The following is a 144,179-nucleotide window of genomic DNA, read 5'->3' on the forward strand; positions in this document are numbered from 1 at the left end:
CCACAAATGTGTAACTGGACTACTTCTTTAAATTGACACCAGATCCGGTGACCTTTGGGACATGGTTTGACCCCCTTAGGAAAGTGCTATCATCATGAAACGTTCAGATCACTTACAACTCAATAGATTCTACCTTCCTGTAACGTTTCAGCCTGATTGGACCTTGTTTTCACACAAATGGACCCAGAATGATGTGAAATTGTGCTTTGTGCAACATAATTCTGGGTGCCATTTACAAACCATAAGTGCTAATGACTCCATTCCTTTTTGTAGTTGTAGGGGCTGTTGATTGGAGTACACTAAAACAAACCTGATCTCTCTAGGACACTCAGAAGCCAAGTTATAAGCGCAAAAATGTGTAACTGGACTACTTCTTCAAAGTGACACCAGGCCCGGTGACCTTTGGGACATGGTTTGACCCCCTTAGGAAAGTGCTATCATCATGAAACGTTCAGATCACTTACAACTCAATAGATTCTACCTTCCTGTAACATTTCTGCCTGATTGGACCTTGTTTTCACACAAATGAACCCAGAATGATGTGAAATTGTGCTTCGTGCAACATAATTCTGGGTGCCATTTAAAAACCATAAGTGCTAATGACTCCATTCCTTTTTGGGGTAATGGGGGCTGTTAATTGGAGTACTCTAAAACAAACCTGACCTCTCTAGGATATTCAGAAGCCAAGTTATAAGCCCACAAATGTGTAACTGGACTACTTCTTTAAAGTGACACCAGGCCCGGTGACCTTTGGGACATGGTTTGACCCCCTATAGGAATGTGCGATCATCATGAAACGTTCAGATCACTTACAACTCAATAGATTTTACCTTCTTGTAATGTTTCAGCCTGATTGGACCTTGTTTTCACACAAATGGACCCAGAATGATGTGAAATTGTGCTTCGTGCAACATAATTCTGGATGCCATTTACAAACCATAAGTTTTAATGACTCCATTCCTTTTTGTGGTTGTAGGGGCTGTTGATTGGAGTACACTAAAACAAACCTGATCTCTCTAGGACATTCAGAAGCCAAGTTATAAGCCCACAAATGTGTAACTGGACTACTTCTTTAAAATGACACCAGGCCCAGTGACCTTTGGGACATGGTTTGACCCCCTTAGGAATGTGCGATCATCATGAAACGTTCAGATCACTTACAACTCAATAGATTCTACCTTCTTGTAACGTTTCAGCCTGATTGGACCTTGTTTTCACACAAATGGACCCATAATGATGTGAAATTGTGCTTCGTGCAACATAATTCTGGGTGCCATTTACAAACCATAAGTGCTAATGACTCCATTCCTTTTTGTGGTTGTAGGGGCTGTTGATTGGAGTACACTAAAACAAACCTGATCTCTCTAGGACATTCAGAGGCCAAGTTTTAAGCCAAAATGTGTAACTGGACTACTTCTTTAAAGTGACACCAGATCCGGTGACCTTTGGGACATGGTTTGACCCCCTTAGGAAAGTGCTATCATCATGAAACGTTCAGATCACTTACAACTCAATAGATTCTACCTTTCTGTAACGTTTCAGCCTGATTGGACCTTGTTTTCACACAAATGAACCCAGAATGATGTGAAATTGTGCTTCGTGCAACATAATTCTGGGTGCCATTTAAAAACCATAAGTGCTAATGACTCCATTCCTTTTTGTGGATGTAGGAACTGTTGATTGGAGTACACTAAAACAAACCTGATCTCTCTAGGACATTCAGAAGCCAAGTTATAAGCCCACAAATGTGTAACTGGACTACTTCTTTAAATTGACACCAGATCCGGTGACCTTTGGGACATGGTTTGACCCCCTTAGGAAAGTGCTATCATCATGAAACGTTCAGATCACTTACAACTCAATAGATTCTACCTTCCTGTAACGTTTCAGCCTGATTGGACCTTGTTTTCACACAAATGGACCCAGAATGATGTGAAATTGTGCTTTGTGCAACATAATTCTGGGTGCCATTTACAAACCATAAGTGCTAATGACTCCATTCCTTTTTGTGGTTGTAGGGGCTGTTGATTGGAGTACACTAAAACAAACCTGATCTCTCTAGGACATTCAGAAGCCAAGTTATAAGCGCAAAAATGTGTAACTGGACTACTTCTTTAAAGTGACACCAGGCCCGGTGACCTTTGGGACATGGTTTGACCCCCTTAGGAAAGTGCTATAATCATGAAACGTTCAGATCACTTACAACTCAATAGATTATACCTTCCTGTAACGTTTCTGCCTGATTGGACCTTGTTTTCACACAAATGAACCCAGGATGATGTGAAATTGTGCTTCGTGCAACATAATTCTAGGTGCCATTTAAAAACCATAAGTGCTAATGACTCCATTCCTTTTTGAGGTAATGGGGGCTGTTATTTGGAGTACATTAAAACAAACCTGACCTCTCTAGGATATTCAGAAGCCAAGTTATAAGCCCACAAATGTGTAACTGGACTACTTCTTTAAAGTGACACCAGGCCCGCTGACCTTTGGGACATGGTTTGACCCCCTAAAGGAATGTGCGATCATCATGAAACATTCAGATCACTTACAACTCAATAGATTCTACCTTCTTGTAATGTTTCAGCCTGATTGGACCTTGTTTTCACACAAATGGACCCAGAATGATGTGAAATTGTGCTTCGTGCAACATAATTCTGGGTGCCATTTACAAACCATAAGTGCTAATGACTCCATTCCTTTTTGTGGTTGTAGGGGCTGTTGATTGGAGTACACTAAAACAAACCTGATCTCTCTAGGATATTCAGAAGCCAAGTTATAAGCCCACAAATGTGTAACTGGACTACTTCTTTAAATTGACACCAGATCCGGTGACCTTTGGGACATGGTTTGACCCCCTTAGGAAAGTGCTATCATCATGAAACGTTCAGATCACTTACAACTCAATAGATTCTACCTTCCTGTAACGTTTCAGCCTGATTGGACCTTGTTTTCACACAAATGAACCCAGAATGATGTGAAATTGTGCTTCGTGCAACATAATTCTGGGTGCCATTTAAAAACCATAAGTGCTAATGACTCCATTCCTTTGTGTGGTTGTAGGGGCTGTTGATTGGAGTATACTAAAACAAACCTGATCTCTCTAGGACATTCAGAAGCCAAGTTATAAGCCCACAAATGTGTAACTGGACTACTTCTTTAAATTGACACCAGATCCGGTGACCTTTGGGACATGGTTTGACCCCCTTAGGAAAGGGCTATCATCATGAAACGTTCAGATCACTTACAACTCAATAGATTCTACCTTCCTGTAACGTTTCAGCCTGATTGGACCTTGTTTTCACACAAATGGACCCAGAATGATGTGAAATTGTGCTTCGTGCAACATAATTCTGGGTGCCATTTACAAACCATAAGTGCTAATGACTCCATTCCTTTTTGTAGTTGTAGGGGCTGTTGATTGGAGTACACTAAAACAAACCTGATCTCTCTAGGACACTCAGAAGCCAAGTTATAAGCGCAAAAATGTGTAACTGGACTACTTCTTCAAAGTGACACCAGGCCCGGTGACCTTTGGGACATGGTTTGACCCCCTTAGGAAAGTGCTATCATCATGAAACGTTCAGATCACTTACAACTCAATAGATTCTACCTTCCTGTAACATTTCTGCCTGATTGGACCTTGTTTTCACACAAATGAACCCAGAATGATGTGAAATTGTGCTTCGTGCAACATAATTCTGGGTGCCATTTAAAAACCATAAGTGCTAATGACTCCATTCCTTTTTGGGGTAATGGGGGCTGTTAATTGGAGTACTCTAAAACAAACCTGACCTCTCTAGGATATTCAGAAGCCAAGTTATAAGCCCACAAATGTGTAACTGGACTACTTCTTTAAAGTGACTCCAGGCCCGGTGACCTTTGGGACATGGTTTGACCCCCTATAGGAATGTGCGATCATCATGAAACGTTCAGATCACTTACAACTCAATAGATTCTACCTTCTTGTAATGTTTCAGCCTGATTGGACCTTGTTTTCACACAAATGGACCCAGAATGATGTGAAATTGTGCTTCGTGCAACATAATTCTGGATGCCATTTACAAACCATAAGTTTTAATGACTCCATTCCTTTTTGTGGTTGTAGGGGCTGTTGATTGGAGTACACTAAAACAAACCTGATCTCTCTAGGACATTCAGAAGCCAAGTTATAAGCCCACAAATGTGTAACTGGACTACTTCTTTAAAGTGACACCAGGCCCGGTGACCTTTGGGACATGGTTTGACCCCCTTAGGAATGTGCGATCATCATGAAACGTTCAGATCACTTACAACTCAATAGATTCTACCTTCTTGTAACGTTTCAGCCTGATTGGACCTTGTTTTCACACAAATGGACCCAGAATGATGTGAAATTGTGCTTCGTGCAACATAATTCTGGGTGCCATTTACAAACCATAAGTGCTAATGACTCCATTCCTTTTTGTGGTTGTAGGGGCTGTTGATTGGAGTACACTAAAACAAACCTGATCTCTCTAGGACATTCAGAGGCCAAGTTTTAAGCCCACAAATGTGTAACTGGACTACTTCTTTAAAGTGACACCAGATCCGGTGACCTTTGGGACATGGTTTGACCCCCTTAGGAAAGTGCTATCATCATGAAACGTTCAGATCACTTACAACTCAATAGATTCTACCTTTCTGTAACGTTTCAGCCTGATTGGACCTTGTTTTCACACAAATGAACCCAGAATGATGTGAAATTGTGCTTCGTGCAACATAATTCTGGGTGCCATTTAAAAACCATAAGTGCTAATGACTCCATTCCTTTTTGTGGTAATGGGGGCTGTTATTTGGAGTACTCTAAAACAAACCTGACCTCTATAGGATATTCAGAAGCCAAGTTATAAGCCCACAAATGTGTAACTGGACTACTTCTTTAAATTGACACCAGATCCGGTGACCTTTGGGACATGGTTTGACCCCCTTAGGAAAGTGCTATCATCATGAAACGTTCAGATCACTTACAACTCAATAGATTCTACCTTCCTGTAACGTTTCAGCCTGATTGGACCTTGTTTTCACACAAATGGACCCAGAATGATGTGAAATTGTGCTTTGTGCAACATAATTCTGGGTGCCATTTACAAACCATAAGTGCTAATGACTCCATTCCTTTTTGTGGTTGTAGGGGCTGTTGATTGGAGTACACTAAAACAAACCTGATCTCTCTAGGACATTCAGAAGCCAAGTTATAAGCGCAAAAATGTGTAACTGGACTACTTCTTTAAAGTGACACCAGGCCCGGTGACCTTTGGGACATCGTTTGACCCCCTTAGGAAAGTGCTATCATCATGAAACGTTCAGATCACTTACAACTCAATAGATTCTACCTTCCTGTAACGTTTCTGCCTGATTGGACCTTGTTTTCACACAAATGAACCCAGGATGATGTGAAATTGTGCTTCGTGCAACATAATTCTAGGTGCCATTTAAAAACCATAAGTGCTAATGACTCCATTCCTTTTTGTGGTAATGGGGGCTGTTATTTGGAGTACATTAAAACAAACCTGACCTCTCTAGGATATTCAGAAGCCAAGTTATAAGCCCACAAATGTGTAACTGGACTACTTCTTTAAAGTGACACCAGGCCCGCTGACCTTTGGGACATGGTTTGACCCCCTAAAGGAATGTGCGATCATCATGAAACATTCAGATCACTTACAACTCAATAGATTCTACCTTCTTGTAATGTTTCAGCCTGATTGGACCTTGTTTTCACACAAATGGACCCAGAATGATGTGAAATTGTGCTTCGTGCAACATAATTCTGGGTGCCATTTACAAACCATAAGTGCTAATGACTCCATTCCTTTTTGTGGTTGTAGGGGCTGTTGATTGGAGTACACTAAAACAAACCTGATCTCTCTAGGATATTCAGAAGCCAAGTTATAAGCCCACAAATGTGTAACTGGACTACTTCTTTAAATTGACACCAGATCCGGTGACCTTTGGGACATGGTTTGACCCCCTTAGGAAAGTGCTATCATCATGAAACATTCAGATCACTTACAACTCAATAGATTCTACCTTCCTGTAACGTTTCAGCCTGATTGGACCTTGTTTTCACACAAATGAACCCAGAATGATGTGAAATTGTGCTTCGTGCAACATAATTCTGGGTGCCATTTAAAAACCATAAGTGCTAATGACTCCATTCCTTTGTGTGGTTGTAGGGGCTGTTGATTGGAGTATACTAAAACAAACCTGATCTCTCTAGGACATTCAGAAGCCAAGTTATAAGCCCACAAATGTGTAACTGGACTACTTCTTTAAATTGACACCAGATCCGGTGACCTTTGGGACATGGTTTGACCCCCTTAGGAAAGTGCTATCATCATGAAACGTTCAGATCACTTACAACTCAATAGATTCTACCTTCCTGTAACGTTTCAGCCTGATTGGACCTTGTTTTCACACAAATGGACCCAGAATGATGTGAAATTGTGCTTTGTGCAACATAATTCTGGGTGCCATTTACAAACCATAAGTGCTAATGACTCCATTCCTTTTTGTAGTTGTAGGGGCTGTTGATTGGAGTACACTAAAACAAACCTGATCTCTCTGGGACACTCAGAAGCCAAGTTATAAGCGCAAAAATGTGTAACTGGACTACTTCTTCAAAGTGACACCAGGCCCGGTGACCTTTGGGACATGGTTTGACCCCCTTAGGAAAGTGCTATCATCATGAAACGTTCAGATCACTTACAACTCAATAGATTCTACCTTCCTGTAACATTTCTGCCTGATTGGACCTTGTTTTCACACAAATGAACCCAGAATGATGTGAAATTGTGCTTCGTGCAACATAATTCTGGGTGCCATTTAAAAACCATAAGTGCTAATGACTCCATTCCTTTTTGGGGTAATGGGGGTTGTTAATTGGAGTACTCTAAAACAAACCTGACCTCTCTAGGATATTCAGAAGCCAAGTTATAAGCCCACAAATGTGTAACTGGACTACTTTTTTAAAGTGACACCAGGCCCGGTGACCTTTGGGACATGGTTTGACCCCCTATAGGAATGTGCGATCATCATGAAACGTTCAGATCACTTACAACTCAATAGATTTTACCTTCTTGTAATGTTTCAGCCTGATTGGACCTTGTTTTCACACAAATGGACCCAGAATGATGTGAAATTGTGCTTCGTGCAACATAATTCTGGATGCCATTTACAAACCATAAGTTTTAATGACTCCATTCCTTTTTGTGGTTGTAGGGGCTGTTGATTGGAGTACACTAAAACAAACCTGATCTCTCTAGGACATTCAGAAGCCAAGTTATAAGCCCACAAATGTGTAACTGGACTACTTCTTTAAAATGACACCAGGCCCGGTGACCTTTGGGACATGGTTTGACCCCCTTAGGAATGTGCGATCATCATGAAACGTTCAGATCACTTACAACTCAATAGATTCTACCTTCTTGTAACGTTTCAGCCTGATTGGACCTTGTTTTCACACAAATGGACCCATAATGATGTGAAATTGTGCTTCGTGCAACATAATTCTGGGTGCCATTTACAAACCATAAGTGCTAATGACTCCATTCCTTTTTGTGGTTGTAGGGGCTGTTGATTGGAGTACACTAAAACAAACCTGATCTCTCTAGGACATTCAGAAGCCAAGTTATAAGCGCAAAAATGTGTAACTGGACTACTTCTTTAAAGTGACACCAGGCCCGGTGACCTTTGGGACATCGTTTGACCCCCTTAGGAAAGTGCTATCATCATGAAACGTTCAGATCACTTACAACTCAATAGATTCTACCTTCCTGTAACGTTTCTGCCTGATTGGACCTTGTTTTCACACAAATGAACCCAGGATGATGTGAAATTGTGCTTCGTGCAACATAATTCTAGGTGCCATTTAAAAACCATAAGTGCTAATGACTCCATTCCTTTTTGTGGTAATGGGGGCTGTTATTTGGAGTACATTAAAACAAACCTGACCTCTCTAGGATATTCAGAAGCCAAGTTATAAGCCCACAAATGTGTAACTGGACTACTTCTTTAAAGTGACACCAGGCCCGCTGACCTTTGGGACATGGTTTGACCCCCTAAAGGAATGTGCGATCATCATGAAACATTCAGATCACTTACAACTCAATAGATTCTACCTTCTTGTAATGTTTCAGCCTGATTGGACCTTGTTTTCACACAAATGGACCCAGAATGATGTGAAATTGTGCTTCGTGCAACATAATTCTGGGTGCCATTTACAAACCATAAGTGCTAATGACTCCATTCCTTTTTGTGGTTGTAGGGGCTGTTGATTGGAGTACACTAAAACAAACCTGATCTCTCTAGGATATTCAGAAGCCAAGTTATAAGCCCACAAATGTGTAACTGGACTACTTCTTTAAATTGACACCAGATCCGGTGACCTTTGGGACATGGTTTGACCCCCTTAGGAAAGTGCTATCATCATGAAACGTTCAGATCACTTACAACTCAATAGATTCTACCTTCCTGTAACGTTTCAGCCTGATTGGACCTTGTTTTCACACAAATGAACCCAGAATGATGTGAAATTGTGCTTCGTGCAACATAATTCTGGGTGCCATTTAAAAACCATAAGTGCTAATGACTCCATTCCTTTGTGTGGTTGTAGGGGCTGTTGATTGGAGTATACTAAAACAAACCTGATCTCTCTAGGACATTCAGAAGCCAAGTTATAAGCCCACAAATGTGTAACTGGACTACTTCTTTAAATTGACACCAGATCCGGTGACCTTTGGGACATGGTTTGACCCCCTTAGGAAAGTGCTATCATCATGAAACGTTCAGATCACTTACAACTCAATAGATTCTACCTTCCTGTAACGTTTCAGCCTGATTGGACCTTGTTTTCACACAAATGGACCCAGAAGGATGTGAAATTGTGCTTTGTGCAACATAATTCTGGGTGCCATTTACAAACCATAAGTGCTAATGACTCCATTCCTTTTTGTAGTTGTAGGGGCTGTTGATTGGAGTACACTAAAACAAACCTGATCTCTCTAGGACACTCAGAAGCCAAGTTATAAGCGCAAAAATGTGTAACTGGACTACTTCTTCAAAGTGACACCAGGCCCGGTGACCTTTGGGACATGGTTTGACCCCCTTAGGAAAGTGCTATCATCATGAAACGTTCAGATCACTTACAACTCAATAGATTCTACCTTCCTGTAACATTTCTGCCTGATTGGACCTTGTTTTCACACAAATGAACCCAGAATGATGTGAAATTGTGCTTCGTGCAACATAATTCTGGGTGCCATTTAAAAACCATAAGTGCTAATGACTCCATTCCTTTTTGGGGTAATGGGGGCTGTTAATTGGAGTACTCTAAAACAAACCTGACCTCTCTAGGATATTCAGAAGCCAAGTTATAAGCCCACAAATGTGTAACTGGACTACTTCTTTAAAGTGACACCAGGCCCGGTGACCTTTGGGACATGGTTTGACCCCCTATAGGAATGTGCGATCATCATGAAACGTTCAGATCACTTACAACTCAATAGATTTTACCTTCTTGTAATGTTTCAGCCTGATTGGACCTTGTTTTCACACAAATGGACCCATAATGATGTGAAATTGTGCTTCGTGCAACATAATTCTGGGTGCCATTTACAAACCATAAGTGCTAATGACTCCATTCCTTTTTGTGGTTGTAGGGGCTGTTGATTGGAGTACACTAAAACAAACCTGATCTCTCTAGGACATTCAGAGGCCAAGTTTTAAGCCAAAATGTGTAACTGGACTACTTCTTTAAAGTGACACCAGATCCGGTGACCTTTGGGACATGGTTTGACCCCCTTAGGAAAGTGCTATCATCATGAAACGTTCAGATCACTTACAACTCAATAGATTCTACCTTTCTGTAACGTTTCAGCCTGATTGGACCTTGTTTTCACACAAATGAACCCAGAATGATGTGAAATTGTGCTTCGTGCAACATAATTCTGGGTGCCATTTAAAAACCATAAGTGCTAATGACTCCATTCCTTTTTGTGGATGTAGGAACTGTTGATTGGAGTACACTAAAACAAACCTGATCTCTCTAGGACATTCAGAAGCCAAGTTATAAGCCCACAAATGTGTAACTGGACTACTTCTTTAAATTGACACCAGATCCGGTGACCTTTGGGACATGGTTTGACCCCCTTAGGAAAGTGCTATCATCATGAAACGTTCAGATCACTTACAACTCAATAGATTCTACCTTCCTGTAACGTTTCAGCCTGATTGGACCTTGTTTTCACACAAATGAACCCAGGATGATGTGAAATTGTGCTTCGTGCAACATAATTCTAGGTGCCATTTAAAAACCATAAGTGCTAATGACTCCATTCCTTTTTGTGGTAATGGGGGCTGTTATTTGGAGTACATTAAAACAAACCTGACCTCTCTAGGATATTCAGAAGCCAAGTTATAAGCCCACAAATGTGTAACTGGACTACTTCTTTAAAGTGACACCAGGCCCGCTGACCTTTGGGACATGGTTTGACCCCCTAAAGGAATGTGCGATCATCATGAAACATTCAGATCACTTACAACTCAATAGATTCTACCTTCTTGTAATGTTTCAGCCTGATTGGACCTTGTTTTCACACAAATGGACCCAGAATGATGTGAAATTGTGCTTCGTGCAACATAATTCTGGGTGCCATTTACAAACCATAAGTGCTAATGACTCCATTCCTTTTTGTGGTTGTAGGGGCTGTTGATTGGAGTACACTAAAACAAACCTGATCTCTCTAGGATATTCAGAAGCCAAGTTATAAGCCCACAAATGTGTAACTGGACTACTTCTTTAAATTGACACCAGATCCGGTGACCTTTGGGACATGGTTTGACCCCCTTAGGAAAGTGCTATCATCATGAAACGTTCAGATCACTTACAACTCAATAGATTCTACCTTCCTGTAACGTTTCAGCCTGATTGGACCTTGTTTTCACACAAATGAACCCAGAATGATGTGAAATTGTGCTTCGTGCAACATAATTCTGGGTGCCATTTAAAAACCATAAGTGCTAATGACTCCATTCCTTTGTGTGGTTGTAGGGGCTGTTGATTGGAGTATACTAAAACAAACCTGATCTCTCTAGGACATTCAGAAGCCAAGTTATAAGCCCACAAATGTGTAACTGGACTACTTCTTTAAATTGACACCAGATCCGGTGACCTTTGGGACATGGTTTGACCCCCTTAGGAAAGTGCTATCATCATGAAACGTTCAGATCACTTACAACTCAATAGATTCTACCTTCCTGTAACGTTTCAGCCTGATTGGACCTTGTTTTCACACAAATGGACCCAGAATGATGTGAAATTGTGCTTTCTGCAACATAATTCTGGGTGCCATTTACAAACCATAAGTGCTAATGACTCCATTCCTTTTTGTAGTTGTAGGGGCTGTTGATTGGAGTACACTAAAACAAACCTGATCTCTCTAGGACACTCAGAAGCAAAGTTATAAGCGCAAAAATGTGTAACTGGACTACTTCTTCAAAGTGACACCAGGCCCGGTGACCTTTGGGACATGGTTTGACCCCCTTAGGAAAGTGCTATCATCATGAAACGTTCAGATCACTTACAACTCAATAGATTCTACCTTCCTGTAACATTTCTGCCTGATTGGACCTTGTTTTCACACAAATGAACCCAGAATGATGTGAAATTGTGCTTCGTGCAACATAATTCTGGGTGCCATTTAAAAACCATAAGTGCTAATGACTCCATTCCTTTTTGGGGTAATGGGGGCTGTTAATTGGAGTACTCTAAAACAAACCTGACCTCTCTAGGATATTCAGAAGCCAAGTTATAAGCCCACAAATGTGTAACTGGACTACTTCTTTAAAGTGACTCCAGGCCCGGTGACCTTTGGGACATGGTTTGACCCCCTATAGGAATGTGCGATCATCATTAAACGTTCAGATGACTTACAACTCAATAGATTCTACCTTCTTGTAATGTTTCAGCCTGAATTGACCTTGTTTTCACACAAATGGACCCAGAATGATGTGAAATTGTGCTTCGTGCAACATAATTCTGGATGCCATTTACAAACCATAAGTTTTAATGACTCCATTCCTTTTTGTGGTTGTAGGGGCTGTTGATTGGAGTACACTAAAACAAACCTGATCTCTCTAGGACATTCAGAAGCCAAGTTATAAGCCCACAAATGTGTAACTGGACTACTTCTTTAATGTGACACCAGGCCCGGTGACCTTTGGGACATGGTTTGACCCCCTTAGGAATGTGCGATCATCATGAAACATTCAGATCACTTACAACTCAATAGATTCTACCTTCTTGTAACGTTTCAGCCTGATTGGACCTTGTTTTCACACAAATGGACCCAGAATGATGTGAAATTGTGCTTCGTGCAACATAATTCTGGGTGCCATTTACAAACCATAAGTGCTAATGACTCCATTCCTTTTTGTGGTTGTAGGGGCTGTTGATTGGAGTACACTAAAACAAACCTGATCTCTCTAGGACATTCAGAGGCCAAGTTTTAAGCCCACAAATGTGTAACTGGACTACTTCTTTAAAGTGACACCAGATCCGGTGACCTTTGGGACATGGTTTGACCCCCTTAGGAAAGTGCTATCATCATGAAACGTTCAGATCACTTACAACTCAATAGATTCTACCTTTCTGTAACGTTTCAGCCTGATTGGACCTTGTTTTCACACAAATGAACCCAGAATGATGTGAAATTGTGCTTCGTGCAACATAATTCTGGGTGCCATTTAAAAACCATAAGTGCTAATGACTCCATTCCTTTTTGTGGTAATGGGGGCTGTTATTTGGAGTACTCTAAAACAAACCTGACCTCTATAGGATATTCAGAAGCCAAGTTATAAGCCCACAAATGTGTAACTGGACTACTTCTTTAAATTGACACCAGATCCGGTGACCTTTGGGACATGGTTTGACCCCCTTAGGAAAGTGCTATCATCATGAAACGGTCAGATCACTTACAACTCAATAGATTCTACCTTCCTGTAACGTTTCAGCCTGATTGGACCTTGTTTTCACACAAATGGACCCAGAATGATGTGAAATTGTGCTTTGTGCAACATAATTCTGGGTGCCATTTACAAACCATAAGTGCTAATGACTCCATTCCTTTTTGTGGTTGTAGGGGCTGTTGATTGGAGTACACTAAAACAAACCTGATCTCTCTAGGACATTCAGAAGCCAAGTTATAAGCGCAAAAATGTGTAACTGGACTACTTCTTTAAAGTGACACCAGGCCCGGTGACCTTTGGGACATGGTTTGACCCCCTTAGGAAAGTGCTATCATCATGAAACGTTCAGATCACTTACAACTCAATAGATTCTACCTTCCTGTAACGTTTCTGCCTGATTGGACCTTGTTTTCACACAAATGAACCCAGGATGATGTGAAATTGTGCTTCGTGCAACATAATTCTAGGTGCCATTTAAAAACCATAAGTGCTAATGACTCCATTCCTTTTTGTGGTAATGGGGGCTGTTATTTGGAGTACATTAAAACAAACCTGACCTCTCTAGGATATTCAGAAGCCAAGTTATAAGCCCACAAATGTGTAACTGGACTACTTCTTTAAAGTGACACCAGGCCCGCTGACCTTTGGGACATGGTTTGACCCCCTAAAGGAATGTGCGATCATCATGAAACATTCAGATCACTTACAACTCAATAGATTCTACCTTCTTGTAATGTTTCAGCCTGATTGGACCTTGTTTTCACACAAATGGACCCAGAATGATGTGAAATTGTGCTTCGTGCAACATAATTCTGGGTGCCATTTACAAACCATAAGTGCTAATGACTCCATTCCTTTTTGTGGTTGTAGGGGCTGTTGATTGGAGTACACTAAAACAAACCTGATCTCTCTAGGATATTCAGAAGCCAAGTTATAAGCCCACAAATGTGTAACTGGACTACTTCTTTAAATTGACACCAGATCCGGTGACCTTTGGGACATGGTTTGACCCCCTTAGGAAAGTGCTATCATCATGAAACGTTCAGATCACTTACAACTCAATAGATTCTACCTTCCTGTAACGTTTCAGCCTGATTGGACCTTGTTTTCACACAAATGAACCCAGAATGATGTGAAATTGTGCTTCGTGCAACATAATTCTGGGTGCCATTTAAAAACCATAAGTGCTAATGACTCCATTCCTTTGTGTGGTTGTAGGGGCTGTTGATTGGAGTATACTAAAACAAACCTGATCTCTCTAGGACATTCAGAAGCCAAGTTATAAGCCCACAAATGTGTAACTGGACTACTTCTTTAAATTGACACCAGATCCGGTGACCTTTGGGACATGGTTTGACCCCCTTAGGAAAGTGCTATCATCATGAAACGTTCAGATCACTTACAACTCAATAGATTCTACCTTCCTGTAACGTTTCAGCCTGATTGGACCTTGTTTTCACACAAATGGACCCAGAATGATGTGAAATTGTGCTTTGTGCAACATAATTCTGGGTGCCATTTACAAACCATAAGTGCTAATGACTACATTCCTTTTTGTAGTTGTAGGGGCTGTTGATTGGAGTACACTAAAACAAACCTGATCTCTCTAGGACACTCAGAAGCCAAGTTATAAGCGCAAAAATGTGTAACTGGACTACTTCTTTAAAGTGACACCCGGCCCGGTGACCTTTGTGACATGGTTTGACCCCCTTAGGAAAGTGCTATCATCATGAAACGTTCAGATCACTTACAACTCAATAGATTCTACCTTCCTGTAACATTTCTGCCTGATTGGACCTTGTTTTCACACAAATGAACCCAGAATGATGTGAAATTGTGCTTCGTGCAACATAATTCTGGGTGCCATTTAAAAACCATAAGTGCTAATGACTCCATTCCTTTTTGGGGTAATGGGGGCTGTTAATTGGAGTACTCTAAAACAAACCTGACCTCTCTAGGATATTCAGAAGCCAAGTTATAAGCCCACAAATGTGTAACTGGACTACTTCTTTAAAGTGACTCCAGGCCCGGTGACCTTTGGGACATGGTTTGACCCCCTATAGGAATGTGCGATCATCATGAAACGTTCAGATCACTTACAACTCAATAGATTCTACCTTCTTGTAATGTTTCAGCCTGATTGGACCTTGTTTTCACACAAATGGACCCAGAATGATGTGAAATTGTGCTTCGTGCAACATAATTCTGGATGCCATTTACAAACCATAAGTTTTAATGACTCCATTCCTTTTTGTGGTTGTAGGGGCTGTTGATTGGAGTACACTAAAACAAACCTGATCTCTCTAGGACATTCAGAAGCCAAGTTATAAGCCCACAAATGTGTAACTGGACTACTTCTTTAAAGTGACACCAGGCCCGGTGACCTTTGGGACATGGTTTGACCCCCTTAGGAATGTGCGATCATCATGAAACGTTCAGATCACTTACAACTCAATAGATTCTACCTTCTTGTAACGTTTCAGCCTGATTGGACCTTGTTTTCACACAAATGGACCCAGAATGATGTGAAATTGTGCTTCGTGCAACATAATTCTGGGTGCCATTTACAAACCATAAGTGCTAATGACTCCATTCCTTTTTGTGGTTGTAGGGGCTGTTGATTGGAGTACACTAAAACAAACCTGATCTCTCTAGGACATTCAGAGGCCAAGTTTTAAGCCCACAAATGTGTAACTGGACTACTTCTTTAAAGTGACACCAGATCCGGTGACCTTTGGGACATGGTTTGACCCCCTTAGGAAAGTGCTATCATCATGAAACGTTCAGATCACTTACAACTCAATAGATTCTACCTTTCTGTAACGTTTCAGCCTGATTGGACCTTGTTTTCACACAAATGAACCCAGAATGATGTGAAATTGTGCTTCGTGCAACATAATTCTGGGTGCCATTTAAAAACCATAAGTGCTAATGACTCCATTCCTTTTTGTGGTAATGGGGGCTGTTATTTGGAGTACTCTAAAACAAACCTGACCTCTATAGGATATTCAGAAGCCAAGTTATAAGCCCACAAATGTGTAACTGGACTACTTCTTTAAAGTGACACCAGGCCCGGTGACCTTTGGGACATGGTTTGACCCCCTAAAGGAATGTGCGATCATCATGAAACGTTCAGATCACTTACAACTCAATAGATTCTACCTTCTTGTAACGTTTCAGCCTGATTGGACCTTGTTTTCACACAAATGAACCCAGAATGATGTGAAATTGTGCTTCGTGCAACATAATTCTGGGTGCCATTTAAAAACCATAAGTGCTAATGACTCCATTCCTTTTTGTGGATGTAGGAACTGTTGATTGGAGTACACTAAAACAAACCTGATCTCTCTAGGACATTCAGAAGCCATGTTATAAGCCCACAAATGTGTAACTGGACTACTTCTTTAAATTGACACCAGATCCGGTGACCTTTGGGACATGGTTTGACCCCCTTAGGAAAGTGCTATCATCATGAAACGTTCAGATCACTTACAACTCAATAGATTCTACCTTCCTGTAACGTTTCAGCCTGATTGGACCTTGTTTTCACACAAATGAACCCAGAATGATGTGAAATTGTGCTTCGTGCAACATAATTCTGGGTGCCATTTAAAAACCATAAGTGCTAATGACTCCATTCCTTTTTGTGGATGTAGGAACTGTTGATTGGAGTACACTAAAACAAACCTGATCTCTCTAGGACACTCAGAAGCCAAGTTATAAGCGCAAAAATGTGTAACTGGACTACTTCTTTAAAGTGACACCCGGCCCGGTGACCTTTGTGACATGGTTTGACCCCCTTAGGAAAGTGCTATCATCATGAAACGTTCAGATCACTTACAACTCAATAGATTCTACCTTCCTGTAACATTTCTGCCTGATTGGACCTTGTTTTCACACAAATGAACCCAGAATGATGTGAAATTGTGCTTCGTGCAACATAATTCTGGGTGCCATTTAAAAACCATAAGTGCTAATGACTCCATTCCTTTTTGGGGTAATGGGGGCTGTTAATTGGAGTACTCTAAAACAAACCTGACCTCTCTAGGATATTCAGAAGCCAAGTTATAAGCCCACAAATGTGTAACTGGACTACTTCTTTAAAGTGACTCCAGGCCCGGTGACCTTTGGGACATGGTTTGACCCCCTATAGGAATGTGCGATCATCATGAAACGTTCAGATCACTTACAACTCAATAGATTCTACCTTCTTGTAATGTTTCAGCCTGATTGGACCTTGTTTTCACACAAATGGACCCAGAATGATGTGAAATTGTGCTTCGTGCAACATAATTCTGGATGCCATTTACAAACCATAAGTTTTAATGACTCCATTCCTTTTTGTGGTTGTAGGGGCTGTTGATTGGAGTACACTAAAACAAACCTGATCTCTCTAGGACATTCAGAAGCCAAGTTATAAGCCCACAAATGTGTAACTGGACTACTTCTTTAAAGTGACACCAGGCCCGGTGACCTTTGGGACATGGTTTGACCCCCTTAGGAATGTGCGATCATCATGAAACGTTCAGATCACTTACAACTCAATAGATTCTACCTTCTTGTAACGTTTCAGCCTGATTGGACCTTGTTTTCACACAAATGGACCCAGAATGATGTGAAATTGTGCTTCGTGCAACATAATTCTGGGTGCCATTTACAAACCATAAGTGCTAATGACTCCATTCCTTTTTGTGGTTGTAGGGGCTGTTGATTGGAGTACACTAAAACAAACCTGATCTCTCTAGGACATTCAGAGGCCAAGTTTTAAGCCCACAAATGTGTAACTGGACTACTTCTTTAAAGTGACACCAGATCCGGTGACCTTTGGGACATGGTTTGACCCCCTTAGGAAAGTGCTATCATCATGAAACGTTCAGATCACTTACAACTCAATAGATTCTACCTTTCTGTAACGTTTCAGCCTGATTGGACCTTGTTTTCACACAAATGAACCCAGAATGATGTGAAATTGTGCTTCGTGCAACATAATTCTGGGTGCCATTTAAAAACCATAAGTGCTAATGACTCCATTCCTTTTTGTGGTAATGGGGGCTGTTATTTGGAGTACTCTAAAACAAACCTGACCTCTATAGGATATTCAGAAGCCAAGTTATAAGCCCACAAATGTGTAACTGGACTACTTCTTTAAAGTGACACCAGGCCCGGTGACCTTTGGGACATGGTTTGACCCCCTAAAGGAATGTGCGATCATCATGAAACGTTCAGATCACTTACAACTCAATAGATTCTACCTTCTTGTAACGTTTCAGCCTGATTGGACCTTGTTTTCACACAAATGAACCCAGAATGATGTGAAATTGTGCTTCGTGCAACATAATTCTGGGTGCCATTTAAAAACCATAAGTGCTAATGACTCCATTCCTTTTTGTGGATGTAGGAACTGTTGATTGGAGTACACTAAAACAAACCTGATCTCTCTAGGACATTCAGAAGCCATGTTATAAGCCCACAAATGTGTAACTGGACTACTTCTTTAAATTGACACCAGATCCGGTGACCTTTGGGACATGGTTTGACCCCCTTAGGAAAGTGCTATCATCATGAAACGTTCAGATCACTTACAACTCAATAGATTCTACCTTCCTGTAACGTTTCAGCCTGATTGGACCTTGTTTTCACACAAATGAACCCAGAATGATGTGAAATTGTGCTTCGTGCAACATAATTCTGGGTGCCATTTAAAAACCATAAGTGCTAATGACTCCATTCCTTTTTGTGGATGTAGGAACTGTTGATTGGAGTACACTAAAACAAACCTGATCTCTCTAGGACATTCAGAAGCCAAGTTATAAGCCCACAAATGTGTAACTGGACTACTTCTTTAAATTGACACCAGATCCGGTGACCTTTGGGACATACTTTGACCCCCTTAGGAAAGTGCTATCATCATGAAACGTTCAGATCACTTACAACTCAATAGATTCTACCTTCCTGTAACGTTTCAGCCTGATTGGACCTTGTTTTCACACAAATGAACCCAGAATGATGTGAAATTGTGCTTCGTGCAACATAATTCTGGGTGCCATTTAAAAACCATAAGTGCTAATGACTCCATTCCTTTTTGTGGTTGTAGGGGCTGTTGATTGGAGTACACTAAAACAAACCTGATCTCACTAGGACATTCAGAAGCCAAGTTATAAGCCCACAAATGTGTAACTGGACTACTTCTTTAAATTGACACCAGATCCGGTGACCTTTGGGACATGGTTTGACCCCCTTAGGAAAGTGCTATCATCATGAAACGTTCAGATCACTTACAACTCAATATATTCTACCTTCCTGTAACGTTTCAGCCTGATTGGACCTTGTTTTCACACAAATGAACCCAGAATGATGTGAAATTGTGCTTCGTGCAACATAATTCTGGGTGCCATTTAAAAACCATAAGTGCTAATGACTCCATTCCTTTTTGTGGATGTAGGAACTGTTGATTGGAGTACACTAAAACAAACCTGATCTCTCTAGGACATTCAGAAGCCAAGTTATAAGCCCACAAATGTGTAACTGGACTACTTCTTTAAATTGACACCAGATTCGGTGACCTTTGGGACATGGTATGACCCCCTTAGGAAAGTGCTATCATCATGAAACGTTCAGATCACTTACAACTCAATAGATTCTACCTTCCTGTAACGTTTCAGCCTGATTGTACCCTGTTTTCACACAAATGAACCCAGAATGATGTGAAATTGTGCTTCGTGCAACATAATTCTGGGTGCCATTTAAAAACCATAAGTGCTAATGACTCCATTCCTTTTTGTGGTAATGGGGGCTGTTATTTGGAGTACTCTAAAATAAACCTGACCTCTATAGGATATTCAGAAGCCAAGTTATAAGCCCACAAATGTGTAACTGGACTACTTCTTTAAAGTGACACCAGGCCCGGTGACCTTTGGGACATGGTTTGACCCCCTAAAGGAATGTGCGATCATCATGAAACGTTCAGATCACTTACAACTCAATAGATTCTACCTTCTTCTAACGTTTCAGCCTGATTGGACCTTGTTTTCACACAAATGGACCCAGAATGATGTGAAATTGTGCTTTGTGCAACATAATTCTGGGTGCCATTTACAAACCATAAGTGCTAATGACTCCATTCCTTTTTGTGGTCTTAGGGGCTGTTGATTGGAGTACACTAAAACAAACCTGATCTCTCTAGGAAATTCAGAAGCCAAGTTATAAGCCCACAAATGTGTAACTGGACTACTTCTTTAAAGTGACACCAGGCCCGGTGACCTTTGGGACATGTTTTGACCCCCTTAGGAATGTGCAATCATCATGAAACGTTCAGATCACTTACAACTCAATAGATTCTACCTTCTTGTAACGTTTCAGCCTGATTGGACCTTGTTTTCACACAAATGGACCCAGAATGATGTGAAATTGTGCTTCGTGCAACATAATTCTGGGTGCCATTTACAAACCATAAGTGCTAATGACTCCATTCCTTTTTGTGGTTGTAGGGGCTGTTGATTGGAGTACACTAACACAAACCTGATCTCTCTAGGACATTCAGAGGCCAAGTTTTAAGCCCACAAATGTGCAACTGGACTACTTCTTTAAAGTGACACCAGATCCGGTGACCTTTGGGACATGGTTTGACCCCCTTAGGAAAGTGCTATCATCATGAAACGTTCAGATCACTTACAACTCAATAGATGCTACCTTTCTGTTACGTTTCAGCCTGATTGGACCTTGTTTTCACACAAATGAACCCAGAATGATGTGAAATTGTGCTTCGTGCAACATAATTCTGGGTGCCATTTAAAAACCATAAGTGCTAATGACTCCATTCCTTTTTGTGGTTGTAGGGGCTGTTGATTGGAGTACACTAAAACAAACCTGATCTCGCTAGGATATTCAGAAGCCAAGTTATAAGCCCACAAATGTGTAACTGGACTACTTCTTTAAATTGACACCAGATCTGGTGACCTGTGGGACATGGTTTGACCCCCTTAGGAAAGTGCTACCATCATGAAACGTTCAGATCACTTACAACTCAATAGATTCTACCTTCCTGTAACGTTTCAGCCTGATTGGACCTTGTTTTCACACAAATGAACCCAGAATGATGTGAAATTGTGCTTCGTGCAACATAATTCTGTGTGCCATTTAAAAACCATAAGTGCTAATGACTCCATTCCTTTTTGTGGTTGTAGGGGCTGTTGATTGGAGTACACTAAAACAAACCTGATCTCACTAGGACATTCAGAAGCCAAGTTATAAGCCCACAAATGTGTAACTGGACTACTTCTTTAAATTGACACCAGATCCGGTTACCTTTGGGACATGGTTTGACCCCCTTAGGAAAGTGCTATCATCATGAAACGTTCAGATCACTTACAACTCAATAGATTCTACCTTCCTGTAACGTTTCTGCCTGATTGTACCCTGTTTTCACACAAATGAACCCAGAATGATGTGAAATTGTGCTTCGTGCAACATAATTCTGGGTGCCATTTACAAACCATAAGTGCTAATGACTCCATTCCTTTTTGTGGTTGTAGGGGCTGTTGATTGGAGTACACTAAAACAAACCTGATCTCTCTAGGACAGTCAGAAGCCAAGTTATAAGCCCACAAATGTGTAACTGGACTACTTCTTTAAAGTGACACCAGGCCCGGTGACCTTTGGGACATGGTTTGACCCCCTTAGGAAAGTGCTATCATCATGAAACGTTCAGATCACTTACAACTCAATAGATTCTACCTTCCTGTAACGTTTCTGCCTGATTGGACCTTGTTTTCACACAAATGAACCCAGAATGATGTGAAATTGTGCTTCGTGCAACATAATTCTGGGTGCCATTTAAAAACCATAAGTGCTAATGACTCCATTCCTTTTTGGGGTAATGGGGGCTGTTGATTGGAGTACTCTAAATTAAACCTGTCCTCTCTAGGATATTCAGAAGCCAAGTTATAAGCCCACCAATGTGTAACTGGACTACTTTATATTGACACCAGATCCGGTGACCTTTGGGACATGGTTTGACCCCCTTAGGAAAGTGCTATTGTCATGAAACGTTCAGAACACTTACAACACAATAGATTCTACCTTCCTGTAAGGTTTCAGCCTGATTGGACCTTGTTTTCACACAAATGAACCCAGAATGATGTGAAATTGTGCTTCGTGCAACATAATTCTGGGTGCCATTTAAAAACCATAAGTGCTAATGACTCCATTCCTTTATGGGGTAATGGGGGCTGTTAATTGGAGTACTCTAATTTAAACCTGACCTCTCTATGATATTCAGAAGCCAAGTTATAAGCCCAAAAAGGTGTAACTGCACTACTTCTTTAAAGTGACACCAGGCCCGGTGACCTTTGGGACATGGTTTGACCCCCTATAGGAATGTGCGATCATCATGAAACGTTCAGATCACTTACAACTCAATAGATTCTACCTTCTTGTAACGTTTCAGCCTGATTGGACCTTGTTTTCACACAAATGGACCCAGAATGATGTGAAATTGTGCTTCGTGCAACATAATTCTGGGTGCCATTTACAAACCATAAGTGCTAATGACTCCATTCCTTTTTGTGGTTGTAGGGGCTGTTGATTGTAGTACATTAAAACAAACCTGATCTCTCTAGGATATTCAGAAGCCAAGTTATAAGCCCACAAATGTGTAACTGGACTACTTTAAATTGACAACAGATCCGGTGACCTTTGGGACATGGTTTGACCCCCTTAGGAATGTGCGATCATCATGAAACCTTCAGATCACTTACAACTCAATAGATTCTACCTTTTTGTAACGTTTCAGCCTGAATGGACCTTGTTTTCACACAAATGAACCCAGAATGATGTGAAATTGTGCTTCATGCAACATAATTCTGGGTGCCATTTACAAACCATAAGTGCTAATGACTCCATTCCTTTTTGTGGTTGTAGGGGCTGTTGATTGGAGTACTCTGAAACAAACCTGATCACTCTAGGACATTCAGAAGCCAAGTTATGAGCCCACAAAGGTGTAACTGGACTACTTATTTAAATTGACACCAGATCCGGTGACCTTTGGGACATGGTTTGACCCCCTTAGGAAAGTGCTATCATCATGAAACGTTCAGATCACTTACAACTCAATAGATTCTACCTTCCTGTAACGTTTCAGCCTAATTGGACCTTGTTTTCACACAAATGAACCCAGAATGATGTGAAATTGTGCTTCGTGCAACATAATTCTGGGTGCCATTTACAAACCATAAGTGCTAATGACTCCATTCCTTTTTGTGGTTGTAGGGGCTGTTGATTGGAGTACACTAAAACAAACCTGATCTCTCTAGGACATTCAGAAGCAAAGTTATAAGCCCACAAATTTGTAACTGGACTACTTCAAATTGACACCAGATCCGGTGACATTTGGGACATGTTTTGACCCCCTTAGGAATGTGCGATCATCATGAAACATTCAGATCACTTACAACTCAATAGATTCTACCTTCCTGTAACGTTTCAGCCTGATTGGACCTTGTTTTCACACAAATGGACCCAGAATGATGTGAAATTGTGCTTCGTGTAACATAATTCTGGGTGCCATTTAAAAACTATAATTGCTAATGACTCCATTCCTTTTCGTGGATGTAGGGACTGTTGATTGGAGTACACTAAAACAAACCTGATCTCTCTAGGACATTCAGAAGCCAAGTTATAAGCCCACAAATGTGTAACTGGACTACTTCTTTAAATTGACACCAGATCCGGTGACCTTTGGGACATGGTTTGACGACCCTTAGGAAAGTGCTATCATCATGAAACGTTCAGATCACTTACAACTCAATAGATTCTACCTTCCTGTAACGTTTCAGCCTGATTGGACCTTGTTTTCACACAAATGAACCCAGAATGATGTGAAATTGTGCTTCGTGCAACATAATTCTTTGTGCCATTTAAAAACCATAAGTGCTAATGACTCCATTCCTTTGTGTGGTTGTAGGGGCTGTTGATTGGAGTATACTAAAACAAACCTGATCTCTCTAGGACATTCAGAAGCCAAGTTATAAGCCCACAAATGTGTAACTGGACTACTTCTTTAAATTGACACCAGATCCGGTGACCTTTGGGACATGGTTCGACCCCCTTAGGAAAGTGCTATCATCATGAAACGTTCAGATCCCTTACAACTCAATAGATTCTACCTTCCTGTAACGTTTCAGCCTGATTGGACCTTGTTTTCACACAAATGGACCCAGAATGATGTGAAATTGTGCTTCGTGCAATATAATTCTGGGTGCCATTTACAAACCATAAGTGCTAATGACTCCATTCCTTTTTGTGGTTGTAGGGGCTGTTAATTGGAGTACACTAAAACAAACCTGATCTCTCTAGGACATTCAGAAGCCAAGTTATAAGCCCACAAATGTGTAACTGGACTACTTCTTTAAAGTGACACCAGGCCCAGTGACCATTGGGACATGGTTTGACCCCCTTAGGAAAGTGCTATCATCATGAAACGTTCAGATCACTTACAACTCAATAGATTCTACCTTCCTGTAACGTTTCTGCCTGATTGGACCTTGTTTTCACACAAATGAACCCAGAATGATATGAAATTGTGCTTCGTGCAACATAATTCTGGGTGCCATTTAAAAACCATAAGTGCTAATGACTCCATTCCTTTTTGAGGTAATGGGGGCTGTTAATTGGAGTACTCTAAAACAAACCTGACCTCTCTAGGATATTCAGAAGCCAAGTTATAAGCCCACAAATTTGTAACTGGACTACTTCTTTAAAGTGACACCAGGCCCGGTGAACTTTGGGACATGGTTTGACCCCCTGTAGGAATGTGCGATCATCATGAAACGTTCAGATCACTTACAACTCAATAGATTCTACCTTCTTGTAATGTTTCAGCCTGATTGGACCTTGTTTTCACACAAATGGACCCAGAATGATGTGAAATTGTGCTTCGTGCAACATAATTCTGGATGCCATTTACAAACCATAAGTTTTAATGACTCCATTCCTTTTTGTGGTTGTAGGGGCTGTTGATTGGAGTACACTAAAACAAACCTGATCTCTCTAGGACATTCAGAAGCCAAGTTATAAGCCCACAAATGTGTAACTGGACTACTTCTTTAAAGTGACACCAGGCCCGGTGACCTTTGGGACATGGTTTGACCCCCTTAGGAATGTGCGATCATCATGAAACGTTCAGATCACTTACAACTCAATAGATTCTACCTTCCTGTAACGTTTCAGCCTGTTTGGACCTTGTTTTCACACAAATGAACCCAGAATGATGTGAAATTGTGCTTCGTGCAACATAATTCTGGGTGCCATTTAAAAACCATAAGTGCTAATGACTCCATTCCTTTTTGGGGTAATGGGGGCTGTTGATTGGAGTACTCTAAATTAAACCTGTCCTCTCTAGGATATTCAGAAGCCAAGTTATAAGCCCACCAATGTGTAACTGGACTACTTTATATTGACACCAGATCCGGTGACCTTTGGGACATGGTTTGACCCCCTTAGGAAAGTGCTATTGTCATGAAACGTTCAGAACACTTACAACACAATAGATTCTACCTTCCTGTAAGGTTTCAGCCTGATTGGACCTTGTTTTCACACAAATGAACCCAGAATGATGTGAAATTGTGCTTCGTGCAACATAATTCTGGGTGCCATTTAAAAACCATAAGTGCTAATGACTCCATTCCTTTATGGGGTAATGGGGGCTGTTAATTGGAGTACTCTAATTTAAACCTGACCTCTCTAGGATATTCAGAAGCCAAGTTATAAGCCCAAAAAGGTGTAACTGCACTACTTCTTTAAAGTGACACCAGGCCCGGTGACCTTTGGGACATGGTTTGACCCCCTATAGGAATGTGCGATCATCATGAAACGTTCAGATCACTTACAACTCAATAGATTCTACCTTCTTGTAACGTTTCAGCCTGATTGGACCTTGTTTTCACACAAATGGACCCAGAATGATGTGAAATTGTGCTTCGTGCAACATAATTCTGGGTGCCATTTACAAACCATAAGTGCTAATGACTCCATTCCTTTTTGTGGTTGTAGGGGCTGTTGATTGGAGTACACTAACACAAACCTGATCTCTCTAGGACATTCAGAGGCCAAGTTTTAAGCCCACAAATGTGCAACTGGACTACTTCTTTAAAGTGACACCAGATCCGGTGACCTTTGGGACATGGTTTGACCCCCTTAGGAAAGTGCTATCATCATGAAACGTTCAGATCACTTACAACTCAATAGATTCTACCTTTCTGTTACGTTTCAGCCTGATTGGACCTTGTTTTCACACAAATGAACCCAGAATGATGTGAAATTGTGCTTCGTGCAACATAATTCTGGGTGCCATTTAAAAACCATAAGTGCTAATGACTCCATTCCTTTTTGTGGTTGTAGGGGCTGTTGATTGGAGTACACTAAAACAAACCTGATCTCGCTAGGATATTCAGAAGCCAAGTTATAAGCCCACAAATGTGTAACTGGACTACTTCTTTAAATTGACACCAGATCTGGTGACCTTTGGGACATGGTTTGACCCCCTTAGGAAAGTGCTACCATCATGAAACGTTCAGATCACTTACAACTCAATAGATTCTACCTTCCTGTAACGTTTCAGCCTGATTGGACCTTGTTTTCACACAAATGAACCCAGAATGATGTGAAATTGTGCTTCGTGCAACATAATTCTGTGTGCCATTTAAAAACCATAAGTGCTAATGACTCCATTCCTTTTTGTGGTTGTAGGGGCTGTTGATTGGAGTACACTAAAACAAACCTGATCTCACTAGGACATTCAGAAGCCAAGTTATAAGCCCACAAATGTGTAACTGGACTACTTCTTTAAATTGACACCAGATCCGGTTACCTTTGGGACATGGTTTGACCCCCTTAGGAAAGTGCTATCATCATGAAACGTTCAGATCACTTACAACTCAATGGATTCTACCTTCCTGTAACGTTTCTGCCTGATTGTACCCTGTTTTCACACAAATGAACCCAGAATGATGTGAAATTGTGCTTCGTGCAACATAATTCTGGGTGCCATTTACAAACCATAAGTGCTAATGACTCCATTCCTTTTTGTGGTTGTAGGGGCTGTTGATTGGAGTACACTAAAACAAACCTGATCTCTCTAGGACAGTCAGAAGCCAAGTTATAAGCCCACAAATGTGTAACTGGACTACTTCTTTAAAGTGACACCAGGCCCGGTGACCTTTGGGACATGGTTTGACCCCCTTAGGAAAGTGCTATCATCATGAAACGTTCAGATCACTTACAACTCAATAGATTCTACCTTCCTGTAACGTTTCTGCCTGATTGGACCTTGTTTTCACACAAATGAACCCAGAATGATGTGAAATTGTGCTTCGTGCAACATAATTCTGGGTGCCATTTAAAAACCATAAGTGCTAATGACTCCATTCCTTTTTGGGGTAATGGGGGCTGTTGATTGGAGTACTCTAAATTAAACCTGTCCTCTCTAGGATATTCAGAAGCCAAGTTATAAGCCCACCAATGTGTAACTGGACTACTTTATATTGACACCAGATCCGGTGACCTTTGGGACATGGTTTGACCCCCTTAGGAAAGTGCTATTGTCATGAAACGTTCAGAACACTTACAACACAATAGATTCTACCTTCCTGTAAGGTTTCAGCCTGATTGGACCTTGTTTTCACACAAATGAACCCAGAATGATGTGAAATTGTGCTTCGTGCAACATAATTCTGGGTGCCATTTAAAAACCATAAGTGCTAATGACTCCATTCCTTTATGGGGTAATGGGGGCTGTTAATTGGAGTACTCTAATTTAAACCTGACCTCTCTAGGATATTCAGAAGCCAAGTTATAAGCCCAAAAAGGTGTAACTGCACTACTTCTTTAAAGTGACACCAGGCCCGGTGACCTTTGGGACATGGTTTGACCCCCTATAGGAATGTGCGATCATCATGAAACATTCAGATCACTTACAACTCAATAGATTCTACCTTCTTGTAACGTTTCAGCCTGATTGGACCTTGTTTTCACACAAATGGACCCAGAATGATGTGAAATTGTGCTTCGTGCAACATAATTCTGGGTGCCATTTACAAACCATAAGTGCTAATGACTCCATTCCTTTTTGTGGTTGTAGGGGCTGTTGATTGTAGTACATTAAAACAAACCTGATCTCTCTAGGATATTCAGAAGCCAAGTTATAAGCCCACAAATGTGTAACTGGACTACTTCTTTAAATTGACAACAGATCCGGTGACCTTTGGGACATGGTTTGACCCCCTTAGGAATGTGCGATCATCATGAAACCTTCAGATCACTTACAACTCAATAGATTCTACCTTTTTGTAACGTTTCAGCCTGAATGGACCTTGTTTTCACACAAATGAACCCAGAATGATGTGAAATTGTGCTTCATGCAACATAATTCTGGGTGCCATTTACAAACCATAAGTGCTAATGACTCCATTCCTTTTTGTGGTTGTAGGGGCTGTTGATTGGAGTACTCTGAAACAAACCTGATCACTCTAGGACATTCAGAAGCCAAGTTATGAGCCCACAAAGGTGTAACTGGACTACTTATTTAAATTGACACCAGATCCGGTGACCTTTGGGACATGGTTTGACCCCCTTAGGAAAGTGCTATCATCATGAAACGTTCAGATCACTTACAACTCAATAGATTCTACCTTCCTGTAACGTTTCAGCCTAATTGGACCTTGTTTTCACACAAATGAACCCAGAATGATGTGAAATTGTGCTTCGTGCAACATAATTCTGGGTGCCATTTACAAACCATAAGTGCTAATGACTCCATTCCTTTTTGTGGTTGTAGGGGCTGTTGATTGGAGTACACTAAAACAAACCTGATCTCTCTAGGACATTCAGAAGCAAAGTTATAAGCCCACAAATTTGTAACTGGACTACTTCTTTAAATTGACACCAGATCCGGTGACATTTGGGACATGGTTTGACCCCCTTAGGAATGTGCGATCATCATGAAACATTCAGATCACTTACAACTCAATAGATTCTACCTTCCTGTAACGTTTCAGCCTGATTGGACCTTGTTTTCACACAAATGGACCCAGAATGATGTGAAATTGTGCTTCGTGTAACATAATTCTGGGTGCCATTTAAAAACTATAAGTGCTAATGACTCCATTCCTTTTCGTGGATGTAGGGACTGTTGATTGGAGTACACTAAAACAAACCTGATCTCTCTAGGACATTCAGAAGCCAAGTTATAAGCCCACAAATGTGTAACTGGACTACTTCTTTAAATTGACACCAGATCCGGTGACCTTTGGGACATGGTTTGACGACCCTTAGGAAAGTGCTATCATCATGAAACGTTCAGATCACTTACAACTCAATAGATTCTACCTTCCTGTAACGTTTCAGCCTGATTGGACCTTGTTTTCACACAAATGAACCCAGAATGATGTGAAATTGTGCTTCGTGCAACATAATTCTTTGTGCCATTTAAAAACCATAAGTGCTAATGACTCCATTCCTTTGTGTGGTTGTAGGGGCTGTTGATTGGAGTATACTAAAACAAACCTGATCTCTCTAGGACATTCAGAAGCCAAGTTATAAGCCCACAAATGTGTAACTGGACTACTTCTTTAAATTGACACCAGATCCGGTGACCTTTGGGACATGGTTCGACCCCCTTAGGAAAGTGCTATCATCATGAAACGTTCAGATCACTTACAACTCAATAGATTCTACCTTCCTGTAACGTTTCAGCCTGATTGGACCTTGTTTTCACACAAATGGACCCAGAATGATGTGAAATTGTGCTTCGTGCAATATAATTCTGGGTGCCATTTACAAACCATAAGTGCTAATGACTCCATTCCTTTTTGTGGTTGTAGGGGCTGTTAATTGGAGTACACTAAAACAAACCTGATCTCTCTAGGACATTCAGAAGCCAAGTTATAAGCCCACAAATGTGTAACTGGACTATTTCTTTAAAGTGACACCAGGCCCAGTGACCATTGGGACATGGTTTGACCCCCTTAGGAAAGTGCTATCATCATGAAACGTTCAGATCACTTACAACTCAATAGATTCTACCTTCCTGTAACGTTTCTGCCTGATTGGACCTTGTTTTCACACAAATGAACCCAGAATGATATGAAATTGTGCTTCGTGCAACATAATTCTGGGTGCCATTTAAAAACCATAAGTGATAATGACTCCATTCCTTTTTGAGGTAATGGGGGCTGTTAATTGGAGTACTCTAAAACAAACCTGACCTCTCTAGGATATTCAGAAGCCAAGTTATAAGGCCACAAATTTGTAACTGGACTACTTCTTTAAAGTGACACCAGGCCCGGTGACCTTTGGGACATGGTTTGACCCCCTGTAGGAATGTGCGATCATCATGAAACGTTCAGATCACTTACAACTCAATAGATTCTACCTTCTTGTAATGTTTCAGCCTGATTGGACCTTGTTTTCACACAAATGGACCCAGAATGATGTGAAATTGTGCTTCGTGCAACATAATTCTGGATGCCATTTACAAACCATAAGTTTTAATGACTCCATTCCTTTTGTGGTTGTAGGGGCTGTTGATTGGAGTACACTAAAACAAACCTGATCTCTCTAGGACATTCAGAAGCCAAGTTATAAGCCCACAAATGTGTAACTGGACTACTTCTTTAAAGTGACACCAGGCCCGGTGACCTTTGGGACATGGTTTGACCCCCTTAGGAATGTGCGATCATCATGAAACGTTCAGATCACTTACAACTCAATAGATTCTACCTTCCTGTAACGTTTCAGCCTGTTTGGACCTTGTTTTCACACAAATGAACGCAGAATGATGTGAAATTGTGCTTCGTGCAACATAATTCTGGGTGCCATTTAAAAACCATAAGTGCTAATGACTCCATTCCTTTTTGGGGTAATGGGGGCTGTTGATTGGAGTACTCTAAATTAAACCTGTCCTCTCTAGGATATTCAGAAGCCAAGTTATAAGCCCACCAATGTGTAACTGGACTACTTTATATTGACACCAGATCCGGTGACCTTTGGGACATGGTTTGACCCCCTTAGGAAAGTGCTATTGTCATGAAACGTTCAGAACACTTACAACACAATAGATTCTACCTTCCTGTAAGGTTTCAGCCTGATTGGACCTTGTTTTCACACAAATGAACCCAGAATGATGTGAAATTGTGCTTCGTGCAACATAATTCTGGGTGCCATTTAAAAACCATAAGTGCTAATGACTCCATTCCTTTATGGGGTAATGGGGGCTGTTAATTGGAGTACTCTAATTTAAACCTGACCTCTCTAGGATATTCAGAAGCCAAGTTATAAGCCCAAAAAGGTGTAACTGCACTACTTCTTTAAAGTGACACCAGGCCCGGTGACCTTTGGGACATGGTTTGACCCCCTATAGGAATGTGCGATCATCATGAAACGTTCAGATCACTTACAACTCAATAGATTCTACCTTCTTGTAACGTTTCAGTCTGATTGGACCTTGTTTTCACACAAATGGACCCAGAATGATGTGAAATTGTGCTTCGTGCAACATAATTCTGGGTGCCATTTACAAACCATAAGTGCTAATGACTCCATTCCTTTTTGTGGTTGTAGGGGCTGTTGATTGTAGTACATTAAAACAAACCTGATCTCTCTAGGATATTCAGAAGCCAAGTTATAAGCCCACAAATGTGTAACTGGACTACTTCTTTAAATTGACAACAGATCCGGTGACCTTTGGGACATGGTTTGACCCCCTTAGGAATGTGCGATCATCATGAAACCTTCAGATCACTTACAACTCAAAAGATTCTACCTTTTTGTAACGTTTCAGCCTGAATGGACCTTGTTTTCACACAAATGAACCCAGAATGATGTGAAATTGTGCTTCATGCAACATAATTCTGGGTGCCATTTACAAACCATAAGTGCTAATGACTCCATTCCTTTTTGTGGTTGTAGGGGCTGTTGATTGGAGTACTCTGAAACAAACCTGATCACTCTAGGACATTCAGAAGCCAAGTTATGAGCCCACAAAGGTGTAACTGGACTACTTATTTAAATTGACACCAGATCCGGTGACCTTTGGGACATGGTTTGACCCCCTTAGGAAAGTGCTATCATCATGAAACGTTCAGATCACTTACAACTCAATAGATTCTACCTTCCTGTAACGTTTCAGCCTAATTGGACCTTGTTTTCACACAAATGAACCCAGAATGATGTGAAATTGTGCTTCGTGCAACATAATTCTGGGTGCCATTTACAAACCATAAGTGCTAATGACTCCATTCCTTTTTGTGGTTGTAGGGGCTGTTGATTGGAGTACACTAAAACAAACCTGATCTCTCTAGGACATTCAGAAGCAAAGTTATAAGCCCACAAATTTGTAACTGGACTACTTCTTTAAATTGACACCAGATCCGGTGACATTTGGGACATGGTTTGACCCCCTTAGGAATGTGCGATCATCATGAAACGTTCAGATCACTTACAACTCAATAGATTCTACCTTCCTGTAACGTTTCAGCCTGATTGGACCTTGTTTTCACACAAATGGACCCAGAATGATGTGAAATTGTGCTTCGTGCAACATAATTCTGGGTGCCATTTACAAACCATAAGTGCTAATGACTCCATTCCTTTTTGTGGTTGTAGGGGCTGTTGATTTGAGTACACTAAAACAAACCTGATCTCTCTAGGACATTCAGAAGCCAAGTTAAAAGCCCACAAATGTGTAACTGGACTACTTCTTTAAATTGACACCAGATCCGGTGACCTTTGGGACATGGTTTGACCCCCTTAGGAAAGTGCTATCATCATGAAACGTTCAGATCACTTACAACTCAATAGATTCTACCTTTCTGTAACGTTTCGGCCCTATTGGACCTTGTTTTCACACAAATGAACCCAGAATGATGTGAAATTGTGCTTCGTGTAACATAATTCTGGGTGCCATTTAAAAACCATAAGTGCTAATGACTCCATTCCTTTTCGTGGATGTAGGGACTGTTGATTGGAGTACACTAAAACAAACCTGATCTCTCTAGGACATTCAGAAGCCAAGTTATAAGCCCACAAATGTGTAACTGGACTACTTCTTTAAATTGACACCAGATCCGGTGACCTTTGGGACATGGTTTGACGACCCTTAGGAAAGTGCTATCATCATGAAACGTTCAGATCACTTACAACTCAATAGATTCTACCTTCCTGTAACGTTTCAGCCTGATTGGACCTTGTTTTCACACAAATGAACCCAGAATGATGTGAAATTGTGCTTCGTGCAACATAATTCTTTGGGCCATTTAAAAACCATAAGTGCTAATGACTCCATTCCTTTGTGTGGTTGTAGGGGCTGTTGATTGGAGTATACTAAAACAAACCTGATCTCTCTAGGACATTCAGAAGCCAAGTTATAAGCCCACAAATGTGTAACTGGACTACTTCTTTAAATTGACACCAGATCCGGTGACCTTTGGGACATGGTTCGACCCCCTTAGGAAAGTGCTATCATCATGAAACGTTCAGATCACTTACAACTCAATAGATTCTACCTTCCTGTAACGTTTCAGCCTGATTGGACCTTGTTTTCACACAAATGGACCCAGAATGATGTGAAATTGTGCTTCGTGCAATATAATTCTGGGTGCCATTTACAAACCATAAGTGCTAATGACTCCATTCCTTTTTGTGGTTGTAGGGGCTGTTAATTGGAGTACACTAAAACAAACCTGATCTCTCTAGGACATTCAGAAGCCAAGTTATAAGCCCACAAATGTGTAACTGGACTACTTCTTTAAAGTGACACCAGGCCCAGTGACCATTGGGACATGGTTTGACCCCCTTAGGAAAGTGCTATCATCATGAAACGTTCAGATCACTTACAACTCAATAGATTCTACCTTCCTGTAACGTTTCTGCCTGATTTGACCTTGTTTTCACACAAATGAACCCAGAATGATATGAAATTGTGCTTCGTGCAACATAATTCTGGGTGCCATTTAAAAACCATAAGTGCTAATGACTCCATTCCTTTTTGAGGTAATGGGGGCTGTTAATTGGAGTACTCTAAAACAAACCTGACCTCTCTAGGATATTCAGAAGCCAAGTTATAAGCCCACAAATTTGTAACTGGACTACTTCTTTAAAGTGACACCAGGCCCGGTGACATTTGGGACATGGTTTGACCCCCTGTAGGAATGTGCGATCATCATGAAACGTTCAGATCACTTACAACTCAATAGATTCTACCTTCTTGTAATGTTTCAGCCTGATTGGACCTTGTTTTCACACAAATGGACCCAGAATGATGTGAAATTGTGCTTCGTGCAACATAATTCTGGATGCCATTTACAAACCATAAGTTTTAATGACTCAATTCCTTTTTGTGGTTGTAGGGGCTGTTGATTGGAGTACACTAAAACAAACCTGATCTCTCTAGGACATTCAGAAGCCAAGTTATAAGCCCACAAATGTGTAACTGGACTACTTCTTTAAAGTGACACCAGGCCCGGTGACCTTTGGGACATGGTTTGACCCCCTTAGGAATGTGCGATCATCATGAAACGTTCAGATCACTTACAACTCAATAGATTCTACCTTCTTGTAACGTTTCAGCCTGATTGGACCTTGTTTTCATACAAATGGACCCAAAATGATGTGAAATTGTGCTTCGTGCAACATAATTATGTGTGCCATTTACAAACCATAAGTGCTAATGACTCCATTCCTTTTTGTGGTTGTAGGGGCTGTTGATTGGAGTACACTAAAACAAACCTGATCTCTCTAGGACATTCAGAGGCCAAGTTTTAAGCCCACAAATGTGTAACTGGACTACTTCTTTAAAGTGACACCAGATCCGGTGACCTTTGGGACATGGTTTGACCCCCTTAGGAAAGGGCTATCATCATGAAACGTTCAGATCACTTACAACTCAATAGATTCTACATTTCTGTAACGTTTCAGCCTGATTGGACCTTGTTTTCACACAAATGAACCCAGAATAATGTGAAATTGTGCTTCGTGCAACATAATTCTGGGTGCCATTTAAAAACCATATGTGCTAATGACTCCAATCCTTTTTGTGGATGTAGGAACTGTTGATTGGAGTACACTAAAACAAACCTGATCTCTCTAGGACATTCAGAAGCCAAGTTATAAGCCCACAAATGTGTAACTGGACTACTTCTTTAAATTGACACCAGATCCGGTGACCTTTGGGGCATGGTTTGACCCCCTTAGGAAAGTGCTATCATCATGAAACGTTCAGATCACTTACAACTCAATAGATTCTACCTTCCTGTAACGTTTCAGCCTGTTTGGACCTTGTTTTCACACAAATGAACCCAGAATGATGTGAAATTGTGCTTCGTGCAACATAATTCTGGGTGCCATTTAAAAACCATAAGTGCTAATGACTCCATTCCTTTTTGGGGTAATGGGGGCTGTTGATTGGAGTACTCTAAATTAAACCTGACCTCTCTAGGATATTCAGAAGCCAAGTTATAAGCCCACAAATGTGTAACTGGACTACTTTAAATTGACACCAGATCCGGTGACCTTTGGGACATTTTTTGACCCCCTTAGGAAAGTGCTATTGTCAAGAAACGTTCAGAACACTTACAACACAATAGATTCTACCTTCCTGTAAGGTTTCAGCCTGATTGGACCTTGTTTTCACACAAATGAACCCAGAATGATGTGAAATTGTGCTTCGTGCAACATAATTCTGGGTGCCATTTAAAAACCATAAGTGCTAATGACTCCATTCCTTTATGGGGTAATGGGGGCTGTTAATTGGAGTACTCTAAATTAAACCTGACCTCTCTAGGATATTCAGAAGCCAAGTTATAAGCCCAAAAAGGTGTAACTGCACTACTTCTTTAAAGTGACACCAGGCCCGGTGACCTTTGGGACATGGTTTGACCCCCTATAGGAATGTGCGATCATCATGAAACGTTCAGATCACTTACAACTCAATAGATTCTACCTTCTTGTAACGTTTCAGCCTGATTGGACCTTGTTTTCACACAAATGGACCCAGAATGATGTGAAATTGTGCTTCGTGCAACATAATTCTGGGTGCCATTTACAAACCATAAGTGCTAATGACTCCATTCCTTTTTGTGGTTGTAGGGGCTGTTGATTGTAGTACATTAAAACAAACCTGATCTCTCTAGGATATTCAGAAGCCAAGTTATAAGCCCACAAATGTGTAACTGGACTACTTCTTTAAATTGACAACAGATCCGGTGACCTTTGGGACATGGTTTGACCCCCTTAGGAATGTGCGATCATCATGAAACCTTCAGATCACTTACAACTCAATAGATTCTACCTTTTTGTAACGTTTCAGCCTGAATGGACCTTGTTTTCATACAAATGAACCCAGAATGATGTGAAATTGTGCTTCATGCAACATAATTCTGGGTGCCATTTACAAACCATAAGTGCTAATGACTCCATTCCTTTTTGTGGTTGTAGGGGCTGTTGATTGGAGTACTCTGAAACAAACCTGATCACTCTAGGACATTCAGAAGCCAAGTTATGAGCCCACAAAGGTGTAACTGGACTACTTATTTAAATTGACACCAGATCCGGTGACCTTTGGGACATGGTTTGACCCCCTTAGGAAAGTGCTATCATCATGAAACGTTCAGATCACTTACAACTCAATAGATTCTACCTTCCTGTAACGTTTCAGCCTAATTGGACCTTGTTTTCACACAAATGAACCCAGAATGATGTGAAATTGTGCTTCGTGCAACATAATTCTGGGTGCAATTTACAAACCATAAGTGCTAATGACTCCTTTCCTTTTTGTGGTTGTAGGGGCTGTTGATTGGAGTACACTAAAACAAACCTGATCTCTCTAGGACATTCAGAAGCAAAGTTATAAGCCCACAAATGTGTAACTGGACTACTTCTTTAAATTGACACCAGATCCGGTGACATTTGGGACATGGTTTGACCCCCTTAGGAATGTGCGATCATCATGAAACGTTCAGATCACTTACAACTCAATAGATTCTACCTTCCTGTAACGTTTCAGCCTGATTGGACCTTGTTTTCACACAAATGGACCCAGAATGATGTGAAATTGTGCTTCGTGCAACATAATTCTGGGTGCCATTTACAAACCATAAGTGCTAATGACTCCATTCCTTTTTGTGGTTGTAGGGGCTGTTGATTTGAGTACACTAAAACAAACCTGATCTCTCTAGGACATTCAGAAGCCAAGTTAAAAGCCCAAAAATGTGTAACTGGACTACTTCTTTAAAGTGACACCAGATCCGGTGACCTTTGGGACATGGTTTGACCCCCTTAGGAAAGTCCTATCATCATGAAACGTTCAGATCACTTACAACTCAATAGATTCTACCTTTCTGTGACGTTTCGGCCCTATTGGACCTTGTTTTCACACAAATGAACCCAGAATGATGTGAAATTGTGCTTCGTGTAACATAATTCTGGGTGCCATTTAAAAACCATAAGTGCTAATGACTCCATTCCTTTTCGTGGATGTAGGGACTGTTGATTGGAGTACACTAAAACAAACCTGATCTCTCTAGGACATTCAGAAGCCAAGTTGTAAGCCCACAAATGTGTAACTGGACTACTTCTTTAAATTGACACCAGATCCGGTGACATTTGGGACATGGTTTGACGACCCTTAGGAAAGTGCTATCATCATGAAACGTTCAGATCACTTACAACTCAATAGATTCTACCTTCCTGTAACGTTTCAGCCTGAATGGACCTTGTTTTCACACAAATGAACCCAGAATGATGTGAAATTGTGCTTCGTGCAACATAATTCTTTGTGCCATTTAAAAACCATAAGTGCTAATGACTCCATTCCTTTGTGTGGTTGTAGGGGCTGTTGATTGGAGTATACTAAAACAAACCTGATCTCTCTAGGACATTCAGAAGCCAAGTTATAAGCCCACAAATGTGTAACTGGACTACTTTAAATTGACACCAGATCCGGTGACCTTTGGGACATGGTTTGACCCCCTTAGGAAAGTGCTATCATCATGAAACGTTCAGATCACTTACAACTCAATAGATTCTACCTTCCTGTAACGTTTCGGCCCTATTGGACCTTGTTTTCACACAAATGAACCCAGAATGATGTGAAATTGTGCTTCGTGTAACATAATTCTGGGTGCCATTTAAAAACCATAAGTGCTAATGACTCCATTCCTTTTCGTGGATGTAGGGACTGTTGATTGGAGTACACTAAAACAAACCTGATCTCTCTAGGACATTCAGAAGCCAAGTTATAAGCCCACAAATGTGTAACTGGACTACTTCTTTAAATTGACACCAGATCCGGTGACCTTTGGGACATGGTTTGACGACCCTTAGGAAAGTGCTATCATCATGAAACGTTCAGATCACTTACAACTCAATAGATTCTACCTTTCTGTAACGTTTCAGCCTGATTGGACCTTGTTTTCACACAAATGAACCCAGAATGATGTGAAATTGTGCTTCGTGCAACATAATTCTTTGTGCCATTTAAAAACCATAAGTGCTAATGACTCCATTCCTTTGTGTGGTTGTAGGGGCTGTTGATTGGAGTATACTAAAACAAACCTGATCTCTCTAGGACATTCAGAAGCCAAGTTATAAGCCCACAAATGTGTAACTGGACTACTTCTTTAAATTGACACCAGATCCGGTGACCTTTGGGACATGGTTCGACCCCCTTAGGAAAGTGCTATCATCATGAAACGTTCAGATCACTTACAACTCAATAGATTCTACCTTCCTGTAACGTTTCAGCCTGATTGGACCTTGTTTTCACACAAATGGACCCAGAATGATGTGAAATTGTGCTTCGTGCAATATAATTCTGGGTGCCATTTACAAACCATAAGTGCTAATGACTCCATTCCTTTTTGTGGTTGTAGGGGCTGTTAATTGGAGTACACTAAAACAAACCTGATCTCTCTAGGACATTCAGAAGCCAAGTTATAAGCCCACAAATGTGTAACTGGACTACTTCTTTAAAGTGACACCAGGCCCAGTGACCATTGGGACATGGTTTGACCCCCTTAGGAAAGTGCTATCATCATGAAACGTTCAGATCACTTACAACTCAATAGATTCTACCTTCCTGTAACGTTTCTGCCTGATTTGACCTTGTTTTCACACAAATGAACCCAGAATGATATGAAATTGTGCTTCGTGCAACATAATTCTGGGTGCCATTTAAAAACCATAAGTGCTAATGACTCCATTCCTTTTTGAGGTAATGGGGGCTGTTAATTGGAGTACTCTAAAACAAACCTGACCTCTCTAGGATATTCAGAAGCCAAGTTATAAGCCCACAAATGTGTAACTGGACTACTTCTTTAAATTGACAACAGATCCGGTGACCTTTGGGACATGGTTTGACCCCCTTAGGAATGTGCGATCATCATGAAACCTTCAGATCACTTACAACTCAATAGATTCTACCTTTTTGTAACGTTTCAGCCTGAATGGACCTTGTTTTCATACAAATGAACCCAGAATGATGTGAAATTGTGCTTCATGCAACATAATTCTGGGTGCCATTTACAAACCATAAGTGCTAATTACTCCATTCCTTTTTGGGGTAATGGGGGCTGTTAATTGGAGTACTCTAAAACAAACCTGACCTCTTTAGGATATTCAGAAGCCAAGTTGTAAGCCCACTAAGGTGTAACTGGACTACTTCTTTAAATTGACACCAGATCCGGTGACCTTTGGGACATGGTTTGACCCCCTTAGGAATGTTCGATCATCATGAAATGTTCAGATCACTTACAACTCAATAGATTCTACCTTCTTGTAACGTTTCAGCCTGATTGGACCTTGTTTTCACACAAATGGACCCAGAATGATGTGAAATTGTGCTTCGTGCAACATAATTCTGGGTGACATTTACAAACTATAAGTGCTAATGACTCCATTCCTTTTTGTGGTTGTAGGGGCTGTTGATTGGAGTACACTAAAACAAACCTGATCTCTCTAGGACATTCAGAGGCCAAGTTATAAGCCCACAAATGTGTAACTGGACCACTTCTTTAAATTGACACCAGATCCGGTGACCTTTGGGACATGGTTTGACCCCCTTAGGAAAGTGCTATCATCATGAAACGTTCAGATCACTTACAACTCAATAGATTCTACCTTCCTGTAACGTTTCAGCCTGATTGGATCTTGTTTTCACACAAATGAACCCAGAATGATGTGAAATTGTGCTTCGTGCAACATAATTCTGGGTGCCATTTAAAAACCATAAGTGCTAATGACTCCATTCCTTTTTGTGGATGTAGGGACTGTTGATTGGAGTACACTAAAACAAACCTGATCTCTCTAGGACATTCAGAAGCCAAGTTATAAGCCCACAAATGTGTAACTGGACTACTTCTTTAAATTGACACCAGATCCGGTGACCTTTGGGACATGGTTTGACCCCCTTAGGAATGTGCGATCATCATGAAACGTTCAGATGACTTACAACTCAATAGATTCTACCTTCTTGTAACGTTTCAGCCTGATTGGACCTTCTTTTCACACAAATGGACCCAGAATGATGTGAAATTGTGCTTCGTGCAACATAATTCTGGGTGCCATTTAAAAACCATAAGTGCTAGCTAATGACTCCATTCCTTTTTGAGGTAATAGGGGCTGTTAATTGGAGTACTCTAAAACAAACTTGACCTCTCTAGGATATTCAGAAGCCAAGTTATAAGCCCACAAATGTGTAACTGGACTACTTCTTTAAAGTGACACCAGGCCCGGTGACCTTTGGGACATGGTTTGACCCCCTATAGGAATATCCGATCATCATGAAACGTTCAGATCACTTACAACTCAATAGATTCTACCTTCTTGTAACGTTTCAGCCTGATTTGACCTTGTTTTCACACAAATGGACCCAGAATGATGTGAAATTGTGCTTTGTGCAAACTAATTCTTGGTGCCATTTACAAACCATAAGTGCTAATGACTCCATTCCTTTTTGTTTTTTTAAGGGGCTGTTGATTGGAGTACACTAAAACAAACCTGATCTCTCTAGGACATTCAGAAGCCAAGTTATAAGCCCACAAATGTGTAACTGGACTACTTCTTTAAATTGACACCAGATCCGGTGACCTTTGGGACATGATTTGACCCCCTTAGGAATGTGCGATCATCATGAAACGTTCCGATGACTTACAACTCAATAGATTCTTCCTTGTTGTAACGTTTCAGCCTGATTGGACCTTGTTTTCACACAAATGAACCCAGAATGATGTGAAATTGTGCTTCGTGCAACATAATTCTGGGTGCCATTTAAAAACCATAAGTGCTAGCTAATGACTCCATTCCTTTTTGAGGTAATAGGGGCTGTTAATTGGAGTACTCTAAAACAAACTTGACCTCTCTAGGATATTCAGAAGCCAAGTTATAAGCCCACAAATGTGTAACTGGACTACTTCTTTAAAGTGACACCAGGCCCGGTTTCCTTTGGGACATGGTTTGACCCCCTATAGGAATATCCGATCATCATGAAACGTTCAGATCACTTACAACTCAATAGATTCTACCTTCTTGTAACGTTTCAGCCTGATTTGACCTTGTTTTCACACAAATGGACCCAGAATGATGTGAAATTGTGCTTTGTGCAACCTAATTCTTGGTGCCATTTACAAACCATTAGTGCTAATGACTCCATTCCTTTTTGTGGTTGTAGGGGCTGTTGATTGGAGTACACTAAAACAAACCTGACCTCTCTAGGATATTCAGAAGCCAAGTTATAAGCCCACAAAGGTGTAACTGCACTACTTCTTTAAAGTGACACCAGGCCCGGTGACCTTTGGGACATGGTTTGACCCCCTATAGGAATGTGCGATCATCATGAAACGTTCAGATCACTTACAACTCAATAGATTCTACCTTCTTGTAAAGTTTCAGCCTGATTGGACCTTGTTTTCACACAAATGGACCCAGAATGATGTGAAATTGTGCTTCGTGCAACATAATTCTGGGTGCCATTTACAAACCATAAGTGCTAATGACTCCATTCCTTTTTGGGGTAATGGGGGCTGTGAATTGGAGTACTCTAAAACAAACCTGACCTCTCGAGGATATTCAGAAGCCAAGTTATAAGCCCACAAAGGTGTAACTGCACTACTTCTTTAAAGTGACACCAGGCCCGGTGACCTTTGGGACATGGTTTGACCCCCTATAGGAATGTGCGATCATCATGAAATGTTCAGATGACTTAAACTCAATAGATTCTACCTTCTTGTAACGTTTCAGCCTGATTGGACCTTGTTTTCACACAAATGGACCCAGAATGATGTGAAATTGTGCTTCGTGCAACATAATTCTGGGTGCCATTTACAAACCATAAATGCTAATGACTCCATTCCTTTTTGTGGTTGTAGGGGCTGTTGATTGGAGTACACTAAAACAAACCTGATCTCTCTAGGACATTCAGAAGCCAAGTTATAAGCCCACAAATGTGTAACTGGACTACTTCTTTAAATTGACACCAGATCCGGTGACCTTTGGGACATGATTTGACCCCCTTAGGAATGTGCGATCATCATGAAACATTCCGATGACTTACAACTCAATAGATTCTTCCTTGTTGTAACGTTTCAGCCTGATTGGACCTTGTTTTCACACAAATGAACCCAGAATGATGTGAAATTGTGCTTCGTGCAACATAATTCTGGGTGCCATTTAAAAACCATAAGTGCTAGCTAATGACTCCATTCCTTTTTGAGGTAATAGGGGCTGTTAATTGGAGTACTCTAAAACAAACTTGACCTCTCTAGGATATTCAGAAGCCAAGTTATAAGCCCACAAATGTGTAACTGGACTACTTCTTTAAAGTGACACCAGGCCCGGTTTCCTTTGGGACATGGTTTGACCCCCTATAGGAATATCCGATCATCATGAAACGTTCAGATCACTTACAACTCAATAGATTCTACCTTCTTGTAACGTTTCAGCCTGATTTGACCTTGTTTTCACACAAATGGACCCAGAATGATGTGAAATTGTGCTTTGTGCAACCTAATTCTTGGTGCCATTTACAAACCATTAGTGCTAATGACTCCATTCCTTTTTGTGGTTGTAGGGGCTGTTGATTGGAGTACACTAAAACAAACCTGACCTCTCTAGGACATTCAGAAGCCAAGTTATTAGCCCACAAAGGTGTAACTGCACTACTTCTTTAAAGTGACACCAGGCCCGGTGACCTTTGGGACATGGTTTGACCCCCTATAGGAATGTGCGATCATCATGAAACGTTCAGATCACTTACAACTCAATAGATTCTACCTTCTTGTAAAGTTTCAGCCTGATTGGACCTTGTTTTCACACAAATGGACCCAGAATGATGTGAAATTGTGCTTCGTGCAACATAATTCTGGGTGCCATTTACAAACCATAAGTGCTAATGACTCCATTCCTTTTTGGGGTAATGGGGGCTGTGAATTGGAGTACTCTAAAATAAACCTGACCTCTCGAGGATATTCAGAAGCCAAGTTATAAGCCCACAAAGGTGTAACTGCACTAATTCTTTAAAGTGACACCAGGCCCGGTGACCTTTGGGACATGGTTTGACCCCCTATAGGAATGTGCGATCATCATGAAATGTTCAGATGACTTAAACTCAATAGATTCTACCTTCTTGTAACGTTTCAGCCTGATTGGACCTTGTTTTCACACAAATGGACCCAGAATGATGTGAAATTGTGCTTCGTGCAACATAATTCTGGGTGCCATTTACAAACCATAAATGCTAATGACTCCATTCCTTTTTGTGGTTGTAGGGGCTGTTGATTGGAGTACACTAAAACAAACCTGATCTCTCTAGGACATTCAGAAGCCAAGTTATAAGCCCACAAATGTGTAACTGGACTACTTCTTTAAAGTGACACCAGGCCCTGTGAACTTTGGGACATGGTGTGACCCCCTATAGGAATGTGCGATCATCATGAAACGTTCAGATCACTTACAACTCAATAGATTCTACCTTCCTGTAACGTTTCAGCCTGATTGGACCTTGTTTTCACACAAATGAACCCAGAATGATGTGAAATTGTGCTTCATGCAACATAATTCTGGGTGCCATTTAAAAACCATAAGTGCTAATGACTCCATTCCTTTTTGGGGTAATGGGGGCTGTTAATTGGAGTACTCTAAAAAAAACCTGACCTCTCTAGGATATTCAGAAGCCAAGTTATAAGCCCACAAAGGTGTAACTGGACTACTTCTTTAAAGTGACACCAGGCCCGGTGACCTTTGGGACATGGTTTGACCTCCTTAGGAATGTGCGATCATCATGAAACGTTCAGATCACTTACAACTCAATAGATTCTACCTTCTTGTAATGTTTCAGCCTGATTGGACCTTGTTTTCACACAAATGGACCCAGAATGATGTGAAATTGTGCTTCGTGCAACATAATTCTGGGTGCCATTTAAAAACCATAAGTGCTAATGACTCCATTCCTTTTTGAGGTAATAGGGGCTGTTAATTGGAGTACTCTAAAACAAACTTGACCTCTCTAGGATATTCAGAAGCCAAGTTATAAGCCCACAAATGTGTAACTGGACTACTTCTTTAAAGTGACACCAGGCCCGGTGACCTTTGGGACATGGTTTGACCCCCTATAGGAATATGCAATCATCATGAAACGTTCAGATCACTTACAACTCAATAGATTCTACCTTCTTGTAACATTTCAGCCTGATTGGACCTTGTTTTCACACAAATGGACCCAGAATTATGTGAAATTGTGCTTCGTGCAACATAATTCTGGGTGCCATTTACAAACCATAAGTGCTAATGACTCCATTCCTATTTGGGGTAATGGGGGCTGTTAATTGGAGTACTCTAAAACAAACCTGACCTCTCTAGGATATTCAGAAGCCAAGTTATAAGCCCACAAATGTGTAACTGGACTACTTCTTTAAATTGACACCAGGCCCGGTGACCTTTGGGACATGGTTTGACCCCCTATAGGAATGTGCGATCATCATGAAACGTTCAGATCACTTACAACTCAATAGATTCTACCTTCTTGTAACGTTTCAGCCTGAATGGACCTTGTTTTCACACAAATGGACCCAGAATGATGTGAAATTGTGCTTCGTGCAACATAATTCTGGGTGCCATTTACAAACCATAAGTGCAAATGACTCCATTCCTTTTTGTGGTTGTAGGGGCTGTTGATTGGAGTACACTAAAACAAACCTGATCTCTCTAGGACATTCAGAAGCCAAGTTATAAGCCCACAAATGTGTAACTGGATCACTTCTTTAAATTGACACCAGATCCGGTGACCTTTGGGACATGGTTTGACCCCCTTAGGAAAGTGCTATCATCATGAAACATTCAGATCACTTACAACTCAATAGATTCTACCTTCCTGTAATGTTTCCGCCTTATTGGACCTTGTTTTCACACAAATGAACCCAGAATGATGTGAAATTGTGCTTCGTGCAACATAATTCTGGGTGCCATTTACAAACCATAATCGCTAATGACTCCATTCCAATTTGGGGTAATGGGGGCTGTTATTTGGAGTACTCTAAAAAAAAACCCGACCTCTCTAGGATATTCAGAAGCCAAGTTATAAGCCCACAAAGGTGTAACTGGACTACTTCTTTAAAGTGACACCAGGCCCGGTGACCTTTGGGACATGGTTTGACCCCCTTAGGAATGTGCGATCATCATGAAACGTTCAGATCACTTACAACTCAATAGATTCTACATTCTTGTAACGTTTCAGCCTGATTGGACCTTGTTTTCATACAAATGGACCCAAAATGATGTGAAATTGTGCTTCGTGCAACATAATTCTGTGTGCCATTTACAAACCATAAGTGCTAATGACTCCATTCCTTTTTGTGGTTGTAGGGGCTGTTGATTGGAGTACACTAAAACAAACCTGATCTCTCTAGGACATTCAGACGCCAAGTTTTAAGCCCACAAATGTGTAACTGGACTACTTCTTTAAAGTGACACCAGATCCGGTGACCTTTGGGACATGGTTTGACCCCCTTAGGAAAGTGCTATCATCATGAAACGTTCAGATCACTTACAACTCAATAGATTCTACCTTCCTGTAACGTTTCAGCCTGTTTGGACCTTGTTTTCACACAAATGAACCCAGAATGATGTGAAATTGTGCTTCGTGCAACATAATTCTGGGTGCCATTTAAAAACCATAAGTGCTAATGACTCCATTCCTTTTTGGGGTAATGGGGGCTGTTGATTGGAGTACTCTAAATTAAACCTGACCTCTCTAGGATATTCAGAAGCCAAGTTATAAGCCCACAAATGTGTAACTGGACTACTTTAAATTGACACCAGATCCGGTGACCTTTGGGACATGGTTTGGCCCCCTTAGGAAAGTGCTATTGTCATGAAACGTTCAGAACACTTACAACACAATAGATTCTACCTTCCTGTAAGGTTTCAGCCTGATTGGACCTTGTTTTCACACAAATGAACCCAGAATGATGTGAAATTGTGCTTCGTGCAACATAATTCTGGGTGCCATTTAAAAACCATAAATGCTAATGACTCCATTCCTTTATGGGGTAATGGGGGCTGTTAATTGGAGTACTCTAAATTAAACCTGACCTCTCTAGGATATTCAGAAGCCAAGTTATAAGCCCAAAAAGGTGTAACTGCACTACTTCTTTAAAGTGACACCAGGCCCGGTGACCTTTGGGACATGGTTTGACCCCCTATAGGAATGTGCGATCATCATGAAACGTTCAGATCACTTACAACTCAATAGATTCTACCTTCTTGTAACGTTTCAGCCTGATTGGACCTTGTTTTCACACAAATGGACCCAGAATGATGTGAAATTGTGCTTCGTGCAACATAATTCTGGGTGCCATTTACAAACCATAAGTGCTAATGACTCCATTCCTTTTTGTGGTTGTAGGGGCTGTTGATTGTAGTACATTAAAACAAACCTGATCTCTCTAGGATATTCAGAAGCCAAGTTATAAGCCCACAAATGTGTAACTGGACTACTTCTTTAAATTGACAACAGATCCGGTGACCTTTGGGACATGGTTTGACCCCCTTAGGAATGTGCGATCATCATGAAACCTTCAGATCACTTACAACTCAATAGATTCTACCTTTTTGTAACGTTTCAGCCTGAATGGACCTTGTTTTCACACAAATGAACCCAGAATGATGTGAAATTGTGCTTCATGCAACATAATTCTGGGTGCCATTTACAAACCATAAGTGCTAATGACTCCATTCCTTTTTGTGGTTGTAGGGGCTGTTGATTGGAGTACTCTGAAACAAACCTGATCCCTCTAGGACATTCAGAAGCCAAGTTATGAGCCCACAAAAGTGTAACTGGACTACTTATTTAAAATGACACCAGATCCGGTGACCTTTGGGACATGGTTTGACCCCCTTAGGAAAGTGCTATCATCATGAAACGTTCAGATCACTTACAACTCAATAGATTCTACCTTCCTGTAACGTTTCAGCCTAATTGGACCTTGTTTTCACACAAATGAACCCATAATGATGTGAAATTGTGCTTCGTGCAACATAATTCTGGGTGCCATTTACAAACCATTAGTGCTAATGACTCCAGTCCTTTTTGTGGTTGTAGGGGCTGTTGATTGGAGTACACTAAAACAAACCTGATCTCTCTAGGACATTCAGAAGCAAAGTTATAAGCCCACAAATGTGTAACTGGACTACTTCTTTAAAGTGACACCAGGCCCGGTGACCTTTGGGACATGGTTTGACCCCCTTAGGAATGTGCGATCATCATGAAACGTTCAGATCACTTACAACTCAATAGATTATACCTTCTTGTAACGTTTCAGCCTGATTGGACCTTGTTTTCATATAAATGGACCCAAAATGATGTGAAATTGTGCTTCGTGCAACATAATTCTGTGTGCCATTTTCAAACCATAAGTGCTAATGACTCCATTCCTTTTTGTGGTTGTAGGGGCTGTTGATTGGAGTACACTAAAACAAACCTGATCTCTCTAGGACATTCAGAGGCCAAGTTTTAAGCCCACAAATGTGTAACTGGACTACTTCTTTAAAGTGACACCAGATCCGGTGACCTTTGGGACATGGTTTGACCCCCTTAGGAAAGTGCTATCATCATGAAACGTTCAGATCACTTACAACTCAATAGATTCTACCTTCCTGTAACGTTTCAGCCTGTTTGGACCTTGTTTTCACACAAATGAACCCAGAATGATGTGAAATTGTGCTTCGTGCAACATAATTCTGGGTGCCATTTAAAAACCATAAGTGCTAATGACTCCATTCCTTTTTGGGGTAATGGGGGCTGTTGATTGGAGTACTCTAAATTAAACCTGACCTCTCTAGGATATTCAGAAGCCAAGTTATAAGCCCACAAATGTGTAACTGGACTACTTTAAATTGACACCAGATCCGGTGACCTTTGGGACATGGTTTGACCCCCTTAGGAAAGTGCTATTGTCATGAAACGTTCAGAACACTTACAACACAATAGATTCTACCTTCCTGTAAGGTTTCAGCCTGATTGGACCTTGTTTTCACACAAATGAACCCAGAATGATGTGAAATTGTGCTTCGTGCAACATAATTCTGGGTGCCATTTAAAAACCATAAGTGCTAATGACTCCATTCCTTTATGGGGTAAAGGGGGCTGTTAATTGGAGTACTCTAAATTAAACCTGACCTCTCTAGGATATTCAGAAGCCAAGTTATAAGCCCAAAAAGGTGTAACTGCACTACTTCTTTAAAGTGACACCAGGCCCGGTGACCTTTGGGACATGGTTTGACCCCCTATAGGAATGTGCGATCATCATGAAACGTTCAGATCACTTACAACTCAATAGATTCTACCTTCTTGTAACGTTTCAGCCTTATTGGACCTTGTTTTCACACAAATGGACCCAGAATGATGTGAAATTGTGCTTCGTGCAACATAATTCTGGGTGCCATTTACAAACCATAAGTGCTAATGACTCCATTCCTTTTTGTGGTTGTAGGGGCTGTTGATTGGAGTACTCTGAAACAAACCTGATCACTCTAGGACATTCAGAAGCCAAGTTATGAGCCCACAAAGGTGTAACTGGACTACTTATTTAAAATGACACCAGATCCGGTGACCTTTGGGACATAGTTTGACCCCCTTAGGAAAGTGCTATCATCATGAAACGTTCAGATCACTTACAACTCAATAGATTCTACCTTCCTGTAACGTTTCAGCCTAATTGGACCTTGTTTTCACACAAATGAACCCAGAATGATGTGAAATTGTGCTTCGTGCAACATAATTCTGGGTGCCATTTACAAACCATTAGTGCTAATGACTCCATTCCTTTTTGTGGTTGTAGGGGCTGTTGATTGGAGTACACTAAAACAAACCTGATCTCTCTAGGACATTCAGAAGCAAAGTTATAAGCCCACAAATGTGTAACTGGACTACTTCTTTAAATTGACACCAGATCCGGTGACATTTGGGACATGGTTTGACCCCCTTAGGAATGTGCGATCATCATGAAACGTTCAGATCACTTACAACTCAATAGATTCTACCTTCCTGTAACGTTTCAGCCTGATTGGACCTTGTTTTCACACAAATGGACCCAGAATGATGTGAAATTGTGCTTCGTGCAACATAATTCTGGGTGCCATTTACAAACCATAAGTGCTAATGACTTCATTCCTTTTTGTGGTTGTAGGGGCTGTTGATTTGAGTACACTAAAACAAACCTGATCTCTCTAGGACATTCAGAAGCCAAGTTAAAAGCCCACAAATGTGTAACTGGACTACTTCTTTAAAGTGACACCAGATCCGGTGACCTTTGGGACATGGTTTGACCCCATTAGGAAAGTGCTATCATCATGAAACGTTCAGATCACTTACAACTCAATAGATTCTACCTTCTTGTAATGTTTCAGCCTGATTGGACCTTGTTTTCACACAAATGGACCCAGAATGATGTGAAATTGTGCTTCGTGCAACATAATTCTGGGTGCCATTTAAAAACCATAAGTGCTAATGACTCCATTCCTTTTTGAGGTAATAGGGGCTGTTAATTGGAGTACTCTAAAACAAACTTGACCTCTCTAGGATATTCAGAAGCCAAGTTATAAGCCCACAAATGTGTAACTGGACTACTTCTTTAAAGTGACACCAGAATCGGTGACCTTTGGGACATGGTTTGACCCCCTATAGGAATATGCGATCATCATGAAACGTTCAGATCACTTACAACTCAATAGATTCTACCTTCTTGTAACATTTCAGCCTGATTGGACCTTGTTTTCACACAAATGGACCCAGAATGATGTGAAATTGTGCTTCGTGCAACATAATTCTGGGTGCCATTTACAAACCATAAGTGCTAATGACTCCATTCCTATTTGGGGTAATGGGGGCTGTTAATTGGAGTACTCTAAAACAAACCTGATCTCTCTAGGATATTCAGAAGCCAAGTTATAAGCCCACAAATGTGTAACTGGACTACTTCTTTAAATTGACACCAGGCCCGGTGACCTTTGGGACATGGTTTGACCCCCTATAGGAATGTGCGATCATCATGAAACGTTCAGATCACTTACAACTCAATAGATTCTACCTTCTTGTAACGTTTCAGCCTGAATGGACCTTGTTTTCACACAAATGGACCCAGAATGATGTGAAATTGTGCTTCGTGCAACATAATTCTGGGTGCCATTTACAAACCATAAGTGCAAATGACTCCATTCCTTTTTGTGGTTGTAGGGGCTGTTGATTGGAGTACACTAAAACAAACCTGATCTCTCTAGGACATTCAGAAGCCAAGTTATAAGCCCACAAATGTGTAACTGGATCACTTCTTTAAATTGACACCTGATCCGGTGACCTTTGGGACATGGTTTGACCCCCTTAGGAAAGTGCTATCATCATGAAACATTCAGATCACTTACAACTCAATAGATTCTACCTTCCTGTAACGTTTCCGCCTTATTGGACCTTGTTTTCACACAAATGAACCCAGAATGATGTGAAATTGTGCTTCGTGCAACATAATTCTGGGTGCCATTTACAAACCATAAGTGCTAATGACTCCATTCCTTTTTGTGGTTGTAGGGGCTATTGATTTGAGTACACTAAAACAAACCTGATCTCTCTAGGACATTCAGAAGCCAAGTTAAAAGCCCACAAATGTGTAACTGGACTACTTCTTTAAAGTGACACCAGATCCGGTGACCTTTGGGACATGGTTTGACCCCCTTAGGAAAGGGCTATCATCATGAAACGTTCAGATCACTTACAACTCAATAGATTCTACCTTCTTGTAATGTTTCAGCCTGATTGGACCTTGTTTTCACACAAATGGACCCAGAATGATGTGAAATTGTGCTTCGTGCAACATAATTCTGGGTGCCATTGAAAAACCATAAGTGCTAATGACTCCATTCCTTTTTGAGGTAATAGGGGCTGTTAATTGGAGTACTCTAAAACAAACTTGACCTCTCTAGGATATTCAGAAGCCAAGTTATAAGCCCACAAATGTGTACCAGGACTACTTCTTTAAAGTGACACCAGGCCCGGTGACCTTTGGGACATGGTTTGACCCCCTATAGGAATATGCGATCATCATGAAACGTTCAGATCACTTACAACTCAATAGATTCTACCTTCTTGTAACATTTCAGCCTGATTGGACCTTGTTTTCACACAAATGGACCCAGAATGATGTGAAATTGTGCTTCGTGCAACATAATTCTGGGTGGCATTTACAAACCATAAGTGCTAATGACTCCATTCCTATTTGGGGTAATGGGGGCTGTTAATTGGAGTACTCTAAAACAAACCTGACCTCTCTAGGATATTCAGAAGCCAAGTTATAAGCCCACAAATGTGTAACTGGACTACTTCTTTAAATTGACACCAGGCCCGGTGACCTTTGGGACATGGTTTGACCCCCTATAGGAATGTGCGATCATCATGAAACGTTCAGATCACTTACAACTCAATAGATTCTACCTTCTTGTAACGTTTCAGCCTGAATGGACCTTGTTTTCACACAAATGGACCCAGAATGATGTGAAATTGTGCTTCGTGCAACATAATTCTGGGTGCCATTTACAAACCATAAGTGCAAATGACTCCATTCCTTTTTGTGGTTGTAGGGGCTGTTGATTGGAGTACACTAAAACATACCTGATCTCTCTAGGACATTCAGAAGCCAAGTTATAAGCCCACAAATGTGTAACTGGATCACTTCTTTAAATTGACACCAGATCCGGTGACCTTTGGGACATGGTTTGACCCCCTTAGGAAAGTGCTATCATCATGAAACATTCAGATCACTTACAACTCAATAGATTCTACCTTCCTGTAACGTTTCTGCCTTATTGGACCTTGTTTTCACACAAATGAACCCAGAATGATGTGAAATTGTGCTTCGTGCAACATAATTCTGGGTGCCATTTACAAACCATAATCGCTAATGACTCCATTCCTATTTGGGGTAATGGGGGCTGTTATTTGGAGTACTCTAAAAAAAACCTGACCTCTCTAGGATATTCAGAAACCAAGTTATAAGCCCACAAAGGTGTAACTGGACTACTTCTTTAAAGTGACACCAGGCCCGGTGACCTTTGGGACATGGTTTGACCCCCTGTAGGAATGTGCGATCATCATGAAACGTTCAGATCACTTACAACTCAATAGATTCTACCTTCTTGTAATGTTTCAGCCTGATTGGACCTTGTTTTCACACAAATGGACCCAGAATGATGTGAAATTGCCCTTCGTGCAACATAATTCTGGATGCCATTTACAAACCATAAGTTTTAATGACTCCATTCCTTTTTGTGGTTGTAGGGGCTGTTGATTGGAGTACACTAAAACAAACCTGATCTCTCTAGGACATTCAGAAGCCAAGTTATAAGCCCACAAATGTGTAACTGGACTACTTCTTTAAAGTGACACCAGGCCCGGTGACCTTTGGGACATGGTTTGACCCCCTTAGGAATGTGCGATCATCATGAAACGTTCAGATCACTTACAACTCAATAGATTCTACCTTCTTGTAACGTTTCAGCCTGATTGGACCTTGTTTTCATACAAATGGACCCAAAATGATGTGAAATTGTGCTTCGTGCAACATAATTCTGTGTGCCATTTACAAACCATAAGTGCTAATGACTCCATTCCTTTTTGTGGTTGTAGGGGCTGTTGATTGGAGTACACTAAAACAAACCTGATCTCTCTAGGACATTCAGAGGCCAAGTTTTAAGCCCACAAATGTGTAACTGGACTACTTCTTTAAAGTGACACCAGATCCGGTGACCTTTGGGACATGGTTTGACCCCCTTAGGAAAGTGCTATCATCATGAAACGTTCAGATCACTTACAACTCAATAGATTCTACCTTCCTGTAACGTTTCAGCCTGTTTGGACCTTGTTTTCACACAAATGAACCCAGAATGATGTGAAATTGTGCTTCGTGCAACATAATTCTGGGTGCCATTTAAAAACCATAAGTGCTAATGACTCCATTCCTTTTTGGGGTAATGGGGGCTGTTGATTGGAGTACTCTAAATTAAACCTGACCTCTCTAGGATATTCAGAAGCCAAGTTATAAGCCCACAAATGTGTAACTGGACTACTTTAAATTGACACCAGATCCGGTGACCTTTGGGACATGGTTTGACCCCCTTAGGAAAGTCCTATTGTCATGAAACGTTCAGAACACTTACAACACAATAGATTCTACCTTCCTGTAAGGTTTCAGCCTGATTGGACCTTGTTTTCACACAAATGAACCCAGAAGGATGTGAAATTGTGCTTCGTGCAACATAATTCTGGGTGCCATTTAAAAACTATAAGTGCTAATGACTCCATTCCTTTATGGGGTAATGGGGGCTGTTAATTGGAGTACTATAAATTAAACCTGACCTCTCTAGGATATTCAGAAGCCAAGTTATAAGCCCACAAAGGTGTAACTGCACTACTTCTTTAAAGTGACACCAGGCCCGGTGACCTTTGGGACATGGTTTGACCCCCTATAGGAATGTGCGATCATCATGAAACGTTCAGATCACTTACAACTCAATAGATTCTACCTTCTTGTAACGTTTCAGCCTGATTGGACCTTGTTTTCACACAAATGGACCCAGAATGATGTGAAATTGTGCTTCGTGCAACATAATTCTGGGTGCCATTTACAAACCATAAGTGCTAATGACTCCATTCCTTTTTGTGGTTGTAGGGGCTGTTGATTGTAGTACATTAAAACAAACCTGATCTCTCTAGGATATTCAGAAGCCAAGTTATAAGCCCACAAATGTGTAACTGGACTACTTCTTTAAATTGACAACAGATCCGGTGACCTTTGGGACATGGTTTGACCCCCTTAGGAATGTGCGATCATCATGAAACCTTCAGATCACTTACAACTCAATAGATTCTACCTTTTTGTAACGTTTCAGCCTGAATGGACCTTGTTTTCACACAAATGAACCCAGAATGATGTGAAATTGTGCTTTATGCAACATAATTCTGGGTGCCATTTACAAACCATAAGTGCTAATGACTCCATTCCTTTTTGTGGTTGTAGGGGCTGTTGATTGGAGTACTCTGAAACAAACCTGATCTCTCTAGGATATTCAGAAGCCAAGTTATAAGCCCACAAATGTGTAACTGGAATACTTCTTTAAATTGACAACAGATCCGGTGACCTTTGGGACATGGTTTGACCCCCTTAGGAATGTGCGATCATCATGAAACCTTCAGATCACTTACAACTCAATAGATTCTACCTTTTTGTAACGTTTCAGCCTAAATGGACCTTGTTTTCACACAAATGAACCCAGAATGATGTGAAATTGTGCTTCATGCAACATAATTCTGGGTGCCATTTACAAACCATAAGTGCTAATGACTCCATTCCTTTTTGTGGTTGTAGGGGCTGTTGATTGGAGTACTCTGAAACAAACCTGATCACTCTAGGACATTCAGAAGCCAAGTTAAAAGCCCACAAATGTGTAACTGGACTACTTCTTTAAAGTGACACCAGATCCGGTGACCTTTGGGACATGGTTTGACCCCCTTAGGAAAGTGCTATCATCATGAAACGTTCAGATCACTTACAACTCAATAGATTCTACCTTCTTGTAATGTTTCAGCCTGATTGGACCTTGTTTTCACACAAATGGACCCAGAATGATGTGAAATTGTGCTTCGTGCAACATAATTCTGGGTGCCATTTACAAACCATAAGTGCTAATGACTCCATTCCTATTTGGGGTAATGGGGGCTGTTAATTGGAGTACTCTAAAACAAACCTGACCTCTCTAGGATATTCAGAAGCCAAGTTATAAGCCCACAAATGTGTAACTGGACTACTTCTTTAAATTGACACCAGGCCCGGTGACCTTTGGGACATGGTTTGACCCCCTATAGGAATGTGGGATCATCATGAAACGTTCAGATCACTTACAACTCAATAGATTCTACCTTCTTGTAACGTTTCAGCCTGAATGGACCTTGTTTTCACACAAATGGACCCAGAATGATGTGAAATTGTGCTTCGTGCAACATAATTCTGGGTGCCATTTACAAAACATAAGTGCAAATGACTCCATTCCTTTTTGTGGTTGTAGGGGCTGTTGATTGGAGTACACTAAAACAAACCTGATCTCTCTAGGACATTCAGAAGCCAAGTTATAAGCCCACAAATGTGTAACTGGATCACTTCTTTAAATTGACACCAGATCCGGTGACCTTTGGGACATGGTTTGACCCCCTTAGGAAAGTGCTATCATCATGAAACATTCAGATCACTTACAACTCAATAGATTCTACCTTCCGGTAACGTTTCCGCCTTATTGGACCTTGTTTTCACACAAATGAACCCAGAATGATGTGAAATTGTGCTTCGTGCAACATAATTCTGGGTGCCATTTACAAACCATAATCTCTAATGACTCCATTCCTATTTGGGGTAATGGGGGCTGTTATTTGGAGTACTCTAAAAAAAACATGACCTCTCTAGGATATTCAGAAACCAAGTTATAAGCCCACAAAGGTGTAACTGGACTACTTCTTTAAAGTGACACCAGGCCCGGTGACCTTTGGGACATGGTTTGACCCCCTGTAGGAATGTGCGATCATCATGAAACGTTCAGATCACTTACAACTCAATAGATTCTACCTTCTTGTAATGTTTCAGCCTGATTGGACCTTGTTTTCACACAAATGGACCCAGAATGATGTGAAATTGTCCTTCGTGCAACATAATTCTGGATGCCATTTACAAACCATAAGTTTTAATGACTCCATTCCTTTTTGTGGTTGTAGGGGCTGTTGATTGGAGTACACTAAAGCAAACCTGATCTCTCTAGGACATTCAGAAGCCAAGTTATAAGCCCACAAATGTGTAACTGGACTACTTCTTTAAAGTGACACCAGGCCCGGTGACCTTTGGGACATGGTTTGACCCCCTTAGGAATGTGCGATCATCATGAAACGTTCAGATCACTTACAACTCAATAGATTCTACCTTCTTGTAACGTTTCATCCTGATTGGACCTTGTTTTCATACAAATGGACCCAAAATGATGTGAAATTGTGCTTTGTGCAACATAATTCTGTGTGCCATTTACAAACCATAAGTGCTAATGACTCCATTCCTTTTTGTGGTTGTAGGGGCTGTTGATTGGAGTACACTAAAACAAACCTGATCTCTCTAGGACATTCAGAGGCCAAGTTTTAAGCCCACAAATGTGTAACTGGACTACTTCTTTAAAGTGACACCAGATCCGGTGACCTTTGGGACATGGTTTGACCCCCTTAGGAAAGTGCTATCATCATGAAACGTTCAGATCACTTACAACTCAATAGATTCTACCTTCCTGTAACGTTTCAGCCTGTTTGGACCTTGTTTTCACACAAATGAACCCAGAATGATGTGAAATTGTGCTTCGTGCAACATAATTCTGGGTGCCATTTAAAAACCATAAGTGCTAATGACTCCATTCCTTTTTGGGGTAATGGGGGCTGTTGATTGGAGTACTCTAAATTAAGCCTGACCTCTCTAGGATATTCAGAAGCCAAGTTATAAGCCCACAAATGTGTAACTGGACTACTTCTTTAAAGTGACACCAGATCCGGTGACCTTTGGGACATGGTTTGACCCCCTTAGGAAAGTGCTATCATCATGAAACGTTCAGATCACTTACAACTCAATAGATTCTACCTTCTTGTAATGTTTCAGCCTGATTGGACCTTGTTTTCACACAAATGGACCCAGAATGATGTGAAATTGTGCTTCGTGCAACATAATTCTGGGTGCCATTGAAAAACCATAAGTGCTAATGACTCCATTCCTTTTTGAGGTAATAGGGGCTGTTAATTGGAGTACTCTAAAACAAACTTGACCTCTCTAGGATATTCAGAAGCCAAGTTATAAGCCCACAAATGTGTACCTGGACTACTTCTTTAAAGTGACACCAGGCCCGGTGACCTTTGGGACATGGTTTGACCCCCTATAGGAATATGCGATCATCATGAAACGTTCAGATCACTTACAACTCAATAGATTCTACCTTCTTGTAACATTTCAGCCTGATTGGACCTTGTTTTCACACAAATGGACCCAGAATGATGTGAAATTGTGCTTCGTGCAACATAATTCTGGGTGCCATTTACAAACCATAAGTGCTAATGACTCCATTCCTATTTGGGGTAATGGGGGCTGTTAATTGGAGTACTCTAAAACAAACCTGACCTCTCTAGGATATTCAGAAGCCAAGTTATAAGCCCACAAATGTGTAACTGGACTACTTCTTTAAATTGACACCAGGCCCGGTGACCTTTGGGACATGGTTTGACCCCCTATAGGAATGTGCGATCATCATGAAACGTTCAGATCACTTACAACTCAATAGATTCTACCTTCTTGTAACGTTTCAGCCTGAATGGACCTTGTTTTCACACAAATGGACCCAGAATGATGTGAAATTGTGCTTCGTGCAACATAATTCTGGGTGCCATTTACAAACCATAAGTGCAAATGACTCCATTTCTTTTTGTGGTTGTAGGGGCTGTTGATTGGAGTACACTAAAACAAACCTGATCTCTCTAGGACATTCAGAAGCCAAGTTATAAGCCCACAAATGTGTAACTGGATCACTTCTTTAAATTGACACCAGATCCGGTGACCTTTGGGACATGGTTTGACCCCCTTAGGAAAGTGCTATCATCATGAAACATTCAGATCACTTACAACTCAATAGATTCTACCTTCCTGTAACGTTTCCGCCTTATTGGACCTTGTTTTCACACAAATGAACCCAGAATGATGTGAAATTGTGCTTCGTGCAACATAATTCTGGGTGCCATTTACAAACCATAATCGCTAATGACTCCATTCCTATTTGGGGTAATGGGGGCTGTTATTTGGAGTACTCAAAAAAAAACCTGACCTCTCTAGGATATTCAGAAACCAAGTTATAAGCCCACAAAGGTGTAACTGGACTACTTCTTTAAAGTGACACAAGGCCCGGTGACCTTTGGGACATGGTTTGACCCCCTGTAGGAATGTGCGATCATCATGAAACGTTCAGATCACTTACAACTCAATAGATTCTACCTTCTTGTAATGTTTCAGCCTGATTGGACCTTGTTTTCACACAAATGGACCCAGAATGATGTGAAATTGTCCTTCGTGCAACATAATTCTGGATGCCATTTACAAACCATAAGTTTTAATGACTCCATTCCTTTTTGTGGTTGTAGGGGCTGTTGATTGGAGTACACTAAAACAAACCTGATCTCTCTAGGACATTCAGAAGCCAAGTTATAAGCCCACAAATGTGTAACTGGACTACTTCTTTAAAGTGACACCAGGCCCGGTGACCTTTGGGACATGGTTTGACCCCCTTAGGAATGTGCGATCATCATGAAACGTTCAGATCACTTACAACTCAATAGATTCTACCTTCTTGAAACGTTTCAGCCTGATTGGACCTTGTTTTCATACAAATGGACCCAAAATGATGTGAAATTGTGCTTCGTGCAACATAATTATGTGTGCCATTTACAAACCATAAGTGCTAATGACTCCATTCCTTTTTGTGGTTGTAGTGGCTGTTGATCGGAGTACACTAAAACAAACCTGATCTCTCTAGGACATTCAGAGGCCAAGTTTTAAGCCCACAAATGTGTAACTGGACTACTTCTTTAAAGTGACACCAGATCCGGTGACCTTTGGGACATGGTTTGACCCCCTTAGGAAAGTGCTATCATCATGAAACGTTCAGATCACTTACAACTCAATAGATTCTACCTTCCTGTAACGTTTCAGCCTGTTTGGACCTTGTTTTCACACAAATGAACCCAGAATGATGTGAAATTGTGCTTCGTGCAACATAATTCTGGGTGCCATTTAAAAACCATAAGTGCTAATGACTCCATTCCTTTATGGGGTAATGGGGGCTGTTAATTGGAGTACTCTAAATTAAACCTGACCTCTCTAGGATATTCAGAAGCCAAGTTATAAGCCCACAAAGGTGTAACTGCACTACTTCTTTAAAGTGACACCAGGCCCGGTGACCTTTGGGACATGGTTTGACCCCCTATAGGAATGTGCGATCATCATGAAACGTTCAGATCACTTACAACTCAATAGATTCTACCTTCTTGTAACGTTTCAGCCTGATTGGACCTTGTTTTCACACAAATGGACCCAGAATGATGTGAAATTGTGCTTCGTGCAACATAATTCTGGGTGCCATTTACAAACCATAAGTGCTAATGACTCCATTCCTTTTTGTGGTTGTAGGGGCTGTTGATTGTAGTACATTAAAACAAACCTGATCTCTCTAGGATATTCAGAAGCCAAGTTATAAGCCCACAAATGTGTAACTGGACTACTTCTTTAAATTGACAACAGATCCGGTGAACTTTGGGACATGGTTTGACCCCCTTAGGAATGTGCGATCATCATGAAACCTTCAGATCACTTACAACTCAATAGATTCTACCTTTTTGTAACGTTTCAGCCTGAATGGACCTTGTTTTCACACAAATGAACCCAGAATGATGTGAAATTGTGCTTTATGCAACATAATTCTGGGTGCCATTTACAAACCATAAGTGCTAATGACTCCATTCCTTTTTGTGGTTGTAGGGGCTGTTGATTGGAGTACTCTGAAACAAACCTGATCTCTCTAGGATATTCAGAAGCCAAGTTATAAGCCCACAAATGTGTAACTGGAATACTTCTTTAAATTGACAACAGATCCGGTGACCTTTGGGACATGGTTTGACCCCCTTAGGAATGTGCGATCATCATTAAAACCTTCAGATCACTTACAACTCAATAGATTCTACCTTTTTGTAACGTTTCAGCCTGAATGGACCTTGTTTTCACACAAATGAACCCAGAATGATGTGAAATTGTGCTTCAAGCAACATAATTCTGGGTGCCATTAACAAACCATAAGTGCTAATGACTCCATTCCTTTTTGTGGTTGTAGGGGCTGTTGATTGGAGTACTCTGAAACAAACCTGATCACTCTAGGACATTCAGAAGCCAAGTTAAAAGCCCACAAATGTGTAACTGGACTACTTCTTTAAAGTGACACCAGATCCGGTGACCTTTGGGACATGGTTTGACCCCCTTAGGAAAGTGCTATCATCATGAAACGTTCAGATCACTTACAACTCAATAGATTCTACCTTCTTGTAATGTTTCAGCCTGATTGGACCTTGTTTTCACACAAATTGACCCAGAATGATGTGAAATTGTGCTTCGTGCAACATAATTCTGGGTGCCATTTACAAACCATAAGTGCTAATGACTCCATTCCTATTTGGGGTAATGGGGGCTGTTAATTGGAGTACTCTAAAACAAACCTGACCTCTCTAGGATATTCAGAAGCCAAGTTATAAGCCCACAAATGTGTAACTGGACTACTTCTTTAAATTGACACCAGGCCCGGTGACCTTTGGGACATGGTTTGACCCCCTATAGGAATGTGCGATCATCATGAAACGTTCAGATCACTTACAACTCAATAGATTCTACCTTCTTGTAACGTTTCAGCCTGAATGGACCTTGTTTTCACACAAATGGACCCAGAATGATGTGAAATTGTGCTTCGTGCAACATAATTCTGGGTGCCATTTACAAACCATAAGTGCAAATGACTCCATTCCTTTTTGTGGTTGTAGGGGCTGTTGATTGGAGTACACTAAAACAAACCTGATCTCTCTAGGACATTCAGAAGCCAAGTTATAAGCCCACAAATGTGTAACTGGATCACTTCTTTAAATTGACACCAGATCCGGTGACCTTTGGGACATGGTTTGACCCCCTTAGGAAAGTGCTATCATAATGAAACATTCAGATCACTTACAACTCAATAGATTCTACCTTCCTGTAACGTTTCCGCCTTATTGGACCTTGTTTTCACACAAATGAACCCAGAATGATGTGAAATTGTGCTTCGTGCAACATAATTCTGGGTGCCATTTACAAACCATAATCGCTAATGACTCCATTCCTATTTGGGGTAATGGGGGCTGTTATTTGGAGTATTCTAAAAAAAACCTGACCTCTCTAGGATATTCAGAAACCAAGTTATAAGCCCACAAAGGTGTAACTGGACTACTTCTTTAAAGTGACACCAGGCCCGGTGACCTTTGGGACATGGTTTGACCCCCTGTAGGAATGTGCGATCATCATGAAACGTTCAGATCACTTACTACTCAATAGATTCTACCTTCTTGTAATGTTTCAGCCTGATTGGACCTTGTTTTCACACAAATGGACCCAGAATGATGTGAAATTGTCCTTCGTGCAACATAATTCTGGATGCCATTTACAAACCATAAGTTTTAATGACTCCATTCCTTTTTGTGGTTGTAGGGGCTGTTGATTGGAGTACACTAAAACAAACCTGATCTCTCTAGGACATTCAGAAGCCAAGTTATAAGCCCACAAATGTGTAACTGGACTACTTCTTTAAAGTGACACCAGGCCCGGTGACCTTTGGGACATGGTTTGACCCCCTTAGGAAAGTGCTATCATCATGAAACGTTCAGATCACTTACAACTCAATAGATTCTACCTTCCTGTAACGTTTCAGCCTGTTTGGACCTTGTTTTCACACAAATGAACCCAGAATGATGTGAAATTGTGCTTCGTGCAACATAATTCTGGGTGCCATTTAAAAACCATAAGTGCTAATGACTCCATTCCTTTTTGGGGTAATGGGGGCTGTTGATTGGAGTACTCTAAATTAAACCTGACCTCTCTAGGATATTCAGAAGCCAAGTTATAAGCCCACAAATGTGTAACTGGACTACTTTAAATTGACACCAGATCCGGTGACCTTTGGGACATGGTTTGACCCCCTTAGGAAAGTGCTATTGTCATGAAACGTTCAGAACACTTACAACACAATAGATTCTACCTTCCTGTAAGGTTTCAGCCTGATTGGACCTTGTTTTCACACAAATGAACCCAGAATGATGTGAAATTGTGCTTCGTGCAACATAATTCTGGGTGCCATTTAAAAACCATAAGTGCTAATGACTCCATTCCTTTATGGGGTAAAGGGGGCTGTTAATTGGAGTACTCTAAATTAAACCTGACCTCTCTAGGATATTCAGAAGCCAAGTTATAAGCCCAAAAAGGTGTAACTGCACTACTTCTTTAAAGTGACACCAGGCCCGGTGACCTTTGGGACATGGTTTGACCCCCTATAGGAATGTGCGATCATCATGAAACGTTCAGATCACTTACAACTCAATAGATTCTACCTTCTTGTAACGTTTCAGCCTTATTGGACCTTGTTTTCACACAAATGGACCCAGAATGATGTGAAATTGTGCTTCGTGCAACATAATTCTGGGTGCCATTTACAAACCATAAGTGCTAATGACTCCATTCCTTTTTGTGGTTGTAGGGGCTGTTGATTGGAGTACTCTGAAACAAACCTGATCACTCTAGGACATTCAGAAGCCAAGTTATGAGCCCACAAAGGTGTAACTGGACTACTTATTTAAAATGACACCAGATCCGGTGACCTTTGGGACATAGTTTGACCCCCTTAGGAAAGTGCTATCATCATGAAACGTTCAGATCACTTACAACTCAATAGATTCTACCTTCCTGTAACGTTTCAGCCTAATTGGACCTTGTTTTCACACAAATGAACCCAGAATGATGTGAAATTGTGCTTCGTGCAACATAATTCTGGGTGCCATTTACAAACCATTAGTGCTAATGACTCCATTCCTTTTTGTGGTTGTAGGGGCTGTTGATTGGAGTACACTAAAACAAACCTGATCTCTCTAGGACATTCAGAAGCAAAGTTATAAGCCCACAAATGTGTAACTGGACTACTTCTTTAAATTGACACCAGATCCGGTGACATTTGGGACATGGTTTGACCCCCTTAGGAATGTGCGATCATCATGAAACGTTCAGATCACTTACAACTCAATAGATTCTACCTTCCTGTAACGTTTCAGCCTGATTGGACCTTGTTTTCACACAAATGGACCCAGAATGATGTGAAATTGTGCTTCGTGCAACATAATTCTGGGTGCCATTTACAAACCATAAGTGCTAATGACTTCATTCCTTTTTGTGGTTGTAGGGGCTGTTGATTTGAGTACACTAAAACAAACCTGATCTCTCTAGGACATTCAGAAGCCAAGTTAAAAGCCCACAAATGTGTAACTGGACTACTTCTTTAAAGTGACACCAGATCCGGTGACCTTTGGGACATGGTTTGACCCCATTAGGAAAGTGCTATCATCATGAAACGTTCAGATCACTTACAACTCAATAGATTCTACCTTCTTGTAATGTTTCAGCCTGATTGGACCTTGTTTTCACACAAATGGACCCAGAATGATGTGAAATTGTGCTTCGTGCAACATAATTCTGGGTGCCATTTAAAAACCATAAGTGCTAATGACTCCATTCCTTTTTGAGGTAATAGGGGCTGTTAATTGGAGTACTCTAAAACAAACTTGACCTCTCTAGGATATTCAGAAGCCAAGTTATAAGCCCACAAATGTGTAACTGGACTACTTCTTTAAAGTGACACCAGAATCGGTGACCTTTGGGACATGGTTTGACCCCCTATAGGAATATGCGATCATCATGAAACGTTCAGATCACTTACAACTCAATAGATTCTACCTTCTTGTAACATTTCAGCCTGATTGGACCTTGTTTTCACACAAATGGACCCAGAATGATGTGAAATTGTGCTTCGTGCAACATAATTCTGGGTGCCATTTACAAACCATAAGTGCTAATGACTCCATTCCTATTTGGGGTAATGGGGGCTGTTAATTGGAGTACTCTAAAACAAACCTGATCTCTCTAGGATATTCAGAAGCCAAGTTATAAGCCCACAAATGTGTAACTGGACTACTTCTTTAAATTGACACCAGGCCCGGTGACCTTTGGGACATGGTTTGACCCCCTATAGGAATGTGCGATCATCATGAAACGTTCAGATCACTTACAACTCAATAGATTCTACCTTCTTGTAACGTTTCAGCCTGAATGGACCTTGTTTTCACACAAATGGACCCAGAATGATGTGAAATTGTGCTTCGTGCAACATAATTCTGGGTGCCATTTACAAACCATAAGTGCAAATGACTCCATTCCTTTTTGTGGTTGTAGGGGCTGTTGATTGGAGTACACTAAAACAAACCTGATCTCTCTAGGACATTCAGAAGCCAAGTTATAAGCCCACAAATGTGTAACTGGATCACTTCTTTAAATTGACACCTGATCCGGTGACCTTTGGGACATGGTTTGACCCCCTTAGGAAAGTGCTATCATCATGAAACATTCAGATCACTTACAACTCAATAGATTCTACCTTCCTGTAACGTTTCCGCCTTATTGGACCTTGTTTTCACACAAATGAACCCAGAATGATGTGAAATTGTGCTTCGTGCAACATAATTCTGGGTGCCATTTACAAACCATAAGTGCTAATGACTCCATTCCTTTTTGTGGTTGTAGGGGCTATTGATTTGAGTACACTAAAACAAACCTGATCTCTCTAGGACATTCAGAAGCCAAGTTAAAAGCCCACAAATGTGTAACTGGACTACTTCTTTAAAGTGACACCAGATCCGGTGACCTTTGGGACATGGTTTGACCCCCTTAGGAAAGGGCTATCATCATGAAACGTTCAGATCACTTACAACTCAATAGATTCTACCTTCTTGTAATGTTTCAGCCTGATTGGACCTTGTTTTCACACAAATGGACCCAGAATGATGTGAAATTGTGCTTCGTGCAACATAATTCTGGGTGCCATTGAAAAACCATAAGTGCTAATGACTCCATTCCTTTTTGAGGTAATAGGGGCTGTTAATTGGAGTACTCTAAAACAAACTTGACCTCTCTAGGATATTCAGAAGCCAAGTTATAAGCCCACAAATGTGTACCAGGACTACTTCTTTAAAGTGACACCAGGCCCGGTGACCTTTGGGACATGGTTTGACCCCCTATAGGAATATGCGATCATCATGAAACGTTCAGATCACTTACAACTCAATAGATTCTACCTTCTTGTAACATTTCAGCCTGATTGGACCTTGTTTTCACACAAATGGACCCAGAATGATGTGAAATTGTGCTTCGTGCAACATAATTCTGGGTGCCATTTACAAACCATAAGTGCTAATGACTCCATTCCTATTTGGGGTAATGGGGGCTGTTAATTGGAGTACTCTAAAACAAACCTGACCTCTCTAGGATATTCAGAAGCCAAGTTATAAGCCCACAAATGTGTAACTGGACTACTTCTTTAAATTGACACCAGGCCCGGTGACCTTTGGGACATGGTTTGACCCCCTATAGGAATGTGCGATCATCATGAAACGTTCAGATCACTTACAACTCAATAGATTCTACCTTCTTGTAACGTTTCAGCCTGAATGGACCTTGTTTTCACACAAATGGACCCAGAATGATGTGAAATTGTGCTTCGTGCAACATAATTCTGGGTGCCATTTACAAACCATAAGTGCAAATGACTCCATTCCTTTTTGTGGTTGTAGGGGCTGTTGATTGGAGTACACTAAAACATACCTGATCTCTCTAGGACATTCAGAAGCCAAGTTATAAGCCCACAAATGTGTAACTGGATCACTTCTTTAAATTGACACCAGATCCGGTGACCTTTGGGACATGGTTTGACCCCCTTAGGAAAGTGCTATCATCATGAAACATTCAGATCACTTACAACTCAATAGATTCTACCTTCCTGTAACGTTTCTGCCTTATTGGACCTTGTTTTCACACAAATGAACCCAGAATGATGTGAAATTGTGCTTCGTGCAACATAATTCTGGGTGCCATTTACAAACCATAATCGCTAATGACTCCATTCCTATTTGGGGTAATGGGGGCTGTTATTTGGAGTACTCTAAAAAAAACCTGACCTCTCTAGGATATTCAGAAACCAAGTTATAAGCCCACAAAGGTGTAACTGGACTACTTCTTTAAAGTGACACCAGGCCCGGTGACCTTTGGGACATGGTTTGACCCCCTGTAGGAATGTGCGATCATCATGAAACGTTCAGATCACTTACAACTCAATAGATTCTACCTTCTTGTAATGTTTCAGCCTGATTGGACCTTGTTTTCACACAAATGGACCCAGAATGATGTGAAATTGTCCTTCGTGCAACATAATTCTGGATGCCATTTACAAACCATAAGTTTTAATGACTCCATTCCTTTTTGTGGTTGTAGGGGCTGTTGATTGGAGTACACTAAAACAAACCTGATCTCTCTAGGACATTCAGAAGCCAAGTTATAAGCCCACAAATGTGTAACTGGACTACTTCTTTAAAGTGACACCAGGCCCGGTGACCTTTGGGACATGGTTTGACCCCCTTAGGAATGTGCGATCATCATGAAACGTTCAGATCACTTACAACTCAATAGATTCTACCTTCTTGTAACGTTTCAGCCTGATTGGACCTTGTTTTCATACAAATGGACCCAAAATGATGTGAAATTGTGCTTCGTGCAACATAATTCTGTGTGCCATTTACAAACCATAAGTGCTAATGACTCCATTCCTTTTTGTGGTTGTAGGGGCTGTTGATTGGAGTACACTAAAACAAACCTGATCTCTCTAGGACATTCAGAGGCCAAGTTTTAAGCCCACAAATGTGTAACTGGACTACTTCTTTAAAGTGACACCAGATCCGGTGACCTTTGGGACATGGTTTGACCCCCTTAGGAAAGTGCTATCATCATGAAACGTTCAGATCACTTACAACTCAATAGATTCTACCTTCCTGTAACGTTTCAGCCTGTTTGGACCTTGTTTTCACACAAATGAACCCAGAATGATGTGAAATTGTGCTTCGTGCAACATAATTCTGGGTGCCATTTAAAAACCATAAGTGCTAATGACTCCATTCCTTTTTGGGGTAATGGGGGCTGTTGATTGGAGTACTCTAAATTAAACCTGACCTCTCTAGGATATTCAGAAGCCAAGTTATAAGCCCACAAATGTGTAACTGGACTACTTTAAATTGACACCAGATCCGGTGACCTTTGGGACATGGTTTGACCCCCTTAGGAAAGTCCTATTGTCATGAAACGTTCAGAACACTTACAACACAATAGATTCTACCTTCCTGTAAGGTTTCAGCCTGATTGGACCTTGTTTTCACACAAATGAACCCAGAAGGATGTGAAATTGTGCTTCGTGCAACATAATTCTGGGTGCCATTTAAAAACTATAAGTGCTAATGACTCCATTCCTTTATGGGGTAATGGGGGCTGTTAATTGGAGTACTATAAATTAAACCTGACCTCTCTAGGATATTCAGAAGCCAAGTTATAAGCCCACAAAGGTGTAACTGCACTACTTCTTTAAAGTGACACCAGGCCCGGTGACCTTTGGGACATGGTTTGACCCCCTATAGGAATGTGCGATCATCATGAAACGTTCAGATCACTTACAACTCAATAGATTCTACCTTCTTGTAACGTTTCAGCCTGATTGGACCTTGTTTTCACACAAATGGACCCAGAATGATGTGAAATTGTGCTTCGTGCAACATAATTCTGGGTGCCATTTACAAACCATAAGTGCTAATGACTCCATTCCTTTTTGTGGTTGTAGGGGCTGTTGATTGTAGTACATTAAAACAAACCTGATCTCTCTAGGATATTCAGAAGCCAAGTTATAAGCCCACAAATGTGTAACTGGACTACTTCTTTAAATTGACAACAGATCCGGTGACCTTTGGGACATGGTTTGACCCCCTTAGGAATGTGCGATCATCATGAAACCTTCAGATCACTTACAACTCAATAGATTCTACCTTTTTGTAACGTTTCAGCCTGAATGGACCTTGTTTTCACACAAATGAACCCAGAATGATGTGAAATTGTGCTTTATGCAACATAATTCTGGGTGCCATTTACAAACCATAAGTGCTAATGACTCCATTCCTTTTTGTGGTTGTAGGGGCTGTTGATTGGAGTACTCTGAAACAAACCTGATCTCTCTAGGATATTCAGAAGCCAAGTTATAAGCCCACAAATGTGTAACTGGAATACTTCTTTAAATTGACAACAGATCCGGTGACCTTTGGGACATGGTTTGACCCCCTTAGGAATGTGCGATCATCATGAAACCTTCAGATCACTTACAACTCAATAGATTCTACCTTTTTGTAACGTTTCAGCCTAAATGGACCTTGTTTTCACACAAATGAACCCAGAATGATGTGAAATTGTGCTTCATGCAACATAATTCTGGGTGCCATTTACAAACCATAAGTGCTAATGACTCCATTCCTTTTTGTGGTTGTAGGGGCTGTTGATTGGAGTACTCTGAAACAAACCTGATCACTCTAGGACATTCAGAAGCCAAGTTAAAAGCCCACAAATGTGTAACTGGACTACTTCTTTAAAGTGACACCAGATCCGGTGACCTTTGGGACATGGTTTGACCCCCTTAGGAAAGTGCTATCATCATGAAACGTTCAGATCACTTACAACTCAATAGATTCTACCTTCTTGTAATGTTTCAGCCTGATTGGACCTTGTTTTCACACAAATGGACCCAGAATGATGTGAAATTGTGCTTCGTGCAACATAATTCTGGGTGCCATTTACAAACCATAAGTGCTAATGACTCCATTCCTATTTGGGGTAATGGGGGCTGTTAATTGGAGTACTCTAAAACAAACCTGACCTCTCTAGGATATTCAGAAGCCAAGTTATAAGCCCACAAATGTGTAACTGGACTACTTCTTTAAATTGACACCAGGCCCGGTGACCTTTGGGACATGGTTTGACCCCCTATAGGAATGTGGGATCATCATGAAACGTTCAGATCACTTACAACTCAATAGATTCTACCTTCTTGTAACGTTTCAGCCTGAATGGACCTTGTTTTCACACAAATGGACCCAGAATGATGTGAAATTGTGCTTCGTGCAACATAATTCTGGGTGCCATTTACAAAACATAAGTGCAAATGACTCCATTCCTTTTTGTGGTTGTAGGGGCTGTTGATTGGAGTACACTAAAACAAACCTGATCTCTCTAGGACATTCAGAAGCCAAGTTATAAGCCCACAAATGTGTAACTGGATCACTTCTTTAAATTGACACCAGATCCGGTGACCTTTGGGACATGGTTTGACCCCCTTAGGAAAGTGCTATCATCATGAAACATTCAGATCACTTACAACTCAATAGATTCTACCTTCCGGTAACGTTTCCGCCTTATTGGACCTTGTTTTCACACAAATGAACCCAGAATGATGTGAAATTGTGCTTCGTGCAACATAATTCTGGGTGCCATTTACAAACCATAATCTCTAATGACTCCATTCCTATTTGGGGTAATGGGGGCTGTTATTTGGAGTACTCTAAAAAAAACATGACCTCTCTAGGATATTCAGAAACCAAGTTATAAGCCCACAAAGGTGTAACTGGACTACTTCTTTAAAGTGACACCAGGCCCGGTGACCTTTGGGACATGGTTTGACCCCCTGTAGGAATGTGCGATCATCATGAAACGTTCAGATCACTTACAACTCAATAGATTCTACCTTCTTGTAATGTTTCAGCCTGATTGGACCTTGTTTTCACACAAATGGACCCAGAATGATGTGAAATTGTCCTTCGTGCAACATAATTCTGGATGCCATTTACAAACCATAAGTTTTAATGACTCCATTCCTTTTTGTGGTTGTAGGGGCTGTTGATTGGAGTACACTAAAGCAAACCTGATCTCTCTAGGACATTCAGAAGCCAAGTTATAAGCCCACAAATGTGTAACTGGACTACTTCTTTAAAGTGACACCAGGCCCGGTGACCTTTGGGACATGGTTTGACCCCCTTAGGAATGTGCGATCATCATGAAACGTTCAGATCACTTACAACTCAATAGATTCTACCTTCTTGTAACGTTTCATCCTGATTGGACCTTGTTTTCATACAAATGGACCCAAAATGATGTGAAATTGTGCTTTGTGCAACATAATTCTGTGTGCCATTTACAAACCATAAGTGCTAATGACTCCATTCCTTTTTGTGGTTGTAGGGGCTGTTGATTGGAGTACACTAAAACAAACCTGATCTCTCTAGGACATTCAGAGGCCAAGTTTTAAGCCCACAAATGTGTAACTGGACTACTTCTTTAAAGTGACACCAGATCCGGTGACCTTTGGGACATGGTTTGACCCCCTTAGGAAAGTGCTATCATCATGAAACGTTCAGATCACTTACAACTCAATAGATTCTACCTTCCTGTAACGTTTCAGCCTGTTTGGACCTTGTTTTCACACAAATGAACCCAGAATGATGTGAAATTGTGCTTCGTGCAACATAATTCTGGGTGCCATTTAAAAACCATAAGTGCTAATGACTCCATTCCTTTTTGGGGTAATGGGGGCTGTTGATTGGAGTACTCTAAATTAAGCCTGACCTCTCTAGGATATTCAGAAGCCAAGTTATAAGCCCACAAATGTGTAACTGGACTACTTCTTTAAAGTGACACCAGATCCGGTGACCTTTGGGACATGGTTTGACCCCCTTAGGAAAGTGCTATCATCATGAAACGTTCAGATCACTTACAACTCAATAGATTCTACCTTCTTGTAATGTTTCAGCCTGATTGGACCTTGTTTTCACACAAATGGACCCAGAATGATGTGAAATTGTGCTTCGTGCAACATAATTCTGGGTGCCATTGAAAAACCATAAGTGCTAATGACTCCATTCCTTTTTGAGGTAATAGGGGCTGTTAATTGGAGTACTCTAAAACAAACTTGACCTCTCTAGGATATTCAGAAGCCAAGTTATAAGCCCACAAATGTGTACCTGGACTACTTCTTTAAAGTGACACCAGGCCCGGTGACCTTTGGGACATGGTTTGACCCCCTATAGGAATATGCGATCATCATGAAACGTTCAGATCACTTACAACTCAATAGATTCTACCTTCTTGTAACATTTCAGCCTGATTGGACCTTGTTTTCACACAAATGGACCCAGAATGATGTGAAATTGTGCTTCGTGCAACATAATTCTGGGTGCCATTTACAAACCATAAGTGCTAATGACTCCATTCCTATTTGGGGTAATGGGGGCTGTTAATTGGAGTACTCTAAAACAAACCTGACCTCTCTAGGATATTCAGAAGCCAAGTTATAAGCCCACAAATGTGTAACTGGACTACTTCTTTAAATTGACACCAGGCCCGGTGACCTTTGGGACATGGTTTGACCCCCTATAGGAATGTGCGATCATCATGAAACGTTCAGATCACTTACAACTCAATAGATTCTACCTTCTTGTAACGTTTCAGCCTGAATGGACCTTGTTTTCACACAAATGGACCCAGAATGATGTGAAATTGTGCTTCGTGCAACATAATTCTGGGTGCCATTTACAAACCATAAGTGCAAATGACTCCATTTCTTTTTGTGGTTGTAGGGGCTGTTGATTGGAGTACACTAAAACAAACCTGATCTCTCTAGGACATTCAGAAGCCAAGTTATAAGCCCACAAATGTGTAACTGGATCACTTCTTTAAATTGACACCAGATCCGGTGACCTTTGGGACATGGTTTGACCCCCTTAGGAAAGTGCTATCATCATGAAACATTCAGATCACTTACAACTCAATAGATTCTACCTTCCTGTAACGTTTCCGCCTTATTGGACCTTGTTTTCACACAAATGAACCCAGAATGATGTGAAATTGTGCTTCGTGCAACATAATTCTGGGTGCCATTTACAAACCATAATCGCTAATGACTCCATTCCTATTTGGGGTAATGGGGGCTGTTATTTGGAGTACTCAAAAAAAACCTGACCTCTCTAGGATATTCAGAAACCAAGTTATAAGCCCACAAAGGTGTAACTGGACTACTTCTTTAAAGTGACACAAGGCCCGGTGACCTTTGGGACATGGTTTGACCCCCTGTAGGAATGTGCGATCATCATGAAACGTTCAGATCACTTACAACTCAATAGATTCTACCTTCTTGTAATGTTTCAGCCTGATTGGACCTTGTTTTCACACAAATGGACCCAGAATGATGTGAAATTGTCCTTCGTGCAACATAATTCTGGATGCCATTTACAAACCATAAGTTTTAATGACTCCATTCCTTTTTGTGGTTGTAGGGGCTGTTGATTGGAGTACACTAAAACAAACCTGATCTCTCTAGGACATTCAGAAGCCAAGTTATAAGCCCACAAATGTGTAACTGGACTACTTCTTTAAAGTGACACCAGGCCCGGTGACCTTTGGGACATGGTTTGACCCCCTTAGGAATGTGCGATCATCATGAAACGTTCAGATCACTTACAACTCAATAGATTCTACCTTCTTGAAACGTTTCAGCCTGATTGGACCTTGTTTTCATACAAATGGACCCAAAATGATGTGAAATTGTGCTTCGTGCAACATAATTATGTGTGCCATTTACAAACCATAAGTGCTAATGACTCCATTCCTTTTTGTGGTTGTAGTGGCTGTTGATCGGAGTACACTAAAACAAACCTGATCTCTCTAGGACATTCAGAGGCCAAGTTTTAAGCCCACAAATGTGTAACTGGACTACTTCTTTAAAGTGACACCAGATCCGGTGACCTTTGGGACATGGTTTGACCCCCTTAGGAAAGTGCTATCATCATGAAACGTTCAGATCACTTACAACTCAATAGATTCTACCTTCCTGTAACGTTTCAGCCTGTTTGGACCTTGTTTTCACACAAATGAACCCAGAATGATGTGAAATTGTGCTTCGTGCAACATAATTCTGGGTGCCATTTAAAAACCATAAGTGCTAATGACTCCATTCCTTTATGGGGTAATGGGGGCTGTTAATTGGAGTACTCTAAATTAAACCTGACCTCTCTAGGATATTCAGAAGCCAAGTTATAAGCCCACAAAGGTGTAACTGCACTACTTCTTTAAAGTGACACCAGGCCCGGTGACCTTTGGGACATGGTTTGACCCCCTATAGGAATGTGCGATCATCATGAAACGTTCAGATCACTTACAACTCAATAGATTCTACCTTCTTGTAACGTTTCAGCCTGATTGGACCTTGTTTTCACACAAATGGACCCAGAATGATGTGAAATTGTGCTTCGTGCAACATAATTCTGGGTGCCATTTACAAACCATAAGTGCTAATGACTCCATTCCTTTTTGTGGTTGTAGGGGCTGTTGATTGTAGTACATTAAAACAAACCTGATCTCTCTAGGATATTCAGAAGCCAAGTTATAAGCCCACAAATGTGTAACTGGACTACTTCTTTAAATTGACAACAGATCCGGTGAACTTTGGGACATGGTTTGACCCCCTTAGGAATGTGCGATCATCATGAAACCTTCAGATCACTTACAACTCAATAGATTCTACCTTTTTGTAACGTTTCAGCCTGAATGGACCTTGTTTTCACACAAATGAACCCAGAATGATGTGAAATTGTGCTTTATGCAACATAATTCTGGGTGCCATTTACAAACCATAAGTGCTAATGACTCCATTCCTTTTTGTGGTTGTAGGGGCTGTTGATTGGAGTACTCTGAAACAAACCTGATCTCTCTAGGATATTCAGAAGCCAAGTTATAAGCCCACAAATGTGTAACTGGAATACTTCTTTAAATTGACAACAGATCCGGTGACCTTTGGGACATGGTTTGACCCCCTTAGGAATGTGCGATCATCATTAAAACCTTCAGATCACTTACAACTCAATAGATTCTACCTTTTTGTAACGTTTCAGCCTGAATGGACCTTGTTTTCACACAAATGAACCCAGAATGATGTGAAATTGTGCTTCAAGCAACATAATTCTGGGTGCCATTAACAAACCATAAGTGCTAATGACTCCATTCCTTTTTGTGGTTGTAGGGGCTGTTGATTGGAGTACTCTGAAACAAACCTGATCACTCTAGGACATTCAGAAGCCAAGTTAAAAGCCCACAAATGTGTAACTGGACTACTTCTTTAAAGTGACACCAGATCCGGTGACCTTTGGGACATGGTTTGACCCCCTTAGGAAAGTGCTATCATCATGAAACGTTCAGATCACTTACAACTCAATAGATTCTACCTTCTTGTAATGTTTCAGCCTGATTGGACCTTGTTTTCACACAAATTGACCCAGAATGATGTGAAATTGTGCTTCGTGCAACATAATTCTGGGTGCCATTTACAAACCATAAGTGCTAATGACTCCATTCCTATTTGGGGTAATGGGGGCTGTTAATTGGAGTACTCTAAAACAAACCTGACCTCTCTAGGATATTCAGAAGCCAAGTTATAAGCCCACAAATGTGTAACTGGACTACTTCTTTAAATTGACACCAGGCCCGGTGACCTTTGGGACATGGTTTGACCCCCTATAGGAATGTGCGATCATCATGAAACGTTCAGATCACTTACAACTCAATAGATTCTACCTTCTTGTAACGTTTCAGCCTGAATGGACCTTGTTTTCACACAAATGGACCCAGAATGATGTGAAATTGTGCTTCGTGCAACATAATTCTGGGTGCCATTTACAAACCATAAGTGCAAATGACTCCATTCCTTTTTGTGGTTGTAGGGGCTGTTGATTGGAGTACACTAAAACAAACCTGATCTCTCTAGGACATTCAGAAGCCAAGTTATAAGCCCACAAATGTGTAACTGGATCACTTCTTTAAATTGACACCAGATCCGGTGACCTTTGGGACATGGTTTGACCCCCTTAGGAAAGTGCTATCATAATGAAACATTCAGATCACTTACAACTCAATAGATTCTACCTTCCTGTAACGTTTCCGCCTTATTGGACCTTGTTTTCACACAAATGAACCCAGAATGATGTGAAATTGTGCTTCGTGCAACATAATTCTGGGTGCCATTTACAAACCATAATCGCTAATGACTCCATTCCTATTTGGGGTAATGGGGGCTGTTATTTGGAGTATTCTAAAAAAAACCTGACCTCTCTAGGATATTCAGAAACCAAGTTATAAGCCCACAAAGGTGTAACTGGACTACTTCTTTAAAGTGACACCAGGCCCGGTGACCTTTGGGACATGGTTTGACCCCCTGTAGGAATGTGCGATCATCATGAAACGTTCAGATCACTTACTACTCAATAGATTCTACCTTCTTGTAATGTTTCAGCCTGATTGGACCTTGTTTTCACACAAATGGACCCAGAATGATGTGAAATTGTCCTTCGTGCAACATAATTCTGGATGCCATTTACAAACCATAAGTTTTAATGACTCCATTCCTTTTTGTGGTTGTAGGGGCTGTTGATTGGAGTACACTAAAACAAACCTGATCTCTCTAGGACATTCAGAAGCCAAGTTATAAGCCCACAAATGTGTAACTGGACTACTTCTTTAAAGTGACACCAGGCCCGGTGACCTTTGGGACATGGTTTGACCCCCTTAGGAATGTGCGATCATCATGAAACGTTCAGATCACTTACAACTCAATAGATTCTACCTTCTTGTAACGTTTCATCCTGATTGGACCTTGTTTTCATACAAATGGACCCAAAATGATGTGAAATTGTGCTTTGTGCAACATAATTCTGTGTGCCATTTACAAACCATAAGTGCTAATGACTCCATTCCTTTTTGTGGTTGTAGGGGCTGTTGATTGGAGTACACTAAAACAAACCTGATCTCTCTAGGACATTCAGAGGCCAAGTTTTAAGCCCACAAATGTGTAACTGGACTACTTCTTTAAAGTGACACCAGATCCGGTGACCTTTGGGACATGGTTTGACCCCCTTAGGAAAGTGCTATCATCATGAAACGTTCAGATCACTTACAACTCAATAGATTCTACCTTCCTGTAACGTTTCAGCCTGTTTGGACCTTGTTTTCACACAAATGAACCCAGAATGATGTGAAATTGTGCTTCGTGCAACATAATTCTGGGTGCCATTTAAAAACCATAAGTGCTAATGACTCCATTCCTTTTTGGGGTAATGGGGGCTGTTGATGGGAGTTCTCTAAATTAAACCTGACCTCTCTAGGATATTCAGAAGCCAAGTTATAAGCCCACAAATGTGTAACTGGACTACTTCTTTAAAGTGACACCAGATCCGGTGACCTTTGGGACATGGTTTGACCCCCTTAGGAAAGTGCTATCATCATGAAACGTTCAGATCACTTACAACTCAATAGATTCTACCTTCTTGTAATGTTTCAGCCTGATTGGACCTTGTTTTCACACAAATGGACCCAGAATGATGTGAAATTGTGCTTCGTGCAACATAATTCTGGGTGCCATTGAAAAACCATAAGTGCTAATGACTCCATTCCTTTTTGAGGTAATAGGGGCTGTTAATTGGAGTACTCTAAAACAAACTTGACCTCTCTAGGATATTCAGAAGCCAAGTTATAAGCCCACAAATGTGTACCTGGACTACTTCTTTAAAGTGACACCAGGCCCGGTGACCTTTGGGACATGGTTTGACCCCCTATAGGAATATGCGATCATCATGAAACGTTCAGATCACTTACAACTCAATAGATTCTACCTTCTTGTAACATTTCAGCCTGATTGGACCTTGTTTTCACACAAATGGACCCAGAATGATGTGAAATTGTGCTTCGTGCAACATAATTCTGGGTGCCATTTACAAACCATAAGTGCTAATGACTCCATTCCTATTTGGGGTAATGGGGGCTGTTAATTGGAGTACTCTAAAACAAACCTGACCTCTCTAGGATATTCAGAAGCCAAGTTATAAGCCCACAAATGTGTAACTGGACTACTTCTTTAAATTGACACCAGGCCCGGTGACCTTTGGGACATGGTTTGACCCCCTATAGGAATGTGCGATCATCATGAAACGTTCAGATCACTTACAACTCAATAGATTCTACCTTCTTGTAACGTTTCAGCCTGAATGGACCTTGTTTTCACACAAATGGACCCAGAATGATGTGAAATTGTGCTTCGTGCAACATAATTCTGGGTGCCATTTACAAACCATAAGTGCAAATGACTCCATTCCTTTTTGTGGTTGTAGGGGCTGTTGATTGGAGTACACTAAAACAAACCTGATCTCTCTAGGACATTCAGAAGCCAAGTTATAAGCCCACAAATGTGTAACTGGATCACTTCTTTAAATTGACACCAGATCCGGTGACCTTTGGGACATGGTTTGACCCCCTTAGGAAAGTGCTATCATCATGAAACATTCAGATCACTTACAACTCAATAGATTCTACCTTCCTGTAACGTTTCCGCCTTATTGGACCTTGTTTTCACACAAATGAACCCAGAATGATGTGAAATTGTGCTTCGTGCAACATAATTCTGGGTGCCATTTACAAACCATAATCGCTAATGACTCCATTCCTATTTGGGGTAATGGGGGCTGTTATTTGGAGTACTCTAAAAAAAACCTGACCTCTCTAGGATATTCAGAAACCAAGTTATAAGCCCACAAAGGTGTAACTGGACTACTTTAAATTGACACCAGATCCGGTGACCTTTGGGACATGGTTTGACCCCCTTAGGAAAGTGCTATTGTCATGAAACGTTCAGAACACTTACAACACAATAGATTCTACCTTCCTGTAAGGTTTCAGCCTTATTGGACCTTGTTTTCACACAAATGAACCCAGAATGATGTGAAATTGTGCTTCGTGCAACATAATTCTGGGTGCCATTTAAAAACCATAAGTGCTAATGACTCCATTCCTTTATGGGGTAATGGGGGCTGTTAATTGGAGTACTCTAAATTAAACCTGACCTCTCTAGGATATTCAGAAGCCAAGTTATAGGCCCACAAAGGTGTAACTGCACTACTTCTTTAAAGTGACACCAGGCCCGGTGACCTTTGGGACATGGTTTGACCCCCTATAGGAATGTGCGATCATCATGAAACGTTCAGATCACTTACAACTCAATAGATTCTACCTTCTTGTAACGTTTCAGCCTGATTGGACCTTGTTTTCACACAAATGGACCCAGAATGATGTGAAATTGTGCTTCGTGCAACATAATTCTGGGTGCCATTTACAAACCATAAGTGCTAATGACTCCATTCCTTTTTGTGGTTGTAGGGGCTGTTGATTGTAGTACATTAAAACAAACCTGATCTCTCTAGGATATTCAGAAGCCAAGTTATAAGCCCACAAATGTGTAACTGGACTACTTCTTTAAATTGACAACAGATCCGGTGAACTTTGGGACATGGTTTGACCCCCTTAGGAATGTGCGATCATCATGAAACCTTCAGATCACTTACAACTCAATAGATTCTATCTTTTTGTAACGTTTCAGCCTGAATGGACCTTGTTTTCACACAAATGAACCCAGAATGATGTGAAATTGTGCTTTATGCAACATAATTCTGGGTGCCATTTACAAACCATAAGTGCTAATGACTCCATTCCTTTTTGTGGTTGTAGGGGCTGTTGATTGGAGTACTCTGAAACAAACCTGATCTCTCTAGGATATTCAGAAGCCAAGTTATAAGCCCACAAATGTGTAACTGGAATACTTCTTTAAATTGACAACAGATCCGGTGACCTTTGGGACATGGTTTGACCCCCTTAGGAATGTGCGATCATCATTAAAACCTTCAGATCACTTACAACTCAATAGATTCTACCTTTTTGTAACGTTTCAGCCTGAATGGACCTTGTTTTCACACAAATGAACCCAGAATGATGTGAAATTGTGCTTCATGCAACATAATTCTGGGTGCCATTAACAAACCATAAGTGCTAATGACTCCATTCCTTTTTGTGGTTGTAGGGGCTGTTGATTGGAGTACTCTGAAACAAACCTGATCACTCTAGGACATTCAGAAGCCAAGTTAAAAGCCCACAAATGTGTAACTGGACTACTTCTTTAAAGTGACACCAGATCCGGTGACCTTTGGGACATGGTTTGACCCCCTTAGGAAAGTGCTATCATCATGAAATGTTCAGATCACTTACAACTCAATAGATTCTACCTTCTTGTAATGTTTCAGCCTGATTGGACCTTGTTTTCACACAAATGGACCCAGAATGATGTGAAATTGTGCTTCGTGCAACATAATTCTGGGTGCCATTTACAAACCATAAGTGCTAATGACTCCATTCCTATTTGGGGTAATGGGGGCTGTTAATTGGAGTACTCTAAAACAAACCTGACCTCTCTAGGATATTCAGAAGCCAAGTTATAAGCCCACAAATGTGTAACTGGACTACTTCTTTAAATTGACACCAGGCCCGGTGACCTTTGGGACATGGTTTGACCCCCTATAGGAATGTGTGATCATCATGAAACGTTCAGATCACTTACAACTCAATAGATTCTACCTTCTTGTAACGTTTCAGCCTGAATGGACCTTGTTTTCACACAAATGGACCCAGAATGATGTGAAATTGTGCTTCGTGCAACATAATTCTGGGTGCCATTTACAAACCATAAGTGCAAATGACTCCATTCCTTTTTGTGGTTGTAGGGGCTGTTGATTGGAGTACACTAAAACAAACCTAATCTCTCTAGGACATTCAGAAGCCAAGTTATAAGCCTACAAATGTGTAACTGGATCACTTCTTTAAATTGACACCAGATCCGGTGACCTTTGGGACATGGTTTGACCCCCTGTAGGAATGTGCGATCATCATGAAACGTTCAGATCACTTACAACTCAATAGATTCTACCTTCTTGTAATGTTTCAGCCTGATTGGACCTTGTTTTCACACAAATGGACCCAGAATGATGTGAAATTGTCCTTCGTGCAACATAATTCTGGATGCCATTTACAAACCATAAGTTTTAATGACTCCATTCCTTTTTGTGGTTGTAGGGGCTGTTGATTGGAGTACACTAAAACAAACCTGATCTCTCTAGGACATTCAGAAGCCAAGTTATAAGCCCACAAATGTGTAACTGGACTACTTCTTTAAAGTGACACCAGGCCCGGTGACCTTTGGGACATGGTTTGACCCCCTTAGGAATGTGCGATCATCATGAAACGTTCAGATCACTTACAACTCAATAGATTCTACCTTCTTGTAACGTTTCAGCCTGATTGGACCTTGTTTTCATACAAATGGACCCAAAATGATGTGAAATTGTGCTTCGTGCAACATAATTCTGTGTGCCATTTACAAACCATAAGTGCTAATGACTCCATTCCTTTTTGTGGTTGTAGGGGCTGTTGATTAGAGTACACTAAAACAAACCTGATCTCTCTAGGACATTCAGAGGCCAAGTTTTAAGCCCACAAATGTGTAACTGGACTACTTCTTTAAAGTGACACCAGATCCGGTGACCTTTGGGACATGGTTTGACCCCCTTAGGAAAGTGCTATCATCATGAAACGTTCAGATCACTTACAACTCAATAGATTCTACCTTCCTGTAACGTTTCAGCCTGTTTGGACCTTGTTTTCACACAAATGAACCCAGAATGATGTGAAATTGTGCTTCGTGCAACATAATTCTGGGTGCCATTTAAAAACCATAAGTGCTAATGACTCCATTCCTTTTTGGGGTAATGGGGGCTGTTGATTGGAGTACTCTAAATTAAACCTGACCTCTCTAGGATATTCAGAAGCCAAGTTATAAGCCCACAAATGTGTAACTGGACTACTTTAAATTGACACCAGATCCGGTGACCTTTGGGACATGGTTTGACCCCCTTAGGAAAGTGCTATTGTCATGAAACGTTCAGAACACTTACAACACAATAGATTCTACCTTCCTGTAAGGTTTCAGCCTGATTGGACCTTGTTTTCACACAAATGAACCCAGAATGATGTGAAATTGTGCTTCGTGCAACATTATTCTGGGTGCCATTTAAAAACCATAAGTGCTAATGACTCCATTCCTTTATGGGGTAATGGGGGCTGTTAATTGGAGTACTCTAAATTAAACCTGACCTCTCTTGGATATTCAGAAGCCAAGTTATAAGCCCACAAAGGTGTAACTGCACTACTTCTTTAAAGTGACACCAGGCCCGGTGACCTTTGGGACATGGTTTGACCCCCTATAGGAATGTGCGATCATCATGAAACGTTCAGATCACTTACAACTCAATAGATTCTACCTTCTTGTAACGTTTCAGCCTGATTGGACCTTGTTTTCACACAAATGGACCCAGAATGATGTGAAATTGTGCTTCGTGCAACATAATTCTGGGTGCCATTTACAAACCATAAGTGCTAATGACTCCATTCCTTTTTGTGGTTGTAGGGGCTGTTGATTGTAGTACATTAAAACAAACCTGATCTCTCTAGGATATTCAGAAGCCAAGTTATAAGCCCACAAATGTGTAACTGGAATACTTCTTTAAATTGACAACAGATCCGGTGACCTTTGGGACATGGTTTGACCCCCTTAGGAATGTGCGATCATCATGAAACCTTCAGATCACTTACAACTCAATAGATTCTACCTTTTTGTAACGTTTCAGCCTGAATGGACCTTGTTTTCACACAAATGAACCCAGAATGATGTGAAATTGTGCTTCATGCAACATAATTCTGGGTGCCATTTACAAACCATAAGTGCTAATGACTCCATTCCTTTTTGTGGTTGTAGGGGCTGTTGATTGGAGTACTCTGAAACAAACCTGATCACTCTAGGACATTCAGAAGCCAAGTTATGAGCCGACAAAGGTGTAACTGGACTACTTATTTAAATTGACACCAGATCCGGTGACCTTTGGGACATGGTTTGACCCCCTTAGGAAAGTGCTATCATCATGAAACGTTCAGATCACTTACAACTCAATAGATTCTACCTTCCTGTAACGTTTCAGCCTAATTGGACCTTGTTTTCACACAAATGAACCCAGAATGATGTGAAATTGTGCTTCGTGCAACATAATTCTGGGTGCCATTTACAAACCATAAGTGCTAATGACTCCATTCCTTTTTGTGGTTGTAGGGGCTGTTGATTGGAGTACACTAAAACAAACCTGATCTCTCTAGGACATTCAGAAGCCAAGTTATAAGCCCACAAATATGTAACTGGACTACTTCTTTAAATTGACACCAGATCCGGTGACATTTGGGACATGGTTTGACCCCCTTAGGAATGTGCGATCATCATGAAACGTACAGATCACTTACAACTCAATAGATTCTACCTTCCTGTAACGTTTCAGCCTGATTGGACCTTGTTTTCACACAAATGGACCCACAATGATGTGAAATTGTGCTTCGTGCAACATAATTCTGGGTGCCATTTACAAACCATAAGTGCTAATGACTCCATTCCTTTTTGTGGTTGTAGGGGCTGTTGATTTGAGTACACTAAAACAAACCTGATCTCTCTAGGACATTCAGAAGCCAAGTTAAAAGCCCACAAATGTGTAACTGGACTACTTCTTTAAAATACACCAGATCCGGTGACCTTTGGGACATGGTTTGACCCCCTTAGGAAAGTGCTATCATCATGAAACGTTCAGATCACTTACAACTCAATAGATTCTACCTTCCTGTAACGTTTCAGCCTGTTTGGACCTTGTTTTCACATAAATGAACCCAGAATGATGTGAAATTGTGCTTCGTGCAACATAATTCTGGGTGCCATTTAAAAACCATAAGTGCTAATGACTCCATTCCTTTTTGGGGTAATGGGGGCTGTTGATTGGAGTACTCTAAATTAAACCTGACCTCTCTAGGATATTCAGAAGCCAAGTTATAAGCCCACAAATGTGTAACTGGACTACTTTAAATTGACACCAGATCCGGTGACCTTTGGGACATGGTTTGACCCCCTTAGGAAAGTGCTATTGTCATGAAACGTTCAGAACACTTACAACACAATAGATTCTACCTTCCTGTAAGGTTTCAGCCTGATTGGACCTTGTTTTCACACAAATGAACCCAGAATGATGTGAAATTGTGCTTCGTGCAACATAATTCTGGGTGCCATTTAAAAACCATAAGTGCTAATGACTCCATTCCTTTATGGGGTAATGGGGGCTGTTAATTGGAGTACTCTAAATTAAACCTGACCTCTCTAGGATATTCAGAAGCCAAGTTATAAGCCCACAAAGGTGTAACTGCACTACTTCTTTAAAGTGACACCAGGCCCGGTGACCTTTGGGACATGGTTTGACCCCCTATAGGAATTTGCGATCATCATGAAACGTTCAGATCACTTACAACTCAATAGATTCTACCTTCTTGTAACGTTTCAGCCTGATTGGACCTTGTTTTCACACAAATGGACCCAGAATGATGTGAAATTGTGCTTCGTGCAACATAATTCTGGGTGCCATTTACAAACCATAAGGGCTAATGACTCCATTCCTTTTTGTGGTTGTAGGGGCTGTTGATTGTAGTACATTAAAACAAACCTGATCTCTCTAGGATATTCAGAAGCCAAGTTATAAGCCCACAAATGTGTAACTGGACTACTTCTTTAAATTGACAACAGATCCGGTGAACTTTGGGACATGGTTTGACCCCCTTAGGAATGTGCGATCATCATGAAACCTTCAGATCACTTACAACTCAATAGATTCTACCTTTTTGTAACGTTTCAGCCTGAATGGACCTTGTTTTCACACAAATGAACCCAGAATGATGTGAAATTGTGCTTTATGCAACATAATTCTGGGTGCCATTTACAAACCATAAGTGCTAATGACTCCATTCCTTTTTGTGGTTGTAGGGGCTGTTGATTGGAGTACTCTGAAACAAACCTGATCTCTCTAGGATATTCAGAAGCCAAGTTATAAGCCCACAAATGTGTAACTGGAATACTTCTTTAAATTGACAACAGATCCGGTGACCTTTGGGACATGGTTTGACCCCCTTAGGAATGTGCGATCATCATTAAAACCTTCAGATCACTTACAACTCAATAGATTCTACCTTTTTGTAACGTTTCAGCCTGAATGGACCTTGTTTTCACACAAATGAACCCAGAATGATGTGAAATTGTGCTTCAAGCAACATAATTCTGGGTGCCATTAACAAACCATAAGTGCTAATGACTCCATTCCTTTTTGTGGTTGTAGGGGCTGTTGATTGGAGTACTCTGAAACAAACCTGATCACTCTAGGACATTCAGAAGCCAAGTTAAAAGCCCACAAATGTGTAACTGGACTACTTCTTTAAAGTGACACCAGATCCGGTGACCTTTGGGACATGGTTTGACCCCCTTAGGAAAGTGCTATCATCATGAAACGTTCAGATCACTTACAACTCAATAGATTCTACCTTCTTGTAATGTTTCAGCCTGATTGGACCTTGTTTTCACACAAATGGACCCAGAATGATGTGAAATTGTGCTTCGTGCAACATAATTCTGGGTGCCATTTACAAACCATAAGTGCTAATGACTCCATTCCTATTTGGGGTAATGGGGGCTGTTAATTGGAGTACTCTAAAACAAACCTGACCTCTCTAGGATATTCAGAAGCCAAGTTATAAGCCCACAAATGTGTAACTGGACTACTTCTTTAAATTGACACCAGGCCCGGTGACCTTTGGGACATGGTTTGACCCCCTATAGGAATGTGCGATCATCATGAAACGTTCAGATCACTTACAACTCAATAGATTCTACCTTCTTGTAACGTTTCAGCCTGAATGGACCTTGTTTTCACACAAATGGACCCAGAATGATGTGAAATTGTGCTTCGTGCAACATAATTCTGGGTGCCATTTACAAACCATAAGTGCAAATGACTCCATTCCTTTTTGTGGTTGTAGGGGCTGTTGATTGGAGTACACTAAAACAAACCTGATCTCTCTAGGACATTCAGAAGCCAAGTTATAAGCCCACAAATGTGTAACTGGATCACTTCTTTAAATTGACACCAGATCCGGTGACCTTTGGGACATGGTTTGACCCCCTTAGGAAAGTGCTATCATAATGAAACATTCAGATCACTTACAACTCAATAGATTCTACCTTCCTGTAACGTTTCCGCCTTATTGGACCTTGTTTTCACACAAATGAACCCAGAATGATGTGAAATTGTGCTTCGTGCAACATAATTCTGGGTGCCATTTACAAACCATAATCGCTAATGACTCCATTCCTATTTGGGGTAATGGGGGCTGTTATTTGGAGTACTCTAAAAAAAACCTGACCTCTCTAGGATATTCAGAAACCAAGTTATAAGCCCACAAAGGTGTAACTGGACTACTTCTTTAAAGTGACACCAGGCCCGGTGACCTTTGGGACATGGTTTGACCCCCTGTAGGAATGTGCGATCATCATGAAACGTTCAGATCACTTACAACTCAATAGATTCTACCTTCTTGTAATGTTTCAGCCTGATTGGACCTTGTTTTCACACAAATGGACCCAGAATGATGTGAAATTGTCCTTCGTGCAACATAATTCTGGATGCCATTTACAAACCATAAGTTTTAATGACTCCATTCCTTTTTGTGGTTGTAGGGGCTGTTGATTGGAGTACACTAAAACAAACCTGATCTCTCTAGGACATTCAGAAGCCAAGTTATAAGCCCACAAATGTGTAACTGGACTACTTCTTTAAAGTGACACCAGGCCCGGTGACCTTTGGGACATGGTTTGACCCCCTTAGGAATGTGCGATCATCATGAAACGTTCAGATCACTTACAACTCAATAGATTCTACCTTCTTGTAACGTTTCATCCTGATTGGACCTTGTTTTCATACAAATGGACCCAAAATGATGTGAAATTGTGCTTTGTGCAACATAATTCTGTGTGCCATTTACAAACCATAAGTGCTAATGACTCCATTCCTTTTTGTGGTTGTAGGGGCTGTTGATTGGAGTACACTAAAACAAACCTGATCTCTCTAGGACATTCAGAGGCCAAGTTTTAAGCCCACAAATGTGTAACTGGACTACTTCTTTAAAGTGACACCAGATCCGGTGACCTTTGGGACATGGTTTGACCCCCTTAGGAAAGTGCTATCATCATGAAACGTTCAGATCACTTACAACTCAATAGATTCTACCTTCCTGTAACGTTTCAGCCTGTTTGGACCTTGTTTTCACACAAATGAACCCAGAATGATGTGAAATTGTGCTTCGTGCAACATAATTCTGGGTGCCATTTAAAAACCATAAGTGCTAATGACTCCATTCCTTTTTTGGGGTAATGGGGGCTGTTGATTGGAGTACTCTAAATTAAACCTGACCTCTCTAGGATATTCAGAAGCCAAGTTATAAGCCCACAAATGTGTAACTGGACTACTTCTTTAAAGTGACACCAGATCCGGTGACCTTTGGGACATGGTTTGACCCCCTTAGGAAAGTGCTATCATCATGAAACGTTCAGATCACTTACAACTCAATAGATTCTACCTTCTTGTAATGTTTCAGCCTGATTGGACCTTGTTTTCACACAAATGGACCCAGAATGATGTGAAATTGTGCTTCGTGCAACATAATTCTGGGTGCCATTGAAAAACCATAAGTGCTAATGACTCCATTCCTTTTTGAGGTAATAGGGGCTGTTAATTGGAGTACTCTAAAACAAACTTGACCTCTCTAGGATATTCAGAAGCCAAGTTATAAGCCCACAAATGTGTACCTGGACTACTTCTTTAAAGTGACACCAGGCCCGGTGACCTTTGGGACATGGTTTGACCCCCTATAGGAATATGCGATCATCATGAAACGTTCAGATCACTTACAACTCAATAGATTCTACCTTCTTGTAACATTTCAGCCTGATTGGACCTTGTTTTCACACAAATGGACCCAGAATGATGTGAAATTGTGCTTCGTGCAACATAATTCTGGGTGCCATTTACAAACCATAAGTGCTAATGACTCCATTCCTATTTGGGGTAATGGGGGCTGTTAATTGGAGTACTCTAAAACAAACCTGACCTCTCTAGGATATTCAGAAGCCAAGTTATAAGCCCACAAATGTGTAACTGGACTACTTCTTTAAATTGACACCAGGCCCGGTGACCTTTGGGACATGGTTTGACCCCCTATAGGAATGTGCGATCATCATGAAACGTTCAGATCACTTACAACTCAATAGATTCTACCTTCTTGTAACGTTTCAGCCTGAATGGACCTTGTTTTCACACAAATGGACCCAGAATGATGTGAAATTGTGCTTCGTGCAACATAATTCTGGGTGCCATTTACAAACCATAAGTGTAAATGACTCCATTCCTTTTTGTGGTTGTAGGGGCTGTTAATTGGAGTACACTAAAACAAACCTGATCTCTCTAGGACATTCAGAAGCCAAGTTATAAGCCCACAAATGTGTAACTGGATCACTTCTTTAAATTGACACCAGATCCGGTGACCTTTGGGACATGGTTTGACCCCCTTAGGAAAGTGCTATCATCATGAAACATTCAGATCACTTACAACTCAATAGATTCTACCTTCCTGTAACGTTTCCGCCTTATTGGACCTTGTTTTCACACAAATGAACCCAGAATGATGTGAAATTGTGCTTCGTGCAACATAATTCTGGGTGCCATTTACAAACCATAATCGCTAATGACTCCATTCCTATTTGGGGTAATGGGGGCTGTTATTTGGAGTACTCTAAAAAAAAACCTGACCTCTCTAGGATATTCAGAAACCAAGTTATAAGCCCACAAAGGTGTAACTGGACTACTTTAAATTGACACCAGATCCGGTGACCTTTGGGACATGGTTTGACCCCCTTAGGAAAGTGCTATTGTCATGAAACGTTCAGAACACTTACAACACAATAGATTCTACCTTCCTGTAAGGTTTCAGCCTGATTGGACCTTGTTTTCACACAAATGAACCCAGAATGATGTGAAATTGTGCTTCGTGCAACATAATTCTGGGTGCCATTTAAAAACCATAAGTGCTAATGACTCCATTCCTTTATGGGGTAATGGGGGCTGTTAATTGGAGTACTCTAAATTAAACCTGACCTCTCTAGGATATTCAGAAGCCAAGTTATAGGCCCACAAAGGTGTAACTGCACTACTTCTTTAAGGTGACACCAGGCCCGGTGACCTTTGGGACATGGTTTGACCCCCTATAGGAATGTGCGATCATCATGAAACGTTCAGATCACTTACAACTCAATAGATTCTACCTTCTTGTAACGTTTCAGCCTGATTGGACCTTGTTTTCACACAAATGGACCCAGAATGATGTGAAATTGTGCTTCGTGCAACATAATTCTGGGTGCCATTTACAAACCATAAGTGCTAATGACTCCATTCCTTTTTGTGGTTGTAGGGGCTGTTGATTGTAGTACATTAAAACAAACCTGATCTCTCTAGGATATTCAGAAGCCAAGTTATAAGCCCACAAATGTGTAACTGGACTACTTCTTTAAATTGACAACAGATCCGGTGAACTTTGGGACATGGTTTGACCCCCTTAGGAATGTGCGATCATCATGAAACCTTCAGATCACTTACAACTCAATAGAATCTACCTTTTTGTAACGTTTCAGCCTGAATGGACCTTGTTTTCACACAAATGAACCCAGAATGATGTGAAATTGTGCTTTATGCAACATAATTCTGGGTGCCATTTACAAACCATAAGTGCTAATGACTCCATTCCTTTTTGTGGTTGTAGGGGCTGTTGATTGGAGTACTCTGAAACAAACCTGATCTCTCTAGGATATTCAGAAGCCAAGTTATAAGCCCACAAATGTGTAACTGGAATACTTCTTTAAATTGACAACAGATCCGGTGACCTTTGGGACATGGTTTGACCCCCTTAGGAATGTGCGATCATCATTAAAACCTTCAGATCACTTACAACTCAATAGATTCTACCTTTTTGTAACGTTTCAGCCTGAATGGACCTTGTTTTCACACAAATGAACCCAGAATGATGTGAAATTGTGCTTCATGCAACATAATTCTGGGTGCCATTAACAAACCATAAGTGCTAATGACTCCATTCCTTTTTGTGGTTGTAGGGGCTGTTGATTGGAGTACTCTGAAACAAACCTGATCACTCTAGGACATTCAGAAGCCAAGTTAAAAGCTCACAAATGTGTAACTGGACTACTTCTTTAAAGTGACACCAGATCCGGTGACCTTTGGGACATGGTTTGACCCCCTTAGGAAAGTGCTATCATCATGAAACGTTCAGATCACTTACAACTCAATAGATTCTACCTTCTTGTAATGTTTCAGCCTGATTGGACCTTGTTTTCACACAAATGGACCCAGAATGATGTGAAATTGTGCTTCGTGCAACATAATTCTGGGTGCCATTTACAAACCATAAGTGCTAATGACTCCATTCCTAATTGGGGTAATGGGGGCTGTTAATTGGAGTACTCTAAAACAAACCTGACCTCTCTAGGATATTCAGAAGCCAAGTTATAAGCCCACAAATGTGTAACTGGACTACTTCTTTAAATTGACACCAGGCCCGGTGACCTTTGGGACATGGTTTGACCCCCTATAGGAATGTGTGATCATCATGAAACGTTCAGATCACTTACAACTCAATAGATTCTACCTTCTTGTAACGTTTCAGCCTGAATGGACCTTGTTTTCACACAAATGGACCCAGAATGATGTGAAATTGTGCTTCGTGCAACATAATTCTGGGTGCCATTTACAAACCATAAGTGCAAATGACTCCATTCCTTTTTGTGGTTGTAGGGGCTGTTGATTGGAGTACACTAAAACAAACCTGATCTCTCTAGGACATTCAGAAGCCAAGTTATAAGCCTACAAATGTGTAACTGGATCACTTCTTTAAATTGACACCAGATCCGGTGACCTTTGGGACATGGTTTGACCCCCTTAGGAAAGTGCTATCATAATGAAACATTCAGATCACTTACAACTCAATAGATTCTACCTTCCTGTAACGTTTCCGCCTTATTGGACCTTGTTTTCACACAAATGAACCCAGAATGATGTGAAATTGTGCTTCGTGCAACATAATTCTGGGTGCCATTTACAAACCATAATCGCTAATGACTCCATTCCTATTTGGGGTAATGGGGGCTGTTATTTGGAGTACTCTAAAAAAAACCTGACCTCTCTAGGATATTCAGAAACCAAGTTATAAGCCCACAAAGGTGTAACTGGACTACTTCTTTAAAGTGACACCAGGCCCGGTGACCTTTGGGACATGGTTTGACCCCCTGTAGGAATGTGCGATCATCATGAAACGTTCAGATCACTTACAACTCAATAGATTCTACCTTCTTGTAATGTTTCAGCCTGATTGGACCTTGTTTTCACACAAATGGACCCAGAATGATGTGAAATTGTCCTTCGTGCAACATAATTCTGGATGCCATTTACAAACCATAAGTTTTAATGACTCCATTCCTTTTTGTGGTTGTAGGGGCTGTTGATTGGAGTACACTAAAACAAACCTGATCTCTCTAGGACATTCAGAAGCCAAGTTATAAGCCCACAAATGTGTAACTGGACTACTTCTTTAAAGTGACACCAGGCCCGGTGACCTTTGGGACATGGTTTGACCACCTTAGGAATGTGCGATCATCATGAAACGTTCAGATCACTTACAACTCAATAGATTCTACCTTCTTGTAACGTTTCAGCCTGATTGGACCTTGTTTTCATACAAATGGACCCAAAATGATGTGAAATTGTGCTTCGTGCAACATAATTCTGTGTGCCATTTACAAACCATAAGTGCTAATGACTCCATTCCTTTTTGTGGTTGTAGGGGCTGTTGATTGGAGTACACTAAAACAAACCTGATCTCTCTAGGACATTCAGAGGCCAAGTTTTAAGCCCACAAATGTGTAACTGGACTACTTCTTTAAAGTGACACCAGATCCGGTGACCTTTGGGACATGGTTTGACCCCCTTAGGAAAGTGCTATCATCATGAAACGTTCAGATCACTTACAACTCAATAGATTCTACCTTCCTGTAACGTTTCAGCCTGTTTGGACCTTGTTTTCACACAAATGAACCCAGAATGATGTGAAATTGTGCTTCGTGCAACATAATTCTGGGTGCCATTTAAAAACCATAAGTGCTAATGACTCCATTCCTTTTTGGGGTAATGGGGGCTGTTGATTGGAGTACTCTAAATTAAACCTGACCTCTCTAGGATATTCAGAAGCCAAGTTATAAGCCCACAAATGTGTAACTGGACTACTTTAAATTGACACCAGATCCGGTGACCTTTGGGACATGGTTTGACCCCCTTAGGAAAGTGCTATTGTCATGAAACGTTCAGAACACTTACAACACAATAGATTCTACCTTCCTGTAAGGTTTCAGCCTGATTGGACCTTGTTTTCACACAAATGAACCCAGAATGATGTGAAATTGTGCTTCGTGCAACATTATTCTGGGTGCCATTTAAAAACCATAAGTGCTAATGACTCCATTCCTTTATGGGGTAATGGGGGCTGTTAATTGGAGTACTCTAAATTAAACCTGACCTCTCTAGGATATTCAGAAGCCAAGTTATAAGCCCACAAAGGTGTAACTGCACTACTTCTTTAAAGTGACACCAGGCCCGGTGACCTTTGGGACATGGTTTGACCCCCTATAGGAATGTGCGATCATCATGAAACGTTCAGATCACTTACAACTCAATAGATTCTACCTTCTTGTAACGTTTCAGCCTGATTGGACCTTGTTTTCACACAAATGGACCCAGAATGATGTGAAATTGTGCTTCGTGCAACATAATTCTGGGTGCAATTTACAAACCATAAGTGCTAATGACTCCATTCCTTTTTGTGGTTGTAGGGGCTGTTGATTGTAGTACATTAAAACAAACCTGATCTCTCTAGGATATTCAGAAGCCAAGTTATAAGCCCACAAATGTGTAACTGGAATACTTCTTTAAATTGACAACAGATCCGGTGACCTTTGGGACATGGTTTGACCCCCTTAGGAATGTGCGATCATCATGAAACCTTCAGATCACTTACAACTCAATAGATTCTACCTTTTTGTAACGTTTCAGCCTGAATGGACCTTGTTTTCACACAAATGAACCAAGAATGATGTGAAATTGTGCTTCATGCAACATAATTCTGGGTGCCATTTACAAACCATAAGTGCTAATGACTCCATTCCTTTTTGTGGTTGTAGGGGCTGTTGATTGGAGTACTCTGAAACAAACCTGATCACTCTAGGACATTCAGAAGCCAAGTTATGAGCCGACAAAGGTGTAACTGGACTACTTATTTAAATTGACACCAGATCCGGTGACCTTTGGGACATGGTTTGACCCCCTTAGGAAAGTGCTATCATCATGAAACGTTCAGATCACTTACAACTCAATAGATTCTACCTTCCTGTAACGTTTCAGCCTAATTGGACCTTGTTTTCACACAAATGAACCCAGAATGATGTGAAATTGTGCTTCGTGCAACATAATTCTGGGTGCCATTTACAAACCATAAGTGCTAATGACTCCATTCCTTTTTGTGGTTGTAGGGGCTGTTGATTGGAGTACACTAAAACAAACCTGATCTCTCTAGGACATTCAGAAGCAAAGTTATAAGCCCACAAATATGTAACTGGACTACTTCTTTAAATTGACACCAGATCCGGTGACATTTGGGACATGGTTTGACCCCCTTAGGAATGTGCGATCATCATGAAACGTTCAGATCACTTACAACTCAATAGATTCTACCTTCCTGTAACGTTTCAGCCTGATTGGACCTTGTTTTCACACAAATGGACCCAGAATGATGTGAAATTGTGCTTCGTGCAACATAATTCTGGGTGCCATTTACAAACCATAAGTGCTAATGACTCCATTCCTTTTTGTGGTTGTAGGGGCTGTTGATTTGAGTACACTAAAACAAACCTGATCTCTCTAGGACATTCAGAAGCCAAGTTAAAAGCCCACAAATGTGTAACTGGACTACTTCTTTAAAATACACCAGATCCGGTGACCTTTGGGACATGGTTTGACCCCCTTAGGAAAGTGCTATCATCATGAAACGTTCAGATCACTTACAACTCAATAGATTCTACCTTGTTGTAATGTTTCAGCCTGATTGGACCTTGTTTTCACACAAATGGACCCAGAATGATGTGAAATTGTGCTTCGTGCAACATAATTCTGGGTGCCATTGAAAAACCATAAGTGCTAATGACTCCATTCCTTTTTGAGGTAATAGGGGCTGTTAATTGGAGTACTCTAAAACAAACTTGACCTCTCTAGGATATTCAGAAGCCAAGTTATAAGCCCACAAATGTGTACCTGGACTACTTCTTTAAAGTGACACCAGGCCCGGTGACCTTTGGGACATGGTTTGACCCCCTATAGGAATATGCGATCATCATGAAACGTTCAGATCACTTACAACTCAATAGTTTCTACCTTCTTGTAACATTTCAGCCTGATTGGACCTTGTTTTCACACAAATGGACCCAGAATGATGTGAAATTGTGCTTCGTGCAACATAATTCTGGGTGCCATTTACAAACCATAAGTGCTAATGACTCCATTCCTATTTGGGGTAATGGGGGCTGTTAATTGGAGTACTCTAAAACAAACCTGACCTCTCTAGGATATTCAGAAGCCAAGTTATAAGCCCACAAATGTGTAACTGGACTACTTCTTTAAATTGACACCAGGCCCGGTGACCTTTGGGACATGGTTTGACCCCCTATAGGAATGTGCGATCATCATGAAACGTTCAGATCACTTACAACTCAATAGATTCTACCTTCTTGTAACGTTTCAGCCTGAATGGACCTTGTTTTCACACAAATGGACCCAGAATGATGTGAAATTGTGGTTCGTGCAACATAATTCTGGGTGCCATTTACAAACCATAAGTGCAAATGACTCCATTCCTTTTTGTGGTTGTAGGGGCTGTTGATTGGAGTACACTAAAACAAACCTGATCTCTCTAGGACATTCAGAAGCCAAGTTATAAGCCCACAAATGTGTAACTGGATCACTTCTTTAAATTGACACCAGATCCGGTGACCTTTGGGACATGGTTTGACCCCCTTAGGAAAGTGCTATCATCAAGAAACATTCAGATCACTTACAACTCAATAGATTCTACCTTCCTGTAACGTTTCCGCCTTATTGGACCTTGTTTTCACACAAATGAACCCAGAATGATGTGAAATTGTGCTTCGTGCAACATAATTCTGGGTGCCATTTACAAACCATAATCGCTAATGACTCCATTCCTATTTGGGGTAATGGGGGCTGTTATTTGGAGTACTCTAAAAAAAACCTGACCTCTCTAGGATATTCAGAAACCAAGTTATAAGCCCACAAAGGTGTAACTGGACTACTTCTTTAAAGTGACACCAGGCCCGGTGACCTTTGGGACATGGTTTGACCCCCTGTAGGAATGTGCGATCATCATGAAACGTTCAGATCACTTACAACTCAATAGATTCTACCTTCTTGTAATGTTTCAGCCTGATTGGACCTTGTTTTCACACAAATGGACCCAGAATGATGTGAAATTGTCCTTCGTGCAACATAATTCTGGATGCCATTTACAAACCATAAGTTTTAATGACTCCATTCCTTTTTGTGGTTGTAGGGGCTGTTGATTGGAGTACACTAAAACAAACCTGATCTCTCTAGGACATTCAGAAGCCAAGTTATAAGCCCACAAATGTGTAACTGGACTACTTCTTTAAAGTGACACCAGGCCCGGTGACCTTTGGGACATGGTTTGACCCCCTTAGGAATGTGCGATCATCATGAAACGTTCAGATCACTTACAACTCAATAGATTCTACCTTCTTGTAACGTTTCAGCCTGATTGGACCTTGTTTTCATACAAATGGACCCAAAATGATGTGAAATTGTGCTTCGTGCAACATAATTCTGTGTGCCATTTACAAACCATAAGTGCTAATGACTCCATTCCTTTTTGTGGTTGTAGGGGCTGTTGATTGGAGTACACTAAAACAAACCTGATCTCTCTAGGACATTCAGAGGCCAAGTTTTAAGCCCACAAATATGTAACTGGACTACTTCTTTAAAGTGACACCAGATCCGGTGACCTTTGGGACATGGTTTGACCCCCTTAGGAAAGTGCGATCATCATGAAACGTTCAGATCACTTACAACTCAATAGATTCTACCTTCCTGTAACGTTTCAGCCTGTTTTGACCTTGTTTTCACACAAATGAACCCAGAATGATGTGAAATTGTGCTTCGTGCAACATAATTCTGGGTGCCATTTAAAAACCATAAGTGCTAATGACTCCATTCCTTTTTGGGGTAATGGGGGCTGTTGAGTGGAGTACTCTAAATTAAACCTGACCTCTCTAGGATATTCAGAAGCCAAGTTATAAGCCCACAAATGTGTAACTGGACTACTTTAAATTGACACCAGATCCGGTGACCTTTGGGACATGGTTTGACCCCCTTAGGAAAGTGCTATTGTCATGAAACGTTCAGAACACTTACAACACAATAGATTCTACCTTCCTGTAAGGTTTCAGCCTGATTGGACCTTGTTTTCACACAAATGAACCCAGAATGATGTGAAATTGTGCTTCGTGCAACATAATTCTGGGTGCCATTTAAAAACCATAAGTGCTAATGACTCCATTCCTTTTTGGGGTAATGGGGGCTGTTGAGTGGAGTACTCTAAATTAAACCTGACCTCTCTAGGATATTCAGAAGCCAAGTTATAAGCCCACAAATGTGTAACTGGACTACTTTAAATTGACACCAGATCCGGTGACCTTTGGGACATGGTTTGACCCCCTTAGGAAAGTGCTATTGTCATGAAACGTTCAGAACACTTACAACACAATAGATTCTACCTTCCTGTAAGGTTTCAGCCTGATTGGACCTTGTTTTCACACAAATGAACCCAGAATGATGTGAAATTGTGCTTCGTGCAACATAATTCTGGGTGCCATTTAAAAACCATAAGTGCTAATGACTCCATTCCTTTATGGGGTAATGGGGGCTGTTAATTTGAGTACTCTAAATTAAACCTGACCTCTCTAGGATATTCAGAAGCCAAGTTATAAGCCCAAAAAGGTGTAACTGCACTACTTCTTTAAAGTGACACCAGGCCCGGTGACCTTTGGGACATGGTTTGACCCCCTATAGGAATGTGCGATCATCATGAAACGTTCAGATCACTTACAACTCAATAGATTCTACCTTCTTGTAATGTTTCAGCCTGATTGGACCTTGTTTTCACAAAAATGGACCCAGAATGATGTGAAATTGTGCTTCGTGCAACATAATTCTGGGTGCCATTTACAAACCATAAGTGCTAATGACTCCATTCCTTTTTGTGGTTGTAGGGGCTGTTGATTGTCTTCGTCTTCGTCTTCGTCTTCCTCCGCTTATCCGGGTCCGGGTCGCGGGGGCAGCATCCCAATTAGGGAGCTCCAGGCCGTCCTCTCCCCGGCCTTGTCCACCAGCTCCTCCGGCAGGACCCCAAGGCGTTCCCGGACCAGATTGGAGATGTAACCTCTCCAACGTGTCCTGGGTCGACCCGGGGGCCTTCTGCCGGCAGGACATGCCCGAAACACCTCCCCGGGGAGGCGTCCAGGAGGCATCCTGACCAGATGCCCAAACCACCTCAACTGGCTCCTTTCGATCCGGAGGAGCAGCGGTTCTACTCCGAGTCCCTCCCGAATGTCCGAGCTCCTCACCCTATCTCTAAGGCTGAGCCCGGCCAACCTACGGAGGAAACTCATTTCGGCCGCTTGTATCCGCGATCTCGTTCTTTCGGTCATTACCCAAAGCTCATGACCATAGGTGAGGATTGGGACGTAGATCGACCGGTAAATCGAGAGCCTGGCTTTCTGGCTCAGCTCCCTCTTCCCCACGACAGATCGGCTCAGCGTCCGCATGACTGCAGACGCCGAACCAATCCGCCTGTCGATCTCCCGATCCCTCCTACCCTCACTCGTGAACAAGACCCCAAGATACTTAAACTCCTCCACTTGAGGTAGGACCTCTCCCCCGACCCGGAGGTGGCAAGCCACCCTTTTCCGGTCGAGAACCATGGTCTCAGATTTGGAGGTGCTGATCCTCATCCCAGCCGCTTCACATTCGGCCGCGAACCTACCCAGCAAGAGCTGAAGGTCAGAGCTGGATGAAGCTAGGAGGACCACATCATCCGCAAAAAGCAGAGACGAGATTCTCCTGCCACCAAACTCGACACACTCCACACCACGGCTGCGTCTAGAAATTCTGTCCATAAAAGTGATGAACAGAACCGGTGACAAAGGGCAGCCCTGGCGGAGTCCAACCCTCACTGGGAACAGGTCCGACTTACTACCGGCTATGCGGACCAAACTCACGCTCCTCTGGTAAAGGGACTGAATGGCCCTTAACAGAAAGCCACCCACCCCATACTCCTGGAGCGTCCCCCACAGGGTGCCCCTGGGGACACGGTCATAAGCCTTCTCCAAATCCACAAAGCACATGTGGATTGGTTGGGCAAACTCCCATGCCCCCTCCATCACCCTTGCAAGGGTATAGAGCTGGTCCACAGTTCCACGGCCAGGACGAAAACCACATTGCTCCTCCTCTATCTGAGATTCAACTATCGATCGGACCCTCCTCTCCAGTACCTTGGCGTAGACCTTTCCAGGGAGGCTGAGGAGTGTGATCCCCCTATAGTTGGAACACACCCTCAGGTCACCCTTCATAAAGATGGGGACCACCACCCCGGTCTGCCACTCCCTAGGAACTGCCCCCGATGACCACGCAATGTTGTAGAGACGTGTCAACCATGACAGCCCTACAACATCCATAGCCTTGAGATACCCAGGATGAACCTCATCCGCCCCCGGGGCTCCGCCGCTGTGTAGTTGTTTGACTACCTCAGCAACTTCTGCCCCCGAGATCGGACAGTCCATCCCCAGGCCTCCCAGCTCTGGTTCCTCCTCGGAATGGGCATTGGTGGGATTGAGGAGCTCCTCAAAGTATTCCTTCCACCGTCCGACTATAGCCTCAGTTGACGTCAGCAGCTCCCCATCCCCACTGTAAACAGTGTGAGCGAGTTGCTGCCTTCCTCTCCTGAGGCGCCGGACAGTTTGCCAGAACCTCTTTGGAGCCGATCGATAGTCTTTCTCCATGGCCTCACCAAACTCCTCCCACGCCCGAGATTTTGCCTCGGCAACTGCCACTGCTGCACCCCGCTTGGCTATCCGGTACCTGTCTGCTGCCTCCGGAGACCCACAGACCAGCCACGCCCTGTAGGCCTCCTTCTTCAGCCTGACGGCTCCCCGAACCTCTGGTGTCCACCAGCGGGTACGGGGGTTGCCACCACGACTGGCACCGGCCACCTTACAACCACAGCTAGCAACAGCCGCCTCGACAATTGCAGAGTGGAACAAGGCCCACTCGAACTCAATGTCCCCCACTGCTCTCGGGACGTGGTCAAAGCTCTGCCGGAGGTGGGAGTTGAAGACCGTCTTGACAGGTTCTTCTGCCAGGCGTTCCCAGCAGACCCTCACTATGCGTTTGGGTCTGCCAGGTCTACGCGGCATGTTCCCTTGCCATCTGATCCAACTCACCACCAGGTGGTGATCAGTTGACAGCTCCGCCCCTCTCTTCACTCGGGTGTCCAAAACATACGGCCGCAGGTCAGATGATACGACTACAAAATCTATCATCGACCTGTGACCTAGGCTGCCCTGGTACCAAGTGTACCGGTGGGCATCCTTATGTTCGAACATGGTGTTCGTTATGGCCAAACTGCGGCTTGCACAGAAGTCCAATAACAAAACACCGCTCGAGTTCAGATTAGGTGGGCCGTTCCTCCCAATCACACCCCTCCAGGTCAAGCTGTCATTGCCCACGTGAGCATTGAAGTCCCCCAGCAGGACAATGGAGTCCCCTGATGGAGCACTATCTAGCACTCGTCCCAGGGACTCCAAAAAGGGTGGGTACTCTGAACTGATATTTGGCCCATAAGCACAAACAACAGTCAGGACCCGTTCCCCGACCCGAAGGCGCAAGGAAGCTACCCTCTTGTCCCCCGGGGTAAACCCCAACACACAGGCAGAGAGTCTCGGGGCTAACAAAAAGCCAACCCCAGCCCTCCGCCTCTCACCCGGAGCAACTCCAGCAAAGTAGAGTGTCCAACCCCTCTCCAGGTCTCGGGTTCCAGAGCCAATGCAATGTGTCGAGGTGAGTCCGACTATATCTAGCCGGTACCGCTCAACCTCTGCCACAAGCTCCGGCTCCTTCCCCGCCAGCGAGGTGACGTTCCATGTCCCAAAAACTAGTTTTCTTGTCCGGGGATTGGACCGCCAAGGCTCCCGCCTTGGTCTGCCACCCGATTCACATTGCACCGGACCCTTCATGTTCCTCCTGCGGGTGGTGGGTCCACAGTTGGACGAGCCCATGTATCCGGTTCGGGCTGGGCCCGGCCGGGCCCCATGGGCGAAAGCCCGGCCACCAGGCGCTCGCTCACGGGCCCCAACCCCAGGCCTGGCTCCAGGGTGGGACCCCGGTAACCCTCCGGGCCGGGTACTCCGACTCTTCGTTTTAACCGCCATGAAAGATCCTTCGAACCGTTCTTTGTCTCACCCTTCACCTAAGACCAATTTGTCATGGGAGGCCCTACCAGGGGCACTAAGTGCCCCAGACAACATAGCTCCTAGGATCGTTAGGGCACTCAAACTCCTCCACCACGATAAGGTGACGGTTCAAGGAGGAGCTGTTGATTGTAGTACATTAAAACAAACCTGATCTCTCTAGGATATTCAGAAGCCAAGTTATAAGCCCACAAATGTGTAACTGGACTACTTCTTTAAATTGACAACAGATCCGGTGACCTTTGGGACATGGTTTGACCCCCTTAGGAATGTGCGATCATCATGAAACCTTCAGATCACTTACAACTCAATAGATTCTACCTTTTTGTAACGTTTCAGCCTGAATGGACCTTGTTTTCATACAAATGAACCCAGAATGATGTGAAATTGTGCTTTATGCAACATAATTCTGGGTGCCATTTACAAACCATAAGTGCTAATGACTCCATTCCTTTTTGTGGTTGTAGGGGCTGTTGATTGGAGTACTCTGAAACAAACCTGATCACTCTAGGACATTCAGAAGCCAAGTTATGAGCCCACAAAGGTGTAACTGGACTACTTATTTAAATTGACACCAGATCCGGTGACCTTTGGGACATGGTTTGACCCCCTTAGGAAAGTGCTATCATCATGAAACGTTCAGATCACTTACAACTCAATAGATTCTACCTTCCTGTAACGTTTCAGCCTAATTGGACCTTGTTTTCACACAAATGAACCCAGAATGATGTGAAATTGTGCTTCGTGCAACATAATTCTGGGTGCCATTTACAAACCATAAGTGCTAATGACTCCATTCCTTTTTGTGGTTGTAGGGGCTGTTGATTGGAGTACACTAAAACAAACCTGATCTCTCTAGGACATTCAGAAGCAAAGTTATAAGCCCACAAATGTGTAACTGGACTACTTCTTTAAATTGACACCAGATCCGGTGACATTTGGGACATGGTTTGACCCCCTTAGGAATGTGCGATCATCATGAAACGTTCAGATCACTTACAACTCAATAGATTCTACCTTCCTGTAACGTTTCAGCCTGATTGGACCTTGTTTTCACACAAATGGACCCAGAATGATGTGAAATTGTGCTTCGTGCAACATAATTCTGGGTGCCATTTACAAACCATAAGTGCTAATGACTCCATTCCTTTTTGTGGTTGTAGGGGCTGTTGATTTGAGTACACTAAAACAAACCTGATCTCTCTAGGACATTCAGAAGCCAAGTTAAAAGCCCACAAATGTGTAACTGGACTACTTCTTTAAAGTGACACCAGATCCGGTGACCTTTGGGACATGGTTTGACCCCCTTAGGAAAGTGCTATCATCATGAAACGTTCAGATCACTTACAACTCAATAGATTCTACCTTCTTGTAATGTTTAAGCCTGATTGGACCTTGTTTTCACACAAATGGACCCAGAATGATGTGAAATTGTGCTTCGTGCAACATAATTCTGGGTGCCATTGAAAAACCATAAGTGCTAATGACTCCATTCCTTTTTGAGGTAATAGGGGCTGTTAATTGGAGTACTCTAAAAGAAACTTGACCTCTCTAGGATATTCAGAAGCCAAGTTATAAGCCCACAAATGTGTACCTGGACTACTTCTTTAAAGTGACACCAGGCCCGGTGACCTTTGGGACATGGTTTGACCCCCTATAGGAATATGCGATCATCATGAAACGTTCAGATCACTTACAACTCAATAGATTCTACCTTCTTGTAACATTTCAGCCTGATTGGACCTTGTTTTCACACAAATGGACCCAGAATGATGTGAAATTGTGCTTCGTGCAACATAATTCTGGGTGCCATTTACAAACCATAAGTGCTAATGACTCCATTCCTATTTGGGGTAATGGGGGCTGTTAATTGGAGTACTCTAAAACAAACCTGACCTCTCTAGGATATTCAGAAGCCAAGTTATAAGCCCACAAATGTGTAACTGGACTACTTCTTTAAATTGACACCAGGCCCGGTGACCTTTGGGACATGGTTTGACCCCCTATAGGAATGTGCGATCATCATGAAACGTTCAGATCACTTACAACTCAATAGATTCTACCTTCTTGTAACGTTTCAGCCTGAATGGACCTTGTTTTCACACAAATGGACCCAGAATGATGTGAAATTGTGCTTCGTGCAACATAATTCTGGGTGCCATTTACAAACCATAAGTGCAAATGACTCCATTCCTTTTTGTGGTTGTAGGGGCTGTTGATTGGAGTACACTAAAACATACCTGATCTCTCTAGGACATTCAGAAGCCAAGTTATAAGCCCACAAATGTGTAACTGGATCACTTCTTTAAATTGACACCAGATCCGGTGACCTTTGGGACATGGTTTGACCCCCTTAGGAAAGTGCTATCATCATGAAACATTCAGATCACTTACAACTCAATAGATTCTACCTTCCTGTAACGTTTCCGCCTTATTGGACCTTGTTTTCACACAAATGAACCCAGAATGATGTGAAATTGTGCTTCGTGCAACATAATTCTGGGTGCCATTTACAAACCATAATCGCTAATGACTCCATTCCTATTTGGGGTAATGGGGGCTGTTATTTGGAGTACTCTAAAAAAAACCTGACCTCTCTAGGATATTCAGAAACCAAGTTATAAGCCCACAAAGGTGTAACTGGACTACTTCTTTAAAGTGACACCAGGCCCGGTGACCTTTGGGACATGGTTTGACCCCCTGTAGGAATGTGCGATCATCATGAAACGTTCAGATCACTTACAACTCAATAGATTCTACCTTCTTGTAATGTTTCAGCCTGATTGGACCTTGTTTTCACACAAATGGACCCAGAATGATGTGAAATTGTCCTTCGTGCAACATAATTCTGGATGCCATTTAAAAACCATAAGTTTTAATGACTCCATTCCTTTTTGTGGTTGTAGGGGCTGTTGATTGGAGTACACTAAAACAAACCTGATCTCTCTAGGACATTCAGAAGCCAAGTTATAAGCCCACAAATGTGTAACTGGACTACTTCTTTAAAGTGACACCAGGCCCGGTGACCTTTGGGACATGGTTTGACCCCCTTAGGAATGTGCGATCATCATGAAACGTTCAGATCACTTACAACTCAATAGATTCTACCTTCTTGTAACGTTTAAGCCTGATTGGACCTTGTTTTCATACAAATGGACCCAAAATGATGTGAAATTGTGCTTCGTGCAACATAATTCTGTGTGCCATTTACAAACCATAAGTGCTAATGGCTCCATTCCTTTTTGTGGTTGTAGGGGCTGTTGATTGGAGTACACTAAAACAAACCTGATCTCTCTAGGACATTCAGAGGCCAAGTTTTAAGCCCACAAATGTGTAACTGGACTACTTCTTTAAAGTGACACCAGATCCGGTGACCTTTGGGACATGGTTTGACCCCCTTAGGAAAGTGCTATCATCATGAAACGTTCAGATCACTTACAACTCAATAGATTCTACCTTCCTGTAACATTTCAGCCTGTTTGGACCTTGTTTTCACACAAATGAACCCAGAATGATGTGAAATTGTGCTTCGTGCAACATAATTCTGGGTGCCATTTAAAAACCATAAGTGCTAATGACTCCATTCCTTTTTGGGGTAATGGGGGCTGTTGAGTGGAGTACTCTAAATTAAACCTGACCCTCTCTAGGATATTCAGAAGCCAAGTTATAAGCCCACAAATGTGTAACTGGACTACTTTAAATTGACACCAGATCCGGTGACCTTTGGGACATGGTTTGACCCCCTTAGGAAAGTGCTATTGTCATGAAACGTTCAGAACACTTACAACACAATAGATTCTACCTTCCTGTAAGGTTTCAGCCTGATTGGACCTTGTTTTCACACAAATGAACCCAGAATGATGTGAAATTGTGCTTCGTGCAACATAATTCTGGGTGCCATTTAAAAACCATAAGTGCTAATGACTCCATTACTTTATGGGGTAATGGGGGCTGTTAATTGGAGTACTCTAAATTAAACCTGACCTCTCTAGGATATTCAGAAGCCAAGTTATAAGCCCAAAAAGGTGTAACTGCACTACTTCTTTAAAGTGACACCAGGCCCGGTGACCTTTGGGACATGGTTTGACCCCCTTAGGAATGTGCGATCATCATGAAACCTTCAGATCACTTACAACTCAATAGATTCTACCTTTTTGTAACGTTTCAGCCTGAATGGACCTTGTTTTCACACAAATGAACCCAGAATGATGTGAAATTGTGCTTCGTGCAACATAATTCTGGGTGCCATTTACAAACCATAAGTGCTAATGACTCCATTCCTTTTTGTGGTTGTAGGGGCTGTTGATTGGAGTACTCTGAAACAAACCTGATCACTCTAGGACATTCATAAGCCAAGTTATGAGCCCACAAAGGTGTAACTGGACTACTTATTTAAATTGACACCAGATCCGGTGACCTTTGGGACATGGTTTGACCCCCTTAGGAAAGTGCTATCATCATGAAACGTTCAGATCACTTACAACTCAATAGATTCTACCTTCCTGTAAAGTTTCAGCCTAATTGGACCTTGTTTTCACACAAATGAACCCAGAATGATGTGAAATTGTGCTTCGTGCAACATAATTCTGGGTGCCATTTACAAACCATAAGTGCTAATGACTCCATTCCTTTTTGTGGTTGTAGGGGCTGTTGATTGGAGTACACTAAAACAAACCTGATCTCTCTAGGACATTCAGAAGCAAAGTTATAAGCCCACAAATGTGTAACTGGACTACTTCTTTAAATTGACACCAGATCCGGTGACATTTGGGACATGGTTTGACCCCCTTAGGAATGTGCGATCATCATGAAACGTTCAGATCACTTACAACTCAATAGATTCTACCTTCCTGTAACGTTTCAGCCTGATTGGACCTTGTTTTCACACAAATGGACCCAGAATGATGTGAAATTGTGCTTCGTGCAACATAATTCTGGGTGCCATTTACAAACCATAAGTGCTAATGACTCCATTCCTTTTTGTGGTTGTAGGGGCTGTTGATTTGAGTACACTAAAACAAACCTGATCTCTCTAGGACATTCAGAAGCCAAGTTAAAAGCCCAAAAATGTGTAACTGGACTACTTCTTTAAAGTGACACCAGATCCGGTGACCTTTGGGACATGGTTTGACCCCCTTAGGAAAGTGCTATCATCATGAAACGTTCAGATCACTTACAACTCAATAGATTCTACCTTTCTGTAACGTTTCGGCCCTATTGGACCTTGTTTTCACACAAATGAACCCAGAATGATGTGAAATTGTGCTTCGTGTAACATAATTCTGGGTGCCATTTAAAAACCATAAGTGCTAATGACTCCATTCCTTTTCGTGGATGTAGGGACTGTTGATTGGAGTACACTAAAACAAACCTGATCTCTCTAGGACATTCAGAAGCCAAGTTATAAGCCCACAAATGTGTAACTGGACTACTTCTTTAAATTGACACCAGATCCGGTGACCTTTGGGACATGGTTTGACGACCCTTAGGAAAGTGCTATCATCATGAAACGTTCAGATCACTTACAACTCAATAGATTCTACCTTCCTGTAACGTTTCAGCCTGATTGGACCTTGTTTTCACACAAATGAACCCAGAATGATGTGAAATTGTGCTTCGTGCAACATAATTCTTTGTGCCATTTAAAAACCATAAGTGCTAATGACTCCATTCCTTTGTGTGGTTGTAGGGGCTGTTGATTGGAGTATACTAAAACAAACCTGATCTCTCAAGGACATTCAGAAGCCAAGTTATAAGCCCACAAATGTGTAACTGGACTACTTCTTTAAATTGACACCAGATCCGGTGACCTTTGGGACATGGTTTGACCCCCTTAGGAAAGTGCTATCATCATGAAACGTTCGGATCACTTACAACTCAATAGATTCTACCTTCCTGTAATGTTTCAGCCTGATTGGACCTTGTTTTCACACAAATGGACCCAGAATGATGTGAAATTGTGCTTCGTGCAATATAATTCTGGGTGCCATTTAAAAACCATAAGTGCTAATGACTCCATTCCTTTTTGAGGTAATGGGGGCTGTTAATTGGAGTACTCTAAAACAAACCTGACCTCTCTAGGATATTCAGAAGCCAAGTTATAAGCCCACAAATGTGTAACTGGACTACTTCTTTAAATTGACACCAGATCCGGTGACCTTTGGGACATGGTTTGACCCCCTTAGGAATGTTCGATCATCATGAAACGTTCAGATCACTTACAACTCAATAGATTCTACCTTCTTGTAACGTTTCAGCCTGATTGGACCTTGTTTTCACACAAATGGACCCAGAATGATGTGAAATTGTGCTTCGTGCAACATAATTCTGGGTGACATTTACAAACCATAAGTGCTAATGACTCCATTCCTTTTTGTGGTTGTAGGGGCTGTTGATTGGAGTACACTAAAACAAACCTGATCTCTCTAGGACATTCAGAAGCCAAGTTATAAGCCCACAAATGTGTAACTGGACCACTTCTTTAAATTGACACCAGATCCGGTGACCTTTGGGACATGGTTTGACCCCCTTAGGAAAGTGCTATCATCATGAAACGTTCAGATCACTTACAACTCAATAGATTCTACCTTCCTGTAACGTTTCAGCCTGATTGGACCTTGTTTTCACACAAATGAACCCAGAATGATGTGAAATTGTGCTTCGTGCAACATAATTCTGGGTGCCATTTAAAAACCATAAGTGCTAATGACTCCATTCCTTTTTGTGGATGTAGGAACTGTTGATTGGAGTACACTAAAACAAACCTGATCTCTCTAGGACATTCAGAAGCCAAGTTATAAGCCCACAAATGTGTAACTGGACTACATCTTTAAATTGACACCAGATCCGGTGACCTTTGGGACATGGTTTGACCCCCTTAGGAATGTGCGATCATCATGAAACGTTCAGATGACTTACAACTCAATAGATTCTACCTTCTTGTAACGTTTCAGCCTGATTGGACCTTCTTTTCACACAAATGGACCCAGAATGATGTGAAATTGTGCTTCGTGCAACATAATTCTGGGTGCCATTTAAAAACCATAAGTGCTAGCTAATGACTCCATTCCTTTTTGAGGTAATAGGGGCTGTTAATTGGAGTACTCTAAAACAAACTTGACCTCTCTAGGATATTCAGAAGCCAAGTTATAAGCCCACAAATGTGTAACTGGACTACTTCTTTAAAGTGACACCAGGCCCGGTGACCTTTGGGACATGGTTTGACCCCCTATAGGAATATACGATCATCATGAAACGTTCAGATCACTTACAACTCAATAGATTCTACCTTCTTGTAACGTTTCAGCCTGATTTGACCTTGTTTTCACACAAATGGACCCAGAATGATGTGAAATTGTGCTTTGTGCAAACTAATTCTTGGTGCCATTTACAAACCATAAGTGCTAATGACTCCATTCCTTTTTGTGGTTTTAGGGGCTGTTGATTGGAGTACACTAAAACAAACCTGATCTCTCTAGGACATTCAGAAGCCAAGTTATAAGCCCACAAATGTGTAACTGGACCACTTCTTTAAATTGACACCAGATCCGGTGACCTTTGGGACATGATTTGACCCCCTTAGGAATGTGCGATCATCATGAAACGTTCCGATGACTTACAACTCAATAGATTCTACCTTCTTGTAACGTTTCAGCCTGATTGGACCTTGTTTTCACACAAATGAACCCAGAATGATGTGAAATTGTGCTTCGTGCAACATAATTCTGGGTGCCATTTAAAAACCATAAGTGCTAGCTAATGACTCCATTCCTTTTTGAGGTAATAGGGGCTGTTAATTGGAGTACTCTAAAACAAACTTGACCTCTCTAGGATATTCAGAAGCCAAGTTATAAGCCCACAAATGTGTAACTGGACTACTTCTTTAAAGTGACACCAGGCCCGGTTTCCTTTGGGACATGGTTTGACCCCCTATAGGAATATCCGATCATCATGAAACGTTCAGATCACTTACAACTCAATAGATTCTACCTTCTTGTAACGTTTCAGCCTGATTTGACCTTGTTTTCACACAAATGGACCCAGAATGATGTGAAATTGTGCTTTGTGCAACCTAATTCTTGGTGCCATTTACAAACCATTAGTGCTAATGACTCCATTCCTTTTTGTGGTTGTAGGGGCTGTTGATTGGAGTACACTAAAACAAACCTGACCTCTCTAGGACATTCAGAAGCCAAGTTATAAGCCCACAAAGGTGTAACTGGACTACTTCTTTAAAGTGACACCAGGCCCAGTGACCTTTGGGACATGCTTTGACCCCCTAAAGGAATGTGTGATCATCATGAAACGTTCAGATAACTTACAACTCAATAGATTCTACCTTCTTGTAACGTTTCAGCCTGATTGGACCTTGTTTTCACACAAATGGACCCAGAATGATGTGAAATTGTGCTTCGTGCAACATAATTCTGGGTGCCATTTACAAACCATAAGTGCTAATGACTCCATTCCTTTTTGGGGTAATGGGGGCTGTGAATTGGAGTACTCTAAAACAAACCTGACCTCTCGAGGATATTCAGAAGCCAAGTTATAAGCCCACAAAGGTGTAACTGCACTACTTATTTAAAGTGACACCAGGCCCGGTGACCTTTGGGACATGGTTTGACCCCCTATAGGAATGTGCGATCATCATGAAATGTTCAGATGACTTAAACTCAATAGATTCTACCTTTTTGTAACGTTTCAGCCTGATTGGACCTTGTTTTCACACAAATGGACCCAGAATGATGTGAAATTGTGCTTTGTGCAACATAATTCTGGGTGCCATTTACAAACCATAAGTGCTAATGACTCCATTCCTTTTTGTGGTTGTAGGGGCTGTTGATTGGAGTACACTAAAACAAACCTGATCTCTCTAGGACATTCAGAAGCCAAGTTATAAGCCCAAAAATGTGTAAATGGACTACTTCTTTAAAGTGACACCAGGCCCGGTGACTTTTGGGACATGGTGTGACCCCCTATAGGAATGTGCGATCATCATGAAACGTTCAGATCACTTACAACTCAATAGATTCTACCTTCCTGTAACGTTTCAGCCTGATTGGACCTTGTTTTCACACAAATGGACCCAGAATGATGTGAAATTGTGCTTCATGCAACATAATTCTGGGTGCCATTTAAAAACCATAAGTGCTAATGACTCCATTCCTTTTTGGGGTAATGGGGGCTGTTAATTGGAGTACTCTAAAAAAACCTGACCTCTCTAGGATATTCAGAAGCCAAGTTATAAGCCCACAAAGGTGTAACTGGACTACTTCTTTAAAGTGACACCAGGCCCGGTGACCTTTGGGACATGGTTTGACCTCCTTAGGAATGTGCGATCATCATGAAACGTTCAGATCACTTACAACTCAATAGATTCTACCTTCTTGTAATGTTTCAGCCTGAATGGACCTTGTTTTCACACAAATGGACCCAGAATGATGTGAAATTGTGCTTCGTGCAACATAATTCTGGGTGCCATTTAAAAACCATAAGTGCTAATGACTCCATTCCTTTTTGAGGTAATAGGGGCTGTTAATTGGAGTACTCTATAACAAACTTGACCTCTCTAGGATATTCAGAAGCCAAGTTATAAGCCCACAAATGTGTAACTGGACTACTTCTTTAAAGTGACACCAGGCCCGGTGACCTTTGGGACATGGTTTGACCCCCTATAGGAATATGCGATCATCATGAAACGTTCAGATCACTTACAACTCAATAGATTCTACCTTCTTGTAACATTTCAGCCTGATTGGACCTTGTTTTCACACAAATGGACCCAGAATGATGTGAAATTGTGCTTCGTGCAACATAATTCTGGGTGCCATTTACAAACCATAAGTGCTAATGACTCCATTCCTATTTGGGGTAATGGGGGCTGTTAATTGGAGTACTCTAAAACAAACCTGACCTCTCTAGGATATTCAGAAGCCAAGTTATGATCCCACAAATGTGTAACTGGACTACTTCTTTAAAGTGACACCAGGCCCGGTGACCTTTGGGACATGGTTTGACACCCTATAGGAATGTGCGATCATCATGAAACGTTCAGATCACTTACAACTCAATAGATTCTACCTTCTTGTAACGTTTCAGCCTGATTGGACCTTGTTTTCACACAAATGGACCCAGAAAGATGTGAAATTGTGCTTCGTGCAACATAATTCTGGGTGCCATTTACAAACCATAAGTGCAAATGACTCCATTCCTTTTTGTGGTTGTAGTGGCTGTTGATTGGAGTACACTAAAACAAACCTGACCTCTCTAGGATATTCAGAAGCCAAGTTATAAGCCCACAAAGGTGTAACTGGACTACTTCTTTAAGGTGACACCAGGCCCGGTGACCTTTGGGACATGGTTTTACCCCCTTAGGAATGTGCGATCATCATGAAACATTCAGATCACTTACAACTCAATAGAATCTACCTTCTTGTAACGTTTCAGCCTGATTGGACCTTGTTTTCACACAAATAGACCCAGAATGATGTGAAATTGTGCTTCGTGCAACATAATTCTGGGGGCCATTTAAAAACCATAAGTGCTAATGACTCCATTCCTTTTTGTGGTTGTAGGGGCTGTTGATTGGAGTACACTAAAACAAACTTTACCTCTCTAGGACATTCAGAAGCCAAGTTATAAGCCCACAAAGGTGTAACTGGACTACTTTAAAGTGACACCAGGCCCGGTGACCTTTGGGACATGGTTTTACCCCCTATAGGAATGTGCGATCATCATGAAACATTCAGATCACTTACAACTCAGTAGATTCTACCTTCTTGTAACGTTTCAGCCTGATTGGACCTTGTTTTCACACAAATGGACCCAGAATGATGTGAAATTGTGCTTCATGCAACATAAATCTGGGTGCCATTTACAAACCATAAGTGCTAATGACTCCATTCCTTTTTGTGAATGTAGGGGCTGTTGATTGGAGTACACTAAAACAAACCTGACCTCTCTAGGACATTCAGAAGCCAAGTTATAAGCCCACAAAGGTGTAACTGGACTACTTCTTTAAAGTGACACCAGGCCCGGTGACCTTTGGGACATGGTTTGACCCCCTATAGGAATGTGTGATCATTATGAAACATTCAGATCACTTACAACTCAATAGATTCTACCTTCTTGTAACGTTTCAGCCTGATTGGACCTTGTTTTCACACATTTGACCCAGAATGATGTGAAATTGTGCTTCGTGCAACATAATTCTGGGTGCCATTTACAAACCATAAGTGCTAATGACTCCATTCCTTTTTGGGGTAATGGGGGCTGTGAATTGGAGTACTCTAAAACAAACTTGACCTCTCGAGGATATTCAGAAGCCAAGTTATAAGCCCACAAAGGTGTAACTGCACTACTTATTTAAAGTGACACCAGGCCCGGTGACCTTTGGGACATGGTTTGACCCCCTATAGGAATGTGCGATCATCATGAAATGTTCAGATGACTTAAACTCAATAGATTCTACCTTCTTGTAACGTTTCAGCCTGATTGGACCTTGTTTTCACACAAATGGACCCAGAATGATGTGAAATTGTGCTTCGTGCAACATAATTCTGGGTGCCATTTACAAACCATAAGTGCTAATGACTCCATTCCTTTTTGTGGTTGTAGGGGCTGTTGATTGGAGTACACTAAAACAAACCTGATCTCTCTAGGACATTCAGAAGCCAAGTTATAAGCCCACAAATGTGTAACTGGACTACTTCTTTAAAGTGACACCAGGCCCGGTGACTTTTGGGACATGGTGTGACCCCCTATAGGAATGTGCGATCATCATGAAACGTTCAGATCACTTACAACTCAATAGATTCTACCTTCCTGTAACGTTTCAGCCTGATTGGACCTTGTTTTCACACAAATGGACCCAGAATGATGTGAAATTGTGCTTCGTGCAACATAATTCTGGGTGCCATTTAAAAACCATAAGTGCTAATGACTCCATTCCTTTTTGGGGTAATGGGGGCTGTTAATTGGAGTACTCTAAAAAAAACCTGACCTCTCTAGGATATTCAGAAGCCAAGTTATAAGCCCACAAAGGTGTAACTGGACTACTTCTTTAAAGTGACACCAGGCCCGGTGACCTTTGGGACATGGTTTGACCTCCTTAGGAATGTGCGATCATCATGAAACGTTCAGATCACTTACAACTCAATAGATTCTACCTTCTTGTAATGTTTCAGCCTGATTGGACCTTGTTTTCACACAAATGGACCCAGAATGATGTGAAATTGTGCTTCGTGCAACATAATTCTGGGTGCCATTTAAAAACCATAAGTGCTAATGACTCCATTCCTTTTTGAGGTAATAGGGGCTGTTAATTGGAGTACTCTAAAACAAACTTGACCTCTCTAGGATATTCAGAAGCCAAGTTATAAGCCCACAAATGTGTAACTGGACTACTTCTTTAAAGTGACACCAGGCCCGGTGACCTTTGGGACATGGTTTGACCCCCTATAGGAATATGCGATCATCATGAAACGTTCAGATCACTTACAACCCAATAGATTCTACCTTCTTGTAACATTTCAGCCTGATTGGACCTTGTTTTCACACAAATGGACCCAGAATGATGTGAAATTGTGCTTTGTGCAACCTAATTCTTGGTGCCATTTAAACCATAAGTGCTAATGACTCCATTCCTTTTTGTGGTTGTAGGGGCTGTTGATTGGAGTACACTAAAAAAAACCTGACCTTTCTAGGACATTCAGAAGCCAAGTTATAAGCCCACAAAGGTGTAACTGGACTACTTCTTTAAAGTGACACCAGGCCCAGTGACCTTTGGGACATGGTTTGACCTCCTATAGGAATGTGTGATCATCATGAAACATTCAGATCACTTACAACTCAATAGATTCTACCTTCTTGTAACGTTTCAGCCTGATTGGACCTTGTTTTGACACAAATGGACCCAGAATGATGTGAAATTGTGCTTCGTGCAACATAATTCTGGGTGCCATTTACAAACCATAAGTGCTAATGACTCCATTCCTATTTGGGTTAATGGGGGCTGTTAATTGGAGTACTCTAAAACAAACCTGACCTCTCTAGGATATTCAGAAGCCAAGTTATAAGCCCACAAATGTGTAACTGGACTACTTCTTTAAATTGACACCAGGCCCGGTGACCTTTGGGACATGGTTTGACCCCCTATAGGAATGTGCGATCATCATGAAACGTTCAGATCACTTACAACTCAATAGATTCTACCTTCTTGTAACGTTTCAGCCTGAATGGACCTTGTTTTCACACAAATGGACCCAGAATGATGTGAAATTGTGCTTCGTGCAACATAATTCTGGGTGCCATTTACAAACCATAAGTGCAAATGACTCCATTCCTTTTTGTGGTTGTAGGGGCTGTTGATTGGAGTACACTAAAACAAACCTGATCTCTCTAGGACATTCAGAAGCCAAGTTATAAGCCCACAAATGTGTAACTGGATCACTTCTTTAAATTGACACCAGATCCGGTGACCTTTGGGACATGGTTTGACCCCCTTAGGAAAGTGCTATCATCATGAAACATTCAGATCACTTACAACTCAATAGATTCTACCTTCCTGTAACGTTTCCGCCTTATTGGACCTTGTTTTCACACAAATGAACCCAGAATGATGTGAAATTGTGCTTCGTGCAACATAATTCTGGGTGCCATTTACAAACCATAATCGCTAATGACTCCATTCCTATTTGGGGTAATGGGGGCTGTTAATAGGAGTACTCTAAAACAAACCTGACCTCTCTAGGATATTCAGAAGTCAAGTTATGATCCCACAAATGTGTAACTGGACTACTTCTTTAAAGTGACACCAGGCCCGGTGACCTTTGGGACATGGTTTGACACCCTATAGGAATGTGCGATCATCATGAAACGTTCAGATCACTTACAACTCAATAGATTCTACCTTCTTGTAACGTTTCAGCCTGATTGGACCTTGTTTTCACACAAATGGACCCAGAAAGATGTGAAATTGTGCTTCGTGCAACATAATTCTGGGTGCCATTTACAAACCATAAGTGCTAATGACTCCATTCCTTTTTGTGGTTGTAGTGGCTGTTGATTGGAGTACACTAAAACAAACCTGACCTCTCTAGGATATTCAGAAGCCAAGTTATAAGCCCACAAAGGTGTAACTGGACTACTTCTTTAAGGTGACACCAGGCCCGGTGACCTTTGGGACATGGTTTTACCCCCTTAGGAATGTGCGATCATCATGAAACATTCAGATCACTTACAACTCAATAGAATCTACCTTCTTGTAACGTTTCAGCCTGATTGGACCTTGTTTTCACACAAATAGACCCAGAATGATGTGAAATTGTGCTTCGTGCAACATAATTCTGGGGGCCATTTAAAAACCATAAGTGCTAATGACTCCATTCCTTTTTGTGGTTGTAGGGGCTGTTGATTGGAGTACACTAAAACAAACTTTACCTCTCTAGGACATTCAGAAGCCAAGTTATAAGCCCACAAAGGTGTAACTGGACTACTTTAAAGTGACACCAGGCCCGGTGACCTTTGGGACATGGTTTTACCCCCTATAGGAATGTGCGATCATCATGAAACATTCAGATCACTTACAACTCAGTAGATTCTACCTTCTTGTAACGTTTCAGCCTATTTGGACCTTGTTTTCACACAAATGGACCCAGAATGATGTGAAATTGTGCTTCATGCAACATAAATCTGGGTGCCATTTACAAACCATAAGTGCTAATGACTCCATTCCTTTTTGTGAATGTAGGGGCTGTTGATTGGAGTACACTAAAACAAACCTGACCTCTCTAGGACATTCAGAAGCCAAGTTATAAGCCCACAAAGGTGTAACTGGACTACTTCTTTAAAGTGACACCAGGCCCGGTGACCTTTGGGACATGGTTTGACCCCCTATAGGAATGTGTGATCATTATGAAACATTCAGATCACTTACAACTCAATAGATTCTACCTTCTTGTAACGTTTCAGCCTGATTGGACCTTGTTTTCACACATTTGACCCAGAATGATGTGAAATTGTGCTTCGTGCAACATAATTCTGGGTGCCATTTACAAACCATAAGTGCTAATGACTCCATTCCTTTTTGGGGTAATGGGGGCTGTGAATTGGAGTACTCTAAAACAAACTTGACCTCTCGAGGATATTCAGAAGCCAAGTTATAAGCCCACAAAGGTGTAACTGCACTACTTATTTAAAGTGACACCAGGCCCGGTGACCTTTGGGACATGGTTTGACCCCCTATAGGAATGTGCGATCATCATGAAATGTTCAGATGACTTAAACTCAATAGATTCTACCTTCTTGTAACGTTTCAGCCTGATTGGACCTTGTTTTCACACAAATGGACCCAGAATGATGTGAAATTGTGCTTCGTGCAACATAATTCTGGGTGCCATTTACAAACCATAAGTGCTAATGACTCCATTCCTTTTTGTGGTTGTAGGGGCTGTTGATTGGAGTACACTAAAACAAACCTGATCTCTCTAGGACATTCAGAAGCCAAGTTATAAGCCCACAAATGTGTAACTGGACTACTTCTTTAAAGTGACACCAGGCCCGGTGACTTTTGGGACATGGTGTGACCCCCTATAGGAATGTGCGATCATCATGAAACGTTCAGATCACTTACAACTCAATAGATTCTACCTTCCTGTAACGTTTCAGCCTGATTGGACCTTGTTTTCACACAAATGGACCCAGAATGATGTGAAATTGTGCTTCGTGCAACATAATTCTGGGTGCCATTTAAAAACCATAAGTGCTAATGACTCCATTCCTTTTTGGGGTAATGGGGGCTGTTAATTGGAGTACTCTAAAAAAAACCTGACCTCTCTAGGATATTCAGAAGCCAAGTTATAAGCCCACAAAGGTGTAACTGGACTACTTCTTTAAAGTGACACCAGGCCCGGTGACCTTTGGGACATGGTTTGACCTCCTTAGGAATGTGCGATCATCATGAAACGTTCAGATCACTTACAACTCAATAGATTCTACCTTCTTGTAATGTTTCAGCCTGATTGGACCTTGTTTTCACACAAATGGACCCAGAATGATGTGAAATTGTGCTTCGTGCAACATAATTCTGGGTGCCATTTAAAAACCATAAGTGCTAATGACTCCATTCCTTTTTGAGGTAATAGGGGCTGTTAATTGGAGTACTCTAAAACAAACTTGACCTCTCTAGGATATTCAGAAGCCAAGTTATAAGCCCACAAATGTGTAACTGGACTACTTCTTTAAAGTGACACCAGGCCCGGTGACCTTTGGGACATGGTTTGACCCCCTATAGGAATATGCGATCATCATGAAACGTTCAGATCACTTACAACCCAATAGATTCTACCTTCTTGTAACATTTCAGCCTGATTGGACCTTGTTTTCACACAAATGGACCCAGAATGATGTGAAATTGTGCTTTGTGCAACCTAATTCTTGGTGCCATTTAAACCATAAGTGCTAATGACTCCATTCCTTTTTGTGGTTGTAGGGGCTGTTGATTGGAGTACACAAAAAAAAAACCTGACCTTTCTAGGACATTCAGAAGCCAAGTTATAAGCCCACAAAGGTGTAACTGGACTACTTCTTTAAAGTGACACCAGGCCCAGTGACCTTTGGGACATGGTTTGACCTCCTATATGAATGTGTGATCATCATGAAACATTCAGATCACTTACAACTCAATAGATTCTACCTTCTTGTAACGTTTCAGCCTGATTGGACCTTGTTTTCACACAAATGGACCCAGAATGATGTGAAATTGTGCTTCGTGCAACATAATTCTGGGTGCCATTTACAAACCATAATTGCTAATGACTCCATTCCTATTTGGGTTAATGGGGGCTGTTAATTGGAGTACTCTAAAACAAACCTGACCTCTCTAGGATATTCAGAAGCCAAGTTATAAGCCCACAAATGTGTAACTGGACTACTTCTTTAAATTGACACCAGGCCCGGTGACCTTTGGGACATGGTTTGACCCCCTATAGGAATGTGCGATCATCATGAAACGTTCAGATCACTTACAACTCAATAGATTCTACCTTCTTGTAACGTTTCAGCCTGAATGGACCTTGTTTTCACACAAATGGACCCAGAATGATGTGAAATTGTGCTTCGTGCAACATAATTCTGGGTGCCATTTACAAACCATAAGTGCAAATGACTCCATTCCTTTTTGTGGTTGTATGGGCTGTTGATTGGAGTACACTAAAACAAACCTGATCTCTCTAGGACATTCAGAAGCCAAGTTATAAGCCCACAAATGTGTAACTGGACTACTTCTTTAAATTGACACCAGGCCCGGTGACCTTTGGGACATGGTTTGACCCCCTATAGGAATGTGCGATCATCATGAAACGTTCAGATCACTTACAACTCAATAGATTCTACCTTCCTGTAACGTTTCCGCCTTATTGGACCTTGTTTTCACACAAATGAACCCAGAATGATGTGAAATTGTGCTTCGTGCAACATAATTCTGGGTGCCATTTACAAACCATAATCGCTAATGACTCCATTCCTATTTGGGGTAATGGGGGCTGTTATTTGGAGTACTCTCAAAAAAACCTGACCTCTCTAGGATATTCAGAAGCCAAGTTATAAGCCCACAAAGGTGTAACTGGACTACTTCTTTAAAGTGACACCAGGCCCGGTGACCTTTGGGACATGGTTTGACCTCCTTAGGAATGTGCGATCATCATGAAACGTTCAGATCACTTACAACTCAATAGATTCTACCTTCTTGTAATGTTTCAGCCTGATTGGACCTTGTTTTCACACAAATGGACCCAGAATGATGTGAAATTGTGCTTCGTGCAACATAATTCTGGGTGCCATTTAAAAACCATAAGTGCTAATGACTCCATTCCTTTTTGAGGTAATAGGGGCTGTTAATTGGAGTACTCTATAACAAACTTGACCTCTCTAGGATATTCAGAAGCCAAGTTATAAGCCCACAAATGTGTAACTGGACTACTTCTTTAAAGTGACACCAGGCCCGGTGACCTTTGGGACATGGTTTGACCCCCTATAGGAATATGCGATCATCATGAAACGTTCAGATCACTTACAACTCAATAGATTCTACCTTCTTGTAACATTTCAGCATGATTGGACCTTGTTTTCACACAAATGGACCCAGAATGATGTGAAATTGTGCTTCGTGCAACATAATTCTGGGTGCCATTTACAAACCATAAGTGCTAATGACTCCATTCCTATTTGGGGTAATGGGCGCTGTTAATTGGAGTACTCTAAAACAAACCTGACCTCTCTAGGATATTCAGAAGCCAAGTTATAAGCCCACAAATGTGTAACTGGACTACTTCTTTAAATTGACACCAGGCCCGGTGACCTTTGGGACATGGTTTGACCCCCTATAGGAATGTGCGATCATCATGAAACGTTCAGATCACTTACAACTCAATAGATTCTACCTTCTTGTAACGTTTCAGCCTGATTGGACCTTGTTTTCACACAAATGGACCCAGAAAGATGTGAAATTGTGCTTCGTGCAACATAATTCTGGGTGCCATTTACAAACCATAAGTGCTAATGACTCCATTCCTTTTTGTGGTTGTAGTGGCTGTTGATTGGAGTACACTAAAACAAACCTGACCTCTCTAGGATATTCAGAAGCCAAGTTATAAGCCCACAAAGGTGTAACTGGACTACTTCTTTAAGGTGACACCAGGCCCGGTGACCTTTGGGACATGGTTTTACCCCCTTAGGAATGTGCGATCATCATGAAACATTCAGATCACTTACAACTCAATAGAATCTACCTTCTTGTAACGTTTCAGCCTGATTGGACCTTGTTTTCACACAAATAGACCCAGAATGATGTGAAATTGTGCTTCGTGCAACATAATTCTGGGGGCCATTTAAAAACCATAAGTGCTAATGACTCCATTCCTTTTTGTGGTTGTAGGGGCTGTTGATTGGAGTACACTAAAACAAACTTTACCTCTCTAGGACATTCAGAAGCCAAGTTATAAGCCCACAAAGGTGTAACTGGACTACTTTAAAGTGACACCAGGCCCGGTGACCTTTGGGACATGGTTTTACCCCCTATAGGAATGTGCGATCATCATGAAACATTCAGATCACTTACAACTCAGTAGATTCTACCTTCTTGTAACGTTTCAGCCTGATTGGACCTTGTTTTCACACAAATGGACCCAGAATGATGTGAAATTGTGCTTCATGCAACATAAATCTGGGTGCCATTTACAAACCATAAGTGCTAATGACTCCATTCCTTTTTGTGAATGTAGGGGCTGTTGATTGGAGTACACTAAAACAAACCTGACCTCTCTAGGACATTCAGAAGCCAAGTTATAAGCCCACAAAGGTGTAACTGGACTACTTCTTTAAAGTGACACCAGGCCCGGTGACCTTTGGGACATGGTTTGACCCCCTATAGGAATGTGTGATCATTATGAAACATTCAGATCACTTACAACTCAATAGATTCTACCTTCTTGTAACGTTTCAGCCTGATTGGACCTTGTTTTCACACATTTGACCCAGAATGATGTGAAATTGTGCTTCGTGCAACATAATTCTGGGTGCCATTTACAAACCATAAGTGCTAATGACTCCATTCCTTTTTGGGGTAATGGGGGCTGTGAATTGGAGTACTCTAAAACAAACTTGACCTCTCGAGGATATTCAGAAGCCAAGTTATAAGCCCACAAAGGTGTAACTGCACTACTTATTTAAAGTGACACCAGGCCCGGTGACCTTTGGGACATGGTTTGACCCCCTATAGGAATGTGCGATCATCATGAAATGTTCAGATGACTTAAACTCAATAGATTCTACCTTCTTGTAACGTTTCAGCCTGATTGGACCTTGTTTTCACACAAATGGACCCAGAATGATGTGAAATTGTGCTTCGTGCAACATAATTCTGGGTGCCATTTACAAACCATAAGTGCTAATGACTCTATTCCTTTTTGTGGTTGTAGGGGCTGTTGATTGGAGTACACTAAAACAAACCTGATCTCTCTAGGACATTCAGAAGCCAAGTTATAAGCCCACAAATGTGTAACTGGACTACTTCTTTAAAGTGACACCAGGCCCGGTGACTTTTGGGACATGGTGTGACCCCCTATAGGAATGTGCGATCATCATGAAACGTTCAGATCACTTACAACTCAATAGATTCTACCTTCCTGTAACGTTTCAGCCTGATTGGACCTTGTTTTCACACAAATGGACCCAGAATGATGTGAAATTGTGCTTCGTGCAACATAATTCTGGGTGCCATTTAAAAACCATAAGTGCTAATGACTCCATTCCTTTTTGGGGTAATGGGGGCTGTTAATTGGAGTACTCTAAAAAAAACCTGACCTCTCTAGGATATTCAGAAGCCAAGTTATAAGCCCACAAAGGTGTAACTGGACTACTTCTTTAAAGTGACACCAGGCCCGGTGACCTTTGGGACATGGTTTGACCTCCTTAGGAATGTGCGATCATCATGAAACGTTCAGATCACTTACAACTCAATAGATTCTACCTTCTTGTAATGTTTCAGCCTGATTGGACCTTGTTTTCACACAAATGGACCCAGAATGATGTGAAATTGTGCTTCGTGCAACATAATTCTGGGTGCCATTTAAAAACCATAAGTGCTAATGACTCCATTCCTTTTTGAGGTAATAGGGGCTGTTAATTGGAGTACTCTAAAACAAACTTGACCTCTCTAGGATATTCAGAAGCCAAGTTATAAGCCCACAAATGTGTAACTGGACTACTTCTTTAAAGTGACACCAGGCCCGGTGACCTTTGGGACATGGTTTGACCCCCTATAGGAATATTCGATCATCATGAAACGTTCAGATCACTTACAACCCAATAGATTCTACCTTCTTGTAACATTTCAGCCTGATTGGACCTTGTTTTCACACAAATGGACCCAGAATGATGTGAAATTGTGCTTTGTGCAACCTAATTCTTGGTGCCATTTAAACCATAAGTGCTAATGGCTCCATTCCTTTTTGTGGTTGTAGGGGCTGTTGATTGGAGTACACAAAAAAAAACCTGACCTTTCTAGGACATTCAGAAGCCAAGTTATAAGCCCACAAAGGTGTAACTGGACTACTTCTTTAAAGTGACACCAGGCCCAGTGACCTTTGGGACATGGTTTGACCTCCTATAGGAATGTTTGATCATCATGAAACATTCAGATCACTTACAACTCAATAGATTCTACCTTCTTGTAACGTTTCAGCCTGATTGGACCTTGTTTTCACACAAATGGACCCAGAATGATGTGAAATTGTGCTTCGTGCAACATAATTCTGGGTGCCATTTACAAACCATAATTGCTAATGACTCCATTCCTATTTGGGTTAATGGGGGCTGTTAATTGGAGTACTCTAAAACAAACCTGACCTCTCTAGGATATTCAGAAGCCAAGTTATAAGCCCACAAATGTGTAACTGGACTACTTCTTTAAATTGACACCAGGCCCGGTGACCTTTGGGACATGGTTTGACCCCCTATAGGAATGTGCGATCATCATGAAACGTTCAGATCACTTACAACTCAATAGATTCTACCTTCTTGTAACGTTTCAGCCTGAATGGACCTTGTTTTCACACAAATGGACCCAGAATGATGTGAAATTGTGCTTCGTGCAACATAATTCTGGGTGCCATTTACAAACCATAAGTGCAAATGACTCCATTCCTTTTTGTGGTTGTATGGGCTGTTGATTGGAGTACACTAAAACAAACCTGATCTCTCTAGGACATTCAGAAGCCAAGTTATAAGCCCACAAATGTGTAACTGGACTACTTCTTTAAATTGACACCAGGCCTGGTGACCTTTGGGACATGGTTTGACCCCCTATAGGAATGTGCGATCATCATGAAACGTTCAGATCACTTACAACTCAATAGATTCTACCTTCCTGTAACATTTCCGCCTTATTGGACCTTGTTTTCACACAAATGAACCCAGAATGATGTGAAATTGTGCTTCGTGCAACATAATTCTGGGTGCCATTTACAAACCATAATCGCTAATGACTCCATTCCTATTTGGGGTAATGGGGGCTGTTATTTGGAGTACTCTCAAAAAAACCTGACCTCTCTAGGATATTCAGAAGCCAAGTTATAAGCCCACAAAGGTGTAACTGGACTACTTCTTTAAAGTGACACCAGGCCCGGTGACCTTTGGGACATGGTTTGACCTCCTTAGGAATGTGCGATCATCATGAAACGTTCAGATCACTTACAACTCAATAGATTCTACCTTCTTGTAATGTTTCAGCCTGATTGGACCTTGTTTTCACACAAATGGACCCAGAATGATGTGAAATTGTGCTTCGTGCAACATAATTCTGGGTGCCATTTAAAAACCATAAGTGCTAATGACTCCATTCCTTTTTGAGGTAATAGGGGCTGTTAATTGGAGTACTCTATAACAAACTTGACCTCTCTAGGATATTCAGAAGCCAAGTTATAAGCCCACAAATGTGTAACTGGACTACTTCTTTAAAGTGACACCAGGCCCGGTGACCTTTGGGACATGGTTTGACCCCCTATAGGAATATGCGATCATCATGAAACGTTCAGATCACTTACAACTCAATAGATTCTACCTTCTTGTAACATTTCAGCATGATTGGACCTTGTTTTCACACAAATGGACCCAGAATGATGTGAAATTGTGCTTCGTGCAACATAATTCTGGGTGCCATTTACAAACCATAAGTGCTAATGACTCCATTCCTATTTGGGGTAATGGGTGCTGTTAATTGGAGTACTCTAAAACAAACCTGACCTCTCTAGGATATTCAGAAGCCAAGTTATAAGCCCACAAATGTGTAACTGGACTACTTCTTTAAATTGACACCAGGCCCGGTGACCTTTGGGACATGGTTTGACCCCCTATAGGAATGTGCGATCATCATGAAACGTTCAGATCACTTACAACTCAATAGATTCTACCTTCTTGTAACGTTTCAGCCTGATTGGACCTTGTTTTCACACAAATGGACCCAGAATGATGTGAAATTGTGCTTCGTGCAACATAATTCTGGGTGCCATTTACAAACCATAACTGCAAATGACTCCATTCCTTTTTGTGGTTGTAGGGGCTGTTGATTGGAGTACACTAAAACAAACCTGATCTCTCTAGGACATTCAGAAGCCAAGTTATAAGCCCACAAATGTGTAACTGGATCACTTCTTTAAATTGACACCATATCCGGTGTTCTTTGGGACATGGTTTGACCCCCTTAGGAAAGTGCTATCATCATGAAACATTCAGATCACTTACAACTCAATAGATTCTACCTTCCTGTAACGTTTCCGCCTTATTGGACCTTGTTTTCACACAAATGAACCCAGAATGATGTGAAATTGTGCTTCGTGCAACATAATTCTGGGTGCCATTTACAAACCATAATCGCTAATGACTCCATTCCTATTTGGGGTAATGGGGGCTGTTAATTGGAGTACTCTAAAACAAACCTGACCTCTCTAGGATATTCAGAAGCCAAGTTATGATCCCACAAATGTGTAACTGGACTACTTCTTTAAAGTGACACCAGGCCCGGTGACCTTTGGGACATGGTTTGACCCCCTATAGGAATGTGCGATCATCATGAAACGTTCAGATGACTTACAACTCAATAGATTCTACCTTCTTGTAACGTTTCAGCCTGACTGGACCTTCTTTTCACACAAATGGACCCAGAATGATGTGAAATTGTGCTTCGTGCAACATAATTCTGGGTGCCATTTAAAAACCATAAGTGCTAGCTAATGACTCCATTCCTTTTTGAGGTAATAGGGGCTGTTAATTGGAGTACTCTAAAACAAACTTGACCTCTCTAGGATATTCAGAAGCCAAGTTATAAGCCCACAAATGTGTAACTGGACTACTTCTTTAAAGTGACACCAGGCCCGGTGACCTTTGGGACATGGTTTGACCCCCTATAGGAATATACGATCATCATGAAACGTTCAGATCACTTACAACTCAATAGATTCTACCTTCTTGTAACGTTTCAGCCTGATTTGATCTTGTTTTCACACAAATGGACCCAGAATGATGTGAAATTGTGCTTTGTGCAAACTAATTCTTGGTGCCATTTACAAACCATAAGTGCTAATGACTCCATTCCTTTTTGTGGTTTTAGGGGCTGTTGATTGGAGTACACTAAAACAAACCTGATCTCTCTAGGACATTCAGAAGCCAAGTTATAAGCCCACAAATGTGTAACTGGACCACTTCTTTAAATTGACACCAGATCCGGTGACCTTTGGGACATGATTTGACCCCCTTAGGAATGTGCGATCATCATGAAACGTTCCGATGACTTACAACTCAATAGATTCTACCTTCTTGTAACGTTTCAGCCTGATTGGACCTTGTTTTCACACAAATGAACCCAGAATGATGTGAAATTGTGCTTCGTGCAACATAATTCTGGGTGCCATTTAAAAACCATAAGTGCTAGCTAATGACTCCATTCCTTTTTGAGGTAATAGGGGCTGTTAATTGGAGTACTCTAAAACAAACTTGACCTCTCTAGGATATTCAGAAGCCAAGTTATAAGCCCACAAATGAGTAACTGGACTACTTCTTTAAAGTGACACCAGGCCCGGTTTCCTTTGGGACATGGTTTGACCCCCTATAGGAATATCCGATCATCATGAAACGTTCAGATCACTTACAACTCAATAGATTCTACCTTCTTGTAACGTTTCAGCCTGATTTGACCTTGTTTTCACACAAATGGACCCAGAATGATGTGAAATTGTGCTTTGTGCAACCTAATTCTTGGTGCCATTTACAAACCATTAGTGCTAATGACTCCATTCCTTTTTGTGGTTGTAGGGGCTGTTGATTGGAGTACACTAAAACAAACCTGACCTCTCTAGGACATTCAGAAGCCAAGTTATAAGCCCACAAAGGTGTAACTGGACTACTTCTTTAAAGTGACACCAGGCCCAGTGACCTTTGGGACATGCTTTGACCCCCTATAGGAATGTGTGATCATCATGAAACGTTCAGATAACTTACAACTCAATAGATTCTACCTTCTTGTAACGTTTCGGCCTGATTGGACCTTGTTTTCACACAAATGGACCCAGAATGATGTGAAATTGTGCTTCGTGCAACATAATTCTGGGTGCCATTTACAAACCATAAGTGCTAATGACTCCATTCCTTTTTGGGGTAATGGGGGCTGTGAATTGGAGTACTCTAAAACAAACCTGATCTCTCGAGGATATTCAGAAGCCAAGTTATAAGCCCACAAAGGTGTAACTGCACTACTTATTTAAAGTGACACCAGGCCCGGTGACCTTTGGGACATGGTTTGACCCCCTATAGGAATGTGCGATCATCATGAAATGTTCAGATGACTTAAACTCAATAGATTCTACCTTCTTGTAACGTTTCAGCCTGATTGGACCTTGTTTTCACACAAATGGACCCAGAATGATGTGAAATTGTGCTTCGTGCAACATAATTCTGGGTGCCATTTACAAACCATAAGTGCTAATGACTCCATTCCTTTTTGTGGTTGTAGGGGCTGTTGATTGGAGTACACTAAAACAAACCTGATCTCTCTAGGACATTCAGAAGCCAAGTTATAAGCCCACAAATGTGTAACTGGACTACTTCTTTAAAGTGACACCAGGCCCGGTGACTTTTGGGACATGGTGTGACCCCCTATAGGAATGTGCGATCATCATGAAACGTTCAGATCACTTACAACTCAATAGATTCTACCTTCCTGTAACGTTTCAGCCTGATTGGACCTTGTTTTCACACAAATGGACCCAGAATGATGTGAAATTGTGCTTCATGCAACATAATTCTGGGTGCCATTTAAAAACCATAAGTGCTAATGACTCCATTCCTTTTTGGGGTAATGGGGGCTGTTAATTGGAGTACTCTAAAAAAAACCTGACCTCTCTAGGATATTCAGAAGCCAAGTTATAAGCCCACAAAGGTGTAACTGGACTACTTCTTTAAAGTGACACCAGGCCCGGTGACCTTTGGGACATGGTTTGACCTCCTTAGGAATGTGCGATCATCATGAAACGTTCAGATCACTTACAACTCAATAGATTCTACCTTCTTGTAATGTTTCAGCCTGATTGGACCTTGTTTTCACACAAATGGACCCAGAATGATGTGAAATTGTGCTTCGTGCAACATAATTCTGGGTGCCATTTAAAAACCATAAGTGCTAATGACTCCATTCCTTTTTGAGGTAATAGGGGCTGTTAATTGGAGTATTCTAAAACAAACTTGACCTCTCTAGGATATTCAGAAGCCAAGTTATAAGCCCACAAATGTGTAACTGGACTACTTCTTTAAAGTGACCCCAGGCCCGGTGACCTTTGGGACATGGTTTGACCCCCTATAGGAATATGCGATCATCATGAAACTTTCAGATCACTTACAACTCAATAGATTCCACCTTCTTGTAACATTTCAGCCTGATTGGACCTTGTTTTCACACAAATGGACCCAGAATGATGTGAAATTGTGCTTTGTGCAACCTAATTCTTGGTGCCATTTAAACCATAAGTGCTAATGACTCCATTTCTTTTTGTGGTTGTAGGGGCTGTTGATTGGAGTACACTAAAACAAACCTGATCTCTCTAGGACATTCAGAAGCCAAGTTATAAGCCCACAAATGTGTAACTGGATCACTTCTTTAAATTGACACCAGATCCGGTGACCTTTGGGACATGGTTTGACCCCCTTAGGAAAGTGCTATCATCATGAAACATTCACATCACTTACAACTCAATAGATTCTACCTTCCTGTAACGTTTCCGCCTTATTGGACCTTGTTTTCACACAAATGAACCCAGAATGATGTGAAATTGTGCTTCGTGAAACATAATTCTGGGTGCCATTTACAAACCATAATCGCTAATGACTCCGTTCCTATTTGGGGTAATGGGGGCTGTTATTTGGAGTACTCTCAAAAAACCCTGACCTCTCTAGGATATTCAGAAGCCAAGTTATAAGCCCACAAAGGTGTAACTGGACTACTTCTTTAAAGTGACACCAGGCCCGGTGACCTTTGGGACATGGTTTGACCTCCTTAGGAATGTGCGATCATCATGAAACGTTCAGATCACTTACAACTCAATAGATTCTACCTTCTTGTAATGTTTCAGCCTGATTGGACCTTGTTTTCACACAAATGGACCCAGAATGATGTGAAATTGTGCTTCGTGCAACATAATTCTGGGTGCCATTTAAAAACCATAAGTGCTAATGACTCCATTCCTTTTTGAGGTAATAGGGGCTGTTAATTGGAGTACTCTATAACAAACTTGACCTCTCTAGGATATTCAGAAGCCAAGTTATAAGCCCACAAATGTGTAACTGGACTACTTCTTTAAAGTGACACCAGGCCCGGTGACCTTTGGGACATGGTTTGACCCCCTATAGGAATATGCGATCATCATGAAACGTTCAGATCACTTACAACTCAATAGATTCTACCTTCTTGTAACATTTCAGCCTGATTGGACCTTGTTTTCACACAAATGGACCCAGAATGATGTGAAATTGTGCTTCGTGCAACATAATTCTGGGTGCCATTTACAAACCATAAGTGCTAATGACTCCATTCCTATTTGGGGTAATGGGGGCTGTTAATTGGAGTACTCTAAAACAAACCTGACCTCTCTAGGATATTCAGAAGCCAAGTTATAAGCCCACAAATGTGTAACTGGACTACTTCTTTAAAGTGACACCAGGCCCGGTGACCTTTGGGACATGGTTTGACCCCCTATAGGAATGTGCGATCATCATGAAACGTTCAGATCACTTACAACTCAATAGATTCTACCTTCTTGTAACGTTTCAGCCTGATTGGACCTTGTTTTCACACAAATGAACCCAGAATGATGTGAAATTGTGCTTCGTGCAACATAATTCTGGGTGCCATTTACAAACCATAACTGCAAATGACTCCATTCCTTTTTGTGGTTGTAGGGGCTGTTGATTGGAGTACACTAAAACAAACCTGATCTCTCTAGGACATTCAGAAGCCAAGTTATAAGCCCACAAATGTATAACTGGATCACTTCTTTAAATTGACACCAGATCCGGTGACCTTTGGGACATGGTTTGACCCCCTTAGGAAAGTGCTATCATCATGAAACATTCAGATCACTTACAACTCAATAGATTCTACCTTCCTGTAACGTTTCCACCTTATTGGACCTTGTTTTCACACAAATGAACCCAGAATGATGTGAAATTGTGCTTCGTGCAACATAATTCTGGGTGCCATTTACAAACCATAATCGCTAATGACTCCATTCCTATTTGGGGTAATGGGGGCTGTTAATTGGAGTACTCTAAAACAAACCTGACCTCTCTAGGATATTCAGAAGCCAAGTTATGATCCCACAAATGTGTAACTGGACTACTTCTTTAAAGTGACACCAGGCCCGGTGACCTTTGGGACATGGTTTGACACCCTATAGGAATGTGCGATCATCATGAAACGTTCAGATCACTTACAACTCAATAGATTCTACCTTCTTGTAACGTTTCAGCCTGATTGGACCTTGTTTTCACACAAATGGACCCAGAATGATGTGAAATTGTGCTTCGTGCAACATAATTCTGGGTGCCATTTACAAACCATAAGTGCTAATGACTCCATTCCTTTTTGTGGTTGTAGTGGCTGTTGATTGGAGTACACTAAAACAAACCTGACCTCTCTAGGATATTCAGAAGCCAAGTTATAAGCCCACAAAGGTGTAACTGGACTACTTCTTTAAGGTGACACCAGGCCCGGTGACCTTTGGGACATGGTTTTACCCCCTTAGGAATGTGCGATCATCATGAAACATTCAGATCACTTACAACTCAATAGAATCTACCTTCTTGTAACGTTTCAGCCTGATTGGACCTTGTTTTCACACAAATAGACCCAGAATGATGTGAAATTGTGCTTCGTGCAACATAATTCTGGGGGCCATTTAAAAACCATAAGTGCTAATGACTCCATTCCTTTTTGTGGTTGTAGGGGCTGTTGATTGGAGTACACTAAAACAAACTTTACCTCTCTAGGACATTCAGAAGCCAAGTTATAAGCCCACAAAGGTGTAACTGGACTACTTTAAAGTGACACCAGGCCCGGTGACCTTTGGGACATGGTTTTACCCCCTATAGGAATGTGCGATCATCATGAAACATTCAGATCACTTACAACTCAGTAGATTCTACCTTCTTGTAACGTTTCAGCCTGATTGGACCTTGTTTTCACACAAATGGACCCAGAATGATGTGAAATTGTGCTTCATGCAACATAATTCTGGGTGCCATTTACAAACCATAAGTGCTAATGACTCCATTCATTTTTGTGAATGTAGGGGCTGTTGATTGGAGTACACTAAAACAAACCTGACCTCTCTAGGACATTCAGAAGCCAAGTTATAAGCCCACAAAGGTGTAACTGGACTACTTCTTTAAAGTGACACCAGGCCCGGTGACCTTTGGGACATGGTTTGACCCCCTATAGGAATGTGTGATCATTATGAAACATTCAGATCACTTACAACTCAATAGATTCTACCTTCTTGTAACGTTTCAGCCTGATTGGACCTTGTTTTCACACATTTGACCCAGAATGATGTGAAATTGTGCTTCGTGCAACATAATTCTGGGTGCCATTTACAAACCATAAGTGCTAATGACTCCATTCCTTTTTGGGGTAATGGGGGCTGTGAATTGGAGTACTCTAAAACAAACTTGACCTCTCGAGGATATTCAGAAGCCAAGTTATAAGCCCACAAAGGTGTAACTGCACTACTTATTTAAAGTGACACCAGGCCCGGTGACCTTTGGGACATGGTTTGACCCCCTATAGGAATGTGCGATCATCATGAAATGTTCAGATGACTTAAACTCAATAGATTCTACCTTCTTGTAACGTTTCAGCCTGATTGGACCTTGTTTTCACACAAATGGACCCAGAATGATGTGAAATTGTGCTTCGTGCAACATAATTCTGGGTGCCATTTACAAACCATAAGTGCTAATGACTCCATTCCTTTTTGTGGTTGTAGGGGCTGTTGATTGTAGTACACTATAACAAACCTGATCTCCCTAGGACATTCAGAAGCCAAGTTATAAGCCCACAAATGTGTAACTGGACTACTTCTTTAAAGTGACACCAGGCCCGGTGACTTTTGGGACATGGTGTGACCCCCTATAGGAATGTGCGATCATCATGAAACGTTCAGATCACTTACAACTCAATAGATTCTACCTTCCTGTAACGTTTCAGCCTGATTGGACCTTGTTTTCACACAAATGGACCCAGAATGATGTGAAATTGTGCTTCGTGCAACATAATTCTGGGTGCCATTTAAAAACCATAAGTGCTAATGACTCCATTCCTTTTTGGGGTAATGGGGGCTGTTAATTGGAGTACTCTAAAAAAACCTGACCTCTCTAGGATATTCAGAAGCCAAGTTATAAGCCCACAAAGGTGTAACTGGACTACTTCTTTAAAGTGACACCAGGCCCGGTGACCTTTGGGACATGGTTTGACCTCCTTAGGAATGTGCGATCATCATGAAACGTTCAGATCACTTACAACTCAATAGATTCTACCTTCTTGTAATGTTTCAGCCTGATTGGACCTTGTTTTCACACAAATGGACCCAGAATGATGTGAAATTGTGCTTCGTGCAACATAATTCTGGGTGCCATTTAAAAACCATAAGTGCTAATGACTCCATTCCTTTTTGAGGTAATAGGGGCTGTTAATTGGAGTACTCTAAAACAAACTTGACCTCTCTAGGATATTCAGAAGCCAAGTTATAAGCCCACAAATGTGTAACTGGACTACTTCTTTAAAGTGACACCAGGCCCGGTGACCTTTGGGACATGGTTTGACCCCCTATAGGAATATGCGATCATCATGAAACGTTCAGATCACTTACAACCCAATAGATTCTACCTTATTGTAACATTTCAGCCTGATTGGACCTTGTTTTCACACAAATGGACCCAGAATGATGTGAAATTGTGCTTTGTGCAACCTAATTCTTGGTGCCATTTAAACCATAAGTGCTAATGACTCCATTCCTTTTTGTGGTTGTAGGGGCTGTTGATTGGAGTAAACTAAAAAAAACCTGACCTTTCTAGGACATTCAGAAGCCAAGTTATAAGCCCACAAAGGTGTAACTGGACTACTTCTTTAAAGTGACACCAGGCCCAGTGACCTTTGGGACATGGTTTGACCTCCTATAGGAATGTGTGATCATCATGAAACATTCAGATCACTTACAACTCAATAGATTCTACCTTCTTGTAACGTTTCAGCCTGATTGGACCTTGTTTTCACACAAATGGACCCAGAATGATGTGAAATTGTGCTTCGTGCAACATAATTCTGGGTGCCATTTACAAACCATAAGTGCTAATGACTCCATTCCTATTTGGGTTAATGGGGGCTGTTAATTGGAGTACTCTAAAACAAACCTGACCTCTCTAGGATATTCAGAAGCCAAGTTATAAGCCCACAAATGTGTAACTGGACTACTTCTTTAAATTGACACCAGGCCCGGTGACCTTTGGGACATGGTTTGACCCCCTATAGGAATGTGCGATCATCATGAAACGTTCAGATCACTTACAACTCAATAGATTCTACCTTCTTGTAACGTTTCAGCCTGAATGGACCTTGTTTTCACACAACTGGACCCAGAATGATGTGAAATTGTGCTTCGTGCAACATAATTCTGGGTGCCATTTACAAACCATAAGTGCAAATGACTCCATTCCTTTTTGTGGTTGTAGGGGCTGTTGATTGGAGTACACTAAAACAAACCTGATCTCTCTAGGACATTCAGAAGCCAAGTTATAAGCCCACAAATGTGTAACTGGATCACTTCTTTAAATTGACACCAGATCCGGTGACCTTTGGGACATGGTTTGACCCCCTTAGGAAAGTGCTATCATCATGAAACATTCAGATCACTTACAACTCAATAGATTCTACCTTCCTGTAACGTTTCCGCCTTATTGGACCTTGTTTTCACACAAATAAACCCAGAATGATGTGAAATTGTGCTTCGTGCAACATAATTCTGGGTGCCATTTACAAACCATAATCGCTAATGACTCCATTCCTATTTGGGGTAATGGGGGCTGTTATTTGGAGTACTCTCAAAAAAACCTGACCTCTCTAGGATATTCAGAAGCCAAGTTATAAGCCCACAAAGGTGTAACTGGACTACTTCTTTAAAGTGACACCAGGCCCGGTGACCTTTGGGACATGGTTTGACCTCCTTAGGAATGTGCGATCATCATGAAACGTTCAGATCACTTACAACTCAATAGATTCTACCTTCTTGTAATGTTTCAGCCTGATTGGACCTTGTTTTCACACAAATGGACCCAGAATGATGTGAAATTGTGCTTCGTGCAACATAATTCTGGGTGCCATTTAAAAACCATAAGTGCTAATGACTCCATTCCTTTTTGAGGTAATAGGGGCTGTTAATTGGAGTACTCTATAACAAACTTGACCTCTCTAGGATATTCAGAAGCCAAGTTATAAGCCCACAAATGTGTAACTGGACTACTTCTTTAAAGTGACACCAGGCCCGGTGACCTTTGGGACATGGTTTGACCCCCTATAGGAATATGCGATCATCATGAAACGTTCAGATCACTTACAACTCAATAGATTCTACCTTCTTGTAACATTTCAGCATGATTGGACCTTGTTTTCACACAAATGGACCCAGAATGATGTGAAATTGTGCTTCGTGCAACATAATTCTGGGTGCCATTTACAAACCATAAGTGCTAATGACTCCATTCCTATTTGGGGTAATGGGCGCTGTTAATTGGAGTACTCTAAAACAAACCTGACCTCTCTAGGATATTCAGAAGCCAAGTTATAAGCCCACAAATGTGTAACTGGACTACTTCTTTAAATTGACACCAGGCCCGGTGACCTTTGGGACATGGTTTGACCCCCTATAGGAATGTGCGATCATCATGAAACGTTCAGATCACTTACAACTCAATAGATTCTACCTTCTTGTAACGTTTCAGCCTGATTGGACCTTGTTTTCACACAAATGGACCCAGAATGATGTGAAATTGTGCTTCGTGCAACATAATTCTGGGTGCCATTTACAAACCATAACTGCAAATGACTCCATTCCTTTTTGTGGTTGTAGGGGCTGTTGATTGGAGTACACTAAAACAAACCTGATCTCTCTAGGACATTCAGAAGCCAAGTTATAAGCCCACAAATGTGTAACTGGATCACTTCTTTAAATTGACACCAGATCCGGTGACCTTTGGGACATGGTTTGACCGCCTTAGGAATGTGCTATCATCATGAAACATTCAGATCACTTACAACTCAATAGATTCTACCTTCCTGTAACGTTTCCGCCTTATTGGACCTTGTTTTCACACAAATGAACCCAGAATAATGTGAAATTGTGCTTCGTGCAACATAATTCTGGGTGCCATTTACAAACCATAATCGCTAATGACTCCATTCCTATTTGGGGTAATGGGGGCTGTTAATTGGAGTACTCTAAAACAAACCTGACCTCTCTAGGATATTCAGAAGCCAAGTTATGATCCCACAAATGTGTAACTGGACTACTTCTTTAAAGTGACACCAGGCCCGGTGACCTTTGGGACATGGTTTGACCCCCTATAGGAATGTGCGATCATCATGAAACGTTCAGATCACTTACAACTCAATAGATTCTACCTTCTTGTAACGTTTCAGCCTGATTGGACCTTGTTTTCACACAAATGGACCCAGAATGATGTGAAATTGTGCTTCCTGCAACATAATTCTGGGTGCCATTTACAAACCATAAGTGCTAATGACTCCATTCCTTTTTGTGGTTGTAGTGGCTTTTGATTGGAGTACACTAAAACAAACCTGACCTCTCTAGGATATTCAGAAGCCAAGTTATAAGCCCACAAAGGTGTAACTGGACTACTTCTTTAAGGTGACACCAGGCCCGGTGACCTTTGGGACATGGTTTATCCCCCTTAGGAATGTGCGATCATCATGAAACATTCAGATCACTTACAACTCAATAGATTCTACCTTCTTGTAACGTTTCAGCCTGATTGGACCTTGTTTTCACACAAATAGACCCAGAATGATGTGAAATTGTGCTTCGTGCAACATAATTCTGGGTGCCATTTAAAAACCATAAGTGCTAATGACTCCATTCCTTTTTGTGGTTGTAGGGGCTGTTGATTGGAGTACAATAAAACAAACTTTACCTCTCTAGGACATTCAGAAGCCAAGTTATAAGCCCACAAAGGGTTTAACTGGACTACTTTAAAGTGACACCAGGCCCGGTGACCTTTGGGACATGGTTTTACCCCCTATAGGAATGTGCGATCATCATGAAACATTCAGATCACTTACAACTCAGTAGATTCTACCTTCTTGTAACGTTTCAGCCTGATTGGACCTTGTTTTCACACAAATGGACCCAGAATGATGTGAAATTGTGCTTCATGCAACATAATTCTGGGTGCCATTTACAAACCATAAGTGCTAATGACTCCATTCCTTTTTGTGGTTGTAGGGGCTGTTGATTGGAGTACACTAAAACAAACCTGATCTCTCTAGGACATTCAGAAGCCAAGTTATAAGCCCACAAATGTGTAACTGGACCACTTCTTTAAATTGACACCAGATCCGGTGACCTTTGGGACATGGTTTGACCCACTTAGGAAAGTGCTATCATCATGAAACGTTCAGATCACTTACAACTCAATAGATTCTACCTTCCTGTAACGTTTCCGCCTGATTGGACCTTGTTTTCACACAAATGAACCCAGAATGATGTGAAATTGTGCTTCGTGCCACATAATTCTGGGTGCTATTTACAAACCATAATCGCTAATGACTCCATTCCTATTTGGGGTAATGGGGGCTGTTAATTGGAGTACTCTAAAACAAACCTGACCTCTCTAGGATATTCGGAAGCCAAGTTAAAATCCCACAAATGTGTAACTGGACTACTTCTTTAAGGTGACACCAGGTCCGGTGACCTTTGGGACATGGTTTTACCCCCTATAGGAATGTGCGATCATCATGAAACATTCAGATCACTTACAACTCAATAGATTCTACCTTCTTGTAACGTTTCAGCCTTATTGGACCTTGTTTTCACACAAATGGACCCAGAATGATGTGAAATTGTGCTTCCTGCAACATAATTCTGGGTGCCATTTACAAACCATATGTGCTAATGACTCCATTCCTTTTTGTGGTTGTAGGGGCTGTTGATTGGATTGCACTAAAACAAACCTGACCTCTCTAGAACATTCAGAAGCCAAGTTATAAGCCCACAAAGATGTAACTGGACTACTTCTTTAAAGTGACACCAGGCCCGGTGACCTTTGGGACATGGTTTGACCGCCTATAGGAATGTGCGATCATCATGAAACGTTCAGATCACTTACAACTCAATAGATTCTGCCTTCCTGTAACGTTTCAGCCCTATTGGACCTTGTTTTCACACAAATGGACCCAGAATGATGTGAAATTGTTCTTCGTGCAACATAATTCTGCGTGCCATTTACAAACCATAAGTGCTAATCACTCCATTCCTATTTGGGGTAATGGGGGCTGTTAATAGGAGTACTCTAAAACAAACCTGATCTCTCTAGGACATTCAGAAGCCAAGTTATAATCCCACAAATGTGTAACTGGACTACTTCTTTAAAGTGACACCAGGCCCGGTGACCTTTGGGACATGGTTTGACCCCCTATAGGAATGTGCGATCATCATGAAACGTTCAGATCACTTACAACTCAATAGATTCTACCTTCTTGTAACGTTTCAGCCTGATTGGACCTTGTTTTCACACAAATGGACCCAGAATGATGTGAAATTGTGCTTTGTGCAACATAATTCTGGGTGCCATTTACAAACCATAAGTGCTAATGACTCCATTCCTTTTTGTGGTTGTAGGGGCTGTTGATTGGAGTACACTAAAACAAACCTGACCTCTCTAGGATATTCAGAAGCCAAGATATAAGCCCACAAATGTGTAACTGGACTACTTCTTTAAGGTGACACCAGGCCTGGTGACCTATGGGACATGGTTTTACCCCCTATAGGAATGTGCGATCATCATGAAACATTCAGATCACTTACAACTCAATAGATTCTACCTTCTTGTAACGTTTCAGCCTGATTGGACCTTGTTTTCACACAAATGGACCCAGAATGATGTGAAATTGTGCTTAGTGCAACATAATTCTGGGTGCCATTTACAAACCATAAGTGCAAATGACTCCATTCCTTTTTGTGGTTGTAGGGGCTGTTGATTGGAGTACACTAAAACAAACCTGATCTCTCTAGGACATTCAGAAGCCAATTTATAAGCCCACAAATGTGTAACTGGACCACTTCTTTAAATTGACACCAGATCCGGTGACCTTTGTGACATCGTTTGACCCCCTTAGGAAAGTGCCATCATCATGAAACGTTCAGATCACTTACAACTCAATAGATTCTACCTTCCTGTAACGTTTCCGCCTGATTGGACCTTGTTTTCACACAAATGAACCCAGAATGATGTGAAATTGTGCTTCGTGCAACATAATTCTGGGTGCCATTTACAAACCATAATCGCTAATGACTCCATTCCTATTTGGGGTAATGGGGGCTGTTAATTGGAGTACTCTAAAACAAACCTGACCTCTCTGGGATATTCAGAAGCCAAGTTATAATCCCACAAATGTGTAACTGGACTACTTCTTTAAAGTGACACCAGGCCCGGTGACCTTTGGGACATGGTTTGACCCCCTATAGGAATGTGCGATCATCATGAAACGTTCAGATCACTTACAACTCAATAGATTCTACCTTCTTGTAACGTTTCAGCCTGATTGGACCTTGTTTTCACACAAATGGACCCAGAATGATGTGAAATTGTGCTTCGTGCAACATAATTCTGGGAGCCATTTACAAACCATAAGTGCAAATGACTCCATTCCTTTTTGTGGTTGTAGGGGCTGTTGATTGGAGTACACTAAAACAAACCTGATCTCTCTAGGACATTCAGAAGCCAAGTTATAAGCCCACAAATGTGTAACTGGATCACTTCTTTAAATTAACACCAGATCCGGTGACCTTTGGGACATGGTTTGACCCCCTTAGGAAAGTGCTATCATCATGAAACATTCAGATCACTTACAACTCAATAGATTCTACCTTCCTGTAACCTTTCCGCCTTATTGGACCTTGTTTTCACACGAATGGACCCAGAATGATGTGAAATTGTGCTTCGTGCAACATAATTCTGGGTGCCATTTAGAAACCATAATCACTAATGACTCCATTCCTATTTGGGTTAATGGGGGCTGTTAATTGGAGTACTCTAAAACAAACCTGACCTCTCTAGGATATTCAGAAGCCAAGTTATGATCCCACAAATGTGTAACTGGACTACTTCTTTAAAGTGACACCAGGCCCGGTGACCTTTGGGACATGGTTTGACCCCCTATAGGAATGTGCGATCATCATGAAACGTTCAGATCACTTACAACTCAATAGATTCTACCTTCTTGTAACGTTTCAGCCTGATTGGACCTTGTTTTCACACAAATGGACCCAGAATGATGTGAAATTGTGCTTCCTGCAACATAATTCTGGGTGCCATTTACAAACCATAAGGACTCCATTCCTTTTTGTGGTTGTAGGGGCTGTTGACTGGAGTACACTAAAACAAACCTGACCTCTCTAGGATATTCAGGAGCCAAGTTATAAGCCCACAAAGGTGTAACTGGACTACTTCTTTAAGGTGACACCAGGCCCGGTGACCTTTGGGACATGGTTTTACCCCCTATAGGAATGTGCGATAATCATGAAACATTCAGATCACTTACAACTCAATAGATTCTACCTTCTTGTAACGTTTCAGCCTGATTGGACCTTGTTCTCACACAAATAGACCCAGAATGATGTGAAATTGTGCTTCGTGCAACATAATTCTGGGTGCCATTTAAAAACCATAAGTGCTAATGACTCCATTCCTTTTTGTGGTTGTAGGGGCTGTTGATTGGAGTACACTAAAACAAACTTTACCTCTCTAGGACATTCAGAAGCCAAGTTATAAGCCCACAAAGGTATAACTGGACTACTTTAAAGTGACACCAGGCCCGGTGACCTTTGGGACATGGTTTTACCCCCTATAGGAATGTGGGATCATCATGAAACATTCAGATCACTTACAACTCAGTAGATTCTACCTTCCTGTAACGTTTCAGCCTGATTGGACCTTGTTTTCACACAAATGGACCCAGAATGATGTGAAATTGTGCTTCATGCAACATAATTCTGGGTGCCATTTACAAACCATAAGTGCTAATGACTCCATTCCTTTTTGTGAATGCAGGGGCTGTTGATTGGAGTACACTAAAACAAACCTGACCTCTCTAGGACATTCAGAAGCCAAGTTATAAGCCCACAAAGGTGTAACTGGACTACTTCTTTAAAGTGACACCAGGCCCGGTGACCTCTGGGACATGGTTTGACCCCCTATAGGAATGTGTGATCATTATGAAACATTCATATCACTTACAACTCAATAGATTCTACCTTCTTGTAACGTTTCAGCCTGATTGGACCTTGTTTTCACACAAATGGACCCAGAATGATGTGAAATTGTGCTTCGTGCAACATAATTCTGGGTGCCATTTACAAACCATAAGTGCAAATGACTCCATTCCTTTTTGTGGTTGTAGGGGCTGTTGATTGGAGTACACTAAAACAAACCTGATCTCTCTAGGACATTCAGAAGCCAAGTTATAAGCCCACAAATGTGTAACTGGACCACTTCTTTAAATTGACACCAGATCCGGTGACTTTTGGGACATGGTTTGACCCCCTTAGGAAAGTGCTATCATCATGAAACGTTCAGATCACTTACAACTCAATAGATTCTATGTTCCTGTAACGTTTCCGCCTGATTGGACCTTGTTTTCACACAAATGTACCCAGAATGATGTGAAATTGTGCTTCGTGCCACATAATTCTGGGTGCTATTTACAAACCATAATCGCTAATGACTCCATTCCTATTTGGGGTAATGGGGGCTGTTAATTGGAGTACTCTAAAACAAACCTGACCTCTCTAGGATATTCAGAAGCCAAGTTAAAATCCCACAAATGTGTAACTGGACTACTTCTTTAAGGTGACACCAGGCCCGGTGACCTTTGGGACATGGTTTTACCCCCTATAGGAATGTGCGATCATCATGAAACATTCAGATCACTTACAACTCAATAGATTCTACCTTCTTGTAACGTTTCAGCCTTATTGGACCTTGTTTTCACACAAATGGACCCAGAATGATGTGAAATTGTGCTTCCTGCAACATAATTCTGGGTGCCATTTATAAACCATAAGTGCTAATGACTCCATTCCTTTTTGTGGTTGTAGGGGCTGTTGATTGGAGTACACTAAAACAAGCCTGACCTCTCTAGGACATTCAGAAGACAAGTTATAAGCCCACAAAGGTGTAACTGGACTACTTCTTTAAAGTGACACCAGGCCCGGTGACCTTTGGGACATGGTTTTACCCCCTATAGGAATGTGCGATCATCATGAAACATCCAGATCACTTACAACTCAATAGATTCTACCTTCTTGTAACGTTTCAGCCTGATTGGACCTTGTTTTCACACAAATGGACCCAGAATGATGTGAAATTGTGCTTCGTGCAACATAATTCTGGGTGCCATTTACAAACCATAAGTGCTAATGACTCCATTCCTTTTTGTGGTTGTAGGGGCTGTTGACTGGAGTGCACTAAAACAAACCTGACCTCTCTAGAACATTCAGAAGCCAAGTTATAAGCCCACAAAGGTGTAACTGGACTACTTCTTTAAAGTGACACCAGGCCCGGTGACCTTTGGGACATGGTTTGACCGCCTATAGGAATGTGCGATCATCATGAAACGTTCAGATCACTTACAACTCAATAGATTCTGCCTTCCTGTAACGTTTCAGCCCTATTGGACCTTGTTTTCACACAAATGGACCCAGAATGATGTGAAATTGTGCTTCGTGCAACATAATTCTGCGTGCCATTTACAAACCATAAGTGCTAATTACTCCATTCCTATTTGGGGTAATTGGGGCTGTTAATAGGAGTACTCTAAAACAAACCTGATCTCTCTAGGACATTCAGAAGCCAAGTTATAATCCCACAAATGTGTAACTGGACTACTTCTTTAAAGTGACACCAGGCCCGGTGACCTTTGTGACATGCTTTGACCCCCTATAGGAATGTGCGATCATCATGAAACGTTCAGATCACTTACAACTCAATAGATTCTACCTTCCTGTAACGTTTCCGCCTGATTGGACATTGTTTTCACACAAATGGACCCAGAATGATGTGAAATTGTGCTTCCTGCAACATAATTCTGGGTGCCATTTACAAACCATAAGTGCTAATGACTCCATTCCTTTTTGTGGTTGTAGGGGCTGTTGACTGGAGTACAGTAAAACAAGCCTGACCTCTCTAGGACATTCAGAAGCCAAGTTATAAGCCCACAAAGGTGTAACTGGACTACTTCTTTAAAGTGACACCAGGCCCGGTGACCTTTGGGACATGGTTTTACCCCCTATAGGAATGTGCTATCATCATGAAACATCCAGATCACTTACAACTCAATAGATTCTAACTTCTTTTAACGTTTCAGCCTGATTGGACCTTGTTTTCACACAAATGGACCCAGAATTGTGTGAAATTGTGCTTCGTGCAACATAATTATGGGTGCCATTTACAAACCATAAGTGCTAATGACTCCATTCCTTTTTGTGGTTGTAGGGGCTGTTGATCGGAGTGCACTAAAACAAACCTGACCTCTCTAGAACATTCAGAAGCCAAGTTATAAGCCCACAAAGGTGTAACTGGACTACTTCTTTAAAGTGACACCAGGCCCGGTGACCTTTGGGACATGGTTTGACCGCCTATAGGAATGTGCGATCATCATGAAACGTTCAGATCACTTACAACTCAATAGATTCTGCCTTCCTGTAACGTTTCAGCCCTATTGGACCTTGTTTTCACACAAATGGACCCAGAATGATATGAAATTGTGCTTCGTGCAACATAATTCTGGGTGCCATTTACAAACCATAAGTGCTAATTACTCCATTCCTTTTTGGGGTAATGGGGGCTGTGAATTGGAGTACTCTAAAACAAACCTGACCTCTCAAGGATATTCAGAAGCCAAGTTATAAGCCCACAAAGGTGTAACTGCACTACTTCTTTAAAGTGACACCAGGCCCGGTGACCTTTGGGACATGGTTTGACCCCCTATAGGAATGTGCGATCATCATGAAATGTTCAGATGACTTAAACTCAATAGATTCTACCTTCTTGTAACGTTTCAGCCTGATTGGACCTTGTTTTCACACAAATGGACCCAGAATGATGTGAAATTGTGCTTCGTGCAACATAATTCTGGGTGCCATTTACAAACCATAAGTGCTAATGACTCCATTCCTTTTTGTGGTTGTAGGGGCTGTTGATTGGAGTACACTAAAACAAACCTGATCTCTCTAGGACATTCAGAAGCCAAGTTATAAGCTCACAAATGTGTAACTGGACTACTTCTTTAAAGTGACACCAGGCCCGGTGACCTTTGGGACATGGTGTGACCCCCTATAGGAATGTGCGATCATCATGAAACGTTCAGATCACTTACAACTCAATAGATTCTACCGTCCTGTAACGTTTCAGCCTGATTGGACCTTGTTTTCACACAAATGAACCCAGAATGATGTGAAATTGTGCTTCATGCAACATAATTCTGGGTGCCATTTAAAAACCATAAGTGCTAATGACTCCATTCCTTTTTGGGGTAATGGGGGCTGTTAATTGGAGTACTCTAAAAAAAACCTGACCTCTCTAGGATATTCAGAAGCCAAGTTATAAGCCCACAAAGGTGTAACTGGACTACTTCTTTAAAGTGACACCAGGCCCGGTGACCTTTGGGACATGGTTTGACCTCCTTAGGAATGTGCGATCATCATGAAAAGTTCAGATCACTTACAACTCAATAGATTCTATCTTCTTGTAATGTTTCAGCCTGATTGGACCTTGTTTTCACACAAATGGACCCAGAATGATGTGAAATTGTGCTTCGTGCAACATAATTCTGGGTGCCATTTAAAAACCATAAGTGCTAAAGACTCCATTCCTTTTTGAGGTAATAGGGGCTGTTAATTGGAGTACTCTAAAACAAACTTGACCTCTCTAGGATATTCAGAAGCCAAGTTATAAGCCCACAAATGTGTAACTGGACTACTTCTTTAAAGTGACACCAGGCCCGGTGACCTTTGGGACATGGTTTGACCCCCTATAGGAATAGGCGATCATCATGAAACGTTCAGATCACTTACAACTCAATAGATTCTACCTTCTTGTAACATTTCAGCCTGATTGGACCTTGTTTTCACACAAATGGACCCAGAATGATGTGAAATTGTGCTTTGTGCAACCTAATTCTTGGTGCCATTTAAACCATAAGTGCTAATGACTCCATTCCTTTTTGTGGTTGTAGGGGCTGTTGATTGGAGTACACTAAAACAAATCTGACCTTTCTAGGACATTCAGAAGCCAAGTTATAAGCCCACAAAGGTGTAACTGGACTACTTCTTTAAAGTGACACCAGGCCCAGTGACCTTTGGGACATGTTTTGACCTCCTATAGGAATGTGTGATCATCATGAAACATTCAGATCACTTACAACTCAATAGATTCTACCTTCTTGTAACGTTTCAGCCTGATTGGACCTTGTTTTCACACAAATGGACCCAGAATGATGTGAAATTGTGCTTCGTGCAACATAATTCTGGGTGCCATTTACAAACCATAAGTGCTAATGACTCCATTCCTATTTGGGGTAATGGGGGCTGTTAATTGGAGTACTCTAAAACAAACCTGACCTCTCTAGGATATTCAGAAGCCAAGTTATAAGCCCACAAATGTGTAACTGGACTACTTCTTTAAATTGACTCCAGGCCCGGTGACCTTTGGGACATGGTTTGACCCCCTATAGGAATGTGCGATCATCATGAAACGTTCAGATCACTTACAACTCAATAGATTCTACCTTCTTGTAACGTTTCAGCCTGAATGGACCTTGTTTTCACACAAATGGACCCAGAATGATGTGAAATTGTGCTTCGTGCAACATATTTCTGGGTGCCATTTACAAACCATAAGTGCAAATGACTCCATTCCTTTTTGTGGTTGTAGGGGCTGTTGATTGGAGTACACTAAAACAAACCTGATCTCTCTAGGACATTCAGAAGCCAAGTTATAAGCCCACAAATGTGTAACTGGACTACTTCTTTAAATTGACACCAGATCCGGTGACCTTTGGGACATGGTTTGACCCCCTTAGGAAAGTGCTATCATCATGAAACATTCATATCACTTACAACTCAATAGATTCTACCTTCCTGTAACGTTTCCGCCTTATTGGACCTTGTTTTCACACAAATGAACCCAGAATGATGTGAAATTGTGCTTCGTGCAACATAATTCTGGGTGCCATTTACAAACCATAATCGCTAATGACTCCATTCCTATTTGGGGTAATGGGGGCTGTTATTTGGAGTACTCTAAAAAAACCTGACCTCTCTAGGATATTCAGAAGCCAAGTTATAAGCCCACAAAGGTGTAACTGGACTACTTCTTTAAAGTGACACCAGGCCCGGTGACCTTTGGGACATGGTTTGACCTCCTTAGGAATGTGCGATCATCATGAAACGTTCAGATCACTTACAACTCAATAGATTCTACCTTCTTGTAATGTTTCAGCCTGATTGGACCTTGTTTTCACACAAATGGACCCAGAATGATGTGAAATTGTGCTTCGTGCAACATAATTCTGGGTGCCTTTTAAAAACCATAAGTGCTAATGACTCCATTCCTTTTTGAGGTAATAGGGGCTGTTAATTGGAGTACTCTATAACAAATTTGACCTCTCTAGGATATTCAGAAGCCAAGTTATAAGCCCACAAATATGTAACTGGACTACTTCTTTAAATTGACACCAGGCCCGGTGACCTTTGGGACATGGTTTGACCCCCTATAGGAATGTGCGATCATCATGAAACGTTCAGATCACTTACAACTCAATACAT

This window comes from Nothobranchius furzeri, chromosome 15, assembly GCF_043380555.1.
Source record: "Nothobranchius furzeri strain GRZ-AD chromosome 15, NfurGRZ-RIMD1, whole genome shotgun sequence".
Lineage (NCBI taxonomy): Eukaryota > Metazoa > Chordata > Actinopteri > Cyprinodontiformes > Nothobranchiidae > Nothobranchius > Nothobranchius furzeri.